General features: G+C 42.6%; 8 protein-coding genes across 13 annotated transcripts in view; 5 read left to right on the forward strand and 3 right to left on the reverse strand.

The window, feature by feature from the left end:
- Positions 1-59248: 59248 nt before the first annotated feature.
- Positions 59249-69725, reverse strand: LOC110523789 (glycerol-3-phosphate acyltransferase 3). Its single transcript, XM_021602810.2, has 13 exons — positions 69585-69725; positions 69100-69298; positions 68520-68592; positions 62234-62528; positions 61973-62047; positions 61700-61789; positions 61508-61601; positions 61278-61393; positions 60980-61035; positions 60640-60725; positions 60309-60437; positions 60025-60104; positions 59249-59836 (listed from the first exon to the last, which is right to left on the reverse strand). The coding sequence occupies exons 2-13, from the start codon at positions 69265-69267 to the stop codon at positions 59701-59703; spliced, it is 1398 nt and encodes a 465-aa protein (XP_021458485.2). The 5' UTR covers positions 69268-69298; positions 69585-69725; the 3' UTR covers positions 59249-59700.
- Positions 69726-69735: 10 nt separating this feature from the next.
- LOC110523790 (BRCA1-A complex subunit Abraxas 1-like) lies at positions 69736-73053 on the forward strand. Its single transcript, XM_036979042.1, has 5 exons — positions 69736-69920; positions 70170-70313; positions 71879-72056; positions 72175-72357; positions 72462-73053. Exons 1-5 carry the CDS (start codon positions 69765-69767, stop codon positions 72968-72970), a joined length of 1170 nt encoding a protein of 389 aa, XP_036834937.1. The 5' UTR covers positions 69736-69764; the 3' UTR covers positions 72971-73053.
- A 1532-nt stretch (positions 73054-74585) lies between these two features.
- mrps18c (mitochondrial ribosomal protein S18C) lies at positions 74586-80001 on the reverse strand. 2 transcript variants are annotated; one of them, XM_021602814.2, is made up of 7 exons: positions 79530-80001; positions 78329-78396; positions 78021-78079; positions 75605-75688; positions 75450-75507; positions 75308-75367; positions 74586-74736 (listed from the first exon to the last, which is right to left on the reverse strand). In XM_021602814.2, the coding sequence occupies exons 1-7, from the start codon at positions 79610-79612 to the stop codon at positions 74660-74662; spliced, it is 489 nt and encodes a 162-aa protein (XP_021458489.1). In that variant the 5' UTR covers positions 79613-80001; the 3' UTR covers positions 74586-74659. The 2 variants fall into 2 exon arrangements, with proteins under 2 accessions (XP_021458489.1, XP_021458490.1); XM_021602815.2 differs by lacking the exon at positions 79530-80001 and adding an exon at positions 79413-79472.
- A 223-nt stretch (positions 80002-80224) lies between these two features.
- Positions 80225-90226, forward strand: helq (helicase, POLQ like). The gene is made up of 18 exons (XM_021602811.2): positions 80225-80860; positions 80994-81639; positions 81818-81996; positions 82129-82329; positions 82504-82576; positions 82667-82764; positions 82973-83071; positions 83221-83366; positions 83487-83726; positions 83836-83977; positions 84107-84211; positions 84518-84725; positions 84878-85035; positions 85272-85370; positions 87421-87594; positions 88937-89050; positions 89249-89383; positions 89542-90226. The coding sequence occupies exons 1-18, from the start codon at positions 80678-80680 to the stop codon at positions 89623-89625; spliced, it is 3084 nt and encodes a 1027-aa protein (XP_021458486.2). The 5' UTR covers positions 80225-80677; the 3' UTR covers positions 89626-90226.
- Positions 90227-94432: 4206 nt separating this feature from the next.
- On the forward strand, positions 94433-105317 carry hpse (heparanase). Of its 4 annotated transcripts, XM_021602816.2 has the most exons (12): positions 94434-94964; positions 95691-95830; positions 96161-96289; positions 96441-96614; positions 96759-96930; positions 97666-97713; positions 102391-102484; positions 102590-102696; positions 103272-103386; positions 104078-104202; positions 104301-104453; positions 104633-105317. In XM_021602816.2, the coding sequence occupies exons 1-12, from the start codon at positions 94744-94746 to the stop codon at positions 104790-104792; spliced, it is 1638 nt and encodes a 545-aa protein (XP_021458491.2). In that variant the 5' UTR covers positions 94434-94743; the 3' UTR covers positions 104793-105317. The 4 variants fall into 4 exon arrangements, with proteins under 4 accessions (XP_036833379.1, XP_021458491.2, XP_036833378.1 ...); XM_036977484.1 differs by lacking the exon at positions 96161-96289 and having other exon boundaries at positions 94433-94964; XM_036977483.1 differs by lacking the exon at positions 97666-97713.
- Positions 105318-105487: 170 nt separating this feature from the next.
- LOC110522936 (myosin light chain 5-like) lies at positions 105488-110583 on the reverse strand. Its single transcript, XM_036979043.1, has 5 exons — positions 110484-110583; positions 110258-110335; positions 109032-109205; positions 105785-105804; positions 105488-105589 (listed from the first exon to the last, which is right to left on the reverse strand). Exons 1-5 carry the CDS (start codon positions 110551-110553, stop codon positions 105488-105490), a joined length of 444 nt encoding a protein of 147 aa, XP_036834938.1. The 5' UTR covers positions 110554-110583.
- A 1674-nt stretch (positions 110584-112257) lies between these two features.
- btc (betacellulin, epidermal growth factor family member) lies at positions 112258-119044 on the forward strand. The gene is made up of 6 exons (XM_021602817.2): positions 112258-112520; positions 113395-113499; positions 115324-115450; positions 116007-116153; positions 116703-116854; positions 117595-119044. Exons 1-5 carry the CDS (start codon positions 112481-112483, stop codon positions 116848-116850), a joined length of 567 nt encoding a protein of 188 aa, XP_021458492.1. The 5' UTR covers positions 112258-112480; the 3' UTR covers positions 116851-116854; positions 117595-119044.
- A 19837-nt stretch (positions 119045-138881) lies between these two features.
- amacr (alpha-methylacyl-CoA racemase) overlaps positions 138882-143625 on the forward strand; it is a 59201-nt gene continuing 54457 nt past the window's right edge. Inside the window, exons 1-3 of one of the 2 annotated variants that reach the window (XM_021602821.2) lie at positions 138882-139031; positions 139377-139634; positions 142267-142410. In XM_021602821.2, coding sequence (XP_021458496.2) covers positions 139388-139634; positions 142267-142410 — 391 coding nt within the window. In that variant the 5' untranslated portion in view covers positions 138882-139031; positions 139377-139387. Of the gene's footprint in view, positions 139032-139069; positions 139210-139376; positions 139635-142266; positions 142411-143625 lie in introns of those variants that run through there. The other variant, XM_021602820.2, reaches the window with a different exon arrangement.

The following is a 143625-nucleotide window of genomic DNA, read 5'->3' on the forward strand; positions in this document are numbered from 1 at the left end:
CAGTGGGTGCAAAGAGGGACATGTAGAAATGTTGAAATTTGTCACTTTAGCAAGCCTTCATTCATTTAAAAAAATCTGATTTATTAAATGATCCATGTGGTCTGTATTAAAGAGCACTTCATTTAATGTAATTTGCTTTTAAAATGCAATATTGGTGCATAATATCTACTTAAAATATCAAAGGGCACTCTTTTCGTGGAATGACCATACTACTAGGGTACTACTAATATTTAGACCGACTACTACTCTAACGGTTGATAATAATAATCTGAAATGTAATCAAAACAATAGAATCATCCTTGGAATATAAATCATACATAATACAATTAATACAATTAGATTTATCAATGAAGAAATCTCAGGCAGTTTATCACTCAAAGGCCAGGTTCACACAGTCAACTCATTTAACCTCTGTCACATATGAGATATTAGTTCCTTTAAATATTTGGTCACGCTCATAGATGACAGTAGTTTCCCGGTAACAAAGCGGTTCGTTGATGAGCTATCATTTAGCTGGCTGATCTGTAATCAGTCAGGAGCCACAACAACAACCTCGCTCACAAACCTCCCATTGGTTCTGTGAAGCTGGCAGGTGACACACAGGTCTCCATGGCAATGATCTTTATACCCAGAAAGTCATGAGATGACAGCATCTGACAGGATTGCATAATTGAAGGCCCGATCCATGGAAATCAATTAAGACGGAATGTCTAAATGGCCTATATGTTGACGTTCTTAACTCCTGTGGTCGTAATCGGGGTCTTTTCCCTTTTCTCAGATCTGGCTGTGTGACCCTATTGATAGGTCAAATCCTGTGACTGTATCTGTGACTGTTCCCACCAGGTCAACACTGTACGGTGGCTGTCTTCCACTGTTGACAATTGCCATGCCATATTTCCCACATTAGCCATTCCAATAATGATTATAGGGACTGTTTCCTGGGAGTGAGTTGAAGAGCTGTCCATTAAATTAATATCACATGAGGGGAGGAGTATGTTGTGATACAGGCTGACCTCTGGAGATCGCTGTGACTACAGTGGGTATCATACGTATTCAACCCCCTTGATCTTTTCACATGTTGTTGTGTTAAAAAGTGAGATTGAAATAGTTTAAATTTAGATTTTTTTCTTGTCATTTATGTCTACCTTATGTCAAATACTCCATCATGTCAAAATGAAAAGAACGTTCTAGATTTTTTTAAACAAATTAATACAAATTCAATAACTAAAATATAGTTGTTGCATTCACCCCCTTTGTTTAGGCAATGAAGCTTGTTGTGTACAACAGGGAGTGGCAATTGACAGCCTAGGAACAGTGGGTTAACTGCCTATTCAGGAGCAGAATGAAAGATTTGTACCTTGTCAGCTCGGAGGGTTTGAACTTACAACCTTCCGGTTACTAGTCCAACGCTCTAACCACTAGGCTACCCTGCCGCCCCATCTCTTTAAGCATGGCCACGTTTAAAATTGTGCTGTGGATGATGCATTAAACCACCCAGACACATCAAAGATACAGTCGTCCTTGTAAACTGAGCTGCATGACAGGAAGGAAATTGCTCAGGAATGTCACCATGAGGGCATTGTTGCGACTCCACTAACATTGTAGTGATTCCACAATAATGACCTGAATGACAGAGTGAAAAGAAGATACAAATATACAGAAGAAAAGTATTCCAAAACATGCAAAAAAAAAAACATGCATTCCAAAAAAAACACAGCAAAGGAATACAATTTTTGTGCCTAAATGCAAATCCCTATGTTTGGGGCAAAAAAATGCTTGACAGCGGCAAAGAATGGGGATAAAAAGAAACGAGATGGAGCTAAGGAAAAATCCTGAAGGAAAACCTGGTTCTTTCTGCTTTCCACCAGTCTGCTTAACACGTTGCATTTCGAATCACATGACAGACAACTTTAGCATTTTAGCTAATTAGCAACTTTCTTGTTAGCTAACCCTAACCCCAACCTTAACCCTTTAACTACTTAACTTTAGCTAGCATGTTACCTAACCCTAACCTTAACCCTGCCCTAACCCCATAGCCACGGGAAGTAGTTTGGGGTTGGGAGTGCTGCAGCACCCCTACTTTCTGCGGCTATGCCTAACCCCAATCTTAATGTTAGCCACAACAAATTGGAATTCGTTATGAAGAAAATCATGTACTGGACACAAATGCGTTATGAAGAAAGTCGTGTGATGGACAAGAAGAAAATAGCTTTTTTGTGTGCCTGTAACAAATTTCAAATACTCTAAATCATTTGTGTCTATTTCATGATAATATGTGAATCTGTTGCGTCGATAGAATCAGGCTATTTACCATCCTTCATGACATTCAGTGTTTTCAGTAACCATGGCCAACTTTGTCTGACCAGCAATACATGGATACAGTGTTAAACATTTACACTCATGGGAATTGGCCTATAAGGATAGGGATAAATGGAAATGTTTCTCGCATGAAAATGCATAAGCATGGTAGCAATTGAAAGGGAAACCTATTAGAACAAAGGTGAGGACACAACAGTTCACCTGACACTAAGACTGAATCCAAACATTACACTGTTGATGTTATGTGCATTTTACATTTACTGTGCTTTTCTCCGAATTTGTTGATAACGATATCTGAAAATACTCTGGATACATTCAATAACATGATAAGAGTATTGCTGGAAAATGTGGGGTAGTTGCAACATAAGACAAATAAATTACAAATATTTGAGTGAGATGTCTCACTGGTGTCTCCAAGTGGTCACACTATAAAAAGCTGTGCCGTTGAGGAACTAGAGCAAGGACACTTGTAGTTGTTTCGTTTGGAACACAGCCCTGCATCCCCGACAGTCCCACAATTATTGTTAAAATTATCAACTTTGATTTGATTTGATTTGATGTGTTGTTGTTTACGCAATCCAAAAATGGTCCTTTATAAATCGGTAATCTGGGTCAGGTGGGCATCATTTGAAAACCTGTTGTAGTGCCAACATGACTAGCTAATTTATAAAATACAATATTACAGTGTTAAGCTTTCACAAGGCAATTCAGAGAACCAAAGCCTGATGCTGCTGCTCATAGAAAGGAGTTATGGTTCAGGTGCGCGTGCCGCGGCAAAATTTCTTCAAAATAGACAAACATAGGCTCGTTCCATTCAGAACAACCCAGAGTATGACGCCATGTCATCTTGTAACTGTATATCAAACATAGTGATCATAAATGTCGACACTGTATATGATGTGAGTTTTGTGATATGGAAATGTGAAGTATACATTTGGATTCAAGGGTCTTTGGCTTACTTGTATGACATCAAAACAGAATTTATTCTAATCCTCAACGTCTCATCTTTTAAAATACATATTCCTCTTCATTTACAGCGTTTCCCTTACTCAGACAGCAACGATAAAAATCAATATTTTACTAGGCAAGTCAGTTAGGAACTAATTCACAATGACCACCTACACCAGCCAATTCTGGGCCAATTGTGCTCAGCCCTGTGGGACTCCCAATCACAGCCAGTTGTGATACAGTCTGGATTATGAACCAGGGTGCTTATTGTGCCATCTCTAACACTGAGATGCAGCTCCTTAGACTGCTGTGCCAATTGCCCATTTTCAACCCATATACAGGTACGAGTGTAAAGGGCTACCTGTTGCCCTAATATTGTTTTCTGTGCAGTAGATGTAATGTTGGCTCATTCAGGGACAGATGTGATAATAAAACCACATCATGTTACACCAGGAAAAACATTTTATCAGAGAACCTTGAAATAAACAAAGTCCCCTCCATCGCCCCATGTCTACCTCCTTCTCTCCTCAGCAGCAGCCGATAGGAAGTCACACTGAGTCTTCAAATATACTTCCCAAGCGGTTCCCTGACCACAGACACACTTTGATGTGGATGGATGTTCATCACGAGAGCATGGTCTAAAGCAAACACATCTGGCCAAACGAGACAAATAGAACAGGGCCCAGTTTCCCAAAAGCATCTCAAGGCTAAGTTCACCGTTAGAACAATAGGATCCTAGGGTTCTTAGATGAACTTAGCCTTAAGAGGCTTTTGGGAAACTGGGCCAGGTCAACAACAAGTTCATGGACAATTTTGTTATATAGAAAATAAATGGGGAGAAAACATTCCAATACTTATTTCATATTGGAAAACATTTTACATGTCTGAAGTTGTCCCTTCATCTTTCAAAGGCCTTTATAGTAAGCACGAAAGCCCAAGAGCTGGGCTTGCACCTGCCACGCGTCATCCACAGTCATAGCCGTGGGAAGTAGGGGTGCTGAGGGTGCTGCAGCACCCCTTGAAAAATCTGATTTAAAAATATATATATAAATAAATACATCTATACATATGTTCCTCACAAAAGTAGCACGCTGGGATTTTCCACTCAGTACCACCTACACTAAATAGGGGTGGCAGGTAGTCTAGTGGTTAGAGTGTTGGGACAGTAACTGAGAAGTTGCTGGATTGAATCCCTGAGCTGACAACGGAAAAATCTGTCATTTTACCCCTAAGTAAGGTAGCTAACCCACTGTTCCCTGGGCGCCCCCCTGCACCTCTCTGATTCAGAGGGGTTGGGTTAAATGCAGGAGACACATTTCAGTTGTACAACTATACAGTCTACTATATAGCAGGATGGGAGACCACTGTAGGTGGTTTGCATCCTTTTCCCTCCAGAGTGAAGTCAGTATGTCCAGCTACAGGTCAGATCTTTCATGAGGACGTTAATATCTCAGGGGGGTCACAGAAAACACTCGCTTGGAACACTTTCAAACAGAGGTCAGTCCTGCAATAATATTTTCCCCTTGTGACATTAGCCCATTCCCCGAGCGGAGAGGCCATCTGTAAGATGTAATTCCCAAGCTGAGTAAACTTCTCAGAAGAGAGAGGGGGAAAGTATGACGCGCAGAAAGAAAGGCTCTGATATCTTTCTCAATGTGGATAGCTGTGCTTGTGGTTGTGCAGAGTCACAGTTAGTCTGTATTTTTGTATAGCTTGATGTGTGTTAATACAGTGACATGCCATTTACATTTGTATGATAGTGCAACATGATACTGTAGCTAGGTGAATTAGAGTGTGTGTGTTTGTGGGTTTATCCACGGGCTCAGATTGTAGCTGAACTTGAGTGTCTGTTCAGCAGCCTCCTCATATTGTCCTCATCTCTCGTTTCTCAGCTGCTTGATCAAAACCCTCTGGTTTGGATGCTTGAGTAGAGATTAGCCCTCTCTCAGCAATGAGCTGCTCCTCAAGAGGCACACACTCATCACACACCCACAAACACACAGACAGATTTTGAAACAGCCGACACATGGAGCCAAACCTTCTGCTTCAGTGGAACACATCAACTCTGTTATTCCTGTTTTTTATCTAACATTTTTCATGGTAGGAATCAGTGTATCATTTGCCCTGAAACTCTTAACTGCACAAGCCAATAGCAGGAGAAGGAGTGAGGGGCTTTTAGAGAGGAATGTATCTGAAAGACTGACTTTTCCAGTGGAAGGAGGGGAAGGAGAGGGAGCGGCGAGCTGTGTGTTGTAGGAGGGGTGTGAGAGAGTGTTTGATGTGGGAGGTCTCCCCCTCGTCCTGCTGGGCTGCTCCCTAAGACCTCTCATTAAGCGTGTCATCAAAGGCCCTCTAGCCAACCAATCATAACATTAGCGCTGACATTACCACACAGACACAAGTTTCCTCTGGGCTGTCCACAAACATGTCTGTGCTGAACGCTGAGTTGACCAAGTCATTCCTTCCTGCTGCAAGCGTAGGGGGCCATGCTATTCCTGCTATTCCCGCAGAACAGCAAGCCCTGGCCTGGCTGGTTCCCGGAGCTGCAGTCATATAAACACACTGACAGACATACGCTATCACATGTACATTGAACTGACGCACCAGCTCACCACCAAACACACACAGTTATGCACATGCTCATGCTGGCACACAAATGAGCTTAGATAGTCATCCATTCACAATGTACATACACCTGCACACACACATTTATAAATTGGGCTGTTAGGGCAGTGTTAGTGTGTTCTTTGCAGCATTGTGCTTGATTAAAGCAACAGTGACTGCACAGGGGATCAAGTGACAGGAGGAGTGCAGAGATGACTGTCCTCTCTCCTCCCCATATATTACCCTCCTCTCTCCATCGTCCTCTACCCCCCCCCCCCCCGCCCCCCCCCCCCTCCCGCCACACACTCCATCACGCGTGACCCCCATCTCCTGTCCCAAGGTCAATGGGTCTCCCGTGGCTACCTTGCTTTTAAGCCATCAGACACCCCCATGGGGCACATGAGGGAGATCTATCTGTGTCACCCTCCTCCAGGTGATCCCTGGGTAATGCACTGAAGGACATGAGTGCACCGATCAGCTCGGACCTACAAGGGGCTGCGCCACACTCCGACACACTCTCCACCCCCTTTTGGTGGGCAATTACAGGCAGGGCTCCCACCGCCATGGGAGAGGCAAACCAATTAGAGAGTGTATTTGCCGTTAAAGGACACTTCTACTGACAAACCTGGCCATAGGGTCGCATGTTTATTATGTCATCTGCTACCACACGGGGGCCATTATTACTGATAAGTGTCACAGTCTGGAGGTCATTGATGGAAATGGGATTCTGTTTTGGCCTCTGATTCTACATGCCCCCTGATTATGCCAATGGCTATCCTGAGTGGTTGATTAGGATCATTTGTCTGAGATTCATATTTGATTCTGGCCCATCACTTATCCCTTTAAAAGGGTATTAACAAATGTCCTGCAAACGTCATTGAAGGACGGACAGGAAAGACAAGAAAGGTCAGCGAGTGAGTGTTTTCTTCATAGTGTTCACATAAGCTCTTCACAGAAGATAGATCACATACATACATTAGAGTGTGTGGGTCTTGAAGGTATCTAGCTACACATCTCTGTCTTATCCCTCCAGGCTGTTGGCCAGAAGTCTATTTGAAAGACAAACCCAGTCTCAAAAGGGTTTGCGTTGTTTCCACACAGAACTCCCTGTGTGTGTGTGTGTGTGTGTGTGTGTGTGTGTGTGTGTGTGTGTGTGTGTGTGTGTGTGTGTGTGTGTGTGTGTGTGTGTGTGTGTGTGTGTGTGTGTGTGTGTGTGTGTTTGCGCTGCTCCAATGCACATTTAAAAGGTGATTAACCAGCAGGAGGTGTCCACCAGGGGAGCCATGAGTTTCACACCATTACCAGTCCTGTCTACATTAACTCTTTACTTACCAAATATCTAATGATTATGAACTGCAGTTAATAGGAGTGAGGCATTCTTATTTTCTCTAGAGGATAGCAAGCAGTAATAACAGATTTGACTGCTTGTGGAAAATCCTGAACATTTGAGCCCAAACGGAGCAAGACACTTGGTCCTTGGGTTGAAAAGATTGGAAGAAAGAGTTGGTTTAGAGCCACCCACTTAAGTGCATAGGGCCCTATTCACTGAGAGCAAAATTCAGAGTTACTCGAGTGTAAATTGAACTTTACTCCCTTTCTACGCACTTTTCTTTCCACTCCTATTCTGACCTTGAACTTAAGCATGGGGAGATGGCCAGTGCTCATGAGGTGCGGGTGTGTCTACAGATACGCTGTGTTCTGAAATCGACTTGATTCCCTAATAGTTCCACCACCTTTACGCGTGAGGAGACCATGAATAAGGTTGAGTGAACCTGCCGGTTCCAAGTGGAAAAAGCATCTACTTCATTTTTCCCTAAAGAAATAACAGCATTCTCCATGCAGTGTAGTTTACTAATTGATAAGAGCTACTGTAGGTCAATTAGTCATTTGTTTGGAGAAGGGGATTGTAAATACAGATAGCAATTGTTTTAGATGATTTGTCCTTATGATCCCTGGAGACGAATGTGAAACCAGTCATATGGAGCAAACTGAAAATGATATCAACATGACATGTATTGCCACCCTTTTCCACAGTGAAGTAGGCTATAAATAGTTGTGCCGTTATTCCGCATTTTAATTGAATAATCATAATAATCATAATTTGAGGGGATGAAATTTGGAGACCCAAGCTATAGGCTTCTGTAGCGCTGAACCTGCTGAGTTGATTTAAAGTTTTAATTATATGCTCAGGCTTTTCTCAGTTTTATATTACAATTTGTATCATGTTAAATAATAGCCACTATCGGGAGCCACCGTCAGTAATACCCACATACATTTATAACTGTCACTTCAGTGTTAGTTTCCTTCCATTTCTAGCCTCCATTTTGCATTATCCATATTTTTCTTTCCTCTGTCATGACTGTGCTGTTGTTCCTGAGGGTCGATAGCCATACTGGATCATATTAGGCTGACGTTAGGCTAACTTTTATTGCGTATCTGAATAGTTATGGAACTCAGATCACACATAGCAGTTTAAACCTGGAGCCTGGCGCACGGTTCACGACCAGTGACGTCATTAGGCCTGGGCCTCCTGGGGCTTCAGCAACATATCATTTTGGTCCAGTCCCAAGCCTTTTGATGGTCCAATAAAAATAAGAATAAAAAAGTCATTATTTCAGTCTTATATGTTTCCATAACCAACGACACTATATACTGCGATTGGTCAAGATTACACAAAGCAGTGGACCGATCATGTCCCTTGACCCCTCCCCCAGCCCTACAGCGCTGGTTAGATGTCTATGTCATCACTCAGCAAAATGCCTGTCACTCAAAGTCTGGAGCAAAGCACAGAGCAAATATGGATATTCAGAACTTCTTCTGAAAGAGAGGCAAAAAAATGTGAGCAGGTTGAGCATGAGCAGGCAACAGGGAATGAGGTGGAGAGGGCAGAACAGCCAGAAAGTCAAAGTGCATCAGCAGCAGAGTTAGCCACAGGTTTGTGCAGGGTTGACAGCAGTGTAGGATGGCTCATAATAATTTCAGTAATGGAGTCAATAGAATGGTATCAAACACATTAAAGATGAGGTTTCCATGAGGTTGATAACATTCGATTGACTCCATTCCACCATTATGAGCCGTCGTCCCCTCAGTAGCCTCCACTGGTTGACAGGTAGGTAACTAGCTAGTCTCCCTCAGCATAAAGGTTGGCTAATGCTAATACAGTTGCGTTAGCGCTCAACTTTCTTAAGCTATTGGGTGTCAGTCAGAGTTATTTAACAGTATATTTAGTGAATGGGCAAGCTATTGATGTTAAAATAAGTCAAGATACTAGGAAAAGTGTTTATTTCCAGCTAGTGTATTTCATGGGTTTTGTTTATGTAGCTAGCTTGACTGACTAGCCACTTCGGTAGCTACTGGCTGGCTAGCTAGCTGAGAGATGAGAGAACATTTTTCTGACTCAAGCACATAACTTCTTACAGTGACACAGTGCCCTCCAGTGGACTGAAGATGAACTTTACTACAACTAGATATTTAAAAAATGAATCATAGCGGTCATAACCTATTCCATTCTACAGGTAAACATGTTTATTTCCATATAGGCTATGTAGCTATTTGTAAAAAAAATAATTGGTGAAATTATTTAGTTGAGCTTTTATATATATTACTGTTTTTATTTACTTAGCTTCTTACTTTTTCTATTGTTGTTGTTGTATTGTTGAAACTGGAAGTAAGCATCTCATTGCACTGTGTACTCCATGTACAGGTAACTGGAAAAATAAAGAAAACACCAACATAAAGTGTCTTAATAGGGCATTGGGCCACCAGAACAGCTTCAATGAACCTTGGCATAGATTCTACAAGTGCCTGGAACTCTTTTGGAGGGATGTGACACCATTCTTCCACAAGAAATTCCATAATTTGGTGTTTTGTTGACGGTGGTGGAAAACGCTGTCTCAAGCGCCGCTCCAGAATCTCCCATAAGTGTTCAATTGGGTTGAGATCTCGTGACTGAGACGGCCGTGGCATGTGGTTTGAATTGTTTTCAAACTCATCAAACCATTCAGTGACCACTCGTGCCCTGTGGATGGGGGCATAGCCATGGTAGCCAAAATAATGGCCTGCCCAACATATTTATACATGACCATAAGCGTGATGGGATGTTAATGGCTTAATTAACTCAGGAGCCAGACCTGTGTGGAAGCATCTGCTTCCAATACACTTTGTATCCCTCATTCACTCAAGTGTTTCCATTATTTTGGCAGTCACTGTTTTTTAATCATGTGTACAGCATATGACAAATAAACAAACTTGTAATTGAATTTAGAAGGGAAGGGGAAGGGTTAAATTGTAGGTGAAAAAAAACACATTGTTATTACAGTACATTGGCCCTTAAGTTATGTGTCCTCAAATGCTATGTAATCAAAAAATCTCAGATTAGCTGGTAGAACTGACTAAACTAAATTAATCAGAGGTCTTTATACTTATTATTTCTCAGGTCTTTATATCCATATAGCCTAGGCGCTATGTTGCTTCTTATCTGTCATGTTTGGAGTTGGGCTGCTCTGTTATGCGGACACTTGAATTTTTCTTTACACCTGAGTTGCCCTGGTCGTGTTGTTACATACACCAGATAGGTACAGTGAAAAAGTTATGTTTTACAGTGTTAGCCATTGTTGTGCGGCACTTTAAAGAAAATTGCATTGCTCAAGGGCACATTAACAGATTTTTCACCATTATCAACTGAGGTATTTGAACCAGCAACCTTCCAGTCAAAGGCCCAACAGTCTAACCGCTAGGCTACCTGCCACCCCAGTAGACAATGGAGAGAGACACCAGACAAGACACAAAGAAAGATGGAGCGAGAACAGAGGTGGGTTCAGAACACTGTAGACTGTATCACTTCAAGCTACTCTATAGATTCTAGTAAGTATTTATTTGCAGAAAATATAACAGGTGAAATACAGACAGTGAAAAACTAAAACATGGTTTAGGGGGGCCTAAGGCACAGCAGTCTAAGGCAGCAATGCATCGCAGTGCTTGAGGCATCACTACAGACCTGGGTTTGATCCCAGGCTGTGTCGCCTGGGCCAATTGGAGGAGTGTTTGTCCGGGCGAGATGTCTTTGTGCCATCGTGCTCTAGCAACTCCTTGTGGCGGGCTGGGCGCATGCAAGCTGACTCTGGTCGCCAGCTGTACAGTGTTTCCTCCGACACATTGGTGTGGCTGGCTTCAGGGTTAAGAGAGCGATGTGTTAAGATGCAGTGCGACTTGGCATTTTAGTGTTTTGGAGGACGCATAGCTCTCAACCTTTGCCTCTCCGAGTCCGTATGGGAGTTGCAGCGATGGGACAAGACTGTAACTACCAATTGGGGAGAAAAGGGGGTAAATAGTACGACAACAAAAAACATGGCTTACAAAGAATTTGCAGGTAAGGTGAAAAAGCCTGTGAAATTATTATTATTATTAATATTATTTTACTTTTACACTTTTTACAACCAGGACAGGATAAGAGAGGAGGGTAGACAAGAGAGACAGCAACAGACAAGGGCAGACAAGAGAGACAGCAGCAGAGGACACAGAGAAAGTGATGGAGAGAGGCAGAGGAGGGGTGAGAACACAGTAGGCAGTATCAGTTAAAGCTGCTCTATGGATTCCAATTACTGCAGTGCATGTGTGTTCATGTGTGAGAGGGTGAGGGTGTTTGGGTACTGTGGGATTCTTTAATCAGTTTGGCTCATCGGACAGGTCAGAGTCTCTGTTTGAATGTTGTTGAGAAGTTAAAGTCATGGTAGCTACTGTAATTGAGTACTGGCAGTGTCTGCTTTGACAGGTGGGAAGGTGAAAGTTACATGAAAAATATCTAATCTCTCAATGTTCATCTCAAAGTGCACCAAATTCATGCATTTAGACGTTGAAATTCCTTTTTTTTCAGGGGGGGATGCCCCCGGACCCCCTTACTGGCTTTGGGCTAAGCCCCCAATGTCTTCAACTCCTAGAAACGTGCGTTGTTCACAATGACTGGACCATTATCATACAGTTCCATGATTAGTGAGGATTCGGGTAGATTTATAGGACTATTGTTCAACCCCTATTGTACACTTTTCCCCACCTTCCAATATCTCATGGATTGAACTTGAATACGACAAGTTTCAGGATGAATCAAACCACTGTGTCACGCCCTGACCTGAGATATCTCTGTTTTCTTTATATTTTGGTTAGGTCAGGGTGTGACTAGGGTGGGTATGCTAGTTTTTGTATTGTCTAGGGTTTTTGTATGTCTATGGTGGCCTGATATGGTTCCCAATCAGAGGCAGCTGTTTATCGTTGTCTCTGATTGGGGATCATATTTAGGTAGCCATTTCCCTTTGGTGTTTGTGGGATCTTGTCTATGTGTATTTGCCTGTCAGCACTCGTTTGCATAGCGTCAAGTTTTATTTTGTTTAGTGTTTCATTCTTTTAATAAATAAGAATGTACGTATACCACGCTGCGCCTTGGTCCTATCTTTATAACGAATGTGACAGAAGATCCCACCACGAAAAGACCAAGCAGCGTGTTCAAGAGGAGTGGACATCCTGGGCCCAGGAGAAAGATGATTGGAGGACATTCTGGACCTGGGAGGAGGTATTGGCAGGGGACAAGACCCTGCCATGGCAGCAAGAGGAGATAGCGCAGGAGGAACGGCGACGATACGAGGGGACACGGCTAGCACGTAAGCCTGAGAGGCAGCTCCCAATTTTTTTTTGGGGGGGGGGGGACACACGGGGAGATTGGCAGAGTCAGGGGTTAGACCTGAGCCAACTCCCCGTGCTTACCGTGGGGGGCGTGTGACTGGTCAGACACCGTGTTACGCAGTGATGGGCACGGTGTTTCCAGTTCGCATTCATAGAATGGGCATCCAGCCAGGACAGATGGTGCCGGCTCAGCCCTCCTGGTCTCCAGTACACCTCCTTGGACCAGGATATCCTGTGCCGGCTCTGCGTACTGTGTCTCCGGTGCATCTGCACAGCCCAGTGCGTCCTGTGCCAGCGCCCCGCACTTGCCGGGCTCAAGTGAGCATCCAGCCAGGATGCATTGTGCCAGCTCTACGCTCCAGATATCCAGTGCGCCTCCACAGTCCAGTACGTCCTGTGCCTGCTCCCCGCACTCGCCCTGAGGTGATTGTCACCAGCCTGGTACCACCAGTGCCGACACCACGCATCAGGCTTCCAGTGCACCTCCACAGTCCAGTACGTCCTATGCCTCCTCCCCGCACTTGCCCTGAGGTGCGTGTCTTCAGCCCGGTACCACCAGTGCTGGCACCACGCATCAGGTCTCCAGTGCGCCTCCACAGTCCAGAGCTTCCGGCGACAGTTTCACAGTCCGGAACCTCCAACGACGGGCCACAGTCCGGAACCTCCAACGAGGGGGTGGCTGGGGGGGGTGTACTGTCATGCCCTGACCTGAGATATCTCAGGTCCTTTTGGTTAGGTCAGGGTGTGACTAGGGTGGGTATGCTAGTTTTTGTATTGCCTAGGGTTTTTGTATATCTAGGGTTTTGTAAGTCTAGGTGAATTTGTATGTCTATGGTTGCCTGATATGGTTCCCAATCAGAGGCAGCTGTTTATTGTTGTCTCTGATTGGGGATCATATTTAGGTAGCTATTTCCCTTTGGTGTTTGTGGGATCTTGTTTATGTGTATTTGCCTGTCAGCACTCGTTTGTATAGCTTCACGTTTTGTTATTTTGTTAGGTTTATTTAGTGTTTCATTCTTTTAATTAATACGAATGTACTCATAGCACGCTACACCTTGGTCCGGACATGACAATATGACAATATATTTAGTATGCAAAGGCTGACCAAACCTGTTTTTTTTTTATTCATACATACTTTCCTCACCAAATCAGCGTATTTTTCAATCTACCAGTTGGTGCTGAAAACAAAATGAATATGCATATATTTAGATGGATTTCTGTATTCTGAACCCGTTCTCTCAATGTATTCTAGTGAGTCTGCCAACAAAATCCTAATTAAAGGTACACCATATTTGAAGGGATGTCTTAAGATAAATGTACTGAAAACCCTATTGACTGAAAACTTCACAAGAAAATCTGTTGGCCAGCAAGTGGGAGCCGTTGAATTAAATTTATTCAGTGCGCGCAAGTTAGCCACACCTGTAGAGCGTGCCTGCATTAGGTCCAGTGCCTTTAATACTTTGTAGAAGTACCTTTGGCAGCAACTACTTTGTGGGTAAGTCCACTATGACATTATGGGGTATTGTGTTTAGGCCAGTGACAAATATGAATGCAATCCATTTTAAATCAGGCTGTAACACAGCACAATGTGGAAAAAGTGAAGGGGTGTGAATACTTTCACTAAGTCTGAGTACCACCTATGACGTGCGTAGGAAAGGTGTGCATAAGAAAGGCATACATGTCCTAAGTCTGAATCAGCCCTGGAGTGCATAGGCCCACTTACACTTACAGCACAGACTGTGTCTTTTAAATTCTCTGAACCACAGAATTATTACCTCACACATGGTTTCCTGTTTTGTCTGAAGTTGATGATCTGGGAGTTGTGAAGTGTACACATGGTTTATTTAGCTCCATTTTGCTGATGAGGCACAAAATACCCGTGGGGAGATGACAACTAGGACACACAAAACAGTAAAGGCTTTCACTATTGATCGTCAGACGAGCGCCTCGATTAAATACGTAGTGCTGTCATAGCGCAATTGAAAATGCAAAGCTAATTTCCGATTGAGCTGACATATGCAGCGTCTACCATGAATGAGGTCTCCACATATGCGGGAACATACATTTCGATCGCACTATAGCACAGATCTTCAGCGCTACGGATTGAACTGAGCCCTTAGTACCATAGTTTCGCAAGTTCTAATATCCCAACATACCCGAAATTGGTATTATTACTAACCCAGTTTTAGAAGGAACGGTCCCTCGTATCTCCAAGTGCAGGTTGTCCAGAGTGCAGAGGCTGGCTCCTTTCCTCCGTGGATTAGTATGTGTCTGAGGTAGGACAGACAGAGTGTGTAGGCTGGCTGACCCCCTGGCTGATCAGCATAAGGCCAGGACAACACTGCAGCTCTCTCCATTAGCATGCACTGACACCGCCACTGTTTAATGCACTCCTCCAGTTTATAAATGCCCAACGTGCGGTAAACATTTCTGCAGAGGAAGCACACAGGTCAACCACACACAACTGCATGTCCCTCTCATCGCCCTCCCTGGGAGGACAGGACACATGCCCTGCCTTACTGCCCTGCCCTGCTGCCCTGGCCTGCCTGTCAAAGAAAACCAACCGGATGAAGCCAAGACCTATTGTCACTAGCATCTCAGCCCAGGCCTCAGACAGTTCTACAAGGTTTGTTGTGCAGTATTTGTTGATTTTTATGTTCAAGAACAGATTGATTATTACTTGTTTGATATGCCCAACACCAATACCCCAGAGTCCTATATTGCCAAGGTTATTGGCTGGCTGGCTGGATGGAAGCGTGGTAGTCTAATGGTTAAGAGCGTTGAGCCAGTAAACCAAAGGTTGCTGGTATGATTCCCCGAGCTGACTAGGTGAACAAATCTGTCAATGTGCTTTTGAGCAAGGCACTTAACCCTAAATGCTCCTGTAAGTTGCCCTGGAGAAGAGCGTCTGGTAAAGATAAACTAATATGTGAACCGTGGTCTCATACACACTATGAGAGAGCTACACAGAGAAACATTCTTTATGCAGAAAGTGGGCAGTTTTTGGCACTGGGAAGAACAATAACCAGGAGTGTTTTAACTCCATTAGTTCAACAGCATTTACTCTTTGATACAGCTACAAGCGCAACGGGCAGCTAATGGCTTTTTCATTGTAATCACCCCAAACGGAGCTAAGCACGTTGGGCCTGGAGAGCGACACATGAATCACCTAGCTAGTTCCTTTAGTCTGGGTAATTACAGCAAAGCAGGCAGCTTCATAACTGTTAGTGCCTTAGCAGCCTGGCTGGTAAATGATGCCTCAATTACAACCACAGATAGCCCCACTCTAAAGACAAGCCTGGTCCCAGTCCATGTTCGACTGCGAAGACATTACTTTCCCCAGTCTCACTTCTGTTGTACACATGATTTACAATGTGAGTAAATCCTTGTGTTATGAAAGGGGAGCGGGCGCTTTTTCATCTAATAACTGTAGCCTGCTTGTTAAAATTCACCACTTCCGTTATATATTAAAAACACTGAACAAAAACCCTGAACTATTTAATGAATGAATCAATAGGTACTGTACAACAACACCCTCCTAACACCTAGTTTATCAACCCCCCTCCTACCAGCCCACTCCCATAGTCTCTAGTTGTGGCTGAGGGATGTCAGGGACACTGTCCCAGACTAATTTGTGCCTGTCAGAACCCAACCATATTTTATTCTACCCAATCAAAGAGAATATCATGAGGGACACTGGCAGACAACATGGTGGGAATGGAGGCTGGGGAAAAGCAATGCAATTTTCACAGCATCTAAATCAACCACTGGACTCAGGTTATTCATCTCCATGGGAATGAAAACAAAATGGCCGCTGCCGGCACGGCTTTACACCGACGATTGTGCAGCCTCCCCTCACTGTTGAAAATTAGGCAAAGGACCAATTCAATCAAATCCACATTGCAGTATTTACACGGTACATCATAGATATATCCTCTTTCACTCTGTCAAATCAAATCTGAGAATGGTTCTGCAGGGAACTGTAAAAACAGTAAGCAATAGGATGACTTACTATGATGTTAAATAACTCATTTTGTTAATATTTTTCAATCGTGATTGAGAGATTGCACTGTAGACAGCCTTTCTGTAAAGTGAACCAAGCTCCAGCCTGCTGAAAGAAATGAAATAACTACAAGAGAATGGCAACCTATGTTCAAAGCACTCTGTTAATGTAGCAGCCCAATCAATATCTGGAGAGCAATGAGAATACCAAGGTTGAGCCGAGCATGAGGTTTTTCATTTAACATCACTAAATGTATTTAGAGATGCAATTTCAACAATCAAAAAGGCATCGCTCGAAGTGATCTGTCAAGTCCATTTCAGCCTTGTCACTTTCACCTTTTCAGTAACTAAAAAAAAGTGATTAAACACGAAATAAAGACACAATACATCCCTCTGTCTGGCATTCCTTTATTCGGTCTCTTATTCTCTCCTTTAAAGTAGACAGAGAACATCTCCACAAGGCTTTCTGTGTGATTAAGTGTTTCCAAAAATACACGCTGAAATATGGACAGTTTAAATGTCCTTGCTATTTGCTTCCTTTCAATGAAGGTGTCTGTCTGGAGCAGGCGGAGGTGCTGGGAGATTAATTGAGTCTTGGATGCCTTCTGTCCAATGTGGCTTCCAGGGTACACGGACCGAGGGGAGGCCCGGACGGGCCAAAGTAAAGAGGCTATCTCATTAATATATGATTAATAGCCACTGGCCCGGTGATTAATTAGTGTTTGTGACAGTAAACTTTTAACAGGCCTCCATGTCTTCCCCTGGAATGCCCATTTGTCTATTTTAGTCACCCCCCCCCCCCCCCCCATCCCCCTTCGACACACAGCCCTCCTGAAAGATCGAGCAACTTTGCATATTCTAGTCTTGTCCGATTTCATTCCGCTGCTCCCAGGAAGAACTAGCCAGGAATGAGGGCCCTCCTGCATGATTGATTGCTTAGCTTTTTTATTTGCAAGTTGGAAATCCAGGGAAGTTTTTTCAGCGCCTGCTTGTTTCTTTACCCGTCTTCTTTTGTGTACTTGTTCCTCTCCGTCTTGAAGAGGTCCGGGGGCTCATTGATACAGGAATTTCTTCTGCCGCTGCTTTAGAATTGATTTGAGTCGCTGCTGTATAAGGTTGTACATTTTTCTCACAGTCCTCTTGTCCTGAATTTGCCTTACCCACGCTTACAGGCACAGAAGCAGGCATGCACGCAGGCACACGTACACACACACACACGCACACTATTATGTGTTACGACGTGTTATAACTGTTATTACAAATCCCTGAGAGGAATGTTTATGCACAAATAGACATAGAAGGATATGTTGAGTGAACGGTGTTGTGTGTGTCCTGTGCATGGTGATCTGTTTTTACTGTGATCTGTCACAGTGTAGCAGGACTGCTTGTGTGTGTGGACACATATGGTCATTAACAGTTAATATTTCTCAGAGCAGAGAAAGCTACAGATGGCCTCCCTGTTTCACAATGCCTGGAACTTCCTCCTCTCCTCCATCCCTCATAAAAGTGACCCAAAAACACTGTTCTCTGCAGAGCCATAAAAACAAGTGTAAATGATTCACTTTGATTGCTGTTCACGCCAAATTAAGAGTTTGCCATTAACTGTGGCCACAGCGTCAGAGAAGCAGCTGCAGGCTTTACTCAGGCCAAAGCCATCTGACAATACTGCGGAGGGTTCTCAGACGTGCTCAAAGTCGCCCCAAACACTGCACAGTGTAGATACTATCCGTAGATAAACACTGAATCGTAATGTTCTGATCATAACATTTTTATTTTCCAATTGAACTGATAATAGAAGGTTATCACAAACAAAGCTCTCTCTGTTTCTCTATTTCCCAAGACCAGAATATATTTTGCCCCCTCTTTGGCTGGGAATATCAACGTTAGGAGAAGGTAGAATTAATCAGAATATGTGGCTTTTAATATAAAAGCGTATCATCCCTTCTATCTTTGTTATTAAGTTTGCAGAGTGGAGAGATGCAGCAGGGGATCAGAGGGTGAGTGCACGGCCACCTGTATAGTCCGCCTTGCTGTAGCACTCCTATACAATATAAAGCCTTTTCTGGGAATTTGTTCAAAAAGACGCAGAGTTTTCATCAGGGCCGTGGAGTGGAGTAACTTTTCCTTAGATTATCTTCATCGTTGATAATCTCTTTAACTACAGGGGTGAGCCGCTACACCTGAACTTCTCTATCCAGGGCTGTTGCAATATCGCTCGATAGCCAGGCCACTAATCCCATCATGCCTTGGGAGGACTTGGCGTGCTCTTCTGTCTGCTCTCTCTCCCCTCGTGCCTCTCGTGCCTCGCCTCTACCTCTCCTCTGGTATTAAAACAGAAAGGGGAGGAAAACTGATTTAGAGTAGATCCATTTCATTTCAATAACCTGCATGATCCTAGCCCTTTTCCTTTCAGGGTTGACAGGTCAGAGTTCGCAGGGGAATTCTCAGGGATCGGAGGAGGATGCCATGTACTGTAAGACTAAGGCATGTGCTGAGAATGAAAAGAATAACGGCCTAGCAATGCATAGAGTTACATTTTAGGCTCTTCAAAGAGAAAACTATAAGGTAGAGTATTCAGGTATTTTAAACAGCATGAGGGTATTATTCCCAGGCAAGGTGAATTTAATGCAGTCAATGCATACCAGGATGTTTATACTTCTTTCGAATGGTGTACAGGAAATGAAAGTGGGATATTTTCTCATCATGCATCCTAAATAAGGGCTGGTAGAAAATAATGGGGAGTTAATCAGATCAGCAGCACTCTAATTCACTGGGTATCGATCAGGCTGATTCCTAATGGGACTTTAGACCTATTATGTGTGTGTGTGTGTGTGTGTGTGTGTGTGTGTGTGTGTGTGTGTGTGTGTGTGTGTGTGTGTGTGTGTGTGTGTGTGTGTGTGTGTGTGTGTGTGTGAGATTACTAATTAAACCTATTTTGAATTACCCATGATCTTACTGGAGGAGGACATGTCCATTTTGTGCTTTCTATAACCACCACCATCCCAGCCTGTGTGTGTGTATCAAATCAAATGTTATTGGTCACATACACATGTTTAGCAGATGTTATTTTGGGTGTAGCGTAATTATTGTGTTTGTGCAGTAATATCTAACAATATCTAACAATTCACAACAATAAACACAAACCTAAAAGTAAAAAAAATTGAATTAAGGAATATATAAATATTATAATGAGCAATGTTGGAGTGGCCACAAAGTATGTACAGTTGAAGTCGGAAGTTTACATAAACCTGAGCCAAATACATTTAAACTCAGTTTTTCACAATTCCTGACATTTAATCCTAGTAAAAAATCCCTGTGTTAGAATCACCACTTTATTTTAAGAATGTGAAATGTCATAATAATAGTGGAGAGAATTATTTATTTCAGCTTTTATTTATTTCATCACATTCCCAGTGGGTCAGAAGTTTACATACACTCAATTAGTATTTGGTAGCATTGCCTTTAAATTATTTAACTTGGGTCAAACATTTCGGGGAGCCTTCCACAAGCTTCCCACAATAAGTTGGGTGAATTTTGGCCCATTCCTCCTGACAGAACTGGTGTAACTGAGTTAGGTTTGTAGGCCTCCTTGCTCGCATACACTTTTTCAGTTCTGCCCACAAAGTTTCTATGGGATTGAGGTCTGGGATTGGTGATGGCCACTCCAATGCCTTGACTTTGTTGTCCTTAAGCCATTTTGCCACAACTTTGGAAGTATGCTTGGGGTCATTGTCCATTTGGAAGATCCACTTGCGGCCAAGCTTTAACTTCCTGACTGATGTCTTGAGATGTTGCTTCAATATATCCACATAATTTTCCATCCTCATTATGCCATCTATTTTGTGAAGTGCACCAGTCCCTCCTGTAGCAAAGAACCCCCACAACATGATGCTGCCACTCCCGTGCCTCATGGTTGGGATGGTGTTCTTCGGCTTGCAAGCCTCCCCCTTTTTCCTCCAAACATAGCGATGGTCATTATGGCCAAACAGTTCTATTTTTGTTTCATCAGACCAGAGGAAATTTCCCCGTGTGCAGCCAATTGAATAACATTTGCTACAGTGAGGATCCACAGTCGAGCAGCCTCCTCAACTAACATTTTATTAGAGTTTAAGCGCTGAAGCTTTCTGACTGTAATATCATCTCATTGTGCTTCTCCTCTCCTGCATTGCCATCCACTGCCTCCCCCGTGAACCCCATGACAAAGCGAAGTCAAAAGTGTTAGCACAATTGTCTTTTTTTGAAGGAATAGCTGTACTAATTTCCCATTTAGCGAGGTCAATAAAACCGGACCGAGTCCATTTGTGTTTGAAGCACAACTACTAAAACAGATATTATGTCCGCAATATCTTGTCAAGTATGAGGTTCAAAGTAATCACCATTGTAGCTTTTATGATTCGATATACAGGCTCGTGATTTTATTAGTCTACACCCTGTACAGGAACGACTTGTTCTGTTCTGTCCTATAAAATAAAGTCGTGGTTCCCGTTTTTCTGTTAGTTTGTTTTTGACATAAATACATTCCATACGGCTTTCTTCATTTGACAAAACTTTCATTTGTGTTGTTTACTGTGTCGGCATTAAAACACGGCAGGAAAAAAATAACTTTTGAAATGGGTTTCCTTTCTTAAATGAAAAGAGGAGGATGGAAGCTGGAAAAGAGGGGGGCGGAAGCTGGGTTTTTAATAATACACTTGACATCAGAGCAACATAATACAAGTCTGAATTAAATGGCCCCCGCCTCTTGCTTACTTTTATTAGGAAGCCTGAGATTGCATTGTTCTATCCCTGACATCATATTGCATCTCTGCTTTATTTTTGCATGGGATGGGGTTGTTCACCACAGTCCATGCAAATCAAAAGCCTTGATTTATGCACCTATCCCGTGGCGAATGGAACATTAAATTTAATTTTGCTGCTGTGGAGCGACGCTTCCACCTTGCTCAGGCGTTGACACGGTGAACCGGGCCTGCTGTGGCACAGGAATTCATTACTTCTTCCACAATATGCGAAAGCAGCATTTGAATGAAACATTTGTCTCTTGTCAGAACAGTGTAGCATCTACTCTCTCTATACAGATATATTCAAAACCGAAGGAGGAAAAAGGGCCTCATACTTGACTAACAAAGCAGTGCGGTGCGTCACGGTGGCACATTCAAATGAGGCCCGTTGGATGTGAGTAGCAGAGCAATCTGTTTCTGCCCCTGATCTCCCATTACTGCTTCGTAATGTCGGGAAGAAATGGCACCAAGCACAGTAATGAAACATGTTTTTCCCCCTTGGCTACTTTAACTACTATATGCCTCAATTTTGCACCCAAGAGCCAATGCAAATGCAATGCAAAGCTACTTACAGACCAGGGAACAAGAACTTTTTTGTAGTAGTGGTGTGAACATTCCTTTTGATAGTCACCTAACAATTCATTGATCTGATTGTGAGATGATTTGATTGCAGCCAGCTATCTGTCCGCGTTTTCGTTTTTGAATTGATAACAACGTGACACATCTTATTTTACCGCGTTGACGAGATGAGAATATGATGATGAACAACAGATCTTTTTTTGTCAGCGTTGCGTTTAATTCAGTTGAGACTGATCGTCTGGAGCTGGTGTGCGCTGTGTGTCTAGGGCCACCGGTGGCGTACGGAGAGCTCGCCAGTCTCACTGCTACAGATAGGTACCCAGAGGGAGCATGATATTGAACAAGTGGCTCCGCATACATACGTACCTGTACGGAAAACGTTCATTGGCCACCAATCACCTGAGGGTCTCTGACGGCCGTTTCAGGGGATTGAGTAGTGCCACAAGGACTCCCAAGTCAAAACAGGCGGCAACATCCCACCACTGCCCTATGGTGAGCTGAGCTGCTGGACAGACAGATTACAGCCTCATAGCAGTGGATGTGGAAGCAGTGAGGTCGGGTGATTACATGGCCAGTGTGGTGTGGCCGACTGTGACCTTGTGAGAAAGTAAATCCCCCATGCAGGCACACCCATGGTTGTTGACTTCAAGGGTGCGCTGAATATTCTGATTGACTACTCTACCTCTTCCACTCTTGCTGACTGGGGTTCCGCCTCAACAGCCACTCTGATGGCAGCACAAAGACAAGAACACAACAGGAGGCATAGCGAGATTCACTACTAGAAAGTGAAAAGTTTCAACAGTAATTCTTAGAACTATTTTACAATAATTATATTTGTAAAAATCCTTTTGAGATGACCCCAAAAAAATAGAACGTTGTAATCTACCCCCGGGTAAATGAAAACTAAATGTTCATTATGTCCAAATCATTTGGGCATATATTAGGCCTACAGTAGTTATAATGCTAAAATATATTTTGAGTAATGTACAGTGTTGTTCATTCTATCCCTTGTTAGAACACTGTATAATTGTCCAACGAATCTCCTGCTAGAACAATGTGTCCGCCGGTGAGGATGAGTCTCTTTCCCTGTTCTTCAGTCACTGCAGTATTGAGATGACTCCAGGTCCCCTGGGCCTTTCCCCAGCTAAAGTGAGAAGCCGATGCCCAGATGCAAATGACTTTCCAAGGTCCTTGTGAATGCTCATTAACTTTCAGCAAGCATAAGTCCTAACTTTATTATTGACTGCACAGAATACACAATCCACCGACCTCTGCCACCTGCAACTAAATCTCTCCCCACCGATCCATCGCACTGATTTCTGCTACGGGCCAGAAAACTAGAGCCAGCAGTTTAGTCACCTTAAGTGTTTACATGCCTCCCCCACCCTGCCTGCTGCTCATACATGAATACAAGCCCTATACGCCACAACTTAGCTGTACATCACCTCCCTTCCAGTCATCAGTCTCCTTTCAGGACATTTTTGCAGAAATACTTGCTTTTTAGATTGATTTAATTATGAAATCTATAAAGGACAGGGACACCAATATAGCATATAGTTACCTTTCTTTTAAGTGCATAATGGAGAAAGCACACATTTCAATCAACATTCAAAACCAGATTATGATTTGTCATAGTACTTTGGTTCAAAACAGTTCTAAAGAATTATGATCCCAGGATGAGTGCCATTCAAAGACACATCAGGAAGTAGGTTTATTTATTCTGCACTAGCCGTCCATTCCGTTCAGCCGCCTAGACCTGTTTCATCAAATATTTACCGAAAGCTGAACGAATTCTCAGCCTGCCATTACATATCTCCTGGTCGGACTGAGTCGAAGTTTGGATCTCACCAAGCCCAACGCTTATGCAGATGAGGCACGGTGAATCAACATATTAAAAGCGGCTGACATTTGTCCTGATATATTGAATCGTTAGCGCGACAGAATCACTTAAGCAGGATCCACTAACATCAAGTTTCCTCTCGTTATTGACCTCCACAGGCCAAGCCTGACAAGTGGAACTGCAGCAAAGTTCATTAATAATGTGAAATAAATCAATTGGCCTGGAAATAGTGGAAAAGGTGCAGACTGCAGTGAGGATGTCTCAATTGCAGCATGGTGATCTTGACCCGATGCATATACTCCTCGTAAACTCTGATGGAGCATGATTGTCATGTTTAAGAATGTCTGCACTCTGCCTGCATTCACCACTACATGCATCTTAGTGATTTTCAGGCTATTTGCTGTATAGGTCTATGTGAAGTCCATGTTCAAAACAATATAACTGAACATTAAATTATATTATACACTATATGTGACATTATATAATTTTCAACAGAGTATATTTGAAATCTTTCCTTTGGTTCCATAGAATAAGTAAACCCACTGCTTTACCTAGCTACCTACAGTCCAAATACACTCCTTCGGGAGAAGATGGACAGGCCAGACCAGAGAAGAAGAAAGCTCCTCTCTTCTGTCACTGAAATAATTCAAGATTAATTGACAGGTTTTCAAAGTGGGTTAGACTGAGTTACTAAAGTGGCAGACCAGTACAGTGAAATTGATAGCCCTTACAGAACTTAATATTTGGTGTGTTTCTGGGGGGTGGGGTCATTTCTCAGGACATGTGGTTTCTCCAGAGACAGAACATAAACAGAGACTCTCACAATATGAAGACAAATAAACCTCGCTCGCCTCGAAACCAACCAAAGAGCAGTTTAGAATTCCATACAGTCATCAATCATTTCCCAGCCTGCGTTGCCCAGTTATTATTGTAATGATTCTCTTAGGAAAGATATACGAATATGTCACTTTAAAAAAAATATATATCTACAGTACCACTTGAATGAACCACAAGACCAAGGTCTGGAGTTAACATTCAAACAAATCAAACCGACTTTTATAAAAGCTAAATCATTTTGTTACGATTGTGCCATATTTGGTAAGGCTTACTTTCTAAGAACTCAGCCTCCTAGCTCAGGCATTCAATTAGAATATAAATTGAGCCTCCAATCTCCCATTGAATTAGTTAATATCAAAATGAAGTGTATTTTGTTCTGTTACATTTCTTCTCTTTGAGATTACATTTGTGAATGATGATTACTCTGTTAGTATGTTAGTTTGAAGTTATTTTGTCACTGCAAAAGTGACACACTCATTTTTGCGGCCTGCCTGTCTCCGTCTCTCATTTCTTCATTATTCCTCACTCCATCGATTCCTTTTCTTCATCAACTGCCTACACGGCAACCAGACCTCTCACACCTTGGTAACGATCGGCGTGGCAATGGCAGGCGGAAGTGCAGTGTCAGCCAATCAGGACGTCCTTCAGCAGCCGCCGCTGTCACGTTGGGAGAGGTCAGACCTGCTGACAAATGAGGGAAATTTGATCCATTTTCACCTGAAAAAGGATCAAACTTCAGCTCAGCCAAATGAGGAGGCATACCATTAATCAGCGTGCAGTAAGAAATTACAAATTGATTGTTACATGCAGATTATAGCAATATTTCAAGTGATGTTGCACGAGTCATGTACTGTATATCTACTTACTGTACAAGGCATCCACATTACTGAATAGACACATTTCTTATGTAATTTTTACAAACATAGTTTGTATATAACATATATAACATAACAAACATAGTGCCACCTGGTGGATCATGGACAGTTTTTTGTTCTCATGAGGATACATTGCAGACTTGAAGCAACATAGCAAATGTAAATCTGGGACACTCAAAGTAGTATGATATTTTACGTTTGGCATGGTTACATAAGACAGAGGGTTACTTAAGGCAGAAACAAAAAGATGGTGGTTGGTCAGGGTGGATTGGTGGGCGTATAATGTGCATGTCTAGCAACCCAAAGGTTGTGTGTTTGAATCTTATCACAGACAACTTTAGCAACTTGTTATGGCTGCAATCCCTATATCGGGATAAGTGTCATCAACAGCTGCTGAATAGCATATAAATATTACTATAAATATTTATATTCATGATATCACAAGTGCAATATAGGAAAACACAGTTTAGCCTTGTGTTAATCCACCTGTCGTGTCAGATTTTGAAATGATGCTTTACAGCGAAAGCAATGTAAGTTTATCGATCGCACGATAAAACATTAAGTACACTTAGCATCAGGTAGCTCGGTCACGAAAATCAGAAAAGCAATCAAATTAATATTTTACCTTTGATGATCTTCGGATGTTTTCACTCACGAGACTCCCAGTTACACAACAAATGTTCCTTTTGTTCCATAAAGATTATTTTTAGATCCAAAATACCTCCGTTTGTTTGTCGCGTTATGTTCAGAAATCCACAGGAAAGAGCGGTCACGACAACGCAGACAAATTCCAAATAGTTTCCATAATGTCCACAGAAACATGTCAAACGTTTTTTTATAATCAATCCTCAGGTTGTTTTAAAAATATATTGTAATGAAACAGGCAAGGAGCAGGTCTCGAACCCTTGACCTTCTAGCCCGAGGTCCGGTGCGCTATCGACTGTGCCGCAAAAGCATGCTCGAACGGCAGGGTCGATTTCCGCTCTTATAAACCCAGGGTCGTTACAATATAATCAATAATATATCAACCGCAAATGTCTTTCACAGTAGGAAAGGGAAAAGCAATACCTATCCAACTCTGTTGCGCGAGCACAACTCATGTGACCACTTGACGCGATGTTATCGTTCTGGCTCATTTTTCAAAATAAAAGCCTGAAACTATGTCTGAAGACTGTTGACACCTTGAGGAAGCGATAGGAAAAGGAATCTGGTTCATATCCCTTTAAATGGAGCAAAGGGAGGCTATGGAACATGGAGTTTTCAAAATAGAAGCCACTTCCTACTTTGATTTTCCTCAACGTTTCGCCTGCAATATCAGTTCTGTTATACTCACAGACAATATTTTGACAGTTTTTGAAACTTTAGAGTGTTTTCTATCCAATCCTAATAATAATATGCATGTATTAGCAACTGAGACTGAGGAGCTGGCCGTTTGCAATGGGCACCTTTTCATCCAAGCTACTCAATACTGCCCCTGCAGCCATAAAAAGTTAAGGTAATTTGCAACTTTGCAACTACTTACTACTTTTGATCTACTTTGCAACTACTTAGCATGTTACAAACCTTTCCCCTAACCCTAACCTTAACCCTTTAACCTAAATCCTAACCCTAACCTTAACCCTTTAACCTAAATCCTAACCCTAACCTTAACCCTTTAACCAAAGTCCTAAACTTAACCCTAACCTTAACCTTAACTCCTAGAGCTAACGTTAGCCAGCTAGCTGACGTTAGTGTTGGCCACCTATCCACCTATCTAACGTTAGCCACAACAAATTTAAATTCGTAATATATTAAACGTTTAGCAAATTTGTTACAGATTGTACATTTAGCAAATGACATATTGTGACATATTGTGTGAATTGAAATTCACAACATTTTGTATGAATTGCAATTCGTAACATATCAGATGAATACAGATGAATATCAGATGAATTTGTAACATATCATACAAAATTATATGTTATGAATTACAATCCACAAATTAATACATACCATACATACTATACTAAATGTAAAGTCTAGGATTTACGTACAGAATAATAAGAAATGCTCTGAGACCACATTGCTGTACCAGGACTTGATGCAACCGGTCGGGATACTCTCAATGGTGCAGCAGTAGTATTTGGAGAGGACCCGGTGCGGCATGCCAAATTTCCTCAGCCGCTTTAGGTAGTAGAGACGCTGTTGCGCCCTCTTGACAAAAGTTGTAGTGTTGTTGGTCCATTTCAAGTCCTCGGTGATGAGGACCCCGATGAACTTGAAAGTGCTGACTCTCTCTACCTGGTGCTATGTAGCCTACTATATCATGCTGTATTTCAATTGTCTGCTTTCCCTCTCTTCTAATGAGGTTATGTTATTGGCCTTTGAGTGGTTCTGGTATAAAATCAAACCATTTGATCAATTGCATAATGGTAATTATATTATATTCGAAGATAATTTAATTGCTCTACACCAAGAAGTGCATAAATCCTGCTGGCTCAGCTCTCCTCTGTCCTACCTCAGCTCTTATGGCTTTGATCGAAGTCATTTTGACCACGAGCCGTAGTGGTACCTTGCCTACAGGGTGCAACTAATTTGCTAATTGAAAAGTGATTGACAAATCAGGTCCCATTGCTCCATGACTGGGAATCCCCATTGCCAATTTACAGACCTATGACTATGGGAAGACGGTAATTCTATCAAACAGACTGTCTGTCTTACATTTGGTATTTCTAGAACAGAACAGAGCTCCTCAGAAGGAACCAAATCCTTCATTGTAATTCCCTCTGGAAGTCCCGTCCCGCCCTGTGGCTGAAATGTCTTCTGTCAGTGCCTCTGAAGGTGAGCAATAACAAATCTGCAGCCTAATGGCCAGTGAATTAAGCCTTCAGGCAGTATAGACAGCCAGGGGGAGAATGGAGGTGAATGGATGCTCTAGCTGAACAGGGAACTCAGGGTAGGCCCAATCCCCTATTACGGCCTCTTCCTCCTAGCCCCACATCACCTGTCAGATAGACTGGTCCACAATCGACAGAGACAAACCCTGTGACAGCAGCAGGGGGAAAAGCGGGGTGCAGCATCAAAGCCCCACGCTCCCCAGGGGGACCCCTCTGGAGCCTGTCTGATAGTTGTCACTAGTTACAGAAAGAGCTCTACTTGATTAGGGAGAGTGGATCTTAATCTTTAAAAAACTAGAGAAGCCACAAGTAATCAGAAACCCTATGCACCCACCGCTGATCGAAAGAAACGGACAGGAGAGAAGAGTGAAAAAGAAGAGACAAAAGTGAGACTTTATGGAGAAGAGACGGGGGAGATTAAATAGTGGCGTGCTGGCTATTGTCATGTGGTGGTTAGGCATGCACATTGCATGGCAGAGAGCAACACTTTTACTACATGGCACCACAAAGTCGAAGAGTTAGCCAGAGTTCTAGGGTTCCAAATTAAGGGTTGATGGATGTTCTTAGGCTTCATGTGATGACTAATAAAAGCCATTGGCCGTGTTATTTACAATAATCCATGGGTTCTCATGCCTTATTGCGTAAATAATGTGGAAGATGTTCTAAATGCCTGGGGTGTTTGGGTGAAAAGGCAGACAAAATATAAACAAATGTGTGGAAGCCTTTGCCCCTCCCCCACCTTCTTATTGCACTCTCACCCTTGACCTCTCTCTATTTAACCCAGCCTGTGAGTATGAAGAAAAGGCCAACCTTACTGCTGTGAAACAGGTTGCTGTTATCTCAAAATAATACGTCCACGTCAGCTTCCCATCACTCTCCTGTTCAAATTAAGTATCTGAAATGATCCTGATTATCGTTACAGGGAGGTACTTGTCCCTGATTGAATGGCAGTATTTACGGTCAATTTAGCAGCATGCTCTTATCAATGCAGGCTTTACATAGCCCCCGTTTTAAAAGACCTAATTAGCTGGAAAATACACGACAACTCAATTGTGAAGATGGGTGGAAGAGAATGAAGCAGCAATCTGGGTAAATGTCTGCTTACAATAGATACACTTGTTATGGTGCCTGGCTGCTGCTGTTCTGCTACTGGGCTGGGGTCTGATAATAGGCTGGACAGTGGTGGAAAATGTACCCAATTCTCACACTTGAGTCAGAGTAAAGATACCTTAATAGAAAATGACTAAAGTAAAAGTGAAATTCACCCAGTAAAATACTACTTGAGTAAAATAATACAAGTATTTGGTTTTAAATATACTTAAGTATCAAATGTCTTTTACTTTATAGCTCAGAGACCACTTGATCTAGGCCGGTCATTTGTCTCCTAATCACACCATTTATAATTGTCGGGGGCAATTGTAACAGTAGCTGAGGTCAAATGTAACAAATGTAACACAGCATATTTCGTTTTTTTATAATTCATGTAATAATTCATACAATCCTAAAATCAAAATCACTTTATGTTTTAAATAATTTGTCCTCTTTTTTTTAACACTGTGTTATAATTGCCTCCAACCCAGCAGCCATGACAAAACCTCATGTGCCGAGCAAAAGACAATAAGTGACATGTGTCAGTCATGTGAATGTTTAGCCAACATACTATATAGCGATGAGAATTATGCTAGTTTGAATTCTTAGACATTAATGCTCAGGACGGTATAGGAAAAATACAAACAGTGGGAAACTTTCACCCCCCCCTAACCCCCCCCCCCCCCCCCAAAAAAAAACATTTGTAATAATGATAATTATAATTATAATAATGAGATATTTGGCTGAAACTTTTCAAGCAAGGAAATAATCTAAATGGGCATGTACTGAGAGAGTTTCTTCACTCGAGTTTGTTTCTGTTGGGAGAAATTCAAGGTGCCACAATTGCCCCCTGTTAAAATTGTCCCTGGTCTCCCTATGAATGATGAGTTTCTAGTTGTAAAATAAAAAAACTGTCATGATTCATATGTATTTTAAGCATTAGGGAAGCATATCAAATCTAATCTAATTTTATTTGTCACGAGCTTCTTAAACAACAGGTGTGGACTAACAGTGAAATGCTTACTTATGGGCCCTTCCCAACAATTCAGAGAGAAAGAAAATAGAGAAATTATAGATAATAGATAAACAATGAGTAACGATAACTTGGCTATATAGAAGGGGTGCCGAGTCGATGTGCAGGGGTATGAAGTAATTGAATAAAGTGTCAGATAGTAAACAGTAGCAGCAGCGTATGCGATGACTAAAAAAAGTTAGTGCAATAAGAGTCAATGCAGATAGACTGGGTAGCTATTTTGTTAACTATTTAACTAACTATTTAGCAGTCTTATGGCTCGGGGGTTCAGGGTCCTGTTGGTTCCAGACTTGGTACATCGGTACCACTTGCTGTGCGGTAGCAGAGAGTACAGTCTATGACTTGGGTGGCTGGAGTCTTTGAAAATGTTTAGGGTCATTCCTCTGACATCGCCTTGTATAGAGGTCCTGGATGGCAGGGAGCTTAGGTCCCCGTGATATACTGGGCAGTCAGCACTACCCTCTGTAGAGTATTGCAGTTGGATGCCAAGCAGTTGCCATACCAAGCGGTGATGCAGCCAGTCAAGATGCTGTCAAGGGTGCAGCTGTAGAACTTTTTGAGAATCTGAGGGCCCATGCTAAATCTTTTCAGCCTCCTGTGGAGGAAGAGGTGTTGCCATGCCCTCTCTCAGACTGTGTTGGTGTGTTTGGACCATGATAGATCCTTAGTGATGTGGACACCGAGGAACTTGAAGCTCTCGACCCGCTCCACTACAGCCCAGTCAAATGTGAATGGGGTGTGCTTGGCCTTGCCCTCCGTTCCCTGTAGTCCACGATTCAGCTGCTTTGTCTTGCTGACATTGAGGGAGAGATTGTTGTCCTGGCACCGCACTGCCAGGTCTCTAACCTCCTCTCTATAGGCTGTCTCATCGTCGTCGGTGATCAGGCCTACCACAGTCATGTCGTCTGCATACTTAATGATGGTGTTGGAGTCGTGCACGGCCATGCAGTCGTGGGTGAACAGGGAGTACAGGAGGGGACTAAGCACGTTCCACTGAGGGGCCCCCGTGTTGAGGGTCTGCATGGCGGATGTGTTGTTGCCTACCCTCACCACCTGGGGGAGTCCCATCAGGAAGTCCAGGATCTAGTTGCAGAGGGAGGTGTTCAGTCCCAGGGTCCATAGCTTAGTGATGAGTTTGGAAGGCACTATGGTGTTAAATGCTGAGCTGTAATCAATTAACAGCATTCTCATGTTGGTGTTTATTTTGTTCAAGTGGGAAAGGGCGGTGTGGTGTGCAAGAGAAGCATCATCTGTGGATCTGTTGGGGCAGTATGCGAATTGTAGTGGTCCCATGGTGGCTGGAACGATGTGAGCCATGACCAGCCTTTCAAAGTTTTTCATGGCTACAGATGTGAATGCTACAGGGTGATAGTCATTTAGACAGGTTACTTGGCATTCTGGGCACAGGGACTATGGTGGTCTGCTTAAAACATGTAGGTATTACAGACTAGGTCAGGGAGAGGTTGAAAATGTCAGTGAAGACACATGCCAGCTGGCCGGCCCATGCTCTCAGCACCTGTCCTGGTAGTCCGGCCTGTTTAAAGGTCTTACTCACACTGGCTACGGAGTGCGTGATCACACAGTCGCCCGTAACAGCTGGTGCTCTCACGCACGGCTCAGTGTTGCTTGCATCGGAGCGAGCATAGAAGGCATTTAGCTCGTCTGGTAAGCTTGTGTCACTGGGCAGCTCGCGACTGGGTTTCCATTTGTAATCCATGATTGTTTGCAAGCCCTGCCACATCCGACAAGCATCAGAGCCAGAGTAGTAGGATTCGATCTTAGTCCTGTATTGCCGCTTTGTCTGTTTAACCGACACTGCCATTCAGGTCTGGCGATGCATAGAAAAACCAGCTTGAATATTATCCATGTCTTTGTTAAGCCAAGTTTCCGAGAAACATAGGATATTACAGTTCTTCAGGTTCTGTATCGAATGGAGCTCGTCCAGTTTGTTCTCCAGTAATTGTACATTCAACAATAGAAAAGTGGTTAGAGATGGATTATTTACTTGCCTTACATACCATACCACCATAAAAGACAATCCTCTTTCTTTCTCTCTTTCTTTCTCTCTTTCTTCTCATTGCATCTCTTTCATAGGGTTTTCATAGCTGTACTTCTCTCCCAAAAACAAACGATAACTTGGCCATACCTTCAAAGTGTCCTCAGGGGTTTCTAGATAATGGGACATGCTGGACCTACCACACACAGGACCACAAGTAGGGGGGACCGAGAGCCCTGCCACTGCTGCGATGCAGCAAGGTGCCTCTGGAAAGAAAACAGGCGAGACCCAGGCATCAACAGGCCTCTGTTTATCAAAGCAGGTGCTGCAGGCCTGAATGTGGCCGCCTCAACATCTGTTTATCATAAAAACTCCAGGACTCTATCAACTATGTACGTACATAAATGATGTGGAAATACAAACATTCAAATTTAAACTCAAACGAAAGCTATTCTGGGCATTAAAACTAAATCGACTAAAAGCTTTGAAATGCTATGTTTGGCTTTTAAAATCTAGTCAGGCATTGCACATTAGAATTTGGATTATTGTGGTTTTGAGAGAGAGACAAAAGCTAAATTAACAATTCAAAATACCTACCCACCTAGTTCCTGAGTAATGTAATAATCTGAACTGTGGAATGCATTTGACCGGCGGCACGATCATGAATATCACTTTCCTCTGTTTGATAATGCAAATGTGAGACAACATCTATATCCATCACTCACATGTTTGACTGAAGAAAAAGTATAAACTGTTGCTTTTGGCACCATCCTAGCCCAGCCATAAACCACTGTTAGTGCTGTTTCCCCGTTCTCTTTTGGTGGCAACAGGGAAGGAATCCATATTCTGTGGCAATGAATGTGGCAATGAATCCATCTTACGGGCCTGCCCATCTGCCCAGAGCAGCATCTATTGGCAACCATTCCAAAACGCTGCATATTGCTAATGTGACATTGAACAATAAATGGATGAAATGCTACTCCTTCACAAACTGCTCCAACCCATCATAGCCTCACACACACAAAATTGCTCCAAAGCCAAAGGAACTGGCCAACAATAGACAGGTGAGTTAATCGAACATCTACCACCACATAAAAATGCTCATATTAGTCGGACTGGAAATATAATCCAAGGGAACACTCTCATCACAAGATTTGCCAACCACACACGAGTAACTCTTTGGATGCTTTGAAGGAAAAAGCAATAGTGTTCTAGGGTTGAATATCTGGGCGGCTGGGCCGGTCCCGGGCCTCCTGTGGGTCAGGCTGTTTTCTCTCTACACACAGGGCACCGCTGCACTCCCCCGCACCAGCCAGTCTGACGTGAGCTCACTGTGCGCCGTTTATTTGTGCTGCGTCGTGTGCGGCAGCCAAATCCCCTCTCTCATTCAACATGGTCTGGTCTGCTACTTTTTCCTGTTTTGGGTTGGATTTTCTGTTTAGCTATTCCCTCAGAGAGAATCTTGCCCTCTCTCCATATAGGATTGAGTGCTTGTTTGAGGTTGAGCACATATTTGTAAATCTAGAATGCTTATGAAAGACAAGAGGTCTTGGGTTAAAAAAGCAAGTCCAAATGTCAACCCAGTACAATAAGGAGCTTGCATGCTTCATGGACAAAATGGTCCACATTTTATGTGCTCTTTATTGCCTCTTCAAAACCTAATCAAAAGGTAGACTGGACATGGGAATTAATGTATTAGCCTACCCGTAAACTGCGGTCACTGTACAAACAGTGGCCATTCAAAATGACCACAGTAACAGAGATGCTGAGTCTTATTAGGAAAGTGTCAAATGACCTGTTGAAATGCGCTTCTACGTGAGTTACAGTATCTCTGATTCAATAGCTACTTCACAGCACTTTCCTCCCTGGTCCTCCCAGGCGGCAGCAGCCAGAGGCAGCAGGTCAAGGGTCAGGGGGTTATCATCATCCTCTACTTTCCCTAATTACAGGAAGAGAGAGAGGGGAGTTTAGCCTGGTGCTGCGTTTCCCTGCATCGTCCTGATGGGAGCAGCGTGGTCCCTGCATCGTCCTGATGGGAGCAGCGTGGCAGCAGTTCAAAATCCTGCTATGGAAATATTTCATATTTAATACATCGATTAACATTAACAACTCGGGCGGAACTGTTTCAACAATTCCATTATTATTTGATATCTCTCCATAGAGCGATGATGGGTGATATAATGAAAGGTGGATCTCTATTTCAACCTTGAAGGGGTTGGGCAAAGTGCCAGTAATGAAGATGTATTAAACCTTAATGTAGCTTAATGTAGCAGGTGTCATATATATAATGTCCAGAAGCTCTTTCGAAAGCATTATATTCATCTCTACTACCTTAAAAGCCACTAAATCTTCTGCGCTAAGTTAGTCTGGCTATGATTCTCCTCCTATTAATCGATAGAAAAATTGTTAACACACCTTCACTGGGATCCATTAGAGTGTCCCTGGGTAATAAATGTACCCATGGTGCTCAGATGGGGTGGGGTGGAGGGGGGAGGGGGGGCAAACTGCCTGCTGCACTCAGGTTAATGGCCAAAGTTGAGGGAAGTGATCACTAAATCTGCAAGGACACCAGATTCACACTGGCTGCCGAGCTTCTAGCACTGGCAAATGACGATGCCTAAGAGCTCAGTGCTAATCAATTGTTTCTGTGGGAGAGGAGAGGAGGGCGAGAGAGGGAGGCCATGCAGGCTGCTCTATGAGGGAGAAGAGAATAGTTGTGTGAGAGAGAGAGAGAGAGAGAGAGAGAGAGAGAGAGAGAGAGAGAGAGGGAGAGAGAGAGAGAGATAGAGAGAGAGAGAGAGAGAGAGAGAGGAAAATGGAGGTGGTCATACTGAGAGACTGTAAAGGGGGGGCATGCGGTAAGTATGATTCATTTAACCTCCGTTTGCGTCCATACGAGGCAGTTTCATATAGGTTCAGATTTTGTATTGATACAAAGGCCATTTATCACTGTTGACAGCCTGGCATTGGGAGAATTGCTTTGATGTAACGTTTCAGTACTCTTGAGAATGACCTCTCAGACCTTTTAGAGAGAACATTACAAACTGTTACTCACAAAATGTACTTGTAAAATTCATCCCCTTACATATTTCCCACTCTGTCAATGAGTCACATTGAGATCTAATGATCAGTGGGCTTCTGTGGAAAGGAGGAAATAGATGCCATCTGGAAAGATTTTCACCCACCACAACCAAGGCCAAAGTAAGCCAAGAAAAACTCAATATACACACTCTTTAGAACACATTTTCAGAGCCATTTTCCATAGTATTTCCCTGCAAGCCTGACACTTTCTGGAATCCAACCAGCTGCCATATAACCCTGTCCAGTTACAGTGCATCTCCAATGCTATAACTTAGCATCATCCCATAATGTAATTCAGTTAACCTGCAGAGAGAGAGAGGGAGACAAGCCAAGGAATATCTCTGAGACCTCTTAGCAAAGCTATTATTATTGGGATGAGTCAACTTCGATGCATCGCGCTGTAAAAAGACCCAGAGAAGAATGTAAATGGCTCTCCCCTTTCCACACAGAACAGTGGAGACCAGGCCAGCCGCTTTACTTTAGCCACACTTCCAGCTGCTGTGAAAATGAGATCAGTTGGAAAGTGTATGTGACAGGGGCTAATTAAGTCACATGATGCAGCCAAACCTGACCGGAGGAGAGAGAAAACACCAGAGGCAATTGCATTCACTTGATCTCGTAATGTGGCCCATCAGAACTACTAATTCAATTGCACATCCATTCTGCCAACTCCTCACCATTAAGCACACATTTAATTGCATCCATAAAGGTTTTAATATGAGGCACACAAAGCAGGGGGACATGACACCACCCACACCACTGCCCATCCGCAAACAGCTGTCCTGTTCCTGTCTCGCCCCCCAGCAGTCACCACGGTGATAGTGGCCTGCATAGAGTTTTAGGGGGGACTCGGGGTGTGTATGTGTGTGACAGCAGGGGGGTGTCATCGGACAGCCCAATCCTGTTAGTAATACATCATTATTAGATGAGCGTTTAGGGCCCATTTCACGGTTGTAATTCAAAGGAGGGGAGGTTAGATATCGCCCTGGCACAGGAAGAGACGAGAGCTGTAATTTGAGCCTGACAACCCCGGCTATTGTTGTGGCACCATACCCACTGCTCGTAAGGAATGTCTTATCTTGCAGCCAGGCGAGAGCTTAGCGCTGCTACACAAAGACTTCCTGATAAGGGGACAAGCACAGAGAACTGAGAGAGGAGGAGAGAAGGAGAGTGGAGGAGAAGAAAGGAGGAGGAGGAGGAGGAGGAGGAGTAGGAGGGGTGATAACATCCCCTGTTCAGGCAGGGACCGTATTCTTGACAAGAAAAAATACATATATAAAAGCCAAACAAAGCTCCCGAGGAGACAGACCATCAATACCCAGAGATGTACACAATCATTATCGTCCCCAAACAAAAGGCTGGTGTCAATTGCACCAGTGTTATAGAGCAGTTTCTCAAATTAAAACCTTGTCTGAAACCGCATCTGATGGCAACAACTATTTAGTGGCCATATTTTATGGGCCAGACCAATGAAAAGCAATAGCTGTTTTATTTCATGTATCTGCTCTTGCCAGCTGCAAGGGAAAGGCTCTTAATAGGAGCTGTCGATCAATGTCAGCGTCGGGGCTGAGGGAGCGAGAGGCTGACTGTAATAAACATGAAGGGGAGATAACACCAGGCAGGCAGGCACAGAGAGACAGGGCCCTGCTGTCTGCTACTGATCACAGCCTTGTTAACCTACACCACAACTGTCCCGTTTGTCATCTTATTTTGTAACACTCATCATTTGTCACGCCCGATGGTTATCAGGGGGCTGCTCTCTCTTGTTGCTCTTAGCAACCACTCTGTTTCTCCTCTGAAAGGAGCAAGGTGTAATATAGGGAGGGAGAGGATAGGAAGATGGAGACATGTAAATAATGTGCATTATCTCTGAAACAATAGGTCTGAGCTGATGTCACATATTGGTTTATGAGGTGTCTGTATGTGTGATTTGTGTTATTCTAATGAAAGTCTCTAGGTGTTGGTGATTGGACATATTGGACATCTGTTTACTCAAGATTCAAGATGGCTGGTGTCGATGTTCAGACAAACCTGTGCTTTCTGTCGACTCAAGATTCAAGATGGCTGGTGTTGATGTTCAGACAGATCTGTGCTTTCTGTTGACTTGCAAGTTGTCATTATTGCTCCTTTAACATTTCTCTCCTTGTGGATTTATTGGAGGTACTGGGTAAGTAATGTACCAATGCATCCATCACTACAGCAATGTCAATAAAATACAGACAACTAACACCTCACTGGGCACAAACTGGTTGAATCAATGTTATTTCAACGTAATTTCTCAACATATTGTGACGTGGAATCTACATGGAAAATACATTAGATTTGAGAACAAAAAATCATCAAAATCAACTCTTGTTTTTTGAGGGTCAAATTTCAACCACAGGATTATATCATCATGGTAACCAAGTTTTAATATAGACAAACCTTGTATAAAATATGTTGGATTTTTTTCCTTCAAAACAATGTCAGATCTCCACTATCAGAAAAAAAACTACAGGCTGGGCAGTAGCTCCTACTGGGAAACAGATCCATCTACAGCTACCTCTCAGTCTCCCATCCAGGGTTTTAACCAAGCCCCGTCCTAATTAGCTATGATTTTTGTTACTGACTATTACCAATGTGCTACCGTGAGAATGATTGTTGAGAGAGCTCCACTTCAAAACTAACTAGATTCACTGTTGCTATCAAAGTCATTCCAAAGGGTAGGTTTAACAGAGCAAATGAAATGGGAACTTATCAGTCATATATCGCCAATGATGATATTTAGGCCTGAATATCATTTACAAAGTCATCAACAGCTGTAGTTTCAGTTCAACCCGGGATTCAACTAATCATAGACAATACAAGAGGCCTAGGGTTTCAAGCTTGGTTGATTTCAAATGTAATGATATTTAGTGATATTGAATTGTTTTTGGTTGTAAACACAACCAAATATCAATATCTTATTTTATTTTTTCGTTGCTCTTACAGCACCTGGTATTCCCAGGCGGTCTCCCGTTCCAGTACTAACTAGGCATGGCCACAAGCATATTTCCTCCCCAAATGAAGTCCATTGGCTAATCTCTACAACTCCTCACTGGGCTTGGGAGAAGCCAAGGTTAAGTCACACACAACCACCTACTTATTATCACACTGCTCCAGAACAACAGCAAAGGACCTTGTGAAGATGTTGGAGGAAACAAGTATCAATATCCACAGTAAAATGAGTCCTATATCGACATAACCTGAAAGACCGCTCAGCAAGGAAGAAGTCACTGTACCAAAACCGCCATAAAAAAAAAAAACAGACTAAGGTTTGCAACTGCACATGGGGACAAAGATCGTACTTTTTGGAGAAATGTCCTCTGGTCTGATGAAACAAAAATAGAACTGTTTGGCCATAATGACCATCGTTATGTTTGGAGGAAAAAGGGAGAGGCTTGCAAGCTGAAGAACACCATCCCAACCGTGAAGTACGGGGGTGGAAGCATCATGTTGTGGGGGTGCTTTGCTGCAGGAGGGACTGGTGCACTTCAGAAAAAAGATGACATCATGAGGTAGGAACATTTTGTGGATATATTTAAGCAACATCTCAAGACATCAGTCAGGAAGTTAAAGCTTGGTCACAAATGGATCTTCCAAATGGACAATGACCCCAAGCATACTTCCAAAGTTGTGGCAAAATGGCTTATGGACAACAAAGTCAAGGTATTGGAGGGGCCATTACAAAGCCCTGACCTCAATCCTATAGAAAAGTGGTGGGCAGAACTGAAAAAGCGTGTGCGAGCTGGTTGTGTTGACAACCAAACACAAATTCAATATCCCTTTTAAATGTCAATAAATACTCAATTAACTTGTCAACAAGTTATATGTTGGATTCATGTCTCCAACTCAACCATAAATTAAAGTTAAAGAATGGGATTAAGCCAGTGGCTCAGATGGAACTATTCCAGCAGTAGATACATCTCATTTAAATGTTGATATTTGGTTCCATTGTCAACAAAACATAATTCAATATTACTTTTGCAATAAAGTAATAGACATCCATGGCCACCTGTTGATGTTACTGTAAATATAAATGTCTTCTTATGTGATCATATAAAGTGTGCATGTTCAAGATAGCATGTATGGGTCATCGCAGGTCTGTGGAGATCTTCACAATCCCTGTAATAATCTGTGCAGAATCTCGAACAGCATTGATCACGTTCACCATGTATTTTTAATGCAATCCAGATAATTTGTTTCTGCTATTAGATGAAGATAAACGATAAAATGTTAATCATTTACATAAATCAACAAAATATCTAACATTGAATTTCCATTTGAAATTGGTTTTGCTTTTAAATGGTTGAAAGCGCATTGATAGACATTTGGGTGACAACTATACCAAAACCTTTTTCTATTGGACTTTGGTTCTGCTTTTAGATGGTTAAAAGCATAGTGATAACACATTGGAAATTCAACTAACCTTTGCTCTTTTTGAGTGTGTGATCATAGGTTGTGATCTCATTGATCAACGTCTCAACCAAATATTAACCAATTATCCACGTTGAAATGACGTGGTGTGCCCACTGAGACAATGCCTGTACCAATGATACTAATTCTAACAATTCATTTCCACACGGAAGGGATATGTGTGTGTTTGTGTGTATTTTGGGGAATCCACTTTTCCTCCATCCCTGCACTCTTCCTCTGCAACCTCTGACCTCTGTTGGTTAGAGCAGAGAGGTACTAGCTTGGTGGATAATCATGCAGCAATGTTCAGGGTGCAGTTTTAATCTTTACAAAAAACCTTCACCCCAGTCCCCCATCCCATCCCACAGGAGGAGATTAAATGCTTCTTCACATTAGTAATGTCAGCACAAAATGATTATCTTTTCTGAATAATTTATCCCAGCCCTCCGTAATTTCCTTATCTCTCCTTTTTTGCCTCTTTTACTGTGCAGGAGACGGTAAATGGCTGTTAGTCTTCAGAAAACCTATGGATCGCCGTTTCCATCAATCAATTAAAAAACACTTACCTTACACTCAACATGATTTATATCTTGTTAATAGAATTGTCTCACTATATCCCTATATTATTATACCCTTAATTCCATTAGCTATTTGCTTAATGCTCTTTTTAAGGCTGACCTCCAAGAAGAGAGATAGGGGGATTAGTCTAATATTGGCCAGAGAACAGGGCCTCTTTCTGGGAATGGTGTAGGTCGGGGCAGGTAGAGGGCTTTGGATGCCGGCCCACTCTTCACTAGCCTCCTCACCAGAAATACTGTAGTCTACTGTAGCCCATGTACAAAAGTCACGGAACCTCAAAGGGCAGATCCACTAGGAATCACATTTACTTTATGACATTCAATTATACAACCCCCCTCAGTGAACAAGACTGGTTCCCCTATTTCACATGTTGCATCATGCTGAGGTATGCAGAATGTCTATCAGTCAATAGAGATGCTATTAAATGATCTAAATGTAACTATGGTGTAACAAGAAACATATATAATGATAACTGAATCCCTATCAATAGATATTTGCGGACGAAAATCTGGCGTGCATCCTTTTTCAACATAAACGACTTTACAATAACGTTTCCAGATTCTTAGCTACATGGCTGGCGGCTACACTGTTCACCTCCGCGGGGTCTACTATGAGCAGTGCTAACATATCATTTAGTCAGATGCCCTTGGCAGTTGCATGTAAGATACGTTTTAAATATTCATCATGCATTGCCCTACAGACCCTTTACTGTCCTCTGCCCAATACCTCAGGGGCCCAGTAGCGCCGCCTTAAAAAAAGGATGAGTTAAAAAACTACCAGCAAGTGTCATCAAATAATCAATCATCTGTCTCCACCTTGATTGCACTCATCTATTACTTCAACATGTTGCATAACATTTCAATACATTAGGAGAGAATTAATAGGGGCCGCATGGCGGTTGGGCTCCTTTGGTTTTACAGGAAGCAGCTCAGTACCAGATGAATTCAGTGGCCCAGCTAATGAGGATCAGACTGTATCTCACAACCTTTGATACCCAACTGCCGGTCAGCCAATAGCAAACAACAAAGTCCCTCCACCTTCCGGAGGTGTGGAAGAGACAGTGGAATGAAAGAGAGAGAACTTAAGTATCACAGGTCATTGATAGTGTAGGCTACTTGTCAGTGGTCTGAGAGTTATTGATATACAGATCTGCATTGGTGGCGAAAGATCTGAAAGATATCATAACAGTTTCACCCAGCCAAAATCTAACTGTATTCAATTGTATACAGTCATATACAGATGTAGGATCTAAATTTGAGTCAGTTTGCTACAGCAGGAAAATAATCCTGCAGCAACAGGAAATGTGAATTATTTTCTGGATTATACTTAATGGACATTTTTGTAGGGGTTGATACATTTTTCACAAGGGAAAATGAAGTCTGAAATTTGAAAGTGGAAATTACAAAATTCCAAAGCCTTTTTAAACCTCAAATACACGACAAATGTTACATTTCACGCATTGCAAGTTCTCCTGCAACAGGGTGATCAAATGAAGATCATACACCTGTAAAATAAGAGTGTAGATAATGCAGAGCACATGATGGCACAGTGAACATTTCATCCTGCGTGTCTAAATGATATTATACTGTAGCTATAGATCACAATTCCCACAAAGATAGTCTTCCTGAACAGTGGGGTTTGGGGTATCTAACCATCCAGCCTGAGGTTCCGATCAGTACAGTAACAACAGAGCCAGAGGCACCCTGTGGCATGGCTGAGGAGAGAGGGCCAGGGTTCCCAGACTACAGCACAGCCAAAGTCCCAGCCAAGCTCTGGTCCACTTATTAAATTAGTCTAAATCTTTATGGCATGATCAATAGCAATGTGTTTATTTTCCTGCGCAGTGTTATTCATTAGAAATTCAAAGAGCCTTAAAGAGGCTCATTAGGGTGTGATTTGCCAGGGCGGCCTGAGATGTATGGGTCCTTTGTGAGGGAGGCAAAAGGCCAGGGAGACAGGGGAGGGCAGATGGCTTTCACAGGACAGGCTAAATATAGAGCGCCTCGACCGAGACGTCTCTCTCTGTTCAGCTTGTGTGGCTCAGGGTCCCCCACAGGTTCTGAGAAAGAAACATGGACACACACGTATGCACATGGAGACATTACAGACACAACATGAACACACTTATAGAGATAGAAGCAGGTGTATGCACAGACACATGCATGATATATTTACATATGTAGGAACTTAATTTGACCAATATCGTCACAACAAAATAATCCTGCAGCAACAGGATTTTAACGTTTAGTCCATTAACACTTTTCCGCCAATGCAATGTTGCTTGATTGGTGATTAGGCTATTAGCTGGCCAAAAATATGTTACATGAAAAGTGCAATACTGTTAATATAACCGTGTGATTGTGCAGGTTTCCAGTGAATTTATGCATTTCCTGCAGAACAGGAAAATTCTAAGAGTGATCAAATTAAAATCCTACTTATGTACAGCTACACACACATGCTCACACTGTTTTTGTATATGCAGGACATATTACATAGAAGCAGTTGACATAGGAGTGAAGCACACTGCATTGAATTTCTCAAGTTATATTTGTGTGTTTTGTTAATATTAATAATAATAATAGATTTAATTGTGTGTGTAACCAAAATAACTATTGTAATTTAACCCATTTATTTTCCTCAGGTTCAAATGATGTCAGGCATAATACTAGATATGATATTATAGTTACAGTTAGCATATATCCGTGTATCTTGGAAACAGTGGGAGGGACCATTCATCTAGTGTCATGCAAAACAAAGCTAGTTTGACATTATCACATTATTGAGTTAACATTATTTGGTGTACAGTCGCCAGTCCTTCAGATAATTCAATCTAAATTGAATGAAAGTGCTCAGACCTGATCCGACTGAGGAGATGGAGCATTAATTGACATTTGCTGAAGCCAAACAAAGGACACCAAAGCAGTAATGCTTCGTTAAAGACGTTAAAACCACAGAGATTAACTGTCCGTTTCTATCCCTTATTGTTTTGAAAATGAGTTAAACAAGTCATCTATCTGGAGAATGAAGAAGGACGTACGAGGCTGACCATTCCTCCGGATTTATGGGAATTCATTTAAATCAATATTCTCTCGTATGATTAGAGTAGTATCACGGTAAACCTCATTTATACAAAAACAGAATTGAAAGAGATACTCTCTGTCATAGAGTATAGGGAGTGGTTAGGTTCCCTTGTTTTGTCTGACCTCTCTCCAGTCGCAGGCTGCTATAGATATTAAGAAATCCCAGTGCTCCCTCACCAACTGATTTTAAAGACAGCATGATTGTGGGGGTTTGGGATGAGGGGTTAAACTGGTAAGAGCATGTTTGCTAAGCCATTTGAAGCACATTCTCGTATGGGCGGCGGCAGAGATGGGGTCTGCGGAGGGAGGCACATTTTCCCCCTTTCCCTTTCCATTTCAGTGCACCTGAGTGCATTGATGGGATGACCTGGACTTGATCTTTGAGGGCAACATGCCTGATGGTTCCTGCAGATTGATAAATTGATTCAAAACTATTACCATGGTAAAAAAGCAATAAGGTCATAAAAATTGCATCGGTCCAGCTAGATAAGTAAATCCCAGGCATTTTGGGGAGACGGGAGCTCGGGACAGGAGGAGCAGGCCGGGCATGAGGTGGAATGAGAGAGCGAGAAATGACTTTGAAGAGCTCATCATCTTCAATCTATTTTTCCTGCCTCTGCTCCATGCCGCCGCATAGAGGCACTTCATTACAGGGGAATAACTGTACACAGCAGGCAGAGCTCTGGCCAGCCTCCTGCTCCCCCGGGCCCCCGGGGGGCTCTAGCTGGTTAATACCTCATCACTGGCTTCATTGAACGCTTTAATCTGCGCTCCTGTGATCAATAGAATCCCGCTGTAAATTAAAAGAACCATTTCGTGTAATCAACCCTGTTAATGCCCATTCTGAAAACCATTATTTGTGGAAGGTATTTAGGGGCAAATTGTCACTGTGACATGCCCCCCCCCCCCCCCCCCCCCCCGCCTACAAACACACGCAGTCACCCCCCAGACCCCGGCCACCCACACTGACTGACAAAGATTATCGAAGTACAAGGTTTAGAAGGACAGGCGACACGGTGGACAGGGAGGTTTGTGTGTTGGGGGAAGAGGGGTTCAGAGGGATGGGATGGGGAGGACAGGCAAGAGGACACAGAGGTAGAAAGAAGAAAAGAGAGTGGGAGGACAGAGTAGGTTGGGAGAGAGTAGAAATGGAGTGGGATGGTTATATGTGAGAAAGGAGAGAGAGTGGGAGATGGAAGAGAGGATAGATAAGTTAGGAAGGAGGGGACGTGCCCCGCCTCCTCGTGGCTCCCGACACATACACACCCGATGGGGAAGAAAATGAAATTTTCCAGCCCGCTATTTCTGCAGCAAATTCAATTACTGTAGGCGCTTGTACAAAGAGCTGTGACTTCTCTGGGCCTGAGATTGGAAAAAGCTGATGGCTGATGACAGTGAATAACAGGACAGGCTTTGACAGGACAGGTAAAATGGTGGAAAAGGGACCGAGAATATATTGCTCTGGTATGGACAGATGGACAGATGGTAAAACGGTGAAGTACAGGGGAGGTGATGGTAAAATGATAGTGAATAAGGGATATGTATCATTGGGAATATATAGTTTAAAACAGTCTAACAGTCATGAAATACTATATCAAACAACAGCCTGTAAGAGTAAGTAGTTTCAGGACAAAATAAGTTATTTCTTATCTCTCACTGCAATATAGTGAGACGCTATATGAAATAGCACATAGCTCATGTTAGCCATGATAAATCAATAGTGTATTCTGTGTTGTGGTTCACGGCGACTATCACCATTACACAATTAGTCATCCTCCATCACCCTCCTCTTAAAGGGATACTTCAGAATTTTGGAAATGAGGCCCTTTATCTACTTCCTCAGAGTCAGATGAACCCGTGTATACCATGTATATGTCTGTGCATGCAGTTTGAAGGAAGTTCCTAACTAGGACTAGCTCAATGACTTCCAGGATGTGTACTAATGCATGCTAGCAGATACCCATAGACTTCCAGTCATTGCAATAATGCTAGTTAGTTTCGTCAACCAATGCAATCTCTAACTTCCTTCCAACTGGACACAAAGACATACAAATGGTATCCACAAGTTCATCCGACTCTGGGGAAGTAGATAAAGGGCATCACTCCCAAAATCCAGAAGTATCCGGAAGTACAAGATAAACACACCTGAAATGATGGAACGCACCCACGCAGACACCCACGCAGACACACACGCAGACACACATGTAGATGCGGACGCACACAGACGCACCAACAGCGCAATAATGTTCATTTGAACCCAATGAATTCATAGTGAGTTTCATGGTGTAGCATTGCACAGAATTAAAATGATATTTTTCCTGAACAAAGGGGTTGACTACTTTGCCATTTGTGGATTTTTTGGGGGGGGGCGGTAGTTCATGAAGCTCAACTGCACAATATCGAAAACCCATTGACATGGTCTCAAGCTTTGTCTAGCTTGGCTAGCTACTGGAAAATTAGTAGCCGGTCGTGTAATCCTGATTGCCTGCTCCTCCTTTCCATTGTGCTCCAGTTTAATGTATCTTTTTTTCAGCAACAAAGCCCTTGGAATGATCCACAAGGAAGAGGGGATCTATAGCATTTGATTCCAATTCCAACAAAACCCTAAGGGGGACTTCATAAGCACCGCAGCCTCTCATGTTTCACATGCAGACAGACAGAGACGGGAGAGAAAAGCTATTAAAGTTGTATCTTAAAAGGTCAATAACATTCGGTGTAATGACTCTGACTATTTAATCCAAATGTATGGGTCTGCCGCTAAGCCCTTTCCTGACATTGATAGACTTGAGTGGCAGTGAAGGATCCCCCTGTCAAAACAGCCCTGGCTGAGAGGTAATGAGAAACGCCACTTGAGCGTAAAGTCTCAGCGGCCCTTAACGATACGATAGGTGTCACAAAAGGCATTGTTTCTCCTCCTAATCAGTGGGATTGTCTGTCTTCAAGTGGTGTGTGTGTGTGTGTGTGTGTGTGTGTGTGTGTGTGTGTGTGTGTGTGTGTGTGTGTGTGTGTGTGTGTGTGTGTGTGTGTGTGTGTGTGTGTGTGTGTGTGTGTGTGTGTGTGTGTGTGTGTGTGTGTGTGTGTGTGTGTGTGTGTGTGTGTGTGTGTGTGTGTGTGTGTGTGTGTGTGTGTGTGTGTGTGTGTGTGTGTGTGTGTGTGTGTGTGTGTGTGTGTGTGTGTGTGTGTGTGTGTGTGTGTGTGTGTGTGTGTGTGTGTGTGTGTGTGTGTGTGTGTGTGTGTGTGTGTGTGTGTGTGTGTGTGTGTGTGGTGTGTGTGTGTGTGTGTGTGTGTGTGTGTGTGTGTGTGTGTGTGTGTGTGTGTGTGTGTGTGTGTGTGTGTGTGTGTGTGTGTGTGTGTGTGTGTGTGTGTGTGTGTGTGTGTGTGTGTGTGTGTGTGTGTGTGTGTGTGTGTGTGTGTGTGTGTGTGTGTGTGTGTGTGTGTGTGTGTGTGTGTGTGTGTGTGCGCGCTCAAGGGAGGGTGAGTGGCGTTGCGTTTTGGAGATGGGCGGATATGTGACTGTGTCTGTCCAGACCAGAATCTTCGGTGATATCATCTCTCCCTCTCCCGGACATCTAATGTGATATTTGCTCTTGCCATGGCCCCAGAATCCGGTGTCAAGTCAAGCATCTCATCTGCAATGTAAGACAATTTCCTCACATCTGAAAAGACACTGTCTCCAGTCAATACACTATAAATTGCTCTTGGAAATAAGATCATCTTAACTAAACGCTATCCGCTCTCCTCCCGGGGTTCAGAGGGTAATCCCACCGTTTTTTAATCATTTGTATGTTTTGTTGTTTGGTAGATCTACCCAGCACTTATAATGTCTCATAGGCGAGCCCATCAATCAGATTGGTCGTGACAGAAATCTCCTGCCACAATATTACAGGTTATTAAAAGGATGATGGGAAGGTGGTGTGTTTGTGTTGGCTGAAGCCTCTTTTCTCATTTTTCGAGTGCCGGGAAGGTGCATAAACTAGCAATTCATCCTCACCCTCCCCGTCAACAAGTGTAGCAGCCCCCCAGTCCCCCCTACTACTCCCCCAGTCCCTCCTACTACTCCCCCAGTCCCCCCTACTACTCCCCCAGTCACTCCCTCTGCTGATGAAACACTGTTCATCTCATACTCTACACACAACAACTGCCAGACAACCATTCAGTCAGCCAGCCAGACAACCAGCCAGTCATCCAGCCAGACAACCAGCCAGCCAGTCAGCCAGCCAGCCAGCCAGACAACCAGCCAGCCAGTCAGCCAGCCAGCCAGTCAGCCAGCCAGCCAGACAACCAGCCAGTCAGCCAGAGCCAACCAGTTAGTCAGGTAACCAGCCAGCCAGATAACAAGCCTACCAGCTGGCCACAAGCCATTCAGCCTCAGAGCATAATACCGCCAACCAGCCAACCAACTCGCCAGTCAGAAAACCAGTCAAACCAGACAGACATTTCAGGCTGAAAAAATAAACATTCATATTCCAAAATCAGCAATCAACAGTTGTTAATTATTTGATCAGATGTTCCTAATGAAATGTATTGACCTCAACCCTGCAACATATGATAAAGCCAGTTGAGTGCAGACATTGTCAAAAGTGATTCTGTAGAGACAGGAATTTAGAGGGCAACCCCAAAGCACAGACAAAACGAAGAGTCTGTGTGTGTGTTAGACAGTAAAGCTGAAGAACACAGCAAAACATGATTTACGTCTTTCCCAAGGCTCTGATCAAAGTCTGAGAGCAAGTGTGCTGGTTTACTGGCTGCCTTTTCCCTCTCAGGCGGCATCGTCTTAATGAAATGGGATTTTACTGGTTATCTTTCCCCCCAAAAAAACAGAGTTTAGGAAACGCAAGTGTTTTTTCACAATTGAATCTGTAATAAAACAGGAAGATGAAAAAAGTTGCATTATTTTTCAGATCTGACATAGCTTCCTGCTGCTGCGGGACCTCAGAGACATTATAACATTTGACCTTTATGTATCAGAAGCTCCAAAATGTTTAATTAAAGCATTTGAAAATATGACTGAGAGATGAGAGATGAAATGTTGATGGTTGAAATTGTTGATTCATATTCAATGAAATCAGCTGTGATGACATCTTTAAGGACGTGTTCTCTGCCCACACAGACAGGGCTAAAGAGAAATGAAATGAATTGAAACCATAGATGGTATAAATGATATATAGGCAATAAATCCCTTAGAAGATTTATGATATAAGCTTTGATTAGTGCTTTGCAAAACATTGCTTTGATTAGTTAGCGCTAAGAAGAGAGAAAATGAATGTCTTTATTTGAATTGAAATAAAGTCTTATCATTTGGTATTTAAATAAGACAAATGGTGACAAGTATAAAATAATGACTCTGTCTTTATGCTGGCCTTGTGTTAATAGGACTTTTATCTCTGTTCAGGATATTAATAACAGAAAACTGTGGGAATTAATCCTTTTGATCATTAAGAGTTCAGAGATGAATGAATGGGGCAAGTCGTTATAAAGGGTTAGGAAGGGCCCAGTAGTCATTAATAACATAGTATTAATACCTCTGTGATGTCTTGTTGATAATGTTCAACCATTTAATGTTCATATTATCAGCAAATGGCAAATAAATGGCCCCGTTAGAGACAAAAACAAAACAATGTATTATTCCTCTGAGGTGTTGACTATCCTCTCTGTCCTGTAAGAACACAGCATTACCAGACCCCTTGTAGCATACAGCCTACCTTCCAGCCAAGCCAACCCCTCTCCTCTGATAGATTTATTTCAAAAGAGCAAAGTGGGGCGATGCCACCAGCGGTACGGTGACCCCATACATCACGCCTCGTGTGAGCACATATTAAGTGCTTTTCTCATCCCCCCCCCGCCCATTAAAAGTAAATAATCCGCAAAGAATGAGGCATTTGTTAAGGAGGCATCCTATTCCTCATACGTGACAGGTATCTGTTTATACACACAGCCGGGCAGGTGTGCAGGGAGGAAGGGAGGCACAGGGGAATGGTGATGTGAACTGCTACAGGGAGAGGAAGCGGATACGCATTCATGTCCAGATCTACTCTGGCTTCGCACACTGCTTCTCATGTACTGTAGGTAGAGGACCAAAGGGATTTTGTCCCCCAGGTCCCTGGTCAAACCATCCAAAGCATTGCTCATTGACATGGAATAATGTCTGACTAGACAATATACAGATAAGGTCACAGATCCTTGCTTCGCTTAATGGCAATTAAAAGGTTAAAGATTTTGTGTCCATATTATGGTGATGATGCCCTCCACCATAGACATCAGCGCCTGTAAAGCACCTTCATCCATCCTCAGCACATAAACCAGGTTCTATTTACTTGCAAGACATCCGACTTAACAGGCATAATAAAAGGTAGAGGAGACACAATATTAAGTTCATTAAGTGAATTATTTTCGATAATGAGCAGAAAGCGGAGAAAGAAAGAGGAACCAATTACTAATTAAGTCCCATCATCACATTAGAATGAATGAACATTATGCGGCTACACCGCTTCCATGTTGTTGCATATTTATTACGCTAAATTAATTTAATATCCCCCATATAAATCATGCAAATTTATGAACTGAAGGTTTCATTTATTGCAGCATATTAAGTCATGTTCCATGTAGGAGGTGGCGTGGAAATGAGGCAATACCCAAGGTTAGCCAGCGTTATTTATGGCCTCCCTGTCAATTAATACTAAGCTGGCTTTTATTGCACTTAAATGTGCTGTAGGCATTGACAAAGATCATCAGACAGACAGACGCTAGAGGCTACACATTGGGTGCGTTCCTCTGCCCAGGCGTTGCCAACGCCAGGATAAGTATTTTACGTGTCAGCTAACCACATCACATGTTAAGTAAAGCAATCTGTCGGTCGATGACACAGTCGATGACGTGGTGGCACATTGGTAGATGTATGCAACGTCTGAGCAGGGGGTTGTGACCATACTCTTCAACACACACAGACAACTCTCACATGGACCAACAACATCCGGGTCATTACAGTGGCCTCATCTGCAATATCTGCATTTGGTTGATAGGTTTGAATCTGGCTATTTGGTTAGATATATCAAATCAAATCAAAGTGTATTTGTCACGTGCGCTGAATACAACAGGTGTAGTAGACCTTACAATGAAATGCTTACTTACAGGCTCTAACCAACAGTGCAAAAAAGGTATTAGATGAACAATAGGTAAGTAAAGAAATAAAAACAACAGTAAAAAGACAGTGAAAAATAACAGCAGTGAGGCTATATACAGTAGCGAGGCTATAACAGTAGCGAGGCTACATACAGACACCGGTTAGTCGGGCTGATTGAGGTAGTATATACATGTAGATATGGTTAAAGTGACTATGCATATATGATAAACAGAGAGTAGCAGCAGCGTAAAAGAGGGGTTGGGGGGGCACACAATGCAAATAGTCCAAGTAGCCATTTGATTACCTGTTCAGCAGTCTTATGGCTTGACTGTTGAGAAGCCTTTTTGTCCTAGACTTGTCACTCCGGTACCGCTTTCCATGCGGTAGTAGAGAGAACAGTCTATGACTGGGGTGGCTTGGGTCTTTGACAATTTTTAGGGCCTTCCTCTGACACCGCCTGGTGTAGAGGTCCTGGATGGCAGGCAGCTTAGCCCCAGTGATGTACTGGGACGTAGGCACTACCCTCTGTAGTGCCTTGCGGTCGAGGCCGAGCAATTGCCGTACCAGGCAGTGATACAACCAGTCAGGATGCTCTCGATGTTGCAGCTGTAGAACCAATTGAGGATCTGAGGACCCATGCCAAATCTTTTTAGTGTCCTGAGGGGGAATAGGCTTTTTCGTGCCCCTTTCACAACAGTCTTGGTGTTGGTGATGTGGACACCAAGAAACTTGAAGCTCTCAACCTGCTCCACTACAGCCCCGTCGATGAGAATGGGGGCGTGCTCTGTCCTCCTTTTTCTGTAGTCCACAATCATCTCCTTAGTCTTGATTACGTTGAGGGATAGGTTGTTATTCTGACACCACCCGGCCAGGTCTTTGACCTCCTCCCTATAGGCTGTCTCGTCATTGTCGGTGATCACTGTTGTGTCGTCTGCAAACAATGATGGTGTTGGAGTCGTGCCTGGTCATGCAGTCGTGGGTGAACAGGGAGTACAGGAGGGGACTGAGCATGCACCCCTGGGGGGCTCCAGTGTTGAGGATCAGCGTGGCAGATGTGTTGCTACCCTCACTACCTGGGGGTGCCCGTCAGGAAGTCCAGGATCCAGTTGCAGAGGGAGGTGTTTAGTCCCAGGATCCTTAGCTTAGTGATGAGCTTTGAGGGCACTATGGCGTTGAACGCTGAGCTGTAGTCAATGAATAGCATTCTCACATAGGTGTTCCTTTTGTCCAGGTGGGAAAAGGCAGTGTGGAGTGCAAAAGAGATTGCATCATCTGTAGATCTGTTTGGGCGGTATGCAAATTGGAGTGGGTCTAGGGTTTCTGGGATAATGTTGTTGATGTGAGCCATTACCAGCACTTCATGGCTATAGACGTGAGTGCTACGGGTCTGTAGTCATTTAGGCAGGTTGCCTTCGTATTTCTTGGGCACAGGGACTATGGTGGTCTGCTTGAAACATGTTGGTATTGCAGACTCAATCAGGGACATGTTGAAAATGTCAGTGAAAACACATGCCAGATAGAAGGGCTATAGGCATAGGCCTCAATAACATTTCAAACTGTTGTAAAAATTATACTTTAAAAAAAGTTTTAAAAGTATACCATTTAAAAATGGTAATTAACATTTAACTGAACCATGACTGTGATAGATTAGGCCCTATATTTAACTGAACCATGACTGTGATAGATTAGGCCCTATATTTAACTGAACCATGACTGTGATAGATTAGGCCCTACATTTAACTGAACCACGACTGTGATAGATTAGGCCCTACATTTAATTGAACCACGACTGTGATAGATTAGGCCCTACATTTAACTTAACCACGACTGTGATAGATTAGGAACAACATTTAACTGAACCATGACTGTGATAGATTAGGCCCTACATTTAACTGAACCACGACTGTGATAGATTAGGCCCTACATTTAACTGAACCACGACTGTGATAGATTAGGCCCTACATTTAACTGAACCATGACTGTGATAGATTAGGCCCTACATTTAACTGAACCACGACTGTGATAGATTAGGCCCTACATTTAACTGAACCACGACTGTGATAGATTAGGCCCTACATTTAACTGAACCACGACTGTGATAGATTAGGCCCTACATTTAACTGAACCATGACCGGGATACATTATCTACAGACATAGGGTGAAAACATTTGGACAGTATAAAATCACATTATAAGTGAGTTATGGTCCATTATAGATGAGGTTATATAGTTTTTAGATAATCAAGAGATTGAAAATGATATCCGTGGCATAAATAAACATGTGGATAGTGACACAATATAGGAGAGTAATGTAACTCACAGGTCACAGTGTTTCCTGTGACCCATCCATGTGCTGCAGGGATTCACATATAAATAATGGATGCAGACAATCTATCGGCAGCTGTATCATCTGAGAGAGAAACCTCCGTCATGCTATTAGATGAGCTAATGTGGAATGAAAGGCACACAATGACTTAGAGGGGATAGCAGCACAGGGTTAAACGCTGAGCAAATTAAATCCACAGAAAATCTGTGTTCCTCCTGCCTGTGTCTGGAACTTTTAAACATGAAAGGATTCTTTAAAACGCTCCTTTTAAATGGCTGTCCTGTTGAGTGAGACCCCTGACACACCATTGGCAGGGTGAACATGATCGCCGTGGTTCTCTGTGGAATATTCAAGCGGTGCTTTATAAAGCCTGGAGTATGGGTCATAACACTGTGATTGTTCCTAACTACTGCAGGTGCTGTGCACAGGCAGGGTCATATCTCAGTCGTTAACGAATCTCTGGAGCGGCCCTGTGCCGTTAGAGTGATGCGGACGGCACATTCCCTGCAATTTAGTACCAGTAACTGATGAGGGTCACGCCAGGTCACTTTCAATTTCCACTCGGAGAGGAGAAAAATGGAAACAACTCATTTGCACAAATTTGAATAATTCGCTCACTCAAATAAGACGAAAAAAAGAAGAAGAAAATATGCTGGGATGATGAGTGAGAAAGAGAGGATAAAGAAAGAACAAAGACGGGGAAGGAGGACACTGTTGCACCTTGCACAATAATGATCCACAGCGCCTTGGATCGGCTTGCATAAAGACTAATGATGAATATGACAGAGGATATGAATCCAGATGCAGGAATAAAGCAGCCCTTTCTCTCTGCAGTCTCACATGGGAGTCTCCGTAGTGAGCTTTTAAACTTCTCATAAATGTATTAAGATTGCACCGGGCCATGAAACAGCTGTAGACAATTAATCTTCTGCAAATCTTATCTGAGGAATTGGTTTCTGCAAAGTAACATCTGCTGCTAGAGGTGATTATTCATGGGCAACGCACATCCGCCACACTTTTATGCATAGGGCACGATCATTGCCATTGAAGTAAAAATTTATAGTTTTCCCTGTTCAGTAAAAATAACATTCAGCAGCATTAAAACGTCATCCATCAACATTGTCCTGGGGCCCCTGGCCATCCAAGGCAGAGAAATTAAAAAGTATTCATTTTGCTTAGAAGTTATAAAGCGTGCTGCTCCGCTGAGCTGATATTTGCAGCACTGCTTTAAAGAATAACATTTTAGCAGTGGAGTTGTGGTACTGGAGGAAAAAGAGAGCTGAATTCTCCCAAACCCCTGAGAGACCTTTATGAGAGATTCTTTATGAACATAAGAGGCATGCAGGGTCACATTCTGTAAGTCTACAGTTTTATTATATGCTCAATTAAATATGAATTTTCTGTGACTATAATAATTGTTTATATCAGGGGAAAATGTCATTCACACAATTGCTGGGATGGAAAGGATTAAAATAGTAGTTTTCGGAGGACTAGCCCTTTTTCCGATTTCTGTTGTTGTTCATTTGCTGTTTTTCCTACTGTAGCTATGCAGCTATGTGCAATCCCGCTAGCTATTATTACATTGTGTTTATTTGTAAAGGAATAACTAAGTTGCATTACTGCATGCATAGAGATCCCAAGGCACCATCGTTATTTTCTCCCTATTAATTCCATCCTCATTGTGTCTTCTTCATTTCCCAACTGTCGCCATTTCACAGATAGCAATATTATTTACAATATAGGCTGTCGCCTGGAGCCAAGCCAAATGCAATCTTAATAGGAATTTGATCATCGGTAACTTTGGCTGCGTGTCAATTAGTTTGTTTTTTAACACAGCAAAGCAAACAATATGTCCTCCCTCAATTCTTTTGACTAGTTTTGACTTTTTGGGGAAGACAAAGGGAAAGGTAGAGACGTCTGTGAAAGGTTACACAAACAAATACAAAATGTCCAGAGGAATTGGGAATTGCATACATCAAGTGTATATGAATACAGTAGATGCTGCTTGTCAAAGTGAATTAAATCTAGTTTAGGATCAGATCCAGAATCAAGTCTAAATCTACTTCTGAATACTGGTCTACCACAGGCCATGACGCTTGTAGAGGTACACAACGGCTCTGTACGTCCATGTATTCCATAACACAGTCATTCATCAAAGGCACTCAATTATTCCCTGCAAATCAAAGCCCTCTCGCTCTATGCCATGCCTGCAATGGAAAAGCCATCTGAGAAGTGTGAAGAGTTCCGTCAGACTGAGCTACCTGCCTGGTCGCCGGTCCACATTACAGCTCTGTGGAGGAGATGATGTTTAAACCTGAACATGTATTGTTCACTGTGACATGCTCAATTTATCATTAGTTGTGAAAGAGAGAACGGATGAGTACACTTTCAATTTAGTTCCATTGCTTTCTTCATTCATCATATCCTCCCTCATCATCCATCATCCCCCGCCCCTTTGATTTGTACGAAAACACACTTTCATAAATGTAACGCAATTAATCATCAAGGCTAAGATAATTTTATATTAACGGAGCAATACATTTATATGATTATTTCTTTGATGAACTTGCGCCACAGCGGGTTTCATTGAATCCCATTCTTAGATAAGATCATCTCCTTTACTCAGTGAGCATGAAAGTGAGGGGTGTCGAATCTGGTTCTTTGGTATCATTTCTTTCTAGGTTTATGTACATTTCCCAGAGAACGGCATCGGTCTGCATTCAGCACCCACTGGCCGTGCCTTTTATCCTCTTATAACAAGTCCTAAGAAATTGAAAAAGTTGCTGCAATAGATAGGAGGTGACCTGGAAACAAAAGCAATCAAAGGGAGAGGAGACGCAGAGAGCCACTGCCAGCCTCCACCACGCTCCACGTTCAAGGTGAAATTCTGCTACTCTGTCAATAAAAGAAGAAACACCTTTTGAGGCACAGGGCCGAGGGCAAAGTGTAGTCTGCAATTACACACCTTCATGTACCTCACCAAAGGACATTTTTCATGTAGCTCACCGATTTTTTTGTTTCCCTCCCAACACAATGCATTTTCTATTTTGTCAAAACAGAGGGGAAAAGGGGTCTGTGGACTCTCTAATCTGTGTTGTAGGCTGCGAGGAAAATGAGTGGGCTCTACCAAAACTTGCCTTCACTGTGAAAGCTTTTTAAACTTTCTATTCATGGTCATGATATTGCTGTAATATTACATATTTTCCTTACACAATATGGATATACTACTGTACAAATTATCGTACAACAAAATAAAAGTCCCTCAAGCCAACCATACAATCTAGTCGAAAAGATTCCTTTCAGCATTTGATGATAACTAGATAAGAGCATAATTATTTCTCAAACAAAATTATCTTGAATTTAACCACAAATCAATCAGCTCTCCACTTGAAGAACTTCAGACTCCATTGTAGCTCAATCAAAAAAAATCAATGTGGACCAATTATAGCCTGTTTCATTAGTGTATGCAAATCAGGCAGGATCTTGAAAGAGCCGGTCTTATATTTCCCCCTCCTGGCCACCAAGTCCCTTTATAGGGGGAATGAACACACACACACATTCTCATGCACACTCACACACTAAAAACAGAAAATGGAAATTCTTGAAACTTTGCAACAAACTTTGTTGGAGATGTTTTCTTTTCATACTTTGTTTTGTGCCGTTTGTTGAGAACCAGCATGGTGATAACGCTGCGTGTCTGTCTATGGGAGGCTTGCTTTGACCTGCGTTAATCCTGATTTGGTCCTGGCTATAGTGTGACATGTCATAGCATCACGTTCACCCTGTGACAGGAGCTACGGTCCAGTCTGGGGCCATGCCTGGGAACGGCAGACACACTGCTCACAGAATTGAAGCATCGCACACTTGTCTCATTGTATTATTTATCTGCCAAACAGACAGACATCCTTCATCCCGTTCCAATTGTAGCTCTGTTTTATAGTCAGGCATTCGCTGGAGCTGTGAACCAAAAGAAACAGAGAAAATTGTTTTTTTTTGCAACAAAACATATAATATTTGATAACTATCAGTCTGATTCATTATGTGATGAAATAAAGCAGGTACTGGATCAATGGTAATTTTTATTTTCCTTTCTTATGAAGTCAAGTAATTAACTAAGCGCGCAATAAATTGGCTTGTTGCTGAATAATTACAGAACTCAGAAGAGATTCACAGTGTCATTGGATGAGATGTATGCAGTGGTAGATAGTTCATCCTGAGCCTCTCTCTGACTGATCTCTCTCAGTCAGAAGCACACAATCGGACGAAGTGGGATTGACGCTATGGAGGACTGCTGGTGGAAGGACAGACAACACAGGTTACCTATTCACACACCTCCCCTCCAGCTCATCAGGACACACTGTCCATCCATGTACCTGACTTTGTCTTTTGACTAAGCCCAAAACGCACACAGGGGAAACGTGTGATGAAATTGATGCAATAACATTAGGGAGGCAGAGACCAAAAAAAATAACTATTTTTTTGATTGAGGTGCATCGTGGGGCTGTAGAATGAATAGTCTTTCCTGACATTCTTCTCAATGTCTCTATATTGATTTCTGTCTGTGTACATTGAACCTCAACATCACATACATTAGCCTAGGAGTTCCACTCGAAGCATAGAAGGGAACGCAGAACAATGTTTTGAAAGACATTAAGCCCTAACTAATGGAAGGTCTTAGACAGAGCCAGAGTCATCTACCCTCCTGACTGGTCAAGATGCTCAGTTCCAGGCAAACTGTGATTTAAAACGATGTCCTCCATGAACTACATTCTCCGGGGGAAATGATTCAATTTGGCAATTTATTCATATTTACTGAGTGTACCTGCATTACATTTGTATAGATCACTTTGGAGTAAAAGTGAAATGGAGAAAATCGAATCAACATATTGAGACATACCGGGCAGTTGTATGGAGTCTCCAGTCATACAGGCCCCGCAGGGGTCACTCCCATGCCTTTTATGATGTCCCTTTGAAATCTATCTGAATCACATTAAATTGGATATAAAGATGTGCAGACACATACATCACAGTAAATGGTGTGGTGGAGCATCGCTCGCCAAGAGTCCCACCTCAACAATCGGGTTATAAAATCGGCTTTAGATCCGATTAATAATTCACAATCCTGTTAGAAGAGAACAAACATTTCTGTTCAAGCAATTTAAGTTGCGGGATTGTTATTATAGCCGGGTGCTTGAGCCGGGCTGGGAGATGGTCTCGGTGTGGGTCTGCGACCGAGGAGAGGCTGTGAAATTTAAGCTGGCTCCAGCTCACCGTGTGCGGAAGAATAACTCAATGCTATTTCACAGTCTCTGCTTTCTTTATTAAAGCACCGTCACAGTAAACATGTCTTACCCACGCTTATCTCTGCAGCCATTTGATTTGGGATCAAGAGTACATCCTTGTCCCAAAAGGATGACCTTGGTTAGATGATAGTTGTTCTATTGTTAGACGTATACAGGATCTTAGTCAAATAAGCCTGTAATATTACCAGACAGTTAACAACCACTCCCATCTTCCTTTCACAAAGTAACAGAACCGGAATGTCGTATTTTTACACACCAAGACCCCAGCTTATTTAGTAACCATTGTCATTAATATGAACATTTTACAACATTTGTATAAAAAAAATGTATGAAATTAAATATTTGTTTCTGGCGATTTGTGTTTTGTATGAGTTTTTGGAGTGTAAATCTAAAAACAAAGCTGTATGGTACACCAAATAGAGTTTTAATCAGCCGTGATATAACATGATTCCCACACCCCATACTATTCAACTTAATAGCAGCAGCAGTTCTTTTTTTAAATTCAAACTTTGGATTGTAAATGAGCTGTTGGTATTTAGTAAAGGTAGTGAGATCTTTTTGTGTGAGTGGATCCTTCCGATCATGGACAGAGTTAAGAGTTGGTGACGTGATTGTTATTTGTTTGAAAAACCTGACTCCTAGTGTTTTATATACGACATTACAAGCTGGATTGTACAACTAGCTCCAGACAGACACAACCTCTAGTTAGCCTCTATAGGCGTTCCATTATACCTATACATCTAATCTTTTCAGATATACACAAATGCTTAAGGGTTAGGCCAGGGCCAAAATGTAGATTTCATAACATTTAAGATTTTAAGTAAAGCAACAATAAGCCCAGTCTTAAAATAAATAAATCAGACTTTGATCAAAGCACCCCCAAAACATGAATGTATATATTGTTTATATGGGGTTAGGGGTCGCATTGTACGGAGCATAATGTAACATAAGAGGCACAAACTGTACAAAGTAATATTAATACTAGTACAAACTCTGAGTCAATGTAAACACATTCTTCGATTAAGGTGAGTTTAGTTAGATGGCAATCAGAAAACGTAGCATTACTGTAACATTAGAGATGATTTTATACCTGCAGTGAAGTTTGAAATGTTTATGGCTCTATAACATATGTAATTGCGCAGTCTTTAAAATAAGGCATTTCATGCATTAAAAGTTGATACGTGTTGTGTATCAGATTCAGATATCAATCTATACTCTATTCACCACACAACTATGATGAATACAAAACAAATGCCTTTGTTTTGGAATAAATCCAGTCCATATGCATTGTAGTGTGTAAAATACTTTGTCCACAGTGTTAATTCCAGAGTCATTGTCTCCTGGTGCTCTCTGTGTGAGGCTCTTGGGAGTTTCTACCTTTCTTCCCCATAACCATACTGCTGTACATCTTCTGTTGCTGCTCTTTAAATTCCTCTTTCACCTTGGCTCTCTTCAAACTCCCATCCCTGTAGAGAGACACAGAGGAGACTGAAGGTCACCTAACACGGCTGACAATAACCTACAACCCATTATTGTGGAATAGTGTGGTTCACAGCACATTTTCTTCTGATTCCAGAACTCTATTACGATAGAATGGCATGTTTTAGAAGGATCTTTAGTGAGATTCAAGCACGTTTACTGAACGGTTCCTTACCACGCCATGTCCAATAGCCCTCCCTGATGTGCGATAGCAGACTTCACTCTGTTGGCAAACTGGGCAGCATCTTCCCCTTCCTGTCCAAAATGGCAATGAAGAGGGATATGATTAATAAACATATAGAGAGGTCTTTGAGGGGTCTTATGTATGTCTATGGCCATGGGGGTAGGAGGTGTGTGCACTCTGTAAGGGTTTGTGAAGAAAACACTACATCAAGTCCAATATGTTGGTCATGGGAGGGAGTAGCTGGCAGTAATACAGCATACAGTGTGACAACCTACCCGCCTGGTCATGGGGGGCAGGTACCACACGTTGACCACGATGGCCCAGCTGGTCATCATTCTCAGCAGGTAGTTCACCATGTTGTACTTGGCACTGTTCCAGAAGGCATCTCCAAAACGAGGGTCATACTAACAGGGAAGGACAGAAAGGAGGAGATTTGAACAATTATAAAATCAAAAGGCTGAGACAAAGTCAACACGTAACAAGGCCAATATGGTGTCAACTTGATGATGCATTCATATAATAAGTGTTCAGTGACATGCTGCTTGATGGAGGAGCAGAGGTTAGAGAACACAAGGGGATTTCAGACATTCAGATTGCAGCCAGTACCTTGATTGCGACTGGGTATATAGTCCCTCCAATCTCAAAGCTTCCCTTCTTGAACATCATGACCGATGTGTTGTTGATGCAGGTTCCTTGTAAGAGGGAACAGAAATAGTCACGAGACCACCACAACCACAGTGTCCAGTGGTGTTAGGCTCTACTTCAATTCAACTCAGTCAATTCAGGAAGTAAACTGCAATCCCTTATCGAAAAGTAATAATGAGGAAAATTGGAATTTGAGTTTACCTCGTGCATTGACTGAATTGAAATGGAATTGACCCCAATCACAACTTCTCTCCAGACTGCATCAGAGGAAAGACCTCACAGTCCAAGTATAGAGACTTACCCTCAGGGAAGATCAAGATGGGTAGATTGGTTTTAGCTGCAACATGAGCCCTCAATCTGGGAGAGGATGGATGGGAGCAGATCAATAACCAGGACAACACTAATCATGATGAAAACAATATATAGCAGATAGGATGATTGAGTGGCTGTAATGGCAATGTACTGTATATCGTCATACAATCAATATATGCACCATCAACATCGGCATGCGATTCATTTACTTTTCAGAAGAAACTGAGTAAATGTTTAGATGAAAAATACATATCCTGCTGTCTTTTCCCATTTACTTGCTGTCTCACCTACTGGTAACAGCATTTCGGTCTCTCATCTCCGACCTCTCGAACCAGACGTGGGGGCAGGACCTCACCATTGACCTCTGGATGACCCCCATCAGCCCACCGTGACTTTGACCCACCTGGGAATAATACCAGACACAGAGAGCATGACAACTCTAGCCTGCTAAGAACCAAAAGTGATGGATGAGATATCAAATATCAGTGATATGTTGACCAATGTTTATGTTACCCACCATAGCGTAGCATCCATCATTGGCCAAAATGACAATGTCAATAGGCGAGGTGTGGTTTGCTACGCATATTCCTCCTTTTTGTGGTTTGTTCTCTCTGTCAAGAATAAGCATTTATTTCAATGACATCGAAAAATGTTTGATACCAACATTACTTCCTAAATGTATTTCTAAGTAGTTTGTCTGGATACTAACTTGTTGTGGTATTGAATGGTGGCAGAGAGACCTCTGGCACAGATCCTGTAGCACATCAGATGGACTAATTCACTGAGCCAGTTCTTCAATCTAGAATACAAGAGCAATGTACGGTAACAGCCAAAGGATATTCTATTTTCTCGAGGTATATACCCACTCTCGAGCTAGCCGGCTCGTTGAGAGATAGGAACATTCGATCTTCCTATCACCACAATTTATGAAAGTTCTACAATGTACTCTTAAAAACTCAGTAGCGTACCACATCGTAGTTACCTCTTGTTAGGTAGAAATCCCACCAAGGTTGTCCCAATCACCAGCCAGGTCAACCCAATGATTGCCAGGGTTATCCTAAACGGAAGAAGGGATCACATGTTGAAAAAGAGTCTATAGAAATGTAAACGTATACCATTCTACTATGGATCACATCATATTGAGTACATGATCGGTTGACATAAACTGAATTGAGCTGAACTGAAATGGGTAAGACACTGGCAGGACGAGGTCAAGAGGTCAAGAAGGGCAGGACAGACCCACCTGAGAGGGAAAAGGACACAGTAACGTATGATCACGCCCAGTCCCCAGATGACGGTGAGTCGCAGGCTGATGTAGTGGAAGTTGTGGTTGGTGCGGGTCAGGAGGTTCCAAGAGACCAGCTCCTCAGAGGAGAAGCGCTGAGTCACCTGGTCGTCCACGATGCTCTCCAGGCCCTTTATGTAGAAGTAGAACGAGTCGCTCAGCGCAAATTCTCCCCTCGATATGGACTGGGTACGATACCGACGCAGCTCCCCCATCTCCTGTTCCATGGAGCCCCCCTCCCTCTGGATGAGTCCTGGCCAAAGAAGAGGAGACAACAGAGATTATTAACTGAGGCGTTTACAGTACGTTATACCTGTGGGTTTAGTCCATACCTAGCGATTTAGGACATAAAATAGAGAGGTGTAAGGAAGGGCAAGGATAGTATAAGTGTACCTACTGATTGTAGTACCTAACTATCTATGATATCCCAGAGAGAGGGTAAAGCTGATGAGGAATGGAGGACTGTTGTGGCACAGCCGATCAGTACGAGGCCTGTCAGTACCAGGTACCACTGAAAGCAGAGTAGAGAGCTCCCATTCCTTTTCTTCAGACACAGCAGCACTGTATTTTGCCCAGCTTCAGTAAAACACTTCCCTTGTGCCATGATTATACAGTAATACAAGCTTAATTATTATGTTCACAGACATTGAGTTATAGACGAAAGGAGCAAACATGGTGGATTTTGTAATCTTTGCTAAACGATTTGCTAAATCTTATTGCACAACATCACGGTGGTGACTTGTCCTTCCTGTGTTTCATACAAAACACAAATAAAAGACCTCTGTACTTTTTGAAGTTTCCTGTCACATCTGATTTACAATACCAATGTGTGTGACCAACAGATGACTGAGTGTTAATTGGAATTCGAGATAAATAATTTATAGACACCACAAAAAGTCCCCAGTATAAAGCCTGACACAAAACCGATCTATTGGAATCTTCAATGTGGTTATAAAATAGCATGTGATATACATGTCCATTAAGTATAAGTATTTAACACAATATAGGGCAAATGGTATCATAAAGTTTGCAGAGGATGGTGAAGTGACATCTTTCAAATGTTTATTTCCAGAAAAAGCAGATGAAGGTGGCACACAGTATTTCACAGCATATGGGTCGAAGGTTAGGCTACACAGAGAGAGTGAGTTTTCTGCCTGAAGTTACGCAATCCTCAATTGCATCATCAGAGTGGGACAGGGCTGCTCCAATCTACACCCACACATCAGCTACAGGAGCTGAGTTGACCAATCACAAGCCCCTACACTGACACACAGTCACATATACAGGGTATTCTCCTTCCAGACCGAGCTGAATTCAATCCCTCATACGACAGAACACTTTGTTATGAGAGCAGAATTAGGGTTGCAAAGCTACCGGTAATTTACAAAAGCTGCCGGAATCTTGGGTAATTTGGGTAATTGACTGAAAATCTATGTCAATCTAAAATGTATTAATAGTATAAATGTTTTATATTCATGTCCATATACAGTACCAGTCAAAAGTTTAGACACACCTACTCATTCAAGGGTTTTGCTTAATTTGTTTTACTATTTTCTACATGTAGAATAATAGTGAAGACATCAAAACTATGAAATAACACACATGGAATCATGCAGTAAGCAAAAAAAGTGTTAAACAAATCAAAATATATTTTAGATTTTAGATTCTTCAAAGTAGCCACCCTTTGCCTTGATGACAGCTTTGCGCACTCCTGGCATTCTCTCAACCAGCTGCATGAGGTAGTCACCTAGAATGCAGTTAAATTAAAACCTGTGCCCGTACGTTGCTTTGTGGAATTTCTTTCCTTAACGCGTTTGAGCCAATCAGTTGACAGCTTTGCACATTCAAGGGCGTTCTCTCAACCAGCTTCACCTGGAATGCTTTTCCATAAGACTTGAAGGAGTTCCCACATATGCTGAGCACTTGTTGCCTGCTTTTCCTTCACTCTGCAGTCCAACTAATCCAAAACCATCTCATTTGGGTTGAGGTTGGGTGATTGTGGAGGCCAGGTCATCCGACGCAGCACTCCATCCCTCCCCTTCTTGGTCAAAAAGCGGACTCCAATCAAGTTGTAGAAACATCAAGGATGATCAATGGAAACAGGATGCACCTGAGCTCAATTTCAAATCTCATAGAAAAGGGTCTGAACACTTATGTAAAAAAAACTGTTTTCGCTTTGATATTAATGGGTATTGTTTGTAGATTGATGGGGGAAAAGTAATTAAATCCATTTTAAAATAAGGCTGTCAACTTAACAAAATTTGGAAAAAGTCATGGGGTCTGAATACTCTCTGAATGCACTGTAAACCCATCATCAGAGATGTTAAAGGCCAATCATGGTCAATCCGTCGTCTGCATTGACCGTGTAGCATTTACTGTGAGGGGATTCATACCTCTTGAGCTTTGCGGGGCAGCGCAGAGCTGTTGAGTAGAGCTGATGAGATGGAAGTTGTCAAGGAAGCGAGTTTGAGTTTATACAGGACTTCCCGCCTTCACAATTGTGTAACACTCTCCATATGGAGCCTCCAACCCCATTTTTGGATCAAGCATAAATTGGCTGCAGGTGTGGTTCAACTTTGAGCACCATTCGGCATATCTCTTGAAGGTTTTGGCATTCAGCTCCAACAAGACACTTTCTGAGCACTTATACAATGGGCAAGTATGTATGGAAGGTTTTGTTCAAATCAGGGGTGCTGTCAAAAAGTGATTGCTCTGCTACAAACCATCAGAACTCAACTCAACTTACTGGATCTACAGTTGAAGTCGGAAGTTTACATACACCTTAGCCAACTACATTTAAACTCAGTTTTTCACAATTTCTGACATTTAATCATAGTAAAAATTCCCTGTCTTAGGTCAGTTAGGATCACCACTTTATTTTAAGAATGTGAAATGTCAGAATAATAGTAGAGAGAATTACATTCCCAGTGGGTCAGAAGTTTACATACACTCAATTAGTATTTGGTAGCATTGCCTTTAAATTATTTAACTTCGGTCAAACGTTTAGGGTAGCCTTCCACAAGCTTCCCACAATAAGTTGGGTGAATTTTGGCAAATTCCTCCTGACAGAGCTGGTGTAACGGAGTCAGGTTTGTAGGCCTCCTTACTCGCATTCGCTTTTTCAGTTCTGCCCACAACTTTTCTATAGGATCGAGGTCAGGGCTTTGTGATGGCCACTCCAATACCTTGACTGTGTTGTCCTTAAGCCATTTTGCCACAACTTTGGAAGTATGCCTGGGGTCATTGTCCATTTGGAAGACCCATTTGTGACCAAGCTTTAACTTCCTGACTGATGTCTTGAGATGTTGCCTCAATATATCCACATAATTTTCCATCCTCATGGTGCCATCTATTTTGTGAAGTGTACCAGTACCTCCTGCAGAAAAGTACCCCCACCACATGATGCTGCCACCCCCAAGCTTCACGGTTGGGATGGTATTCTTCGGCTTGCAAGCCTCCCCATTTTCCTCCTAACATAACAATGGTCATTATGGCCAAACAGTTCTATTTTTATTTTATCAGACCAGAGGACATTTCTCCAGAAAGTATGATCTTTGTCCCCATGTGCAGTTGCAAACCGTAGTCTGGCTTTTTTATGGTGGTTTTGGAGCAGTGGCTTCTTCCTTGCTGAGCGGCCTTTCAGGTTATGTCGATATAGGACTTGTTTTACTGTGGATATAGATACTTTTGTACCTGTTTCGCACCAAAGTACGTTCATCTCTAGGAGACAGAACGCGTCTCCTTCCTGAGCGGTATGACGGCTGTGTGGTCCCATGGTGTTTATACTTGCGTACTATTGTTTGTACAGATGAACGTGGTACCTTCAGGCGTTTGAAAAGGATGAATCAGACTTGTGGAGGTCTTACATTTCTTTTCTGAGGTCTTGGTTGATTTCTTTTGATTTTCCCATGATGTCAAGCAAAGAGGTACTGAGTTTGAAGGTAGGTCTTGAAATACATCTACAGGTACACCTCCAATTGACTCAAATTATGTCAATTAGCCTATTAGAAGCTTCTAAAGCTGTGACATAATTGGAATTTTCCAAGCTGTTTAAAGGCACAGTCAATTTAGCGTATGTATACTTCCGAGCCACTGGAATTGTGATACAGTTAATTCTAAGTGAAATAATCTGTCTGTAAACAATTGTTGGAAGAATTACTTGTGTCATGTACAAAGTAGATGTCCTAACCGACTTGCCAAAACTGTAGTTCGTTAACAAGACATTCGTGGAGTGTTTGAAAAAAATAGTTTTAGTGACTCCAACCTAAGTGTTGGAGTCACACCCTGGGAGTGCTTAGGCAAGAGGCCTGCGGGCATACATATACATACATATACCCGTAGTATATACCCGTAGTATATACATATACCCATAGTATATACTGTCTATGCACACTAGGTAAGACCTGGGCGGACCACCCCCTGTATTTTAGTTAGTGCACCAGGTGGTGCTAGTTAGGTAAGTAGTGGGTAGGCAGGTAAGGGGGCTTTGATATTTACTTTCTTTGCTTTGGTTCCATCCAGCCCCTTTTCCCCAAAATGACCGTGTGACAGAATAAATTCCTTGTAAACGGTAATTCTCTGCCTTTTGTCATCCTTACTCACACCTACAGTCCCATACCTCTTTCACGCCACGGGGAGTTGAGTTGTAGCAGGGTGTTGCATTCCCTCTTCCTAACCTTCCGACTTCAACTGTATAATAGCATTATACCTGTGTAATTAATCATTACTACAGGGTTATTCTCATTTCAGTTAGGGGCAAATACAGACCAAAAGGTATTGATTCAAATGGTGACATTCAGCATAGCGAAGAAAACATAGAAAATAATTCATTCGCGCAAAAGTTAACAAAAGAACATAAAGATGACAGTTTTATAGCCATCCACAATAAGTTACACAGACAGGGTCTCACCGCTCTGGCGCTGTGCATCCTTTCCAACTACTTCAGAGCTCTGCTCTCACAGGGGGAAAAAAACTGCTGCTCCGAATTAGCTCCATTCATTAAAATCACAATTTAACGTCTGGACCTACCTTTTGGTTTTCAAGTATTGAAACCAAAACCAAAGTATTTTCATAAACATGAAAAGGTGAATGTAAGAAGCGCTCATCATTTCAAATAGGTTATATGTTTTGCTAGACAGCATATAAACACTAAATAGGTCAGGAGCCGGACAGGGAGCCTAAGAAGCAATGAAAATCAATTATTTGGGCTATATTATTTTAATTATTTCAAGGCAATAGCCTACAAAGAAATACATTGTGAGGCATTTGCGAGTGCGGCCCTAGGCTGGTAGGGACATAAACGCTCAGCATTTAAACAACATTTCATTGTATTGAATCATTATATAATCCGTCAATAAATTGCGCATTTAGGCTGTAACTTACTTAGAATTATATAGAAATTAAACGAAAAATGCTTTATAAGGCTCAGTGAGTGCCTTTGAATTTGAGTTTGGCCAGAGTCTGTGGCTTCAGGCTCATGAAATGGTGCCTGGAGAGCAGGCCAACAGCAGAGAATACCCTCTCCTCGCTTGCAGAGCCACTGGGGATGCTAAACACCCTTCGGTTTTTCTTCCCCTATAGGTAGGCCTAAAGGTTTTTTTGGCAAAATAACACAATCAAAACGGAAAGCTCCTTGAAGGTGGGAATATGCCAGGCCTATTGGGCCAAAATCAAATATGGTCGATAATTAAACAAAAATGAACTAAACTTTGAAGATATCAGATTTTTTTGTTTATAAAAATGTTGCTACAATGACACACTTAGTTAGCTACCCACCTTGTTCCTTTCTTTTAGCATGTGCACATAGTAAGTACCCCATCATGCTATCGGGATATGTGTCTTTTCAGATTCCACAATGATTCTTTAGTTGTGGACACTACATCACCGCACTCCCACTCTTGATCTTGGTCTTCATCTTTGTAAGTCACCTTGATTTTGCACCTGTGTGTTTTATCAGTTTCTTTAGCGAACTCCATGACAGTAGGTAAAGCAAGGGGCTATAGGAACACACAAGTAGACTACAAATGCATGCTGGGCAGTGCACGCCCCGAGCTCGTGAAGTGAGCGCTACTGGAGTGAAATTGGAGGGGCCGAGAAGGCCGACGCTCCAGCCTTTGGGAATCTCGCTCCGCGCTCCAGTCAAATTGGGCATGTTCTGCTCCAGCTCCACTCACATACTCTTCTCCAGACCAGTCCAAACCTCAGCATGAACTCATTGATGGGTAATGAGTGTAAAGTCACTCACCAAAGGGTAGAGGAGCAGGCACTGGCAGAGTGGATCGTTCCCTGTGTCCTCTCTCGATCCGCAGGGTGGCCCACTGCCCAGAGAACAGAGTTATTTTCAGTTGACCTCTCACACAATGCTTTCTACATATTGCCTTTTAATTGCCTAACTGCCCTTGCGTGCCCCACTTTGCACATTAACTATGTCTGTCTGCTCTAAAAGGCCAGGGAGCAACATGAATACAACTACACAATAATAGATAATATAGCCTACAGTAGCCTGAATTTGATCAGATTAACAGATTGACAAAAATGATTTTGGTTTTCATAAATCATCTGTTTTCCAACAAATAATATTCCTTTACCTGAACAAAATCACATATTTCGCCATTACATGCTTTTCACGGTTATGTTTGATAAAAATGTTTTAGAATAAAATAATACATTGTGAGCTGTTCTGGATATCCAGAATTTGAGCTCTTCCAGAATTTCCAGCACAGTTTACATTTTAGTCATTAAGCAGCCGCTCTTATCCAGAACCATTTCCATTGGTGGGCGCATACATTTTTTCATACTTTTTCGTCGAGTTTTCGTACAGTTACCTCCAGTATTTTGACCAGGATCTGAATGTAGACAGAAGTGACCCCCAGGGAGAGGCCAAACATGGCAGGTATCATGATGAACCCTATCATCACGGAGAACCACACCTGCAGCAACACAACCGCTATACTCCACAGGTCATCCATCCCTCCCTCACACAGATCGGTCATCCACTGGTATGGCACATTGGGGTCAAGTTACCTGCAGAACAGACACAACAAATAGCTACTCACTTCAAATAAGCATTGCATTCTGGTTGTAGACAGGAGAATACATTGACTGCATACGTTTTGTCGGCCCATTTTCAGAAAAGTATAACTGGGCCCTATGTAAACATGGTTTTGAAACAGGATATCAACACCGCCTAGTTACAGCCAAGCCGAAAAAGAACCACTTGAAATAGTTTACTACGCTACTGAGCCTACCATATCCGAGTTGGACTGCAGAACATGAAACGTTTCAAAATGTATCAAGAGTAATAGCAAACCTTGGAAGACCTCTACGTTGTCTTAGACAGTTTTCCATTCTGTACCTCCCTGAAACGGTAGCTAGTATAGTCAGACACAGGACGCAAAGTTCTGCTGTACAAATAAAACCCCTCCCCCACTGGCGAGTTTCTTGAAAGAAGTTGACCTTTCGTGCACATTCAGCTGCGCAGCAAGAGTGCATGCCATTGCAGAGGATATGCGCTGTTTTTACGCAGCCTTCCTTGACAACGGGAGGCATGGCGGATTTAAACTCCTCTGTTCGCATCTCCGGATTTGTTCTTGGTTCATTAATGTTTCACCACTTTAACAGTGACTTTAACAGTGATTCTGATGTGGTAAGTAGTTAGCTAGATACATATTATAATTCATGATTGGAAAAATATACAACATTAGCTGTGCACCTATTAATCAGGTTCGTCTACAGAAAATATGGGCAACTAACGTTATATCGTTAGCTAACTTTTTCTAGCGCCACAACAGAAAGGTCTGACCACATAGCCCACTTATTCAGATGCTGGTTATCGCCATTTGTTTATTATATTTAACTCACCTCAGACATGTATGTGCCTCATTACATTTTACAGGAAGGTCTTATTCCTGGGGAGAGCAAAGCTGAAGCGAGAAGCAACATCACTGATTCTCAAATCGACAACATACAGTTTGAGCATACAATAAGTGGGTCATCAGCTGTGCACTTGAATCATCACAATGTCATCTTGGCTACAGTGTGAACTGACTGTTATCTCACCGTAGTTTCTGTTCCAGACTTTCAGAAACATCCTGTCGCAAGCTCAATAGGTAAACTGCAAAGATGAAAGGTTTCTTAAAATTGTGATTCAGCGGTCTGTGAATTGCAACAGTATTTTGATAATTTCTGCTAACAGCATTTCACTTCCAATAATAGTGTTTTTCTCCCCGCCCCAAGCGTCTATAATAGTATAGGGGAGGTGAACCTAATGAAGTAAGGCACCTTTTGTCAAATTATAAGGAAGTGGAATAAGATACCTTGGTAATATTGCTGTCACAAATAAGGATATTTCAACTGAGTCCAGGGAGAAAAATACAATTTGCCATTATGCAAGATGTTTGCATTTCTTTCCTATCTTGGTTGATAGCCAACAAAGCACACTTTTATTCAGCCTCTTCCTATTTAATAATAATTTATTCAACTTCTATAGCGCTTTCAATAATAGAAATCTCAAAGTGCTTCATAAGGGGGGAAAAAAAAAACAAGCAATGTAATCATGACAGGTCAAGTCAACCAATTGCTGCCAAGTCTTTGAAAGCTGCATCCTCTGCAGATGTAAAGGGTCAGTTCATTCATGGCTTGAGCGCACTGAGGTACTACTGCATGCCTGAGCGTAGGGAACTGGTCAGAAGATGGTAGATGATGCTGGTGGTGGAGTCTGCTGATGATCTTGTAGAGGGCAAGTCAGGGAACCAACCAACCTGCACCATATAGACACTGGACTTCTGTTCTTCCACTCTGTGTAGTGTAGCATCCACTTGTGTGATGCCTCAGCAGCTCTGGGCGGCAGAATGCTCACTACACAAAGTTCAGAATAGTAGCCAGTCGTCCTGACTATGAGCCTCTGCCTTAGCACTGTATTCATCCATCTCCCATTCCTGTTACACTTCAAGCGACTCCTCACATGATCTCAAAAGATCAGGAACTGGCAGCCAGGTGAAATAAAGAAAGGTGGTACAGTGCCTTCGGAAAGTATTCAGACCCCTTGACTTTCACATTTTGTTAGGCTACAGCCTTGTTCTAAAATTGATATAATAGTTTTTTCCCCCTCAATCTAAACACAATACAGCATAATGACAACGCAAAAACAAGTTGACATTTTTGCAAATTTGTATCCGTTTTTTTATTTGTAATACATTTGCGAACATTTCTAAGCCTGTTTTGACTTTGTCATTATAGGGTATTGTGTGTAGATTGCTGAGATTTTAAAAAATCAATAATTAAAAAAATAATTTTAGAATAAGGCTGTAACGTAACAAAATGTGGAAAAGTCTAGGGGTCTGAATACTTTCCGAAGGCACTGTACGTGTCCAAATAAATGTTTCTAAAAAAACATTAGCCAGCTAACTAGTCAAGCCAAAAACAAAGTTTACCTGTCAATGTGCAAATCCGTGGCTCAAAACCACCAGATATACAATAACAAGTAATTGTCATAAAAAAATTTGATTCTGAAAAATTAAATATGTACAAATGAACAGGAGCTCTCTATCTATGCTGCTACCAGGGCAACTATCAACTTCAACTTTATTTGACTTTCCTATCCAGGAGAATGTGATTGGTTGGTATAAACAGCAGAGATACACAGATCAACAAATTACCTTCAGAGAGCAAGTAATCCATGAGAACCTGAAAAGAGCAGTCTCCAATCAGGAGCTGATGTTTCTGCTACTGACACCCAGTGAGGTCACATCATCAGGCTCCACTCACAAACTGGGAGTATGCAGTCTACAGATCACATTGCAGGTCAGTACATTCACATCGTGATATCCTTCACACTGTTTTTAATGAAACTGTTAGTGTTTTGTCATGGGATCTTTAGTGAGTGATTGTATGTTTTAAAGGTCTGAACTCTGTGTTGCACTGTCTAAGTAGTCAATCCTGCAGCGTTCCTGTCCGGGTCAGCAACCTGGGTTTGTTGGAACAGCAGGACTACTGGAGACCGTCTGCATCTTGTTCATCAGTCAACTACAACCGTGTTTCATCTCTAAGGACTGTCAGTGAGAGGAAACAAGAGCAGAAAAAAAGTATGACCAACTTCTGCTGTTCTATTTATCAATTCTTGATTTGTTATTTTATCTTACTTTTGAGTGTTAAGCATGTTTTACTTACTTTGTGTTCCCCAACTCAGCAGATGGAGACTCCATTCCAGCCCAGTCTCAGGAGACTGTACTGCTCTGTGAGGCCATTAAGACACTGTTCCCTGGGGCAGCTCTACTCCAAACACAGGCTCTTACCTTCCAGGGGTTCCCCGTGCCTGAGTTCTGCTGCAACACTGACCATGGCATAGACATCACCACAACACTGCCTTTGATCCTGACTCATACAGTCCCCAAAGCCAGGAAGGGGAGGCTTGGTAGAGGCGGAGGGACGTCCTGGAGAAAACGTCCCCTTTGGGAATCATCTGACACGCCCAAGAGGAGGAAAAACATGCTGGAGGAGACGGAGGGGTCTTCATTGTCAGTCAGTGGGTCAGAGACTGAGGATGATTTGATACCAGCCAATCAAAACAGAAATAATTTAGACATGTCTAACAGAGGACAAAAATGTACCACTCAAATTATTACTTTGCATAAAAGTGTATGGAGTATAGGAAAATCTGTGACATTCCCCTCTCAATTACTGAAAACGTATATTTAGGAATGCCTTCAATTTGCTTATTTTGGGGGTAACATTTTAAATGTAAGAACTGTCCTTGAAATAAAGTGATATATACAGTACCAGTCAAAAGTTGACACCTACTCATTCCAGGGTTTTATTTGTACGATTTTCTACATCGTAGAATAATAGTGAAGCCATCAAAACTATGAAATAACACATGGAATGATGTAACCAGTGTTTAATTAAAATATATTTTGAGATTCAAAGTAGCCACCCTTTGCCTTGAGCTATGCACACTCTTGGCATTCTCTCAACCAGCTGCATGAGGTAGTCACCTGGAATGCATTTAAATTAACAGGTGTGCCTTTAAGTTAATTTGTGGAATTTCTTTCCTTAATGCCTTTGAGCCAATCAGTTGTGTTGAGATGGTAGGGGTGGTATACAAAAGAGACATAATATGGACTTGGTATTTTACCAAATAGAACAGCTCAAATAAGCAAAGAGAAACAGTTCATCATTACCTTAAGACATGGTCAGTCAATGCAGAAAATTAAGAACTTTGAACATTTCTTCAAGTGCAGTCACAAAAACCAAGCACTATGATGAAACTGGCTCTCGAGGACTGCCACAGGAAGACCCAGAGTTACCTCTGCTGCAGAGAATAAGTTCAGAGTTAACTGCACTGCAGATTGCAGCCCAAATAAATGCTTCAGAGTTCAAGTAAGACACACCAACATCAACTGTTCAGAGGAGACTGCATGAATCAGGCCTTCATGGTTGATTGCTGCAAAGAAAACACTACTAAAAGGACACCAATAAGGAGACTTGCTTAGGCCAAGAAACACGAGCAATGGACATTAGACTAGTGGAAATCTGTCCTTTGGTCTGAAGAGTCCAAATTTGAGATTGTTGGTTCCAACCGCCGTGACGTTGTGAGACGCAAAGTAGGTGAACGGATGATCTCTGCATGTGGATCCCACTTGAAGCATGGAGGTGTGATGGTGCTTTGCTGGCGATTTTAGAATTCAAGGCACAGTTAACCAGCATGGCTACCGCAGCGATACACCATCCCATCCGGTTTGTGCTTAGTGGGACAATCATTGTTTTACAACAGGACAATAAAGCAAAACACACCTCCAGGCTGGGTAAGGGCTATTTGACCAAGTAGAGCAATGGAGTGCAACATCAGATGACCTGGCCTCAACCCAATTGAGATGGTTTGGACCACAGAGTGAAGGAAAAGCAGCCAACAAGTGCTCAGCATATGTGGGAACTCCTTCAAGACTGTTGGAAAAGCATTCCTCGTGAAGGAGGTTGAGAGAACGCCAAGTGTGCGCAAAGCTGTCAAGGCAAAGGGTGGCTACTTTGAAGAATCAAATTGTTTGATTTAACACTTTTTTGTTAACACATGATTCCATGTGCTATTTCTAGATGTCTTCACTATTATTCTACAATGTAGAAAAGTGCAAATAAAGAAAAACCCTCAAATGAGTAGGTGTCCAAACTTGACTGGTACTGTATACAAAATAGTTAAAGCTGTAATTGAATTTGTACAGAATTGCATTAAATTATTTTCACATGTAGCGAGTTATGATTATTGGTTTCATAACTCAACCCAAGCATGACGGCTCAAAGACGAGACTAACAAGCAATCTTCCACATTGAAAAATGTTTTAATACACAATTAGTGTCTATGCTAGACTAGCTCCACAATACAGGCGGACACAGTTACTCCAAGTGCCGGATGTCACAGATGTTTGGATCTTTCATAAAATGTGGGTCCTTGTGGGTTACAGACATGAATCCTGTGGAGGAAAATATTACCAGTATTTATTATAGGAAGGACTGGATGATCAAAACATGGTCATTTTGAGCCAGACCAGTCTGTAGCACACAATGTATTACAAATCCTCTGGTCAGTAGTGATAGATGGCGCATTGAAGTTTCCAAAGAGAAACTATTACAGAGCAACCTCGATTTGATCATATTGTTCACACATTTTCTCATGTGGCCTTGTTCACTCTTTCTGTGCTTGTAGTTGATCCCACAACTTTATTTCATTACGGAGAAAATTACCATCACTTGCCATTGACTACAATGCATTATGAAAATGTGTCTAAAGTATTTTAAGAAAACACTCCAAACCAACTCATATTACATCAGAATCCCATGTCTCTGCACTCAATTTTGTAGAAATAATTTTACTGTCCCATAAATCCATACCTTCATCTTTTTATTGTGGACATTGTTTTCAAATTTAGTGCAAAGACATCATTCAGAATGGGATTCTGAGTGAATGAGTTGGTTTGGAGTGTACAGTCAATAATAATAATAATAATAATAATAATAATAATAATAAGTGATTTGAGGGCATACCCATCGAATGAGCTTTCTTTATGGCTTTGGCGATCTCCCGCTGTTTCTTACCACATAGACCTAGAAAAGAATAAACACCTTGATACGACAGCCTCTGCTCTGATGTGTACATTTTCAGCACTTTTCCTGACCAAGTTCTCACCTGTTATGTGCCTGCCGTAAACTCTTCCTGTGTGTGGGGATATAAACTGGGACAGCAGCTATTGGAAAGAAGTTTGGAGAAAAATTAGGCAAATTATAAATAAACATTGGATATTTGCGCATCACAGCACTTAATACAATAGTCTAATGACAGACCTGAACATTCTTGAAGTCCACTGTGACGTTACAGAGAATGCAGCCCTTCTGTGGTTGTTTGTATGGATTCTCCATCTGTAAAGGCTGGGGAGATAAACATTTACGTAAATCCATACAACATATGTAGTTGTCATAGACCTTGTAGTCAAATGACATATAGCTTCAAATCAAGTTGAAAAAAAAGTAATAATTCTCTTGACATGTGGAGGAATGTTACTCCTTGAGCTAGCCCTTCTCATGACTCCAATGCAAGGATGCAGTGAGTCATTCAATGTCTATTATGATTAGCTCAGGCATAATGTGCAGACAGAGCTTTGGCGCTCTAAATGCAAATACGTCTCACACGACACAGTTTTGGAAACATTTATAACTTACATACATAGAAGCGATAAATAAATTGCTCAAATACAAAAGATACACTTTCTGATCGCAGTTTAGCAAAGTTGCTTCCATACAGTCGTGGCCAAAAGTTGAGAAAGACAAATATTAATTTTCACGAAGTCTGCTGCCTCAGTTTGTATGATGGCAATTTGCATGTACTCCAGAATGTTATGAAGAGTGATCAGATGAATTGCAATTAATTGCAAAGTCCCTCATTGCCATGCAAATGACCTGAAACCCCCAAAAACATTTCCACTGCATTTCAGCCCTGCCACAAAAGAACCAGCTGACATCATGGTAGTGATTCTCTCGTTAACACAGGTGTGAGTGTTGACGAGGACAAGGCTGGAGATCACTCTGTCATGCTGATTTGAAGCTTCCAGTCTGTTATTCAAGCTCAAAGGAGGGTGGTGCTTGGAATCATTGTTCTTCCTCTGTCAACCATGGTTACCTGCAAGGAAACGGGTGCAGTCATCATTGCTTCGCACAAAAAGGGCTTCACAGGAAAAGATATTGCTGCCAGTAAGATTGCATCTAAATCAACCATTTATCAGATCGTCAAGAACTTCAAGGAGAGCAGTTCAATTGTTGTGAAGAAGGCTTCAGGGCACCCAAGAAAGTCCAGCAAGCTCCAGGACCGTCTCCTAAAGTTGATTCAGCTGCGGGATCGGGGCACCACCAGTACAGAGCTTGCTCAGGAATAGCAGCAGGCAGGTGTGAGTGCATCTGCACGCACAGTGAGGCGAAGACTTTTGGAGGATGGTCTGGTGTCAAGGGCAACAAAGAAGCCAGGAAAAACATCAGGGACCGACTGATATTCTGCGAAGGTACAGGGATTGGACTGCTGAGAACTGGGGTAAAGTCATTTTCTCTGATGAATCCCCTATCCGATTGTTTGGGGCATCCGGAAAAAAGCTTGTCCGGAGAAGACAAGGTGAGCGCTTCCATCAGTCCTGTGTCATGTCAACAGTAATGCATACTGAGACCATTCATGTGTGGGGTTGCTTCTCAGCTAAGGGAGTGGGCTCACTCACAATTTTGCTTAAGAACACAGCCATGAATAAAGAATGGTACCAACACATCCTCCGAGAGCAACTTCTCCCAACAATCCAGATACAGTTTGGTGACGAACAATGCCTTTTCCAGCATGATGGGAGCACCGTGCCATAAGGCAAAAGTGATAACTATGTGGCTCTGGGAACAAAACATCGATATTTTGGGTCCATGGCCAGGAAACTCCCCATCAATCCCATTGAGAACTTGTGGTCAATCTTCAAGAGGCGGGTGGACAAACAAAACCCCACAAATTCTGACAAACTTCAAGCATTGATTATGCAAGAATGGGCTGCCATCAGTCAGGATGTGGCCCAGAAGTTAATTGACAGCATGCCAGGGCAGATTGCAGAGGTCTTGAAAAAGAAGGGTCAACACTGCAAATATTGACTCTTTGCATCAACTTCATGTAGTTGTCAATAAAAGCCTTTGACACTTATGAAATGCTTGTATTTATACTTAAGTATTCCATAGTAACATCTGACAAAAATATCTAAAGACACTGAAGCAGCAAACTTTGTGGAAATTAATATTGGTGTCATTCTCAAAACTTTTGGCCACGACTATACAGTCATGGCTGGGGAGTGAAGTTTCATACCTCGGTTTGCCCAGTGTTATTTAACATTCTGAAGGATGCAACTAGGCTAAACTGCCTACAGTAAGTGTATATTTTGTAATTGAAAGATGATTTCTCGCTGATGTGATAGCACACTTCTAATCGTTTCCAAAAACACATCGCAAGGATTACTAACGTTCGTAAACGTTACAACAGAATGTCGGTATTTGCAGTTCATTGAGTCTCTAAACCTGGGTATACCGTTCTCGAGAGCTATCCCTGAGCACTAACGGTAAATATAAATCAAGTTCTATTTGCATTTAAAAACGTAATCCTGGATCCATTTAGTCTATTGATAACGTTTTACTAGTGCACTCTTCGAAATGTAGCTAGCTAACGTTAATAGGTGGCTTTAAAATGGCTTACCATGTCATCGTTCTTCTGGACTACATTAGACGAGCCTGACAGACTTCTGAGACATTGTTCTGTGATAAAAAGTAAAGCAGACATTAACTCACAAAAAATATAGAGGTTGCTCTGGTCGGCTAGATAGATAAACGACACATGTGGTTGGCTAGTTAATGATGGATGGCATAGCTAAAGGTTAACTAACGCTAGCTAACATTAGCTATCCATTTAGCTAATAGGTTATCATAGTGATTATAAACGTCAGTATAATCATGCTTGTATCACTAGCAATGCAATTAATTCAAAACATTGAACATCATTCTTACGTGTGCCTCCAAGCTGTGAAAATGTGAATTGTAAAGATCGAAAGCTTCGGACAGCAAACATTTTTGACCTGCGAAGGAAAGATCCGGATGTTATTTGACGTAATCTTCTTCTATGAGATTTAACAGCGGTTGACATACAATTTGTTGCATTACCGCCATCTACTAGACTGGAGTACAACTCCCTTATACTTTACGTGGAAAATAATGTACTAAATAAATACCTTACCATCTAACGCTATACTCACTAATTTCAAAATTATATAAAATTAACACCCCCCTACTCCAAAATGTAAATATATTTATTCCTACCTCATGCCATCACCCTGAAAGGATGGGACATCACTACTTATCACATCATGTAACTCTTACACACCCAAATACCTCTCAGCAGCTGCAACCACAACCTCAATTTTCTGAGACTTCCGATCCATCCCTGCAGTATAATTAATAACCACTGCTATAAAAAGCTAAAATCCAATCTTACTGAAACATATTTAACTTTTTGGCCTATCCTTATGTACTGGTATATCTCTACTACTCTCACCACCTCTCCCCCTTAACCAATCTTCCTCTACTTCACTGCCTCAGCATATGACAACTTCTGCTCTACTCTAACCCTGGAAACCTCAAACTGTCTCTCTCGCACGGTACATGTCTGACCCCCAGCGCAATGTGCACCCCTACAATTAACACATTCCACTACTTTCCCCAATACTACACATTCCTTTGTCTCATGCCCTTCTGCACATTCCTCACACATTGGACCCTCCCTCCCACACACTGTTGCCACATGCCCATAAGCTTGACACCTGTAACATCTTAATGTACTCGGCACATACGCTCGTACAGGATAACTTATATATCCTAACTTCACTTTGTCAGGCAAAGACTCTACTTCAAAACTCAAAAGAACAGACAATGACTCTTGTTTCCCCACCCTGTCTGCGTCGCTTCAAACGACGAGATCACATACACCGGGAATATTTGCCCTCAGCTGGTCAAAGTTTATATCTACTGCTACCCCAGTTACCCCTCCTTTCATTGGTGCCTTTTTCTTGAGATCGAAACACTTCACTTTACTTACCCCCATTCGTTTTACTTGGAGCGCATTCGTCCTCAGCAGAAACACAAACAATTATCACTAGACCACTTCAAGTTACCCTCACCGATTCCACATGACCCAACTCTTTTTTTCACCCACCGTGAAACCGCAATTGGATCAGCCGAAAGGCAAGAGTCCACTTTTTCCACAAACTTCACTCCCACTGTCAGACTCTTCTTCATCCTGATCCTCGGTGCATACCTCGGTCTCCGATAACTTTACCGCACCTACCACCTCCGATACTTCACCCTAATTCACTTCAATTACTCCTGTCTTCAGCTCCCTCTGCTTACACTATCTACCATTCTTCTTTGACAAACAATATCCCTTTTTTCCGCAATTTGTCCGATTCAAGCTCACCCTCTTCTTCCCTCACTCTCTTAGACCTCTACTCTCTTTTCTCCTCCATTCCTCATCTGTTTGTCTTGTACTTTCCACATGCGAATAATTAACACGAAACAATACCCCATAGAGGCGCAAACCCCTCTCTGTCGACCAGCGAGTAACGTTGAAAAATCGAAATTGTAGAGCCAAATTTGAGCTCTGTCTATTTGACGTAATTTCCTGTTCACGTTTATATGTTGGCCCATGATCAAACGTTCCTCCCCAAATGAATGTATTTTCGAAGTGATAGTTTGTACAATTTCCACATATCAAATCTAAAACTCCCATAGAATATAATGAGTCTAATATTCAAATACAGTACGGCATATATAGACTGATTGTATCAATAGGTCGGAAAAAAGTTCCGTTCTCCACCCGACTCAATATATAGTTACAATCTTTACTCGTCTTTGATTGGCTAATACGTTAGACTCATGTTTACAAATTCATAGTTGTCGTCTGTATTGTATGTATCCGGTTAGTTACGCTTGAAAATGTATTCTCTATTTTATATTTTGAGTTCTCGGTTGTTAAAGACGATTTGATAGTAAGCCTAGTGTTAACCATGTCTAGTCAATTTAGCTACTTTCAGCTAACGAAAAACGGTTGAGTTTGCTCACTTAACATTTAGCGTGAAGTTAGCCAACGTTAACGTCAGCTATCTATTTTTTTTTCAAGATAGCTTGCCAATTTGACTCAGTAGCAAATGAATTGAGGAGCTCACCCTGTCAGCCAACATGATTGTATTGTATTTACTAACGTTACTTAGCTAGTAGCTCGCTAGCATGCCAACATAGCTGGAATGCTACTAGTGTTTACTTAGGCTAACGTCAGTGAGGTGTCCGACAGAGTCAGGTTTGACAATGAGTGCCGAAATCAAAGTAAAACGACAGTCCTCGAGGAAGCGGTCCAGGGATAGACGAATAAGTCATCTCACGCCCGCAAGGAAAAGGACCAGTGCTTCTGGACGACAATGTCCTGACAACACGGGACAGATAGAGCTTTCCAGAGCTTTGGACCAATCCATGGATGCAAAGTTCAGTGAGGTGGGTAGCTAACTAATATCAAAATGGTGCATTATACACTTCTTGTGGTCTGATGATTTTACTGTAATTTCAACATGATATTGAGTGAGTTACAAGTGCATTTACTGTTTCTTAACGTTGCTTTTTTTTGCAGTACTGCAGTGACCCTGAGGACTTATTTGGGGACTATGACAGCATTGAAAGCGACAGCTCTTTCCTGGCAAAGCTCGATAGAGTGGGGCAGAACATGAGACAGCATGACATTGAACATACAACCAGCAGCAGATGCCCTGTAATTCTGCTTGCTGGGAACCCTGACTTCACTTCACTGAAGTCTTCAACAGACAACTGTCCGAAACAATCAATGACAGAATCATTCCTGAAGGGCTTCACAGATGATGCTTTCCTAGACATGCCAAGCTCACAACTCGCTTTTCTACAAGATCCCCAAACAGCAGACAGGAACTGCTGTACAGATGAGGACAAAACCTCCATGCCTATGAGACATCCTGAGAAGTCTGTCAGCACTGAAGATAGAAATGAGAGGCATATCGCCCCCAAGGCAAGGAAGAGCGTGTCCGATCATCTGAAGAGAGCTATGATGGCTAATGCAGCAACTCCTTCTAGTGTCTCCCGGACTGCATTGCAGAAGGAGGCCGTAGTTACAGAGGAGATCAGTGTTGCCATGCAGGCTATGGAATCTGTCTCCATGGCGACAACAGACCTTGGGCCTTTCTTTGGTCTTCCCACCAAAGTGAAGGAGCTGATATGCAATCTCAAAGGAATCAAAGATTTATATGGTGAATGGATTTCTATTCATTTTCCCTGTCTAATTGCATGTCCTCACTAGTTTTGCATCAACTTCAACATGGCTATGTTTTCAAAGTGTCTGGTTGTCTTGCTAAGTGTGAGTAATTTGAGCTCTTGCCCTGCTTCATATTAGAGTATCATCAATAACAATGCTCTCTTATATTTCAGAATGGCAGAAAACTTGTCTAAACCTGGATTCAGTTCAGCAGAGGAGAAATCTCATCTACTCTCTTCCCACCAGTGGTGGGAAGACTTTGGTGGCTGAGATTCTTATCCTCAAAGAGCTTCTGTGCAGAAAGAAGGATGCCCTTTTCATCCTGCCTTACGTATCTCTAGTGCAGGAGAAGGTATTGTGGTCATTGTTTTGTTTACGAAATGTATATAATTCCTCTTTCATCCAACTGTACAAAGGAATTATAATTAAACATTTTTGTATGTCAATGGCAAATCTGAGCACTGTGTTTTGCATGCATTCCCAGGTTCGAGGGTTGGCCAGTTTTGGCCTGGAGCTAGACTTCATGGTGGAGGAGTATGCTGGTAGTAAGGGCAGGTTCCCTCCAGTGAAGGGAAGGGGCAAGAGGTCCCTGTACATTGCCACTATAGAGAAGGCACACGGCCTGGTAAACTCTCTCATAGAGACCAACAGACTGGACAATGTGGGGCTGGTGGTTGTGGATGAGGTATGCAAATATCTTATTACATTGACATCTGAGATGTTATCATTACAAAACATAGAATAGCCACTCACTAGACCCAAACAATGTATCTGTTGATGCCTTGTGTATTGGACACAATCAATTATATTGTACTGTAGTATCCAATTATTAATGCCACTCCATTTCTCTTCTTATTAGCTCCACATGTTGGGTGATGGTAGCAGAGGAGCTATCATTGAGATGACTCTAGCCAAAGTGCTCTATATCAGTAGTAAGTGTGACTGCTATTTTACTCTCATCATATTCATGGTGAAGGAAGATGTTTTGAAAATGTGTGGGAAACTGATTTTCTTCTTTACAGAGTCAACTCAGATCATTGGAATGAGTGCTACTCTGGGCAATCTCCAAGATATACAGAAGTTTCTGAAGGCAGAGAGCTACACTAATGACTTCAGACCGGTATGATATTCCCTAACCACAGGCTTGATCTACGCAATGCTATTTGATCCTCTGTGGTATGCCTCCTTGTTTGTGAGAGTCCATATACAACATGAAAATCGCCAACGTATTCCTTGAAAGCTTAGTTAAAACCAATAGAAGCTGCACTGCGTGTTGTGTTCTCCATTGTCTCTGTGATGGTTGGCCACTGATAGCCATGGTGTTTCAGGTTGAGCTGAAGGAGTATGTGAAACTGAAGGACAGCATATACGAGGTGGACCCCAAGGAGGAGGAGTGCTTCAGATTCTCTCGGGTCCTGAACTTTAAGGTATAATCATCCATTTGATTTGAAGAGCCATCATTTCTATATATATATTTGAAGATATACTGGACTCCAGTGCCAGGCAGTCAGCTTTTGAAGGTGGACTCACATTGTATTTGAAGTCTTAGCACCTGTCTAATTCTTTTGTTTTCCAGTACTCCAGTGCCATGCAGAAGATCGATCAGGATCATATTGTTGCCCTGGTGACTGAGGTCATTCCAAGCCAGTCTTGCCTTGTTTTCTGTCCCACCAAGAAGAACTGTGAGAACGTGGCTGGGATGATATGCAAGTACCTGAAAGAGTAAAAAGACATCTTTATATTTCTCTTCTCTGTACTCCAAATTATGGTCAGTCGGTCCAGTGGTTGTGATTGTGTGGATTGTGATTGATACAACATGCCACTTCTTCTTGAATTCTCCAGGGACTTTATCCAACACAAGCAGGCAGAGAAGGCTGTGTTGCTGGGGGAGCTGAGGGGCAGTGGGAATGGCTCCCTGTGTCCGGTGCTCAAGAAGACGGTGCCGTACGGCCTGGCTTACCACCACAGTGGGTTGACCAGTGAAGAGAGGAAGCTGGTGGAGGAGGCCTACTCTGCAGGGGTTCTCTGTCTCCTCACCTGCACTTCTACGCTGGCTGCAGGGATCAACCTACCTGCTCGGAGGCAAGTCAAAGCAAGGAAGCATAACCTGTCCGAACAGAAGTTGCATTTCTGTGTTAGATAGTGACATTTATTGTAGACTTGATTGGATCCATCAATGTGTTTGGACCAGAGTGATTCTGCGTTCTCCGTACGTGGCGGCAGACTTCCTGAAGAGGAGCCAGTACAAGCAAATGGTGGGGAGGGCTGGACGGGCCGGGATAGACACTCATGGAGAGAGCATCCTCATTCTACAGGACAAAGACAAAGTCTTGGTAAATAACAGCTACAACCATAACAGTAAACCTATGCATGTAGTGACATCCGGTCCTTTATGTTTCCACACTCTGACATTTTATAGCAGATCCTGTCCATTGATCCTGTCCACCTTTTTGTATTTTCAGGTCAAGAAGCTTTTATCCGCGCCAATGGAAATCTGCATAAGCAATCTAATGCATAGCGACGGAAAGGGTGTCCTGAGTCTCATTCTATCCGTCATTGGATTAAATGTATTTCTGAAAAATATCCCTAAGCGAATGACAGAAAAATCCAGTTCCCTTTTTAAAATGTCTCTTTTTAGCAAAGAACTTTGTCTTATCAAATGGTATCGGTCACATACACGTGTTTAGCAGATGTTTTCGCTGGTGTTGTGTTTCTAGCTCTGACAGTGTAGTAATATCTAACAAATAATATCTTAACAATTTCACAACATATACCTAATACACACAAATCGAAGTAAAGGAATGGAATCAAGAATATATTAATGAATAAATTGATGATCCTGTTTTTGCCGGTTTTCTTTTGTCTCCCTTCAGATCACGAACAGCTTAGAGCAGATCAGGGACTTCATGAGTGGCACGTTGCTGTCTGTCCAGGAGAAACAGGTGTGCTTGGAGAGGAGCCTGTGGGAGGTGACACAGGAGTGTGTTGAGCTGCTTAAAGAGAAAGGCCTCGTCACCGTTTCCACAGAGCCACAAGATGGGTCCCTGCAAGTCACCAAGCTAGGAAGAGCTACTTACAAAGGTGAACTACTCTCAAACTCGCCAGAACTGGTGTTAATTTCATTTCTATTACCATACAAGGAAATTGTTCATAGTAATCAATTTAAATCCTGTTACAGAGACATTTTCTTTCTATGAGTCAATGCTACAGTGTATCTGACCTCTCCTCCTCAGGCTCAGTGGATCTGACCTACTGTGACCTCCTGTATAGAGACCTGTCTAAAGGCCTGGAGAGCCTGATGCTGAACAGTTTCCTCCACCTCATCTACCTGGTCACACCCTATGACATGGTCTCCCAGTGTAAGCCTGACTGGATGGTCTACTTCAGACAGGTTAGAGCCCAGGTCTTGTGTACTTCTTGGTTGTCTTTGTTAATTAAACGTTGATTGGTAGGTAAAATACCTCAAATAACCATTTTGTTTTTATGCATTTCTGGTGTGTTTAATGAAAATATCTAATAATGAAGTACATTTTGTATATATAATATTGTTTTGTGCAATAGTTTGTCTTCTGCAGTATTTAGTACAACAATTATTGTGTAAGAGTTTGTTTTGCTTATCAATTCCAGTTCACAATGTTATCAGCTGCGGAGCAAAAGATGTGTGCAGCAGTTGGTGTGTCTGAAAGTTTTGTTGCTAGAAAGGCTGCTGGACAGAATGTCAAGAAGGTAAGAGTATTGAGGAAGCATGGCATGATTTAAGTACTGTTAAATCAATAGTGTCATATTTTCACAGTTCCTTAGGTTGAGAGACTATCATTGGATTAAGGTATTATGGGTTTATTCTTGAGTACGTTGGCTTAAAAATAACATTATGTTCATCTCTAGATTAATCCTGTTTTTTTTTGTAGCTTTTTTTTCTCCTTTTAACCCCTAGATGGAAGGCAGACTTAACTAATTCAAGTCATAAAGATAATGAACCCTAAATACAGTGCCTTGCGAAAGTATTCGGCCCCCTTGAACTTTGACCTTTTGCCACATTTCAGGCTTCAAACATAAAGATATAAAACTGTATTTTTTTGTGAAGAATCAACAACAAGTGGGACACAATCATGAAGTGGAACGACATTTATTGGATATTTCAAACTTTTTTAACAAATCAAAAACTGAAAAATTGGGCGTGCAAAATTATTCAGCCCCTTTACTTTCAGTGCAGCAAACTCTCTCCAGAAGTTCAGTGAGGATCTCTGAATGATCCAATGTTGACCTAAATGACTAATGATGATAAATACAATCCACCTGTGTGTAATCAAGTCTTCGTATAAATGCACCTGCACTGTGATAGTCTCAGAGGTCCGTTAAAAGCGCAGAGAGCATCAGGAAGAACAAGGAACACACCAGGCAGGTCCGAGATACTGTTGTGAAGAAGTTTAAAGCCGGATTTGGATACAAAAATATTTCCCAAGCTTTAAACATCCCAAGGAGCACTGTGCAAGCGATAATATTGAAATGGAAGGAGTATCAGACCACTGCAAATCTACCAAGACCTGGCCGTCCCTCTAAACTTTCAGCTCATACAAGGAGAAGACTGATCAGAGATGCAGCCAAGAGGCCCATGATCACTCTGGATGAACTGCAGAGATCTACAGCTGAGGTGGGAGACTCTGTCCATAGGACAACAATCAGTCGTATATTGCACAAATCTGGCCTTTATGGAAGAGTGGCAAGAAGAAAGCCATTTCTTAAAGATATCCATAAAAAGTGTTGTTTAAAGTTTGCCACAAGCCACCTGGGAGACACACCAAACATGTGGAAGAAGGTGCTCTGGTCAGATGAAACCAAAATTGAACTTTTTGGCAACAATGCAAAACGTTATGTTTGGCGTAAAAGCAACACAGCTGAACACACCATCCCCACTGTCAAACATGGTGGTGGCAGCATCATGGTTTGGGCCTGCTTTTCTTCAGCAGGGACAGGGAAGATGGTTAAAATTGATGGGAAGATGGATGGAGCCAAATACAGGACCATTCTGGAAGAAAACCTGATGGAGTCTGCAAAAGACCTGAGACTGGGACGGAGATTTGTCTTCCAACAAGACAATGATCCAAAACATAAAGCAAAATCTACAATGGAATGGTTCAAAAATAAACATACCCAGGTGTTAGAATGGCCAAGTCAAAGTCCAGACCTGAATCCAATCGAGAATCTGTGGAAAGAACTGAAAACTGCTGTTCACAAATGCTCTCCATCCAACCTCACTGAGCTCGAGTTGTTTTGCAAGGAGGAATGGGAAAAAGTTTCAGTCTCTCGATGTGCAAAACTGATAGAGACATACCCCAAGCGACTTACAGCTGTAATCGCAGCAAAAGGTGGCGCTACAAAGTATTAACTTAAGGGGGCTAAATAATTTTGCACGCCCAATTTTTCAGTTTTTGATTTGTTAAAAAAGTATGAAATATCCAATAAATGTCGTTCCACTTCATGATTGTGTCCCACTTGTTGTTGATTCTTCACAAAAAAATACAGTTTTATATCTTTGTTTGAAGCCTGAAATGTGGCAAAAGGTCGCAAAGTTCAAGGGGGCCGAATACTTTCGCAAGGCACTGTATCTTGTGATGTGAATTCAAATCTGCTCTCTACAACTGATCATTCATGTAATAAATGTAGCAACAATGCAGTGAGCCAGTTCTGTGCCATTCTGTTGTACTGTGCTGTCCTTGCCATAGAAGTAGGAATAATTATACTTCCTTGGTCCTTCCCAAATGCTCTGTTCCCCCAGAATGTTGACCAGGTGGTGGTGAGTCGGCTGTACCTGGCCCTGGTACTGCAGTCCCTGCTGAAGGAGACTGACCTGTGGAGCGTGGCTGACAGGTTCCAGCTCAGCCGGGGCTTCATCCAGACACTACTCAGCTCTTCCTCAGTATTCTGCTCCTGCGTGCTGCACTTCACCGAGGTAGCTGCCAGCATAGATGTCATATATGATATTATTGGTTCCCGTCCAAACAGAGCCATATCCTAGACTCTTAGCAGTGTTTCACAGAGGTGCCCTGAAAAGACAAAAGCTTTGTTACTTCAGTCCTCCATTTTTACATTTGAGTCATTTAGCAAACACTGTTATCCAGACCGACTTACAAATCAAATTGTCTTTGTCACATGCGCCGAATACAACAGCTGTAGACCTTACAGTGAAATGCCTAGTTACAAGCCCTTAACCAACAATGCAGTTTTAAGAAAAATACATAAAACATAATAAATAAAGTAACAATTAAAGAGCAGCAGTACAATAATAATAGCGAGGCTATATACAGGGGGGTACCGGTACAGAGTCAATGTGCGGGGGCACCGGTTATCGAGGTAATATGTACATGTAGGTAGAGTTATTAAAGTGACTTATGCATGGATAATAACAGAGTAGCTTGATGTTCAGTAGTCTTATGGCTTGGGGGTAGAATCTATTTAGAAGCCTCTTGGACCTAGACTTGGCACTCCGGTACCGCTTGCCGTGCGGTAGCAGAGAGAACAGTCTATGACTAGGGTGGCTGGAGTGTTTGAACATTTTTAGGGCCTCCCTCTGACACCACCTGGTATAGAGGTCCTGGATGGCAGAAAGCTTGGCCCTAGTAATGTACTAGGCCGTACGCTCTACCCTCTGTAGTGCCTTGCGGACGGAGAACGAGCAGTCGCCATTGTAGAATGGCGCCAGAGATGATGGCTGACGTTTTACGTGCTCCCAACCAACTGTGCTATTTTGTTAGTTATGTTTGCGTTTGTTTTTATTGCTTGCTATAATTTTCCTTTTTAAGGTGTCCGACGGTAAGGATATACTGCTTTCCTGGGAACAGGCCCAAATCCTCGTCATTTGCGTAAAGAAAAGACGGAGGAAAAGGGGGCGGAGATCGGGCTGCCATCTGATAATTCATAGGCGAGCGAGTAAACTGCAGTCAGTTTTATTGGCCAACGTGCAATCATTGGAAAATAAAATCGATGGCCTACCATAGATTATCCTACCAACGGGACATTAAAAACTGTAATATCTTATATTTTACCGAGTCGTGGCTGAACAACTCGGTGACTACCTGACTAACGGTTAAGTGCCTTGCTCAAGGGTGCATTGACAGATTTTTCACCTAGTTGGCTCGGGGATTCGAACCAGCAACCTTTCGGTTACTGGCCCAACGCTTTTAACGTCTAGACTACCTGCCGCCCACTACTGAGAATAGCTCCTAAGTTGTATGTTCTTTTGCTTTCTCTTTTGACCCCAGTGATCTCACTGTGCCCTCTCTCTGTGTTATCAGGAGCTGGAAGAGTTCTGGCCCTTCAAAGCTCTCCTGACTGAGCTTACCCGCAGGCTGACCTACTGTGTCCAGGCCGAGCTCATCCCTCTCATGGAGGTAGCAGGAGTCATGGAGGTCAGACTTTAAAAAAAAAATCTTAATTCATTTTTTAGGCATTATAGCATCATAATGTCCTACCTGGCAACAAAAGGTCCATAAAAACATATCCACATCTTGGTTTCCAGTCATAAGAGCTATTGTCCTAGCCAAAGTTTTCTGGCATTGTTCCAGATGTTTTTTGCATGCTTGTAACCCCTTATCTGCTTTTGACAGAGAAGAGCCAAGCTGCTGTACAATGCTGGATATAAGACACTGGCTCATCTGGCCAACGCTGACCCAAACGTTCTCGCCAAGACTGTGGAGAACCTCTTCAAGAAGCAAGCTAATCAGATTGTTGCTTCGGCAAAAGTATGTCTGTTGTCAAATGCCTAGTATACGTACAGTTGTGCTGCTGTTTCCTTCCTGAATACAAACAAGGGTTGTAGAAAATTGGATTGAGATGTGACTTGCATTTGCAGAAGTTGTACTCTGTTTGATCATTGTCCTCCTGTGGCGTCTGTTTTCAGATGCTGCTGAATGAGAAAGCTGATGCCCTTCAGGAGGAGATGGATGACTTATTGATGATGCCTCTTGATCTCCTCTCTTTGTAAAATGTTGCTGCAGTGGATTTATTGTGTGAAGAATACTTTTATTTTGCTTGGTGTGTTAATACTTTTTAGTGGTGTATCATTGTTTGTCGGAGTGATATTATAAAATATATTTTTGGGATGTGGAATTTTTTTTTTTTATCCCATAGAGATGAATAAAATGCTTCTGTGAGCATCAAAATCATGAAAGAATTCACACTCTGTGATTTAATTGGTCACTTTTATATAACAGCATGTGAATAATTTGACAGGCTTCCAAATGCTTGACCCAATATCAGTGAATAGTGGGACATAGTAAAGTAGTTATTGTAACCCTAATTTGACTTATTTATCTATAACCTTCACCGTCTCTTGGTTCTATGATAAAGAAGCAGGTTACAATTAAGTTATTTTCTATAGTTTAATCTTTTCAAGTAGTAGCAGCAGCGGGGGCAAGTTCTACAACAGGTTCAGTGGAAAGTCGTCATTCAGGGCAGGTGGGGAAGACACCCACCTGTTTTGAGCCCCACCTATTTAGCCTGTTTTGCATGTTATTTTGGCATTAATACATGTCACATATCAGTTTGCAAACAATGTATAAAATAATTTAGTTAATAAAGCCGCATACAAACATGGCCTCTTTGTTTTGATTTCTTGAGTAAGGCAGCTCCAATGCAGGTGTTTCAGCCTTTTTCAGTGCTTTCTGTGGTGTTGGGGCAGCCAGCGACAAATATGAAGTGTAGGGGTTGGTAATGTTCTCTAGTTCCGCTGTGATTGGCTCAGTGTTCTGTCGCTCATGGGGACACTACTTCACTGCAAAATCTAAGGATATATCTTGAAAATTCAAGCCCCTTGGATGCTGCCATGGAGTTATATTAGAAGTGCCCATCCAAGAAGGCTCAAGGTCATTGACCAGAGATAAAATTATGTGAAATCACGTTATATCTACAATAGCTTTGATTGGACAGATCATGTCAACATCGTACTTTCAAAATCTTAGCTAGCAGTCATCATCATAAATCAAGTCGACAATCTACTGGCAAATCCTTGTCATATGAAGAGAGATAATGAAGATAAATTATAAATAAAATGTATCGGTGGCCATTGGACATAAACATTACACAACAAGTTGGAAATTCCAAATTCAACAATGAGTGGTTTGGAAGCAATCAGTGGCTAACTGCAAGCATTGAAAAGCAATCACTAGCCTGGTATTCAGTGGAGTGGGTGTGTGGACCCAAGTCTGGGTTTAAGGGTCTCTTTTCCAAGCTTTAAAGGATAAACATTCAACATTGGCCATGCTGTCAATCCAGCATGACCTGCTGCGCTCAAAACAACTGGAAACTCAGAAATATGAAATATGACTTCAGTGAGTTCAAGACAACTGGGAACTCTGGCGAAAAAAATGAACTCCGACTGGAAAAATAAGTTTTGAACGGTCATCCAACTCAGAATTGCAAGTCGGGAACTTGGGACTCTTTCTAGAGCTCCAACCTGAAGATCACTGACATCAAATTACTTTTTCGTCTTTTGAGCTTCTAGTCATGAAATCTATGCAGCCTACTCAATCACTTTTTATAGCTACTGTTTACAGGCCTCCTGGGCCATATACTGCATTCCTCACTGAGTTCCCTGAATTCCTATCGGACCTTGTAGTCATAGCAGATAATATTCACATTTTTGGTGATTTTAATATTCACATGGAAAAGTCCACAGACCCACTCCAAAAGGCTTTCGGAGCCATCATCGACTCAGTGGGTTTCGTCCAACATTTCTCTGGACCTACACACTATCACATTTATACTCTGGACCTAGTTTTGTCCCATGGAATAAATGTTGTGGATCTTAATGTGTTTCCTCATAATCCTGGACTATCGGACCACCATTTTATTACATTTGCAATTGCAACAAATAATCTGCTCAGACCCCAACCAAGGAGCATCATAAGTTGTGCTATAAATTCATAGACAACACAAAGATTCCTTGATGCCCTTCCAGACTCCCTCTGCCTACCCAAGGACGTCAGAGGACAAAAATCAGTTAACCACCTAACTGAGGAACTCAACTTAACCTTGCGCAATACCCTAGATGCAGTTGCACCCCTAAAAACTAAAAACATTTGTCATAAGAAACTAGCTCCCTGGTATACAGAAAATACCCGAGTTCTGAAGCGGGCTTCCAGAAAATTGTAACAGAAATGGCGCCACACCAAACTGGAAGTCTTCCAACTAGCTTGGAAAGACAGTACCGTGCAGTATCGAAGAGCCCGATCATCCTTTTTTTCCAACTTAACTGAGGAAAATAAGAACAATCCGAAATGTATTTTTGATACTGTCGCAAAGCTAACTAAAAAGCAGCATTCCCCAAGTGAGGATGGCTTTCACTTCAGCAGTAATAAATTCATGAACTTCTTTGAGGAAAAGATCATGATCATTAGAAAGCAAATTACGGACTCCTCTTTAAATCTGCGTATTCCTCCAAAGCTCAGTTGTCCTGAGTCTGCACAACTCTGCCAGGACCTAGGATCAAGAGAGACACTCAAGTGTTTTAGTACTATATCTCTTGACACAATGATGAAAATAATCATGGCCTCTAAACCTTCAAACTGCATACTGGACCCTATTCCAACTAAACTAATGAAAGAGCTGCTTCCTGTGCTTGGCCCTCCTATGTTAAACATAATAAACGGCTCTCTATCCACCGGATGTGTACCAAACTCACTAAAAGTGGCAGTAATAAAGCCTCTCTTGAAAAAGCCAAACCTTGACCCAGAAAATATTTTAAAAACTATTGGCCTATATCGAATCTTCCATTCCTCTCCAAAATTTTAGAGAAAGCTTTTGAAAAAATTAAAGCAACTCACTGCCTTCCTGAAGACAAACAATGTACACAAAATGCTTCAGTCTGGTTTTAGACCCCAACATTGCACTTGTGAAGGTGGTAAATTACCTTTTAAGGAATCTTCCATTCCTCTCCAAAATTTTAGAGAAAGCTTTTGAAAAAATTAAAGCAACTCACTGACTTCCTGAAGACAAACAATGTACACAAAATGCTTCAGTCTGGTTTTAGACCCCAACATTGCACTTGTGAAGGTGGTAAATTAACTTTTAATGGCGTCAGACCTAGGCTCTGCATCTGTCCTCGTGCTCCTAGACCTTAGTGCTGCTTTTGATACCATCGATCACCACATTATTTTGGAGAGATTGGAAACCCAAATTGGTCTACATGGACAAGTGCTGGCCTGCTTTAGATCTTATCTGTCGGAAAGATATCAGTTTGTCTCTGTGAATGATTTGTCCTCTGACAAATCAACTGTAAATTTCGGGGTTCCTCAAGGTTCCATTTCATGTCGTAACCGGCCGCGACCGGGAGGTCCGTGGGGCGACGCACAATTGGCCTAGCGTCGTCCGGGTTAGGGAGGGATTGGTCGGTAGGGATCTCCTTGTCTCATCGCGCACCAGCGACTCCTGTGGCGGGCCGGGCGCAGTGCGCGCTAGCCAAGGTTGCCAGGTGCACGGTGTAGAGTCCGACACATTGGTGCGGCTGGCTTCCGGGTTGGATGCGCGCTGTGTTAAAAAGCAGTACGGCTGGTTGGGTTGTGTATCGGAGGACGCATGACATTCAGCCTTCGTCTCTCCCGAGCCCGTACGGGAGTTGTAGCAATGAGACAAGATAGTAGCTTCTACAACAATTGGATACCACGAAATTGGGGAGAAAAAAGGGTAAAATTCAATATATATATATATATATATATATATATATATAAGGCTCCATTTTATGACCACCATTGTTCTCACTATATATTTCACCTCTTGGGGATGTCATTTGAAAACATAATGTTAACTTTCGGATGACACACAGCTGTACATTTCAATGAAACATGGTGAAGCCCCAAAATTGCCCTCGCTAAAAGCCTGTGTTTCAGACATAAGGAAGTGGATGGCTGCAAACGTTCTACTTTTAAACTCGGACAAAACAGAGATGCTTGTTCTAGGTCCATAGAAACAAAGATATCTTCTGTTGAATCTGACAATTAATCTGGATGGTTGTACAGTCTTATCAAATAAAACTGAAGGACCTCTGCGTTACTCTGGACCCTAATCTCTCTTTTGACGAACATATCAAGACTGTTTCAAGGACAGCTTTTTTCAATCTACGTAACATTGCAAAAATCAGAAACTGTCTGGCCAAAAATGATGCAGAAAAATTAATCCATGCTTTTGTTACATCTAGGTTAGACGACTGCAATGCTTTACTTTCCGGCTACCAGGATAAAGCACTAAATAAACTTCAGTTAGTGCTAAATACGGCTGCTAGAATCTTGACTAGAACCAAAAAATATGATCATATTACTCCAGTGCTATCCTCCCTACACTGGCTTCCTGTCAAGGCAAGGGCTGATTTCTTATCTGCTCGTCGTCCCCTTATGCCATTGTTTATACATCTCAATTGTCATTAGAAACCACATTTTTTAAAGTAAACTAGCCATATCAGCCATGTTTTTTTAAAGGCAGTAAATGAGGCTGAATGAACTGCCAGACAAGGCTTCGCTGATAGACAGGTGGAAAAGTGTTGGGACTGGTGCTAAAATCGCCACTGAGCATGTAGGTTACTTCTCCATCACTTCACTTATCACACATCTCTCACAAGCAGGTGAGTATGGAAATGTATTTTTCGCAATAAGAATCCCAAGCGATGCAAAAATAAAAATCTCAAATTACATAACATATTTCTTATTTCAAAATCATCCCGGCCTTCTGTGTTGAGACCGCCCCCACACGATCATGGCCAAGCCTAGTTAACGATGCTATATTGTGGCAGCCTATCACACGCAAGCTTCTGCATTCGTACTTTGTTGTTTTGCATGCACTGCCGATAGAAAAAAATGCTTTGTTTTCTCTCGTTTGGATGAGGACCACACAGAGGACTTTTCTGGACCAGGCAAAACTCAGATTCCGCTCAACAATTGAATCCGACCATAACTGCATACCAATTTACTAATGACAATGATGGATTTACACCGATCGACGCATTTATTGGGATAGTGAGGGAATGCGAGCACCAGTAGATTTGGGTTGTAATTGTCCTACACATTGCGATATAAATTAGAGTTGAGCCGACTGTGCGTCTAGCCATTTCATTATGTCAGGAATATCAATCTTAGCATTTGTGATGATATCTATTCTATCGTATGGATATTATGTCGTAGCAAGTGCCGAGTCTGCGAGGGATGAGTGGAATTTTGAGTCCGTAAATCTGAATGTTGACCTCTCTCGAGTACTCAAGAAAGTGAATGAACGTTTTTTGTCTGTTGCCATAGACGCGAGTCTAGTCGCTGAAGAGAAGTTCATGTACCTTTTAACGTGAGTAAGGCAAGCATTAACGTTTCTATTTTTGGCCGGTGGTGTAAAGTACTTAAGTAAAATACTTGAAAGTACTACTTAAGTAGTTGAGGGGTATCTGTACTTTACTATGTATATTTTTGACAACTTTTACTCCTCTACATTCCTAAAGAATGCTTAGCAGGACAGGAAAATGGTCAGATTCACGCACTCATAAAGAGAACAACCCTGGTCACACACAAACGCTTCGTTTGTAAGTTATGTCTGCCCTTGGCTATCCGTAAATAAAGAACATCATGACGTCTGTTTTGCTTAATATAAACGTGAAATGATGATTATGCTTTTACTTTTGAAACTTGAGTATATTTTATCAGTTGCATTTACCTTTAATACATAAGTATATTTAAAACCAAATACTTTTAGTAGTATTTTGCTGGGTGACTTTCACTTTCACTTTTTCTATTATGGTATCTTTACTTTTACACAAGTATGACAATTCTCTACTTTTTCCACCACTGTTTTTGGCACAATTGTAATTGTGTGTGTTTTATCAAATTATTACCATTAGTAAAAAAATGTTGACGACTATATTAGAATCAGCCAGGGTCTTATTTTTTTGTTGTTTTCAGTTACTTACTCGAAGTTGTTTTTGTCCTTAGCCTAACAGAAAAACAGTTCAGAGACCAGCGCTACATAATCTTATGAAACTCCATAAATACTGAACTAAACATTATTTCATTCCACAAGGTCTCCAAAGCTGAGGACATTGGCAAAAGCTTTGACTCCAGCATTTCTGAGATTTGGAGGGACAAGACAAGATTTCATGACCTTCAACCCAACATTTTTACATTCAAACGAGAATCACAAAAACTCTGTGTTTGATGCAGGTAAATATGGCATACATTGTTACTCATCTCAACTGTGAGTCACATTACACCACAGACATTGTCAGGCATAATGTCATATCCATACATTTCAATAGCAGCTATTTTGATGTGTGTGGTTTGACTGTGGTCACTTGACTCCTCAGCATGATTCCTGTTTGGCATTGAGAGATAGAACAGTACGTTGATTCACAAAGAGTCAGCTTGAATGCACGCAGTAAACCAGGCAGATCTCAAGCAATGTCATTAGTTTGAGGTAGATCTTAGGTCATCAGCTTCTGAGTGACTCACAGCCACTTGGTGTCTGGTTCCTGTTTGCTAATCTGCTGTCAGATGACATATGTGAAAGGCTGGAGCTGCCTCCACTACTGGAAAAGAGGCTGAAGCAGGAATGGACTCTACAGGAAATAATTCTCGACAAGGAGGACTTGCAGAGGAAGTATAGGAGTGTAAAGTTCACAGGTATGAACCGTGGTCATGAAGGTAGCATCAGTCTAGCTCACAACACACGGGCTCTTTTGTTTAGCTGTTATCTTGGAACCACCCCATTTCACTTGAGCAAATTCACAGAAAGAAGAATACAACGTTTAAAATGTATTTTTTCCCCTGACAGAGTGTGCAGTGGATCTGCTCTACTCTTTTACCAACTGCTCTGGATTAGACCTCATCTTTGGGCTCAACGAGCTGCTCAGGACCTCTGGGAACTCCTGGGACAGCAGTAATGCCAGGACTCTCCTACAGTACTGTGAATCTAAACAGTACAGCATGTCCTGGGAGCTGGGCAATGGTAATAATTTTGAGGCCCCCAGTATTTACAGTGTTATACTAACTAAGCCATCTTTCATTGTGTTAATGACTGAAACAGGGAATTCTCAACTAAATGATTTAGGTATTGTAAGGTTGGTAGAACAAAAATCCTGTCTCCCTTTAGAGCCCAACAGCTATGAGAAGAAGGCAGGGATCAGGGTGGATGGATATCAGCTCGGCCAAGATTTTGTTCAACTCCGCAAGATTCTGCAGGAATCCAAACTTTACCATAACACTGGACTCTATGGACCAGACATTAGCCAACCCCGGGACCACCGGAGAGACTTACTGGAGGGGTGAGAGTTTGTCCCTTTATGTAGCCTATATATAAAGTAGTCCCAATATAGTCCTAATGGACAGGCTGTTGTACTAACTAAAGAAATAGTATTGGAAGTCTCCTCAATCAATGTAAGAAGCATCTTGACACCAAAAGGTTGTTGCTAACTAGAAAACTACTAAAGGAATTGAATTAAAATAGGATTCTACAATTGAATTACGACATGTGACCTGCATACCTTCGTTCATCAAGGTTAAATATCACTTCCACTGTAGTGGGAGACTAACCTCTTGTTTGTATAGTTCATAGGTGTTTTCTGTCATTTCACAGCTGTAGTTTGTTACTGCTTCTCTCCTTTATATCCACCTACTGTATGTCTATACCCAAGTAAGGCTGTGGTTCAAACCCTAAAGGGATACTTTGGGATTTTGACAATGAGGTATCCACGGGTTCATCTGGAGAAGGAGATAAAGGGCCTCATTACCAAAATCCCGAAGTATCCCTTTAACTGTTAATCGTTACTCCAACTCAATCATCTCTTATCGAAAAGGCAAAAAGTATTCCAAACATATCCTGGCTCTTTCCCCTATTGGGAAACTGCTTTATTTGTACAGTCTACGGGACAAACTCTCATCCCTCAACTGTGTCTCCTGTGGTCTGAGGGCAGGTTAACGTCAGATCAATAGATTCTTCTTACATAACCACCAATCACGTGGGATATGTTGAACAATCGTATCCCATTTACTTTTCATAGGTTCTTGGAGAGTGGGGCAGAAGCAATTGATGCATGCACCTGGCACCAGTAAGTTGAACTGTCCCTTGTGTAGCATACAAATCAAATTTTATTTGTCACATACACATGGTTAGCAGATGTTAATGCAAGTGTAGCGAAATGCTTGTGCTTCTAGTTCCGACAATGCAGTAATAACCAACGAGTAATCTAACCTAACAATTTCACAACAACTACCTTATACACACAAGTGTAAAGGGATGAAGAATATGTACATAAAGATATATGAATGAGTGATGGTACAGAACAGCATAGGCAAGATGCAGTAGATGGTATAGAGTACAGTATATACATATGAGATGAGTAATGTAGGGTATGTAAACATATAAAAGTGCCATTGTTTAAAGTGGTGAGTGATGCATGTATTATATAATGATGGCAAGATGCAGTAGATGGTATAGAGTACAGTATATACATATGAGATGAGTAATGTAGGGTATGTAAACATTATATTAAGTGGCATTGTTTAAAGTGGCTAGTGATACATTTTTGACATCAATTTTTCCATTATTAAAGTGGCTGGAGTTGAGTCAGTATGTTGGCAGCAGCCACTCAATGTTAGTGGTGGCTGTTTAACAGTGTGATGGCCTTGAGATAGAAGCTGTTTTTCAGTCTCTCGGTCCCTGCTTTGATGCACCTGTACTGACCTCACCTTCTGGATGATAGCGGGGTGAAAAGGCAGTGGCTCGAGTGGTTGTTGTCCTTGATGATCTTTATGGCCTTCCTGTGACATCGGGTGGTGTAGGGGTCCTGGAGGCCAGGTAGTTTACTCCCGGTGATGCGTTGTGCATCACTACCCTCTGGAGAGCCTTACGGTTGTGGACGAAGCAGTTGCCGTACCAGGCAGTGATACAGCCCAACAGGATGCTCTCGATTGTGCATCTGTAGAAGTTTGTGAGTGCTTTTGGTGACAAGCTGAATTTCTTCAGCCTCTTTAGGTTGAAGAGGCGCTGTTGCGCCTTCTTCACCACGCTGTCTGTGTGGGTGGACCAATTCAGCTTGTCCGTGATGTGTATGCCGAGGAACTTAAAACTTAATACCCTCTCCACTACTGTCCCGTCGATATGGATAGGGGGGGTGCTCCCTCTGCTGTTTCCTGAAGTCTACGATCATCTGTTTTGTTGACGTTGAGTGTGAGGTTATTTTCCTGACACCACACTCCGAGGGCCCTCACCTCCTCCCTGTAGGCCATCTCATCATTGTTGGTAATCAAGCCTACCACTGTAGTGTCATCTGCAAACTTGATGATTGAGTTGGAGACGTGCATGGCTACGCAGTCGTGGGTGAACAGGGAGTACAGGAGAGGGCTCAGAAAGCACCCTTGTGGGGCCCCAGTGTTAAGGATCAGCGGGGTGTAGATGATGTTACCTACCCTCACCACCTGGGGGCGGCCCGTCAGGAAGTCCAGTACCCAGTTGCACAGGGCGGGGTCGAGACCCAGGGTCTCGAGCTTGATGATGAGTTTGGAGGGTACTATGGTGTTAAATGCTGAGCTGTAGTCGATGAACAGCATTTTCACATAGGTATTCCTCTTGTCCAGATGGGTTAGGGCAGTGTGCAGTGTGGTTGCGATTGCGTCTTCTGTGGACCTATTGGGGCGGTAAGCAAATTGGAGTGGGTCTAGGGTGTCAGGTAGGGTGGAGGTGATATGGTCCTTGACTAGTCTCTCAAAGCACTTCATGATGACGGAAGTGAGTGCTACTGGGCGGTAGTCGTTTAGCTCAGTTACCTTAGCTTTCTTGGGAACAGGAACAATGGTGGCCCTCTTGAAGCATGTGGGAACAGCAGACTGGGATAAGGATTGATTGAATATGTCCGTAAACACACCAGCCAGCTGGTCTGCGCATGCTTTGAGGACGCGGCTGGGGATGCCGTCTGGGCCTGCAGCCTTGCGAGGGTTAACACGTTTAAATGTTTTACTCATGTCGGCTGCAGTGAAGGAGAGTCCATAGGTTTTGGTAGTGGGCCGTGTCAGTGGCACTGTATTGTCCTCAAAGAGAGCAAATAAGTTGTTTAGTGCTTCTACACCTGCATTGCTTGCTATTTGGGGTTTTAGGCTGGGTTTCTGTACAGCACTTTGAGATATCAGCTGATGTACGAAGGGCTATATAAATACATTTGATTTGATTTGATTTTGATTTGATTTTAGTCTGTCTGGGACTAAGACATCCTGGTCCACAACAGTGCTGGTTTTATTTTTGTAATCTGTGATTGACTGTAGACCCTGCCACATACCTCTTGTGTCTGAGCCGTTGAATTGCGACTCTACTTTGTCTCTATACTGACACTTAGCTTGTTTGATTGCCTTCCGGAGGGAATAGCTACACTGTTTGTATTCGGTCATGTTTCCGGTCACCTTGACCTGATTAAAAACAGTGGTTCGCGCATTCAGTTTCACGCGAATGCTGCCATCAATCCACGGTTTCTGGTTTGGGAATGTTTTAATAGTTGCTGTGGGTACGGCATCGCCGATGCACTTGCTAATAAACTCGCTCACCGAATCAGTGTATTCGTCAATGTTGTTGTTTGACGCAATGCTGAACATATCCCAATCCACGTGATCGAAGCAATCTTGAAGCGTGGAATCAGATTTTTCGGACCAGCGTTGAACAGACCTGAGCGCAGGAGCTTCCTGTTTTAGTCTCTGTCTATAGGCAGGGAGCAACAAAATGGAGTCGTGGTCAGCTTTTCCGGAAGGAGGGCGGGGGAGGGCCTTATGTGTCGCGGAAGTTAGAATAACAATGATCTAGGGTTTTACCAGCCCTGGTAGCACAATCGATATGCTGATAGAATTTAGGGAGTCTTGTTTTCAGATTAGCCTTGTTAAAATCCCCAGCTGCAATGAATGCAGCCTCAGGATGTGTGGTTTCCAGTTTACATAGAGTCAAATAAAGTTTGTTCAGGGCCATCGATGTGTCTGCTTGGGGGAGAATATATGCGGCTGCGATTTATAACCGAAGAGAATTCTCTTGGTAGATAATGCGGTCGACATTTGATTGTGAGGAATTCTAAGTCAGGTGAACAGAAGGACTTGAGTTCCTGTATGTTGTTATGATCACACCACGTCTCGTTAATCATAAGGCATACCCGCCTGCCCCTCTTCTTACCAGAAAGATGCTTGTTTCTGTCGGCGCGATGCGTGAAGCAACCAGGTGGCTGTACCGACTCCGATAGCGTGTCTCAAGTGAGCCATGTTTCCGTGAAGCAAAGAACGTTACAGTCTCTTATGTCTCTCTGGAATGCTACCCTTGCTCGGATTTCATCAACCTTGGTATCAAGAGACTGGACATTGGCGAGTAGTATGCTCGGGAGCGTTGTGCGATGTGCCCGTCTCTGGAGCCTGACCAGAAGACCGCTTCGTCTGCCCCTTTTACGGCATCGTTATTTTGGTTCATTGGCTGGGATCCGATCCACTGTCCTGGGTGGTGGGCAAAACAGAGGATCCGCTTCGGGAAAGTCGTATTCCTGGTCATAATGATGGTGAGTTGGCGTTACTCTTACATCCAGTAGTTCCTCCCGACTGTATGTAATAAAACCTAAGATTACCTGGGGTACCAATGTAAGAAATAACACGTAAAAAAACTAAATACTGCATAGTTTTTAGTTTCCTAGGAACGCGGCCGGAATGCTAAGGTCAGATGTCGTGTTGGTGCCTTTGACTTTGACGCAAACACAGAGACTGAACAAACACAGAAATAGTTTATGATTGTGCCTGTGATGTTGGGTACGTGGGTTTGCCACAAGGGGTAAGAGGAACTTAACATAACTGTTTGTAATTGCTTGCACTGACCAGACTTCACATCCCACTGGGCACAGACGTCAGTTCAATGTCTAGTTTCAATTTATCTTTGGTTATCGACTAACGTAAATTCAACGTGAAATCATCAAAACATTTCACCATGTCATTGGATTTAGGTTAAAAGCTGCATTACATTTTTTTTTAAATGCATTTATGTTGATGACTTAAAAAAACATATCTATCAGTTTCCCACGTTGATTCAATGTCATACTATTTTTTTCTTTGGTGTTGAAAGGATGTGGAAATGGCCTCCCGAGTGGCATAGCGGTCTAAGGCACTGCATCGCAGTGATAGAGGCATCACTACAGACCCGGGTTCGGTCCCAGGGTGTATCAGAACCGACCGTGATTGGGAGTCCCACAGGGCGGCGCACAACAGGCCCAGCGTCGTCTGGATTAGGGGAGGGTTTGGCCAGGGGGGGGGGGCTTTACTTGGCTCATCGCGCTCTAGCGACTCCTTGTAGCGGGCCGGGCGCCTGCAGGCTGACTTCGGTCTTCAGTTGAACGGTGTTTCCTCTGACACATTGGTGCGCCTGGCTTCCAGGTTAAGCGGACAGGTGTTAAGAAGCGCGGTTTGACGGGTCATGTTTTGGGGGACGTATAACTCGACCTTCGCCTCCCGAGCCTGCTGGGGAGTTGCAGCGATGAGACAAGATTGAAATTGGGGTGAAAAAAGGTCAAACTAAATAACAATAAAAAAATACTAATAAATGATGTGGAAACAATGTTGATTCAACCATTCCCTGCCCCCCCCCCTGGTGGTGTGTGTGTGTCAGATGAGAGATATGGTCTACACACCATATAATCTGAAAATGTGATTTTATTCTTAGTGATTCTGTTGTGTTTGATATGAAGTTCTACTCATCCTTGATTGCTCTGCCCTTCTGTTAGTTATTATGTCAATGGAAGAGACACGTCTCTAGAAGATTTTCTAGACCCTGAGGTGCTAAACACGTTGGCCTTAAAAACACATGAAGTCATGGAGGTAATGAAGAAAAAGTTAACACATGTACATGTTTATAAATGTACTATGAATGTATTGCAGTTCAGTAAGGACTTTAAATGGGTCTTCTGTTTCGTGTGTCCGCAGACCATTGAGCTGACCTCCCCTGGGAAGAAGGTGTGGCTTGGAGAGACTAGTTCTGCCTATGGAGGCGGGGCTAAGGGCCTGTCTGACACATTTGTCGCTGGATTCATGTGAGTGTGTGTATGTTGGTGTTGATCAGGATATAGATAGACCCAGTCAGTATCACACCCTGATAGCATCTGATCATTTTCATCTGGATTACTCTGGAGGTTGTAACAGTCAGGCTGGTCTCGCTTGCCAGACTCATGGTGCTCCACTGTGGGAAGAGAGACTACAGACCTACAGCCTCATTACATTGGCGGTAGTTGAGTCAATTGTGTTGTTAGTCTACTCTCATGGAAGGGAATCTCTGCTATTCCAGAACATGTGGTTTTCATTGAATTTACAGGTCACCTGTGAGCCTCATGATCAGCCTTTCAACCATGCCCTGTTCCAGGAAGACTTACAATAGTAGTCTCACATGCAAAAAAAATGAAAGGAATGCCACATGATGTATCCAACATTGACTTAATCAAGTGTGAGGGCAGTAGGTTCTTACGAAGGATTACATATTGCATTCTCATTGAATAAGGTTGCGTGTATCTAAATCAGATGATATGTGTCAGAATCTCATTCTTTGCAATAAAAACGTTATAATGTATTAAAGTACTGTGTGTGGTGTAAAATAAATGTTTAATGATTACAGGTGGCTGGATAAACTGGGCCTGGGTGCGAAGCTCGGATTGGATGTTCTCATCAGACAGGTTTTGTTTGGATCTGGGACTTACCACCTGGTAGATGAGAACCTGGATCCACTTCCTGTAAGAGCAATTCCTGTTTATTCTCCTCTGTATTCTGAATTCCTGAAAAAACATAATTGATCCAAGTATTTGTTGATTGTGACAATAGTTTGTCTATACTATGAATTGTCCCATTTCTATATACAGTCAGGTCCATAATTATTGGCACCCTTGATAAAGATGAGCAAAAAAGGCCTTATCAAATAAATAATACAAATACAGCTATATTGTATGCTAAATTTGTGAATATTTTTCTCAGAGAAATATATATATATATATATATATATATATATATATATATATATATATATATACAGTATATGTTTTTAACAAGTAATAAAAAAATCTATAAAATATTTTTTTAAATTATTGGCACCCCTGTTTCCAATAATCCGGAACCTTTCCCTTGCAAGGATAACGGCACTGAGCCGTTTTCTAAAATCTTTTATGAGATTGGAGAACCCATTGGGAAGGACTTTTGACCATTCTTCCATACAGAATCTTTCCAGATCCTAGATATCCTTAGTCTGCACTGATGGACTCTCCTCTTCAATTCAAACCATAGGTTTTCAATGGGGTTCAAGTCCGGAGACTGAGATGGCCATTGCAAAATGTTGATAGTCTTTTTTGCTCATCTTTATCAAAGGTGACAATAATTTTGGACCTGACTGTATAGTCATTTATCTAGTTTATGGCTGTATCACTTTGGCAGGATTACTGGCTATCAGTTCTGTACAAGAGGCTTGTTGGACCAGAGGTGCTGAGTATAGAAGCCTTTTCCATTTTGGGAAAGACGAAAAGAGTACGGGTCTACCTGCACTGCACTAACAAGAAAAGGTATTCCACAATCCGGCTGTATTTAAAATGAAGCCACAACTTGTGTTTGTATGTGCGACAACCATCCTGACTGTTCCTCGATGTTCTCTCTTCTACAGCACAAGCTACAAAAGTGGAGCAGTCACATTGTTTGCTCTGAACCTGAGTAAGGGCCCTGCGAGGATCTCTGTGCCTGTTACAATCTCTAACAGTACCGGCGAGGCCTTCGTTCTACAGTCTGAACAGCCTGGCGAGGAGGGACTCTACTCCAAGTAGGCTACCAGTAACCTTTATTCCCATCAATGGGGCCACTAACCTTAAGTTTGTCGCGTTACATTATTACAGTTCAAGGAAGTGTTTGCTTTTGTCTTGCCTTGTAATATTGTCAGTGTAAAGGATGCCGTACTACTAAAAATAGAAAGGAAACTTAACAGTGTGTTGTGATCTCCAGGTCTGTGAAACTCAACGGAGAGGTGTTGAAGATGGTGGATGAAAGAACACTTCCATCGCTCCAGGGCACTCCTCTTCCTGCAGGAGAACATCTCAGACTCCCTGGTTATTCCTTTGCCTTCTATGTCCTCAGCGAGGCCCAGGCGCTGGCCTGCCGATGACCCCAATTGGAGAGGAGGACTTGAGAAGATGGAGGTAAAGTCACTGTCTAAACTAAGAGAAGGAAATACTGTACTTGACTATTGCACTAAACACAGCTGTATGACTTTGCCAAAGAATGTAAACCAAGTAAATGTGGTGAAAGGATTCGATCGTCTTTGGAAATAACTATTCATCTACATGTATTAAATGTTTGTATATTTTTCAACCTGTATAAATAGTCTTAGTACATTGTGAGTAGGGTTTTAAAATTTCAGAGGACTCATACGGTTTCAGTCTGTGTCACTTAAATGCAATACTTGTTGTACGTAAATTATGTTTCATATTTGATGCCAAAAACGTTAGACTTAACTCAACTTGTTTACGTTCTGGTTACTTGATTTTCTACTCAGTAATGTTAAGTAGTTGAATTGTGCAATTTTCTATTTTGGTACACTGGGATACAAGTCTTTTCTAAACTTTTTGTGTGTGATATATTTGTACAACATAATTTGGATGAGAAAATAAATACAGTAATGAATTCAAAATGCTTTACATGGTTTATATTTTTGGGTTTTATATTCTCAATATATACATATTTAACTTCGGCTGAATCCGAGAGAGGCAGCAATACAGCGTGTTATTCACATTTCAAACACAGATTAACCAGTAGCACCATCAGCACCTGTCTGATGTTGACAGCACTAACATAGATCCTTTACTCCTCCTGTTCCTCTCCGCGTGTGATGATGTAACAGAGGGATTTGTAGTCCAGGTTTCCTGCTGGGTCGAAGGTTGGCGATTGGAACATCTGTTTAACCTGAAAGGTTTGCAGACAAATGTCTGTACAGTATCCGGGTTTCCATCTCTTAGATACAGTTGAAGTCGGAAGTTTACATACACTTAGGTTTGAGTCATTAAAACTTGTTTTTCAACCACTCCACAAATTTCTTGCTAACAAACTATAGTTTTGACAAGTCGTTTAGGGCATCTACTTTGTGCATGACACAAGTAATTTTTCCAACAATTGTTTACAGACCGATTATTTCACTTATAATTCACTGTGTCACAATTCCAGTGGGTCAAAAGTTTACATACACTAAGTTGACTGTGCCTTTAAACAGCTTGGAAAATTCCAGAAAATTATGTCATGGCTTTAGAAGCTTCTGATAGGCTAATTGATAAATTTTGAGTCAATTGGAGTTGTACCTGTGGATGTATTTCAAGGCCTACCTTCAAACTCAGTGCCTCTTTGCTTGACATCATGGGAAAATCAAAAGAAATCAGCCAAGACCTCAGAAAACAAATTGTAGACCTCCACAAGTCTGGTTCATCCTTGGGAGCATTAGTATGCAAGTATAAACACCATGGGATCATGCAGCCGTCATACCGCTCAAGAAGGAGACGAGTTCTGTCTCCTAGAGATGTACGTACTTTGGTGCAAAAAGTGCAAATCAATCCCAGAACAACAGCAAAGGACCTTGTGAAGATGCTGGAGGAAACAGATACAAAAGTATCTACACTGCTCAAAAAAATAAAGGGAACACTTAAACAACACAATGTAACTCCAAGTCAATCACACTTCTGTGAAATCAAACTGTCCACTTAGGAAGAAACACTGATTGACAATAAATGTCACATGCTGTTGTACAAATGGAATAGACAACAGGTGGAAATTATAGGCAATTAGCAAGACACCCCCAATAAAGGAGTGGTTCTGTAGGTGGAGACCACAGACCACTTCTCAGTTCCTATGCTTCCTGGCTGATGTTTTGGTCACTTTTGAATGCTGGCGGTGCTTTCACTCTAGTGGTAGCATGAAACGGAGTCTACAACCCACACAAGTGGCTCAGGTAGTGCAGCTCATCCAGGATGGAACATCAATGTGAGCTGTGGCAAGAAGGTTTGCTGTGTCTGTCAGCGTAGTGTCCAGAGCATGGAGGTGCTACCAGGAGACAGGCCAGTACATCAGGAGACGTGGAGGAGGCCGTAGGAGGGCAACAACCCAGCAGCAGGACCGCTACCTCCGCCTTTGTGCAAGGAGGAGCACTGCCAGAGCTCTGCGAAATGACCTCCAGCAGGCCACAAATGTGCATGTGTCTGCTCAAACGGTCAGAAACAGACTACATGAGGGTGGTATGAGGGCCCGACGTCCACAGGTGGGGGTTGTGCTTACAGCCCAACACCGTGTAGGACGTTTGGCATTTGCCAGAGAACACCAAGATTGGCAAATTCGCCACTGGCACCCTGTGCTCTTCACAGATGAGAGCAGGTTCACACTGAACACGTGACAGAGTCTGGAGACGCCGTGGAGAACTTTCTGCTGTCTGCAACATTCTCCAGCATGACCGGTTTGGTGGTGGGTCAGTCATGGTGTGGGGTGGCATTTCTTTGGGGGGCCGCTCAGCCCTCCATGTGCTCGCCAGAGGTAGCCTGACTGCCATTAGGTACCGAGATGAGATCCTCAGACCCCTTGTGAGACCATATGCTGGTGCGGTTGGCCCTGGGTTCCTCCTAATGCAAGACAATGCTAGACCTCATGTGGCTGGAGTGTGTCAGCAGTTCCTGCAAGAGGAAGGCATTGATACTATGGACTGGCCAGCCCATCATGTCTCGCTCCATCCACCAATGCCACGTTGCACCACAGGTGTCCTTTGACAGCTCTATGGTCTTGGCCATAGTGGAGTTTGGAGTGTGACTGTTTGAGGTTGTGGACAGGTGTTTTTTATACTGATAACAAGTTCAAACAGGTGCCATTAATACAGGTAATGAATGGAGGACAGAGGAGCCTCTTAAAGAAGAAGTTACAGGTCTGTGAGAGCTAGAAATCTTGCTTGTTTGTAGATGACCAAATACTTATTTTCCACCATAATTTGCAAATAAATTCATTAAAAATCCTACAATGTGATTTTCTGGATTTTTTTTCTCATTTTGTCTGTCATAGTTGAAGTGTACCTATGATGAAAATTACAGGCCTCTCATCTTTTTAAGTGGGAGAACTTGCACAATTGGTGGCTGACTAAATACTTTTTTGCCCCACTGTTATCTTTTTTGCCCCACCCCATGTTGTCATGCGGAAGGAAAATTATGTGGATATATTGAAGCAACATTTCAAGACATCAGTCAGGAAGTTAAAGGTTGGTCGCAAATGTGTCTTCCAAATGGACAATGACCCTAAGCATACTTCCAAAATTGTGGCAAATGGCTTAAGGACATCAAAGTCAAGGTATTGGAGTGGGCATCACAAAGCCCTGACCTCATCCTATAGAAAATGTGTGGGCAGAACTGAAACCTGACTCAGTTACACCAGCTCTGTCAGGAGGACTGGGCCAAAATTCACCCAACTTATTGTGGGAAGCTTGTGGAAGGCTACCTGAAACTTTTAACCCAAGTTAATCAATTTTAAGGCAATGCTACCAAATACTAATTGAGTGTATTTAAACTTCCAACCCACTGGGAATGTGATGAAAGAAATAAAAGCTGAAATAAATCATTCTCTCTACTATTATTCTGACATTTCACATTCTTAAAATAAAGTGGTGATCCTAACTGACCTAAGACAGGGAATTTTTACTAGGATTTAAATGTCAGGAATTGTGAAAAACAGAGTTTAAATGTATTTGGCTAAGATGTATGTACACTTCTGACTTCAACTGTACCTGAGCTGCTAATGAATCTGATTTTCCAAAAAAGGCAGTCAGTTACTGTTCCGTTGAACGTTAGAATGGTCCAAACTAGTGACTTAAGTGACTTTGAGCGTTGTATGATTGTCAGTGCCAGATCCAGTATCTCAGAAATGGCCGCCCAAAAGTAACTGTAATTGCTAAAATATACATAAGTATCAAAAGTCAAATTAAAAGTGTAAATCATTTCAAATTCCTTATCTTACGCAAACCAGATGGCACCATTTTCTTGTTTTTAAAATTTACAGAAATCCAGGGGCACGCTCCAACACTCAGACATCATTTGCAAATTCAGTATGTGTGTTTAGTGAGTCCGCCAGATCAGAGGCAGTAGGGATGACCAGGGATGTTCGGTTGATACGTGCGTGAATTTGACTATTTTCCTGTCCTGCTAATTATTCAAAATGTAACACGTACTTTTGGCTGTCAAAGAAAATATATTGAGTAAAAAGTAAAATATTTTCTTTAGGAATGTGGTGAAGTAAAAGTAGTGAAATTTAAATAGTAAAGTACAGATACCCCCAAAAACTACTTAAGTAGTACTTTAATGTATGTTTACTTAACTACTTTACACTATGTGTACATAACCCTTAGTGTCAGGATTGAACATTCTGAATTTGTTGAGAATGATCTCTTCTGGATCTGTTCCATGCAGCTTCTCTCCAAACAGGTTGAGGAACATGGTGAAGTTGATGGGACTACAAGCCTCTTTGAGCATGTCTTCTAGCTCATTGTTCTTCACATTCAGCTTACCTGGAGGATAGTTGAGATATCAAGCATCACCACCATTCAAACAACCATTAGCTGTTTTACAGTAAGTGAGCATTAGTGAGGTCGGGCACTGATGCTGAGCGATTAGGCCTGGCTTGCAGTCGGCGTACCATTTCATCCCAAAGGTGTTCAATGGGGTTGAGGTCAGGGCTCTGTGCAGGCCAGTCAAGTTCTTCCACACTGACTTCGACAAACCATTTCTGTATGGACCTCACTTTGTGCACTGGGGCATTGTCATGCTCAAAACAGGAAAGGGCCTTCCCCAAACTGTTGCCACAAAATTAGAAGCACAGAGTCATCTAGAATGTAATCGTATGCTGTAGCGTTAAGATTTCCTTTCACTGGAACTAAGGGGCCTAGGCCGAACCATGAAAAACAACCCCAGACCATTATTCTTCCCCCACCAAACTTTACAGTTGGCACTAAGCATTGCGGCAGGTAGTGTTCTCCTGGCATCTGCCAAACCCAGATTCATCTGTCGGACTGCCAGATTGTGAAGCCTGATTTATCACTCCAGAGAACACCTTTCCACTGATCGAGAGTCCAATGTTGGCGAGCTTTACACTACTCCAGCCGACGCTTGGCATTGCGCATGGTGATCTTAGGCTTGTTTGCGGCTGCTCGGCCATGGAAACCCATTTCATGAAGCTCCCAGTGAACAGTTCTTGTGCTGACGTTGCTTCCAGAGGCAGTTTGGAACTTGGTAGTGAGTGTTGCAACTGAGGGCAGACGATTTTTCAGCACTTGGTGGTCCCGTTCTGTGAGCTTGTATGGCCTACCACTTCGCGGCTAGACATTTCCACTTCACAATAACAGCACTTACAGTTGACCGGGGCAGCTCTAGCAGGGCATTTGACGAAAGTCACTGAGCTCTTCAGTATAGGCCATTCTACTGCCAATGTTAGTCTATGGCTGTGTGCTCGATTTTATACACCTGTCAGAAACTGGTGTGGCTGAAACATCCAAACCCACTAATTTGAAGGTGTGTCCACATACGTTTGGCAATTGAAATAGTGTATCATTGAAATACTGACCAGGAGATTCATAGGTATCCTTCAGATCTTCTTTGTCAATAAACCCATCTCTGTCCTGGTCGGTAAGTGTGAACACCTAGCCCAGGGAAAGAAAAGGCTTACAGAATTTTTTATGAAAAGAATACCATATTTGTCCTTACTCACTATGGTTGGGAACATTGTTGTGCTTCCTCATAACATGACATGATGAACCACATGATATTTGTTATCATGTGTGAGCTCAATTCTTTAAACTCCTGGATCTGTGTCTGCTTGAACATGGAGAAGACATTGGAGGATGCTCTCTGGGCTCTCATGGCATCCAATTCCTTCTTCTTGGTCTTTCTGCTGGCCTAAAGAGAGGTATTTGTTTAGTTTTGTTAAGTGTTCATTAGCATGTATTAATAGGGCACACAAGCAAAATAAACCCTCAGCATTTCTTCTATGTATGCTTTAAGTTGTAATACAAATGTCATTGTTTTTAATTATGTACAATTGTCTTACACAAACACAAACAATTAAAATGTGCAATAACAGAAGCCACTCAAACAACAGTCTTGACACACTCAACATTTTTGTCTCTGCAGAAGTGATGCTGTTACTCCAGTGAATGGGCCTAAGTGATGAGAGGAGACAGCTTAAATACAACATCTGTCTGTAAAACAGAAACCCCAAAACTGGTTTAGGGATGACTGCTGCCGTGTAGCAGGCCCCACAGGGGAAAGGGCTGCTCTACTCCTTTCATTCTTTATTGTAGTGCTTCATATGGGATGTATATGGGGTGTGAAATGATCATGGGGTGTGACATCATTTAAAATGAATTATCCAATGGTACTGTACATTTTGTACGAGTCAATGAGCAGGACCTACAATGAGAACTTTCGCTGTCGTATTAGTAGAATGAAGATTGAATGTATGATTGCTTTGTGCAACTCAGAAGATGAGATATTTGAGATGGCCCATACAGTATCATCCATATGGGAACATAGTGGGTAAATACTACCTTCATGAAAAAAACCGCAGCAACAGCACAACGTGGCCACCATGTGGTGCTACAACTTTGTCTGGGAATAGGCTGCTACTCCACAGCAGGCAAACTGTCAGGAGGCTGACAGTCACTGCATTCTTTTTGCCTACTACCATTTGAGATGACCTAGTTATCAACATACCATTATCGTGGGTAATGGGACAAATGACAGGCAATGTGCTTTGACACTTTTGATCAACCTCTTGGATAGTTATTGGCAAGGCTTCCGCTATCAAGGAACCAGCTACATCTGGAATTGTGCCTTCGCTGGATACATTACTTTTACCCCAGTATAGGATTTCCTATATCCACTACATATTGCCTGGCATTGCAGCGCTGATGTCCATAGACGAACTATTCCTGAGTTCACATTTTAGCAGAGGGCTCATTGTGCACTGAGTAGGCCTCGATAGAGAGTGGGCTGAAAGTGAGAAAGAGCACACATAGGTAGACCTGGGCAGACTCACATTGCCTGAATAGTGAGGCCTGCACGCCAATAAACACAAACAAACTCTCTGACCACCGTTCTAGCCCACAGTCTCATTAGCCGGCGCCGTCTGCCGTTTACCAACAGTTCACAGTAGAGGTCACTAAAATGTGCTGATGCAGGTAAAACTATGAATATTTTAGTTAAAAATCCATAAAATGTGCATTATGCAAATATATGCAAGTGCTATATTTGTATATGCAAATTTCATGGGATGCACCTTGAAATATTCTTCAATTGTTTACGTTTTTGCTAACAGGACAACCATCTTGATAAAGATGCATCATATCTTCAAATTATGCTCTAAAGAACTGTCATGTGTTTTAATGACAGTATATTAATAACTTGTTGCATTAGGTTATGCGCACATCAAACGGATTGCACCTTAATTGATAGCCTAGTAGCCAATCTCCAGTTTGAGCTGCATGCCATAATGAAACTGCACTGGTAGAGTGCACTCGCACATACATGATTAGGTGGGCGTGGCACTATTATGTTCAGGTTCCATTTCACCCATTCAAACCTCTAGCCTGCGCAGTATCTCTTGCCCTTGTAGTTCACCGGTACGCGATCACGCATTTAGGAACCACATTATTCGTGAGTCGGGAAGCAGGGTATCCTACTAAACAGAGGATATAATAGTGAACTTGTTGACCGGATTTTATATAAGAAACGAAATCTACGTTTACCTATTTATCCACCCGGAATAGTATATTCGTTGCTCACGGACATGGCAAAGGCATGCAAACTATATGTCGGAATAGTCACAGGTAAGAGGCACCGTTCTGTGTTCCAGTTGAATAACTCTTCAAACTCACACTAACTTTATTTACTGATTGTATTGGAATATAATTGCCTATAATCTGGTTAATAACTGACTTAGTACTGTTTTACAACATCTATCTCAAGATTGTATTTCCTTTGATATGTATATCTTTCAGGTATTATTACAAATGTCTTTCTTATATTACCTCACTAGTTTTCGTTTATTCAAACTATAACTTTGGGATATGTAATGTAGTCCCGTGTAGCACAGTTGGTAGAGCATGGCTTTTGCAACGCCGGGGTTATAGGTGCGATTCCCATGGGGGACTAGTATAAAGAAAATGTCACTCTGCTAACGTCTGCTAAATGACTAAAATATAAATCATCTTATGTGCCTGTCTATACTGTGATTGACAGCAGCAATTAGCATGCTGGTGTGACAGATGATCAACAAATGATCCACCACTCCATAGCCCTCTATTAGCAAATAGAGTTCCCCAATGCACATGCCAACAATATCCAAACCAATAACATAGACTATCGATAATCACATCTATTTGCTTCATAGATACAGTAGCTTTATTCCCCATTACCCACATTTGTATCATGGCAGGATTTTGTTGTCCTGAATATTCTGAAACACTAACAGTGTTGTTGGATTGAATGCAAGACTACCTTTAGTAAGGTTATCACAGTGTTGGGAATCCCAGAAACCCCAAAACCCAAGCTGGGGGTATTACTGTCAAATTACTGTCAAACATTAAGTTCCACAACCTTTGCTCTGTCCTTAACTTTCAGATTCTAAAATAATTTAATTGTATGGATTTGACTTGATGTTTGGGCATTTTGCGATCAGCTCTGTTTGTTTTCTGGTTGTAGCTTTGGCCCTATGCAAATGTTCTCTGGCTGAATGGAATGCAACTGAGGAGCCGGCCAACAAGAATGTGTCCCGCTATCACCAAGGCAACACAAACAACTTCACAGGTATATTGTCCCCCCCCCCCCCCCCCCCCCCCCCCCCCCCGAGAAACATAAACTTATGGAGGGATAATCATGCCATGAAAGTTTGTTTGAAGTTTGAAGAAGGCATACATAAAAGTGTTTCTTACCATCTGACATGCACATGTGTTAACGTGTTTGAGTTACTCAGGTTTAGAAGCAACCTGTTGGATTAGAATAGGAAGGTGTTTGTGATTACATACACGGTACATTTTGTAAAGAGACTAAGTGCACTTGAAAAACATTCTTATACTCAGTATTCCTGCTCTGTCGTTAAATTTGAAGGCCATACTCCAGGACTGCGTCATTCACACAGTGGTTCATTCAAACAGTTGGAATATCAAATGCTTCTCCACCCAGCCCTTTAGTATCAGGAGGAGGTGTCATGTACCAGCCCCAACAGAGACCATAGTGCAAATGAAAGCCTTCTTGCCACCAGTGACCGTGCAGTCATTGACCGTGCAGTCATTACCTTTCCTGTGAGTGGTATTGTGAAATGTAGCACCAGCTGTGTATGTGCACTGGGTTCGGTTCCTCACTGCTAATTAGATGTGCACTGGGTTCGGTTCCTCACTGCTAATTAGATGTGCACTGGGTTCGGTTCCTCACTGCTAATTAGATGTGCTCTCTATAGACGGCAGGCTGACATCAGGTGTCAATTGAAGCAGCCTCGGTTAGGGCCTCCACTATTCAGGATTTGTCAATTGCTGTTTGATGATAATCCTCACAACTAAGAGGTCTAATCAACTACTGATCGTACCATTGTATTTACCCACATGGAGTGATACAGTGAAGTTTATTTTATCAAGGGGAGGTGGGGGTCGTTCCTGATTACCTGTCTGCAGTGTGCTATTCTTCTTATGTTCAGTTTACATTTGTTAAATGTTTTGTATTTCACCTTTATTTAACTAGGCAAGTCAGTTAAGAAAAAAATTATTGTTTACAATGACAGTCTACCCCGGCCAAACCCTAACCCGATGACACTGGGCCAATTGTGCGCTGCCCTATGGGACTCGCAATCCCAGCTGGTTGTGATACAGCCGGGAATCGAACCAGGGTCGGTAGTGAAACCTCTAGCACTGAGATACAATGCCTTAGACCTCTGCACCATACTTATTCCTGGGAAATATGGTGTGATGACTGGCTGCACATACAGCTACTCAGTTAAATACCTAGATCAATTTACACCTGCTGTTCCTTTGTAACCAGATCTGCACCTATTCAATATTTAGGTCAGAGGCATGCTCTCATGTTTCACACTACAATTGGGGCTTTCTCCCTCTCTGTCATGTTAACTAAGCCTCATTATTCTTTTACCCACCCAATGACTCACTGGAAGGGAATAGAGGAGAATAAAATAGTGAAATAAGGTTTCCATTCTCTTTACTATAGTGGTCAGAATGTTCTGTTTGTGTGTTTCTACACAGCCTATCAAATTAGGCTGAGGAGGATATCAGTTTCTTTTTACTTTGACAGAATTTCATTAGTTATAAATCTGTAATTGACACATTATTATCCTCAATCACACCAGTCTTGCCCCATTGGTCAGTTCAGTTCCTGGTCCTTCCTCAGATCATGATGCCAGGAGCCTATTTATATGACAAGTCACACTGGCCCCCCGGAGTCAGGTTACTAAGGGAAAACAGGGACCTCATGACAAGTTTGAAAGGGGCCTCTCACTTCAAACTTGTATCTTATTCTACATCACCTTTTCAATGCAATCTTTTTTGTCAGAAGGATATTATATATCAAAATAGTGACTTTATAATCCCCCTTTCCCCTGTATTTGTCTCTTTGCGCTTGCCGTAGACTCAATAGAAACTGCAACTCAAGCCAAATGGAGCGGCCATTTCACCAAATGTCCAAAGGAGTTCAGGAATTACTGTATCCATGGGTCGTGCCGCTTTGTGAAGGAACAGAACACTCCTTCGTGCAGGTAAATCAACTCACCCGACCCTTACTGTGGGCCCCAATCATTTATCTGTACACATCCAAGGCAGACGGTCTCAAGCCAAGAACATGCTGCGTACTCAACATTCACTGCAGTGAAAACATGTTTAATTTGTATCTATTTTGATAACTGTAGCAGAATATTTCCCCGTTATTATTACAAGTATGAAGGTTCTGTTTTTACTTTCATGTCTGACAAGTAACACTGAAATCCCTCGTTGACCCTACTGAATGTGCTGACCTTGTTTACTGTGACCCTGCACAGAACACATGCACTTAAACTAAAAACAACAAAGGCAGACAGATGTATGATTGGTGTCATATGGTCTGACTGCATTTCATCAAGCATCTCAGAATCACAATCAGCGGGACCAGTTCATTAGGAACAGCTCGAATAGCTGATCTGACAGACCAGCATCTGCTTGTTTTCTCATAGCCCAGGCGCTTCAAGTTATTTTGTTGTTTTTCTTAGGAACAATAAAGCGAACTTGTTGTCCACATTTTAATCGCAGCAGGTGAATTGTGTGTTTGCTCTGTCTCAGATGTGAAAAAGGGTACATTGGGTCCAGGTGTGAGTATGTTGATTTGGCCTGGCGTATAGGAGACCAGAGGCAGATCATCATAGCCTGTGTGATAGCAGCGTTGGTCTTCCTCATACTGCTCATCATATTCATCTGCATCTGTGCACAGTGAGTAAAATACACATTTGTTAAGTAGCTAAACAGACAGATTTACTTTATGTTGCGACCTTCCTGTCCGAGGGAGTGTGTGTGTGTGTGTGTGTGTGTGTGTGTGTGTGTGTGTGTGTGTGTGTGTGTGAGAGAGAGAGAGAGTGGAAAAGGTGGACATACAGCTTCATCACCTCACAGCCAGTCATACTAGCCCTGGGATGGGATGTAAGGAATCTGTGTGTATCCCATGAATGGCCAAGTTTTAATGAAGCGCTTGTGGCCATGTTACCTTTGGTTTTCCATCAAGCTGTATGTATCTGCCCTGTTCTCCCCTCTCATTTTTTTTTACCCAAAAGAGAGACAGAGTGCCAGGTGTTGTATCAGTTTAACAAAAGAGTCTTGTGTGCTTAAAGAAAATACCGTACATAACTAAACTCTGTGATACTGCGAGAATGTTTTTAGTGAATAGCTCATGTGAGAGTCAGGACAGATGATGCCATCACATAAGTAAATGATGTCATCACAAATTGGAATGGGTTACTTTCTAATATTCTTTTTCTGTCTCAGTCGACATAAACTTTGCAGGCGGAAGAGGAGAAGAAAAGAGGAGACGAGGAATGGAACAGAGAAGCTCAATATGATTATGATGAACACAAATGGAACGCATGAAGCATCCTCAGATTCAGTAGAAACCTCAAACATCAATGCAATATGATGCGGTATGTACTGTATCTCTGAGTTTCCAAGACATCTTGGACGTTTTTCTGACCTTTGATGCCCCTTTAACATCATTATCCTTAGTTTGTTCTCTTGTTGTGCCAAGACACACAGCATCTCCAGCTGTTCTGATTCCAGTGATTCCAGTGGTAAAAGACAATTCAAAAACTGACTAGACTCCTCTTATTGCTGTTGGAAGGTGATATTCCCCAGTTGGATCAAGCCAAGCATCACATTCTAATTCAGCTCACAACTGAAGGGAGGCCCTGAAGGGGAATAAAGCCTGGTGCTTGGCACTGCCTAAGCCCATCCTTGAACACATTGATACATATTACACAGACAGAGAGGGAGAGCATTACACAATGTTTCCACACCCTATATAGTCCATTTTCTGTGTGGGCCAGGCTCGTTGCAGGGTGACTTAGTATCTGAATTTGGCTGTAACAGTCAGATCAAAGCAGACGTGCAGCTGGTTCCTCACTATGCCTTCCTGGCTGCCTGCCCCTACAAAAGGTAATATGAACACACACGGACCTAAGAAGACTCGGGGCATAGTGATGGATGTGGAGCTGTTAAAGTGGTGTTCAGAGGCTGGGTCTGACAAGGAATCTGGGGTCATTTTAAACATGCTATCCATCTCTCTTTTAACTGCTTATTCAGTGCTTATACAAAAGCTGCTCTGTAATTGTGTGGCAAAAACAAATTTCACTTCTACAGTAACAACTCGCTTTTTATCTTCCAGCGACGGGGTCTATAAATGGTGTTCTCCTGCCGGACGGGATGATGGCCTTGGTTATGAGTGAACGTTGGAAAGAGAGGGTGCTTTAACGTCACTGAGGAGATACACAAGCCTGTACTCTCCAGCTGCTTTTCACTGCCGACCATAGTCTACAATATGGACAGTATGGACTCTGTTCTGTGCAGAAATATAGTACAACACAGAGAGACTGTCACCATGAATCCACAGAGATCGATCAACTCAAAGCAGTATCTCCCTGTGCGTTCTGTAAATGTGATAATGTGATGAAGTTGCCCTTTATAGACTCATTTATGCAAACAAAATGTGAACGGTCATCAAATCACAGTAAGTTAGAGTTAAACCTTTTTTAAAGTTTATGTATCATGGACACTGAGCTCTGAAGGAGTAGGCCTTTTTATGGACTGTAACCACCTCTTATTTGGGCATAGATTTAATGATTAACATGTATTCAAGCTAAAAGTCCAGGTATGCTTACTCGTGGATGTGGCTTGTTATAATGATGACACATGGCATGTATGTGGGACGGATTATACTATGTCTAATGCAGGTAAATGATCAATATAATAATTAGCTGGGTGCTTACATTTGCTCTATTGTACACATTTATTTGATTTTTTTATATATATTTTTTTGCATATCCCACTCCCCCTGAGAGTGGGGTCACAGCCAGGGATCCACCATTATTGACAGAATCCCTGGAGCAATTAGGGTTAAGTGCCTTGCTCAAGAGCATATCAGCAGATTGTTCACCTAGTTGGCTCGGGGATTTGAACCAGTGACCTTTCGGTTACTGGCCCAACACTCTTAACTGCTAGGCTACCTGCCGACCTTGATGTCACCTTATGTAACACACTGTGGTCCATTTGACATTCCTTGAACACATGCTATTATAATGATGTTAATATTGTTATTAAGCTCTAATAGTTTCCAGCAACTGATGTATATACATACTGTATATTGTTACATGTAATCAATGCAGAGACTCCTTCTATGGGCCAGGGCTGATGTTACTGACTTAAGTTGGAGGGTGCCCAAATGTGGGTGAGAAGGATACAACGATAACTTGTAGTGAGCGCGTTTGATCTTTATATTTCGAGACGTGTAGTCTCCTTGCTACCAGAACAACCTTGCCTGTGTGTTCATTTGTGCAGCTGTAAAGTAGTCCACTGTTGAAGAAGATTTTGGGGTTTTCTCAGCATCCCAGAGTTTCACAGCGTGGATGCAGCCCTTCGCTTCTTCAGCTATGCAAAAGTTCAACATTTTCATTAAAACATTTATTTGTGCAGATATGTTATTTTATCATGTTATTTTGGGAGACGTTGACGAATATGGTTCTAAAGTCCATGTGTGTGAGTCAATGATGATGATTTTTTGAATAGTCAAAGGAGCTCTGAACAACAAGCCTGCGACCTATAAAGTTCTGTATATCCCATGATGTGCCTCGGTAGAGTTTCTTCCTCCTGACACCCTGGTCCTGACACCCTGGTCCTGACACCCTGGTCCTGACACCCTTGTTCTGACACCCTGGTCCTGACACCCCGGTCCTGACACCCCGGTCCTGACACCCCGGTCCTGACACCCTGGTTCTGACACCCTGGTCCTGACACCCCGGTCCTGACACCCCGGTCCTGACACCCCGGTCCTGACACCCCGGTCCTGACACCCTGGTCCTGACACCCTGGTCCTGACACCCTGGTCCTGACACCCTGGTCCTCCCTGGTCCTGACACCCTGGTCCTGACACCCTGGTCCTCCCTGGTCCTGACACCCTGGTCCTGACACCCTGGTCCTGACACCCTAGTGTAATACGGTACCATCCCACCGACTTGATTGCACTTTCCTTTGTGTAGGTGCTGTTGTGCTGCCACCATTTCTTTTCTCTGCCTCGACTGGCCCAGTTCTCACCACTTTCCTACTGTCCCTCAGCTGATAAAGATATCAGATAAGAACCCTGCTGTGTCTGGAAGGGTTTCTAAGTCCTCTGAAGTTTCGGCCGGCCCAGTCGGCAAGTTCCCTCCCATGCCAACTAAAACTAGGCAGAGCAGAACAAAGTATGCTGTTGGATAGACCTCTGGTTTCACCCTGTCTATAAATAGTTTCCCCTGGCCTAGTGTAAGTATGTGATCACAGAACGATAGGAATCCAGCAGCCACATGGGAAGGGTCATGTGACTGAGGACTGCTCCATGGCTGGGCTCTCGGGATTACAGCAGAGCCACGTTGTAATACTGTTCAATCCCAACAAATCAATAGGTTTTAAGACTTACTGCAGTAGAGTACTTGAACTGTACAGGATTTGTTTCACTTGTTTGGACATGGAACTCCCATGTATTCATTTTGTTATCACAGATTACAATAATTTGTTATTTTTAAACACAACAAAGTCTCAAACAATACAGAACATACACCTGACAGGATAATAGAAACGTGGAAGCCTTAAGTAGCCTACAGTACTCTTCTTTAATGGACAAACAACCTCTCTCTCCTGGTTTGGTTGTTACGAGCACAAGGTGAACTTTATCTCCTGACATTGCGGCATTGTTCAAAGGGTTCTGTGAAATGGCAGCTGTGAAATGTGGGACGCTTTCTATACAATAATGGGTGTGTCTCAGGAAGAAGCAGATAAGAAACTTGACTAATAAATTATATCACATCATCCACCATTTACTGATCTTAGTCAGTGGCCAGGTAAATACAAACGGCAACTAAATATCTCCATTTACCCTGTATGGCCACTGTGACCCCTGACCAGTGTTATAAACCTTTTTTGTTTATAGTATTCACATTTCTATTAAGTGGTCTTAGCATGATAGTCCTGAGGTGTAATTGTCTCTTCCTCTGCCTGTCTGTTACACCACTAACTCATTGGGAAGTGGTTACATACAGTATATGCCATAAGATACCATCTTTCATCTTACACTCCTCCATCTACAGTTGAAGTCGGAAGTTTACATACACTTAGGTTGGAATCATTAAAACTTTTTTTTTAACCACTCCACAAATGACTTGTTAACAAACTATAGTTTTGGCAAGTCGGTTAGGACATCTACTTTGTGCATGACTCAAGTAATTTTTCCAACAATTGTTTACAGACAGATTATTTCACTTATAATATAACTATATCATAATTCCAGTGGGTCAGAAGTTTACATACACTAAGTTCACTGTGCCTTTAAACAGCTTGGAAAATTCCAGAAAATTATGTCATGGCTTTAGAAGCTTCTGATATGCTAATTGTCATAATTTGAGCCAATTGGAGGTGTACCTGTAGATGTATTTCAAGGCCTAAGACCTCAGAAAAGAAATGTAAGACCTCCACAAGTCTGGTTCATCCTTAGGAGCAATTTCTAAACGCCTGAAGGTACCACGTTCATCTTTACAAACAATATAAGTATAAACACCATGGGACCACGCAGCCGTCATACCGCTCAGGAAGGAGACGCGTTTTGTCTCCTAGAGATGTACGTACTTTGGTGCGAAAAGTGCAAATCAATCCCAGAACAACAGCAAAGGACCTTGTGAAGATGCTGGAGGTAACAGGTACAAAAGTATCTATATCCACTGTAAAACAAGTCCAAAATCGACATAACCTGAAAGGCCGCTCAGCAAGAAAGAAGCCACTGCTCCAAAACTGCCATAAAAAAGCCAGACTACGGTTTTGCAACTGCACATGGGGACAAAGATCGTACTTTTTGGAGAAATGTCCTTTGGTCTGATGAAACAAAAATAGAACTGTTTGGCCATAATGACCATCATTATATTTGGAGGAAAAAGGGGGAGGCTTGCAAGCTGAAGAATACCATCCCAACCGTGAAGCATGGGGGTGGCAGCATCATGTTGTGGGGGTGCTTTGCTGCAGGAGGGACTGGTGCACTTCACAAAATAGATCAGCATCATGAGGATGGAAAATTATGTGGATATATTGAAGCAACATCTCAAGACATCAGTCAGGAAGTTAAAGCCTGGTCACAAATGGGTCTTCCAAATGACCCCAAGCATACTTCCAAAGTTGTGGCAAAATAGTTAAGGCTTACAAAGTCAAGGTATTAGAGTGGCCATCACAAAGTCCTGACCTCAAACATATAGAAAATGTATGGGCAGAACTGAAAAAGCGTGTGCGAGCAAGGAGGCTTACAAACTTGACTTAATTACACCAGCTTTGTCAGGAGGAATGGGCCAAAATTCACCCAACTTTTTGTGGGAAGCTTGTGGAAGGCTACCTGAAACGTTTGACTCAAGTTAAACAATTTAAAGGCAATGCTACCAAATACTAATTGAGTGTATGTAAACTTCCGACCCACTGGGAACGTGATGAAAGAAATCAAAGCTGAAATAAATAATTCTCTCTACTATTATTCTGACATTTCACATTCTTAAAATAAAGTGGTGATCCTAACTGACCTAAGACAGGGAATTTTTACTAGGATGAAATGAAATGAATTACTAGGAATTGTGAAAAACTGAGTTTAAATGTAGTTGGCTGAGGTGTAAGTAAACTTCCGACATCAACTGTATATTCATAACTTTGTAACTCTTTTACATTTCCAATACTACATACTGCCATCTAGTGTACTAACATGACACTGCATTACAAGGTTTTGAAGACATTTGCTGAGAAACGGATATCAGTGTTCTCGGTGCTCCTTACACTTTCTATCTTCATTCATGTAATTCATGTGCAGGCAGTATTGTTTAATGACTATATACTGAAAGGTCGTACCCTTTTTTCAATTTATTTGCTGAAAATGACATAGACCTGGGACACCAGTCATTTAGGAGATGCTCTTATCCAGAGTGACTTACAGTAGTGAGTGCACACATTTTAATACTTATATTGTACTGGTCCCCCATGGGAATTGAAACCACAACCCTGGCTATGCTCTACCAACTGAGCTACACGGGCCAATCAGGTAGGACAGAAAACCAGTAGACTCCAGAACTCGTAGGGTAGGAGCTGAATACCCCATACCATTATATAGACTAGAGATGTATTATTTATGAGTCTTGTTAGTCAGTAGCAGCAAATAGTAAGCAGACCCAGGGACTGCGGTTGAAAATTTGCCGGCTGGCTAAAACCGGCACTTTTACTGAAACGTTGATTAATGTGCACTGTCCCTGTACAAATAAAATAAACTCAAAACATTTCCTCTCATTGCATGACTGTGCCATGTGTAACGGATGTGAAACGGCTAGCTTAGTTAGCGTGGGCGCTAAATAGCGTTTCAATCAGTGACGTCACTTGCTCTGAGACCTTGAAGTAGTAGTTCCCCTTGCTCTGCAAGGGCCGCGGATTTTGTGGAGCGATGGGTAACGATGCTTCGAGGGTGACTGTTGATGTGTGCAGAAGGTCCCTAGTTCGCGCCCGGGCATGGGCGAGGGGACGGTCTAAAATTATACTGTTACACATGTAATATATATTAGCTTTATGCCTGGATGTGCGTAATTCCTCTCCATTTATAAGTCTCCAGTCCAGTGCACCTTCCATCTGTTGACAGCAACTTCAAAGGGCTGCATCTGTCACAGAAGACGTGGTAGTCCATGTCTGGCAGATGGAGCTCAGGATGTCCCTTTCCTGTGATCACCTGGCACCGTCTCTTAGATGGAATGGCATAATTTGCTACTGCTGCCTTCTCATCCAGTGGTTTTACGTCCAGCTGGCTGGGGTTTTAAACCTGATGCTGGCGGAAGCTCGACTCGTTTACATACAAAATGATGAGCAATCCCCATCAAACAATGTGGTTACATTTAAAGAAATGTAGCTTAAATGTATAATCATTTCCTCTGCGGTTTTCAACGACTCTTTTGACGGTGTAATGGGGAGTTAAATAACTGGCATATGGTTGGTGGTGTTTACCTGTTTCAAGACTCATGTCATTACCAGTTCTCCCTGCTCCTCCGTCCTTGTCTCAGGTTTGGATTAATGAATGCACTTTGTGCACGCAAATGCATGTCCCAGGAGTGCCACTTTGCTTTGAAATGGGATTGTGTTGTCTTTACTGTGTTTTATGTCCTTTTAAAGATGCATCCCGGGAGAGGCCTGATCCATTTTAATGACTTGCACTACACTACCTTGTGACACTCCATTTGCACAACCTTGTGAGACTATTACACACACTCCATTAGGACACTCTTTTAATCAGGACTCATGAGCAATGACTGTACATGAGTGCCCTCTGGTGGCCAGACGTCTCAAATGTGACTTTAAGAAAATACTTTTGTGAACAATGAGCACACTGTATCGGTGTCGTGTAGTCCTCTTATTTTCCACAGGGGCGCAGCATATCATTGCCTCCTGTGCAAGATCCTCAGTGTGCCTTAACATTGGCCAATTATAGCAATGTCACAGAAAACAAGCACAATCAATGAAACCACTAGCCAGGATAAAATCAATAGTCTGAGTACATTATGTATTGAACCATGATGTCAGTGGATAAGCCATACTTAAATAGTATACTGAAGAAAAATAGAAACCCAACGTGTCAAGTGTCGGTCCCATGTTTCATGAGCTGATATGAAAGATCCCAGAAATGTTCCAGACACACAAAAAGCTTATTTCTCTCAAATGTTGTGAACAAATGTATTTACATCCCTGTTAGTGAGCATTTCTCCTTTGCCATGATAATCCATCCACCTGACAGGTGTGGCATATCAAGAAGCTGATGAAACAGCATGATCATTTCAGAGGTGCACCTTGTGCTGGGGACAATAAATGTGCAGTTTTGTCACACAATACAATGCCACAGATGTCTCAAGTTTTGAGGGAGTGTGCATTTGGCATGCAGACTGCAGGAATGTCCAACAGAGCTGTTAACAGAGATTTTAATGTTAATTTCTCTACCATAAGCCGCCTCCAACGTACGTCCAACCAGCCTCACAAATGCAGACCACGTGTAACCACTCCAGCCCAGGACCTCCATATACGGCTTTTTCACCTGAGTGATCGTCTGAATAAAGCCTTTTTTGGTTGAAAAACTCATTCTGATTGGCTGGGCCTGGCTCCCCAGTGGGTAGGCCTGGCTCACAAGTGGGTGGGGCTATGCCCTCCCAGACCCACCCTTGGCTGCACCCCTGCCCAGTCATGTGAAATCCATAGTTTAAGGCCTAATGAATTTATTTCAATTGACTGTTTTCCGTCTATGAACTGTAAAATTGTTGCATGTTGCGTTTATATTTTTGTTCAGTATATTTGAGAAGGTCCCGTCGCACACATTTCCTAGGTTTCCTCGGCAGACCCTCAGCAGCCTACGCCACGTCTATTTCTATTTCACACACACACACACACACACACACACACACACACACACACACACACACACACACACACACACACACACACACACACACACAGACGCACACACACAAACACACACACAGTATGATTTCCCTCCAGGTGTCACAGGTCTTGGTTGTGGTGTGGGTCTCGCTGGCCATGGGTCCAGAGATGGCTGAACAGGCTGATCTATGACCTGCATATCTTGCCTCAGTGGGTCAGGGATGGTTCATCCTGTGAAAATGGCTTGTTGTTACTGGCACCAATGTCTGTCCTTTTCCCAGTTAGCGGTTCTTTTTTTTGTTCCAAGGGCACAACTTTCACAGTTTTTTGGATTCATATGGCAATGATTTGTGATTTGACATTTGTGATTTTGATGCGTGCGTTGTGGTTATTGTCTTCCTGAAAGATTCACTTGCGGCCAAGTTTCAGTCTCCTGGCAGAGGTATCCAGGTTTTTGGCAACTGGGTTTTTCTGCATATGCATTGTTCTTTCGAAGGCCAAACCCACAGCTGGTGTGTGTGGCCAAAGACTTCTATTTTCTTGTCATATAAATACCATACCAACAAGAAAATCCTAATCTCCCCTGTTATTGGTAATGGTGAGAGGTTAGCATGTTTTGGGGGCATGATCTTTGTGCATCTGTAACTTTCTCACTCATCATTATTCACGATTCATTCATGCTCATCCATAATCATGGTTGCATCCACATTAAGTGTTCCGAAACATATTAGATTCTTATTTACAATAAGAAAATGACTCCAAAATGACAAAATACATTATTCACTTCAAATACATTGTTCAAGGTCGACACTTCAGATCCATCCTTAAGTCTTCACAGAGAGACAGTTTCACCCCTAGCTATGGACCACGTGTAAATCCTGCCTTAGGAACAGGTTGTTCTTTCAGCAATAGAGAGTACACTGGGTCTTTCTCATCAGGGTCAGTGGCCATGGACTGGTAACGGTAGTACATCCACCTGTTCATTTGACATTAACCCGGGGTAGTTCATTAAAGAAGTCTGCTGGAACTATTGTGCAGTTACTCCCTTGTGAAACTAAAGTTTAGATTGGGAGTATTAACAATGTACATCTATCATCACATCAGACTATGTATAATTTAGAACACATTCGAGTTGCGCCTGAGTTGATGAACAAGTATTAGAGGACGTACCCCACAAACACTCAAGTGATATTTTATAAAACAAGATAATGTGCTGAATCTTCAGAACAGATTTACCTAATGCACATAAATGATTGTAAATCATGTTTAACTTCTTCCTCCATCAATGCCTCTAGTATTTTATCCTTGTCCTTCGACCCCTGATGCTCACCATTGATCTGGTTCATAGCATGCCTGCTAACTTGAACAATGACAAAGATAGTGCAGAGAGGGACAGGCAGACAATTGATCTCTGAACACCTTTTTTTATGGGAAAAGCTCTTCAGCCATATAGAGCTAGTGGACATTGAACAGCAGGGGTGATCCTCAATTAATCCATAGCAATGCATCCCTGCAGTTCTCATGGTTGTTGAACGCTCACACAAACTGTACTGTCTGCATCGCCTCAATGTACCTCTTGTCTTTCTTTGTTTCTTTCCATGACCTCAGTCTTTTCTGTGCATAACTTGTTATCCTCTTGCTTTATTTCTTGTAAACTTTGAGCAAAGTAAATCACAGGGTTCACAAGTGTAGCGGTGCTTCGAAAAAACAAGAACGTTTGTCAAATATTGTATTCTAATTCGGCTTGGTCCCTAAGACACTCACAAACTTTTACAGATGCACAACTGAGAGCATCCTATCGGGCTGTATCCCACAGCTGACAGTGCATCACCGGGACACCTACAGCACCCGATGTCACAGGAAGGTCAAAAAGATCATCAAGGACACCAACCACCCGAGCCACTGCCTGTTCACCCCGCTGTCATCCAGAAGGCGAGGTCAGTACAGGTGCATCAAAGCTGGGACCAAGAGACTGAAAAACACATTCTATCTCAAGGCCATCAGACTGTTAAATAGCCATCACTAGCCGGCTACCACCCGGTTACTTAACCCTGCACCTTCGAGGCTGCTGCCCTATATACAGTGCACTCAGAAAGTATTCAGACTCCTTGACTTTTTCCACATTTTGTAATGTTACAGCCTTTTTAGAAAATGGAGAAGAAAATATAATCCTCATAAATCTAGTATTCAGACCATTTGCTATGCAACTCGAAATTGAGCTCAGGTGCATCCTATTTCCATTGATCATCCTTGAGCTGTTTCTACAACTTGATTGGAGACCACCTATGATAAATTCAACTGATTGGATATGATTTGGAAAGACACACACCTGTCTACAATAAGGTACCACACTGACAGTGCATGTCAGAGCAAATACCAAGCCATGAGGTCGAAGAAATTGTCCGTAGCGCTCCGAGACAGGATTGTGTCAAGGCACAGATCTGGGGAAGGGGACCAACACATTTCTGCAGCATTGAAGGTCCCCAAGAACACAGTGGCCTCCATCATTCATAAATGGAAGAAGTTTGGAACCACCAACACTCTTCCTAACGCTGGCCAATGCTATTGGTCACACACACAGTTTAGCAGGTGCAGTGATATGCTTATCAGCTTACTGGAGGAGTTTACATCTACATTTTAGCTATTTAGCAGACACTTTTTAATTTTGAACATGTTATTTAGCAGACACTTATCAATCAACAGATTCTTCATGTATTTGGCTCAGGGATTCAAACCAGCAACCTTCCGGTTACTGGCCCATCACTTTTATGTGCTAGGCTACTTGCCACTGACCCAAAAATTATGTGCCAGTTTCTCTTTACCAATTTAATAAGTACATTTTAGTCATTTAGCAGACACTCTTGTCCAGAGTGATTTACAGGAGCTACTAGAGTTAAGTGCCTTGATCAAGGGCACATCGGTAGATGTTTCATGTTTTCTATCTTTCGGTTACTGGCCCAATGAGGAGTTTGTTAACATTGTAGGCCTAAAAATAACCTCAAAGTGGGGATGCGCTCTACTGTTTATGCATCTGAGTGTGCCTCAGATCTCTACAGAAACGGACCAGAATCACCACTCGTTTAGCAAAGCCCAGGACAATCTCTGTAAACCTTACCATAATCAGAATGCATCACTGGACACTACTTCAGACTCCATTCTGTAATACAATATGTGATTTGTTCAAAGTTCAAAGTCCTGTGCTCTCCTCAAGTAGCCAATCTGATAGAAATCCCATTCTATGTATGCAAGTGAAAGATTTGCCTATATCAATCCAACAAACCAGGACTTTGTATTCAATCAAATTTGTGTGTGGCCAGCAGCATATCACCTTGCATCCCACTGCTGTCTTGCTTCTGAAGCTAAGCAGGTTTGGTCCTGGTTGGTCCCTAGAATGGAGACCAGATGCTGCTGGAAGTGGTGTTGGAGGGCCAGTAGGAAGCACCTTTTCCTCCGGTCTAAAATTACATCCCAATGCCTCAGGGCAGTGATTGGTGACATTTCCCTATGTAAGATGCTGTCTTTTGGATGGGACTTTAAATGGGTGTCTTGACTCCCTGTGGTCACTAAAGATCAGATCCCATGGCACTTTATTGTAGTGGTGTTAACCATGGTGACCTGGCTAAATTCCCAATCTGGCCCTCATACCATCATGGTTACCTAATCATCCCCAGCTTACAATTGGCTCATTCCTGTAACTATTCCCCAGGTTGTTGCTGTAAATGAAAATGTGTTCTCAGTCAACTTACCTGGTAAAAATAATGCCAATACTGTGCTTTTGATTGAATTCTAGCTATATTATTTTAACTGGTGGTCTAGTAACAACACCAAGTCTGTTAAATTCACAAGCTGTTTTCAGACACTATTTTGTTGCTCTGGGTAAATGGGTCCTGATGTATTTTTGGTATTGGTATTTTATTAGGATCCCCATTAGCTGTTGCAGAAGCAGCAGCTACTCTTCCTGGGGTCCACACAAAACATGAAACATAATACAGAATGACATAATACAGAACATCATTAGACAAGAACAAACAGCTCAAGGATAAAACTACAATTCATTTTTAAGAAGGCACACGTAGCCTACATATCAATACACACACAAACTATCTAGGTCAAATAGGGGAGAGGCGTTGTGCCGCGAGATGTTGCTTGTTCCATGCAATAAGGGCTCTATATAACACTGAATTTGTTCTGGATTTGAGGACTATGAAAACACCCCTGTCGGCATGTCTGGTGGGAGAAGTGTGTGTGTCAGAGCTGTGTGTAAGTTGACTATGCAAACAATTTGGGATTTTCAACACGTTTCTCATAAAAAGAAGAAGTGATGCAGTCAGTCTCTCCTCAACTCTTAGCCAAGAGAGACCGGCATGCATAGTGTTTATATCAGCCCTCTGATTACAATTAAGAGCTAAATGTGATGCTCTGTTCTGGGCCAGCTACAGCTTTACTAGGTATTTCCTTGCAGCACTGGACCACACGACTGGACAATAATCAAGATTAGACAAAACTAGAGCCTGAAGAACTTGCTTTTTGGAGTGTGGTGTCAAAAAAGCAGACCATCTCTTTATTACAGCTAGACCTCTCCCCATCTTCACAACCATTGAATCTATATGTTTTGACCATGACAGTTAACAATCTAAGGTAACGCCAAGTTAGTCTCCTCAACTTGTTCAACAGCCACACCATTCATTACCAGATTCAGCTGAGGTCTAGACCTTAGGGAATGATTTGTACCAAATACAATGCTCTTACTTTTAGAGATGTTCAGGACCAGTTATTACTGGCCACCCATTGCAAAACAGACTGCAACTCTTTGTTAAGGGTTTCAGTGGCTTCATAAGCTGTGGTTGTTGATGTGTATATGGTTGAATCATCAGCATACATGGACACACATGGTTTGTTTAATGCCAGTGGCTGGTCATTGTCTCATAACCAATCAAAGAGTATTGCATTTGACAGCTACTGTATGCTTATCGAGTTCTGGAGCAAATATACCTATCGACTAAAATGTCAGATTTTATCAACCAGAGATAGAGAGGGTGTGTCACAATCGTTGTTGTAATAAACGGACCAAGGCGCAGCGTGCGTAGAATTTCACCTGTTTAATTTACGAAACTCACCAAAACAATACAGAAGAAAGAAACGAACGTGAAGCTATGCACTGCTCACAAGCAACAATACATAAACAAGATCCCACAAAAAACAGGTGGGAAAAAAAGGCTGCCTAAATATGATCCCCAATCAGAAACAACTATAGACAGCTGCCCCTGATTGGGAACCATACCAGGCCAACATAGAAATAACAAAACTAGAATACCCACCCTAGTCACACCCCGGCCTAACCAAAAATAGAGAATAAAGGATCTCTAAGATCAGGGCGTGACAGTAACCCCCCAAAAGGTGCGGACTCCGGCCGCAAAACCTGACTCTATAGGGTAGGGTCCGGGTGGACATCTAGCGGATCCGCCCGCTACGGTGGCGACTCTGGTGCGGGGATCGTCGCCTGAAGCTCCGGACCATGGATCGTCGCCGGAGGAACCGGATCATGGATCGTCGCCGGAAGCTCTGGACCGTGGATCATCGCCTGGGACTCTGGACCGGGAACCCTCGCTGAAGCCGCTGGACTGGGAACCCTCGCAAGAGGCTCTGGACTGGGAACCCTCGCAGGAGGCTCAGGACTGGGAACCCTCGCAGGAGGCTCCGGACTGGGAACCCTCGCAGGAGGCTCTGGACTAGGAACCCTCGCAGGAGATTCTGGGCCATGGATCATCACTGGAGGCTCCGGGTCATGAATCATCATTGGAGGCTCCGGGCCATGGATCATCACTGGAGGCTCCGGGCCATGGATTATCACTGGAGGCTCCAGACTGGGAACCGTCGCTGGAGGCTCCGGACTGGGAACCGTCGCTGGAGGCTCCGGACTGCAGACCGTCGCTGGAGGCTCTGGACTGCCGACCGTCGCTGGAGGCTCTGGACTGCCGACCGTCGCTGGAGGCTCCGGACTGCCGACCGTCGCTGGAGGCTCCAGACTGGGAACCGTCGCTGGAGGCTCCGGACTGGGAACCGTCGCTGGAGGCTTTGGACTGCAGACTGTCGCTGGTGGCTCTGGACTGCAGACCGTCACTGGAGGCCTGGTGCGTGGAGCTGGCACAGGACGTACCGGGCTGGGGAGAGGCACTGGAGGCCGGGTGCGTGGAGCCAGCACAGGACGTACCAGGCTGGGGAGACGCACAGGAGGCCTGGAGCGTGGAGCCGGCACAGGACGTACCGGGCTGTGGAGGCGCACTGGAGGTCTGGAGCGTAAAGCTGGCACAACGTGTCCTGGACAGATGACAACTTTCACACGCAAGTGCTGGGAGCTGGCACAGGACGTACCGGGATGTGGAGGCGCACTGGAGACACGGTGCGTAGAACCGGCATACATTGTACTGGAACGATAACACGCTCCTCAAAGCAAGTGCGGAGAGCTGGCACAGGACGTGCAGGGCTGGGGAGGCGTACTGGAGACCTGGTGCGTGGAGCCGGTACAGTCTTCACCAGACGGCTAGCACGCTCCTCAGGACGAGTACGGAGAGCTGACTCAGGTGGCATTAAACTGAGGACATGCTCCTTAGGGCGGATGTCGTGCCTCATGCACCAACACAACAGCTCTCTCATAACTCTCTCCTCCAATTTCCCCATCAGCTCACTGTCTCTGATTCACTCCCTTCACTCCCCTCCAGGTTCACCTTCCTTTCCCAGACTGGCTCTGGTTCACACCCCGACTCCGCTGACCACCCCTTGTACCCCTCACAATTTTTTTTTTAGGCTGTTTCTTGGGCCTACATCGTGGCCGCTTCCATGACAGGCTTTCGTCTTCTGCCTTTACTTCCTCTCAAGTCCAGGATGTCCTTAACTCCTGAATCTCCTCCCAAGCCCAGGATACCTGCTCCTCCTGGGCACGCTGCTTGGTCCTGGGGTGGTGGGATCTTCCGTCACGATTGTTGTTGTAATAAACGGACCAAGGCGCAGCGTGCGTAGAATTCCACGTGTTTAATTTATGAAACTCACCAACACAATACAGAAGAAAGAAACGAATGTGAAGCTATGCACTGCTCACATGCAACAATACATAAACAAGATCCCACAACAAACAGGTGGGAAAAGGCTGCCTAAATATGATCTCCAATCAGAGACAAGGATAGACAGCTGCCTCTGATTGGGAACCATACCAGGTCAACATAGAAATAACAAAACTAGAATGCCCACCCTAGTCACAACCCGACCTAACCAAAAATAGAGAATAAAGGATCTCTAAGGTCAGGGCGTGACAGGGTGTTTATTATTTTGGGAAATGCCACCCCTTATTATTCACCTGTTAAATCCACTTCAAGCAGTGTAGATAAAGGCGAGGAGACAATTGAGACATGGATTGTGTGTGTGTGCCATTCAGAGGGTGAAAGTGCAAGACAAAATATTTAAATGCCTTTGAACGGGTGCCAGGAGCACCGGTTTGGGTCAAGAACGACAACGTTGCTGGGTTTTTCAACCTTAACAGTTTCCCGTGTATCAAGAAAAGTCCACCACACAAAGAACATCCAGCCGACTTGACACAACTGTGGGAAGCATTGGAGTCAACATTGGCCAGAATCCCTGTGGAATGCTTTGAAACCTGGTAGAGTACATGCCCAGACGAATTGAGGCTGTTCTGGGGGCAAAAAGTGGGTGCAACTCAATATTATGATGATGTTTTGTACACTCAGTGTATATAACACATGGAAACATATTGGGAAGCTGTCACGTCTATACACAGCATGCATACATTTCGCAAAGTAATGACATTGGGTTAGTCTTTGAATGAAGTTACATCCCTGCAGTAGTGCATGTCTTTAGTGACCCTGAAGTTCCGTTTCACTCCCTCCTGCTCTCATTACATCATTAGGGAAATGACAGCCCTGGCCGTTTCCTTTCATCTGTTTCTTTTTCAAACCAAGACCTAAAGAAAAAAGCCAGCCAAATTAAGCCTGCTACGTATAAGCCCCCGTTTGATTTTAATGGCTCACAGCTGCAGGTTCTCAGATGAGCACAGAGTTGCTCCATGAAAACCCAACACACTCGTCAGGATGTTTATCTCTGCAACTATGCTGATAACTGATTTTTTTTAATACAGAAATACAAAACATTGTGGTCTCTCTCTGAGGCTTTAGAAGCCCTTCATAACCATCAACAGAATGCTTCATTCAAGGACATCCTGCCTAGATCATTCAATTGAGTGTCTTTTGAAAATTATTCTTGTACACTGTTTTAGAGATGCTTATTTATAGTGTATTCAGAAAGTATTCAGACCCCTTCACTTTTTCCACATTTTGTTACGTTACAGCCTTATTCCAGAATTGATTCAATTACATGTTTTCCTCATCAATGCACACACAACACCCCATAATGACAAAGTGAAAACAGGTGTTTAGACATTTTTGCAAATGTATTACAAATAAAAACGTAAATACCTTATTTACATATATTAACACATTATTTAATCTTGCTTCTAGCCGAGCATTTGATTTCCAATAGTGATGGCTTGTACAAACCTTACTGTCTGCCTGTCTGGCCTTTGAAACAGTGTTCCACTTTTGAAATTCTATCTTGCCCCTACAGAGAATGCTGTGCACAAACAACTTTTCTGATCCAGGTAAATAATGCATCAATATTATTATGGATATATCCAATTAAATGTCAATAGAAAAGCTATGAAAACAGATGAAAATGGAGACTATTCTGCTCTTCAAGCTGTGTAGTTTGTACCTTTAGTTGGCTAAGTGAGAAGACTTTATCCAGTCTGCATAGCAGTCATTTTTGTTTTTTGCACAGATGAAAGTATGTTTTTTGTCCTCAGATGGAAGGATGAAAGTGTTACTAACATGCAGAACACGTTACAGGCATCATGAGTGTATGTAAATTAATTGACCGTGCAACTTTTGTGATTGGACATAGAACATTCTAGTTGTTGTTCTTGACCCGTTTCTCATTGGCTATTTTGGCACCGTGTTCTGGGGCTAAAAAGTCAGTGCTAATCCTGCTCTGGAGCAGAGTCGCCCTGGGCTAAGGTTGGTGCTAGCCCACTTTCTAATGTGCAAGTGTAAACACTCGCTTAGCCCTGGGCTAAAATCTCCGTTAGCCCAGGGCAAAGGAGGCACCAAGATGTCATACTTTTTGTCTAACTTGTTGGGAAAGTGGTCATTGTAGCTGATTTATGTAAAACATTGTTGTTTACAGCTAATAGAATAGAATGTTGGAAGTCATGTCACAATGGGTCCTTTAGAAAGTTGAGGTAAATCCCATGAAAGTGGATGGAGGACAAAGAATGTAGTTTAAAACGTATAAGTAAACTGTACCACGCATAGGGCTGTGGCGGTCATGAAATGGTCAGCATGTGATTGTCAAGCAAATATCTGCCGGTCTCATGGTAATTGACCATTAATTAACATAAAAACATTTAGCATCTCCTGGCTTCCATGCATACCCTACAAGCCACTGATGCAGACTTTTGGAACATCTACAGTTTAAAAAGTCTGATAAATCCATTTAAGTCCAAATAAATCCATTATTTATTTGAGACAGGTCTAAAGACACACGATATGAAGAAAATGTTGCTCAGAAGAATCTATTTCAGAAGAACAGAATAGCATACTCTGAATTGTCCTTATGTAAAGCCCTGATCTGTTTTTTCCCCCTCATAAATCTACATACAAAGCCCCATAATGACAAAGCAAAAGTAGGTTTTTAGAAATGTTTGCTAATTTATTAAAAATAAAAATCCTGAAAATATAACATTTACATAAGTATTCAGACCCTTTACTCAGTACTTGGTTGAAGCACCGTAGGCAGCTATTACAGCCTCGAGTCTTCTTGGGTATGACGCTACAAGCTTGGCACACCTGTATTTGGGGAGTTTCTCCCATTCTTCTCTGCAGATCCTCTCAAGCTCTGTCAGGTTGGATGGGGAGTGTTGCTGCACAGATATTTTCAGGTCTCTCCAGCGATGCTCGATTGGGTTCAAGTCCGGGCTCTGGCTGGGCCACTCAAGGACATTCAGAGACTATTCCCGATGCCACTCCTGCGTTATCTTGGCTGTGTGCTTCGCTCGACAAAAGCCACGGCCCTTGCAGAACAAGGGGAACCACTACTTCAAGGTCTCAGAGCAAGTGACGTCACCGATTGAAACGCTATTTAGCGCGCACCACCGCTGACTAGCTAGCCGTTTCACATCCGTTACACTGGCTCAGCACTCCTGGCCTCCGGTGCGTCTCTTCGGCCCAGGATATCCTGCGCCAGCTCTATGCACGGTATCCCACAGTTCGCCAGCACTCGCCAACCCAGTGCGGCCTGTGCCAGCTCCCCGCACTTGCCGTGCTACAGGGGTGATTCAGCCAGGACACGTTGTGCCAGCTCTACACTCCAGACCTCCAGTGCACCTCCGACGGCCCAGCATATCCTGTGCCGGAACTACGCACTATGACTCCAGTACGCCTTCATAGCCCAGTGCGTCCAGTGCCAGCTCTCCACACTCACCGAGGTAAAGTGGGTATCCAGCCAGGACGCGTTGTGGCAGCTCCATGCACCAGGCTTCCAATACGTCTCCTCAGTCCTGTGAGACCTGTTCCGGCTCCACGTACAAAGCCTCCAGTGATGATCCATGGCCCGGAGCCTGTAGTGATGATCCATGGCATGAAGCCTCCAGTGATAATCCATGGCCCGGAGCCTCCAGTGAGGATCCATGGCATGAAGCCTCCAGTGACGATCCATGGCCCAGAGCCTGTAGTGGTAATCCATGGCACGAAGCCACCAGTGATGATCCATGGCCCGGAGCCTGTATTGATGATCCATGGTAAGGAGCCTGCAGCGACGGTCCCCAGTCCGTAGCCTGCAGTGATGGTTCCCAGTCCGGAGCATCCAGCGACGGTCTCCAGTCCGGAGCCTCCAGCGATGGTCTTCAGTGCGGAGCCTCCAGCGATGGTCCGCAGTCCGGAGCCTCCAGCGACGTTCCGCAGTCCGGAGTCTTCAGCGATGAGCTGCAGTCCGGAGCCTCCAGCGGGGGTTTCCAGTCCCAAGCCTCCGGCGATGATCTGCAGTCCGGAGCCTCCGGCAGTGGTTCCCAGTTCAGAGCCTCCGGCGACAATCCACAGTCCAGTTCCACAGAAGCGGAGGGATCAGCTTAGGGAGCGGGGGCTACGTCCCGAACCGGAGCCGCCACCGAGGGTAGATGCCCACCCGGACCCTCCCCTATAGGTTCAGGTTTGCGGCCGGGAGTCCGCAACTTTGGGGGGGGGGGGGGTACTGTCCCGCCCTGACCTTAGAGATCCTTTAAAATCTCTATTTGGTAGGTCAGGGTGTGACTAGGGTGGAAAATCTATGTTTATATTTCTTTGTTGGCCGAGTATGGTTCCCAATCAGAGGCAGCTGTCTATCGTTGTCTCTGATTGGGGATCATACTTAGGCAGCCTTTTTTCCCACCTTCTGTTGTGGGATCTTGTCTTTGTGTGTTGCACTCCTAGCTTTACGTTCGTTGAGTTGTTTATTGTTTTTTGGTGGAACATTTAACGTTTAACGACGGACGTTAAATATCCAATGCTTATTTGTATGAGTTATTTAAAACTGTCCATGGGTGGCTTCAACAATACATAGCCTCATTTAATTCATTTTCAAAGACACAAATGGGCATATCAGATTTAAAATATGTGATTACACTGGCAAAATTGGGAAGAAGTGGAATAATAGAAGTGTGGGGAATAACAGTAGTGTTCTTGGTATAAGCACAGTAATTACCCTATATTTTAGCCCACTGTTAAGAATGAGAATTGTTCCACTGATCAGGCTAAATAAAGTAAATAGATAATAAAATCTCCCTAAGACAAGTTGACATACATTTTCCCCTACACCATAACCAAATTATTTTAATATTTATCTTCCCCGCTCCCCCTCCCTGGCGCTCGAAGGCACAAGCCTCCCCAGCATTACACACTCCTGCCACCATCATTACTCACACCTGCCTTCCCCCTGTCACGCGCATCAGTGATTATTGGACTCACCCGGACTCAATCACCTCTGTCATTATCTCCCCTATATCTGTCTGGTTCCCCGCTATGTTCCATACTTCAGCATTGATTGTCATACATCGTGTGCTGACACTGTTCCTGTCTTGTTTCATGTCTGTTCCTGATTAAATGTTTGACTCCCTGTACCTGTTTCTCATCTCCGGCATCGGTCCGTACACCCCTCTAGAATCAAATGTACACTTTTGGGTTCACAATCTGTTTGACAAAATTATTTTTGCGATTACTCGTCAGGTTACCCTACCAAACTTCCCTGATAAAACATACTGTAGGTCTGTCTGTTGCCTTTTCATTGTCACAGCCTAAATGCCAATCACCAAACGAGGGGACTAATGCAAGTGTGGATTAAATCGACTGGTGTACATGCTGTCAAAAGCCTGTATTCTGCAATAGGGACGGGAGTAACATCAACCTAATTTTGTTGGCAACATTGTACATAATACAGCGCTACCATGCTGCACTTTTTACAGTTTTATAACTCAGCAGAGTTCTCTCTCTCCATTCAGCTCCACTCTAATCTTGAGGGGTGTTTCTTTAAAACGTCTTATGCTTCAATGTATCGCGGTTCACAGTGCTGTGGCAGGACAGGTCAATGATAGAGGTTTCCGCTCGTGATGTTAAATTGCAGGTTCAGATGCTCCGATTTCAAAACGATTTGGAGCACAGTTGAAAATGTAACGCACTGGCTATACAATGGACTAGATATAAGAGGTGTGGCGTGTGAGCGTCAGAAGAGAATCAAATGTCTCATGGCCAATGCATGAGAGTTGGCAGCTCTGTTGAGGGCGTCCACCATTTTAAAGTAGTCAACTGGGTGAGGATTCCTGTTGGTAGCAATCAGCCAATGAAGAAGAAAATGGACTACTTTAAAATGGAGATAGTTTCAATGTTGCTGCCTAAGCTGTCACAGATGCTATAATTGAGCCACACAGTGGACACATCATAATACCCATAAAACCTAGCGGTCAAACAAGGAAATGGTTCCAATCCCTTTTCCAACATTCATGTTATTCACTCTGGATTTGAGAAACACTTCAAATAAGGTAGGCTTTGTGTAGGCTTACCCTGGGGTTACATTTTCATAACCGTGTAAATCTCTCTCGGACAAAGTGACTTTTATCAATATATTCAGCTCTATTTACTCTTAGATTCGAACATGCTAATCAGCAACAAAGTAGACTTCATGCAAGACTACAAATCCATGCAAGTCCCAGCCATCTCTAGCTGACACCTTTGCTGAGTATACCAAACATTAGGAACACCTTCCCCACCCTAGCTTTCACCTGGATTCACCTGATCATTCTATGTCCTGGAAAGAGCAGGTGTTCTTAATGTTTTACATACTCAGTGTATATTGAAAATGTTAATTTACTGATCCAAATTTTGTTTAACTAATATTTGTCTTATGTATTTGGTCTATGTCAAAATACATAGAATGGCAGGAAATTAGCTTTAAAACATTTTACTGCCAATTTCGTCCACTTATATCAGTGGATTTGTAATAACCTAATTATTACAAAACGTCAAATAAGCCCTAAATAGCGATTGAGCAATAAAAAATGTTGTTGACCAAATTCGACACTCATTGACCTCCATACAAAAACGTATTTTCTTGGACAGATTTTTTGGCGGAGTACAACCTCTCACTTCGCCTCTTCCTCTTTGGATAAACAATACATTCTTGTGGATATTTTGTCCCAAATTTCAGCTGAAGGACATACCGCACAGCATACCGGTAAAGTAAGTTCAAATGTAATTGTATTCAACGTTCTGGTTTGTAAGGAACATTTACACGATTTTGCAAGCATTCGTTTCATGTTGTATACCAATTAATTGTGTATTACAGCTGGATTAATCAGACTATGGCCTCCGTTAGTACCTACAAAAAGACGCTGATGCAATGCCTTCTATTCTCCACCAATGACTGTCCAATACGAGTTCTCCACGCTTAGTGATTATTTAAAGACGTCAATTCCCATGCACCACCAGGAGTTGGACGTCACCAGGAAGTACCCGTAGTCAGAAATATTTGGTTGAGTTTTGTTGTTGTCGTCCAGTAAAGGTAGGTGTTTCTGAGTTTCTATGAAATAGAGTTATGCCCAAACACTATAATTTAATACTTCAAACATTGACACATGTACTGCGTGTTCGCTATTTATCTACATAGCATGCCAAAAGAGAACTTAGCTTAGATAGTGATGGAAGCAACCCTGCCAAGTGAACTATGACCCATATTCATTGTAAGTTGCCCGCGGCAGTCATTGAAAAGATTTATATTGTACAAAACTCTTTATCAATCTATATTGACTGCACAGTAGCATGTAACAAAATGTAAATAATTTATATAGACTGAATACCATGTTCATTACATCACATAAAATACATTAGAACACCCATCTTTCAACAGCGGTTCCATTCATGGCGCTTGCTGGTGTGCGTGTCATCGAACTTGCGGGCCTGGCACCAGCGCCCTTTTGTGGCATGATTCTGGCTGACTTTGGCGCCAAGGTGATCCGAGTGGACCGGACCAAGGTTGCAATGGCAATGGACACGCAGGCTCGAGGCAAGCGCTCGGTGGCGGTCAACCTGAAGAGCCCAGAGGGAGTAGCTGTGCTGAAAAGACTCTGCATTCAATCAGATGTCGTCCTTGAGCCCTTCCGCAAAGGTCAGATATGTTCATATTTGACCATCATTGAATATTTCAGTTAGTGAATTGTGAAAATGCCCCCATAAAGACTAGATATATGGGTTTATTGAATGCCACTTTATTCTATAGAAACGTGGTCAATTATTGACAGGTGATAAGAGATGAGAGTCAGGGTTAAAGGTATCAACCATTTTCTAAATGAAAAGAGCAACATTACATGTCTACCACGGCCTGATTGGGAGTGGATGTACTTACTATACAGTGTAAGAAAATGCATTTGTATGCACTAGCTGGTGTTGGCCAAGTTGTAAATAAGGAAAGGATTCCCATACACAGTTTGATTGTTCCCACATGTATTCTGCCCAGAACACACGTAAAAGTTAAATGTGTGATGGAACTATAAGCCTTTTGACGCATTATTGGTTTATCCATAGACAGCAATGTGTAGACCAGTGCATTTTATTTTCAGCTCAGAAATCAAAATGGAATAATTTCATACTGGATTCGTAGGGACATCTTCCAAGTGTGCAGTGCACTTTGGATACATTCCAATGTATAGTATCAGAAATTGTACCATCAATTCATAAAAGGAGACTCCTCCTTGCTAATCAAGGTAACAATCTTAGCTCTTTATTTTCATGAAGAAGCCTCCTTTAAAAAAATTTTTAAAAATGAATCATAGTTGTCCAAAAACAAATGTAGTCCACTGTTTTCCCTATTAAATGGGTCGAAAGCAGCCATTCCTAAACACTGTAATTAAAACCAGAGTGAAATCAATTGCTCTCATCTGGTTTACTTCTGTGCTGGTTTACAATGGGAGTTTCTCTCCTCCTGTGGTGTAAAAAAGGCTACGCTCTTTGCTCAGGTTAAATGCAGAAGACACATACAGGCCACGGAAGAACTGGGACGTTTCCAGGAATTGTGTACAGATTCTTGCGACATGGGGCCGTGCGTTATAATGCTGAAATATGACGTGATGGCGGCAGGAATGGCATGACAATGGGCCTCAGGATCTCGGCACAGTATCTGTGCATTCAAATTGCCATTGATAAAATGCAATTGTGTTCGTTGTCCATAGCTTATGCCTGCCCATACCATAACCCCACCACCACCATGGGGCACTCTGTTCACAACATTGACCGCTCGCTCACACGACGCCATACACGCCATCTGTCATGTGCCCGGTACAGTTGAAGCTGGGATTAATCCGTGAAGAGCACACTTAATCCGTGAAGAGCACAGCGTACCAGTAGCCATCGAAGGTGAGCATTTGCCCACTGAAGTCGGTTACGACGGCAAACTGCAGTTAGGTCAAGACCATGGTGAGGATGACAAGTACGCAGATGCGCTTGCCTGAGACGGCTTCATCAGCATTCCAGGTGGCTGGTCTTAGCTGATCCCGCAGGTGAAGAAGCTGAATGTGGAGTGCCTGGGCTGGCATGGTTACACATGGTCAGTGGTTCTGAGGCTGCTTGGACGTACTGCGAAATTCTCTAAAACAACGTTGGTAGTGGAAAAAAAACGTTACATTTTCTGGCAACTGCTCTTCTGGACGTTCCTGCAGTCAGCATGCCAATTGCACGCTCCCTCAACTTGAGACATATCTGGCATTGTGTTTTGTGACACAACTGTACATTTTTAGAGTGGTCTTCTATTGTCCCCAGCACAAGGTGCACCTATGTAATGATCATGCTGTTTAATCAGCTTCTTGATATGCCACACCTGTCAGATGGCTGGATTATCTTGGCAAAGGAGAAATGTTTGGATCTTTTATTTGAACTCATGAAACATGGGACCAACACTTGTTGCGTTTTTATATTTTTGTTCAGTATATAATTGTAATTTTGTCAGGCTTGACTTTCCAAATAAAATTGAATCTTTTTTGCTCATATAATTACAAAATACACCTTGCTTAGTGTCTGATAGCCACTCCTATAAAAATGGTAGCCTAAAACATCCTAATAAAGGACCTTTTGAGTACATCAAAAAGGTTTGATATACCTCAACTGGTATGCCATCCAGCCCTGGAGTTTTCCCAAATTTAAAGGCTTTAATTGCGTGAAGAAGTTCCTCTAATTTGTCCTTCACATTACTCTTTCTGTACAGCTGTTAATTTTACACTTTTAACAGAACAAATATTCAGTTCGTGGAGATGGAGGAGCCTGAAATGAGAACAACATGCTTAAAGTACTTTGCATCCTCTTTCAAATTATAGTTTGGTGATTTCATTTGTAACAAGTTTCTGTAAATTATTTTTGGTAGTATTTCTGTTGAATGTGAGCTGTACTTACTTTCCCACTTCTATCTATTCAGCTGTATTGAAAGGACATTTTCCCAAAAGTTTGCACTGTGGTTGGTGTGTCTGATGGTCATGAGTGCAGGGTCTATAGAAAGAAATAGACCGTGCCAGACAGTGTCCCTGCACCAACCTCAACTACATGACTCAGACTTTAGTGGTTTGTAAAAAGCTTCAGGCTTTATTTGCTTTGTGGTGCATTGTCTTCTGTTTCTGTGGATGTGGTCTAAGTGTTTGGTGTTGAATAAGCTGTGCCTGGCTAATGGTACACTTTGTTACGCCTCTGTACTTTTATTCCTAATTTGAAGGTATGTCAAGTCTGTTCCTCTCCTTTAACTGTGTGTTTCTGTGTAGGAGTTATGGAGAAGCTGGGCCTGGGTCCAGAGGAGCTACTGAAGGAGAACCCTCGTCTGATCTACGCACGCCTCACTGGCTACGGCCAGAGTGGAGCCTATGCCAAGGCTGCTGGTCACGACATCAACTACCTCGCCATGTCAGGTAGAAACAACTTGACATTACGTCCATCCGGGACATAAGATGTGGAACAGCTTCAGTTGAAAATCAGATATAGAAATATACACTATTCAATGGCATATTACTTAGGACTGATAGCACTACAATTACTGAATGGTCTCGATGGCAACCATCTCTGTGGCTGCACGAGTAGAGTGCCATTTTTGCATCCCTTTTGATATTGTAAATATAAATTGTGCACCCCTATTGCATTTTAAAACCATGTTCTATTACATGAAGTTCCCTTTAACCTCTCTGGGATTTGTGGGACAGCCAGTGAAATTGCAGGGCGCCAAATTCAAACAACAGAAATCTCATAATTAAAAGTCCTCAAACCTACAAGTATTATACACCATTTTAAAGATAAACCTCTTGTTAATTCAACCACTGTGTCCAATTTCAAAGGCTTTACGGCAAAAGCACACCATGCGATTGTTAGGACAGCGCCTAGCCACAAAAATACATTTTCTAGCCAAGGAGATGGCTCACAAAAGTCATAAATAGCGATTTTAAATTAATCACTAACCTTTGATCTTCATCTGGTGGCACTCCCAGGACTACATGTTACACAAATGTTTTTGTTCAATGAAATCCCTCTGTCCAAAAACCTCAGTTTAAATTGGCGCTTTATGTTCAGTAATGCATTGTCTCAAATAACATCCGGCCATTTGAAATAGCAGAGAGCCAAATCAAATTACAGAAATACTTAACACTTGTATCTTTCAATATTTATGATATGTTTAGGATTAAAGAAACTTCTTGTTAATCCAGCCACTGTGTCAGATTTCAAAATGCTTTACCACGAAAGCAAACCATACTACACTGCTCAAAAAAATAAAGGGAACACTAAAATAACACATCCTAGATCTGAATGAATGAAATATTATTATTAAATACTTTTTTCTTTACATAGTGAAATGTGCTGACAACAATCACACAAATTATCAATGGAAATCAAATTTATCAACCCATGGAGGTCTGGATTTGGAGTCACACTCAAAATTAAAGTGGAAAACCACACTACAGGCTGATCCAACTTTGATGTAATGTCCTTAAAACAAGTCAAAATGAGGCTCAGTTGTGTGTGTGTGTGTGGCCTCCACGTGCCTGTATGACCTCCCTACAACGCCTGGGCATGCTCCTGATGAGGTGGCGGATGGTCTCCTGAGGGATCTCCTCCCAGACCTGGACTAAAGCATC

The sequence above is a fragment of the Oncorhynchus mykiss genome, chromosome 5 (genome assembly GCF_013265735.2).
Source record: "Oncorhynchus mykiss isolate Arlee chromosome 5, USDA_OmykA_1.1, whole genome shotgun sequence".
Lineage (NCBI taxonomy): Eukaryota > Metazoa > Chordata > Actinopteri > Salmoniformes > Salmonidae > Oncorhynchus > Oncorhynchus mykiss.

What these genes read in the sequence shown, in the direction of transcription:
- LOC110523789 (XM_021602810.2), bottom strand. Translation starts at nt 69,267, where the DNA reads ATGACCGATCTGTGTGAGGGAGGGATGGATGACCTGTGGAGTATAGCG. An exon ending in TGTGTCCTTTTCCCTCTCAG is followed by an intron (nt 62,048 to 62,233) that starts GTGGGTCTGTCC and finishes TCTTCCGTTTAG; the next exon opens with GATAACCCTGGCAATCATTG. An exon ending in ACCATTCAATACCACAACAA is followed by an intron (nt 61,602 to 61,699) that starts GTTAGTATCCAG and finishes TATTCTTGACAG; the next exon opens with AGAGAACAAACCACAAAAAG.
- mrps18c (XM_021602814.2), bottom strand. Translation starts at nt 79,612, where the DNA reads ATGAAGAAGAGTCTGACAGTGGGAGTGAAGTTTGTGGAAAAAGTGGAC. An exon ending in TTACGGCAGGCACATAACAG is followed by an intron (nt 75,368 to 75,449) that starts GTGAGAACTTGG and finishes ATTCTTTTCTAG; the next exon opens with GTCTATGTGGTAAGAAACAG. An exon ending in AAAGAAAGCTCATTCGATGG is followed by an intron (nt 74,737 to 75,307) that starts GTATGCCCTCAA and finishes TTTCCTCCACAG; the next exon opens with GATTCATGTCTGTAACCCAC.
- LOC110522936 (XM_036979043.1), bottom strand. Translation starts at nt 110,553, where the DNA reads ATGAGAGCCCAGAGAGCATCCTCCAATGTCTTCTCCATGTTCAAGCAG. An exon ending in ACAGATCCAGGAGTTTAAAG is followed by an intron (nt 110,336 to 110,483) that starts AATTGAGCTCAC and finishes TTTCCCTGGGCT; the next exon opens with AGGTGTTCACACTTACCGAC. An exon ending in TGACACTAAGGGTTATGTAC is followed by an intron (nt 105,805 to 109,031) that starts ACATAGTGTAAA and finishes AATAATCGGTCT; the next exon opens with GTAAACAATTGTTGGAAAAA.
- helq (XM_021602811.2), top strand. Translation starts at nt 80,678, where the DNA reads ATGAGTGCCGAAATCAAAGTAAAACGACAGTCCTCGAGGAAGCGGTCC. An exon ending in TGGATGCAAAGTTCAGTGAG is followed by an intron (nt 80,861 to 80,993) that starts GTGGGTAGCTAA and finishes TTTTTTTTGCAG; the next exon opens with TACTGCAGTGACCCTGAGGA. An exon ending in TATCTCTAGTGCAGGAGAAG is followed by an intron (nt 81,997 to 82,128) that starts GTATTGTGGTCA and finishes ATGCATTCCCAG; the next exon opens with GTTCGAGGGTTGGCCAGTTT.
- LOC110523790 (XM_036979042.1), top strand. Translation starts at nt 69,765, where the DNA reads ATGCCATTGCAGAGGATATGCGCTGTTTTTACGCAGCCTTCCTTGACA. An exon ending in TTAACAGTGATTCTGATGTG is followed by an intron (nt 69,921 to 70,169) that starts GTAAGTAGTTAG and finishes TACATTTTACAG; the next exon opens with GAAGGTCTTATTCCTGGGGA. An exon ending in TCACAAACTGGGAGTATGCA is followed by an intron (nt 72,057 to 72,174) that starts GTCTACAGATCA and finishes TATGTTTTAAAG; the next exon opens with GTCTGAACTCTGTGTTGCAC.
- btc (XM_021602817.2), top strand. Translation starts at nt 112,481, where the DNA reads ATGGCAAAGGCATGCAAACTATATGTCGGAATAGTCACAG. An exon ending in CAACACAAACAACTTCACAG is followed by an intron (nt 113,500 to 115,323) that starts GTATATTGTCCC and finishes CGCTTGCCGTAG; the next exon opens with ACTCAATAGAAACTGCAACT. An exon ending in TTCATCTGCATCTGTGCACA is followed by an intron (nt 116,154 to 116,702) that starts GTGAGTAAAATA and finishes TTTCTGTCTCAG; the next exon opens with TCGACATAAACTTTGCAGGC.
- hpse (XM_021602816.2), top strand. Translation starts at nt 94,744, where the DNA reads ATGTCAGGAATATCAATCTTAGCATTTGTGATGATATCTATTCTATCG. An exon ending in AAACTCTGTGTTTGATGCAG is followed by an intron (nt 95,831 to 96,160) that starts GTAAATATGGCA and finishes ATCTGCTGTCAG; the next exon opens with ATGACATATGTGAAAGGCTG. An exon ending in TAGGAGTGTAAAGTTCACAG is followed by an intron (nt 96,290 to 96,440) that starts GTATGAACCGTG and finishes TTCCCCTGACAG; the next exon opens with AGTGTGCAGTGGATCTGCTC.